Raw genomic sequence first — 130,905 nt, 5'->3', positions numbered from 1 at the left:
ACGATTCATGTTACATTGTTGAATTATATGTAAAGATATCACCGGTTTGGAAAGTAGATTCTACCAAGAAGAACCGGCCAGAAACTCAGTAGCTTCACTTTTCCACAATTTCAATTACAGAGTATGACAGTAATTTTAGTAATATGTCAGTAAATTCTTCTTTTTATATATACTGCCTAGATATAAATAAATACGACCCACGCTTATTTTAGTTTTAATATAATCTCGCATTGAGTAATGTTTGTTTGTTAATGTTTTTTTGATACGAGTTTAAATTTTCTAATAGGCCAAGTTAAAATTAGATGTGGAATCTTAATATAGACACAAATAACCTGCTCCAGGAAGGTTGTACTAACTTTGCGAAGTCGGAAACTAGGTGTTAATAGTTTACCTTTCTTATATAATAGGTACATGACGGATTCCCGGGTACAGATAAAATAAAAATAAAAGAATAATTTGACAAATAACAATAAACATAGCAATCAGTTTATGATTTTAAAACATAATTGAAATTATTTATAACACATCAACATAAATAAATAATGGTGTTGCGACGATATACAAAATAAGCCAAATGTATTTATTTTATTAACGAAACTACGTTTTTAATATTTTCATTAATTTATTTTCTTTAAATATACATTGTTTCAACTTCTCACTTTTTTATTCATCAGTCTCGTATTTTCCGTTGCCGTGAAACAAATAATTACGAGATTAAGTCTTTTCCAACCACAAGAGGACAAAAGCCAAATAAACAATGTTTGACAGCAGATTGACGTGATATCGATTGGCTTTATCTGTGATATTCATTATGGATCTGCAAAAAAATGGCGTTTTGTCAGAATGAAACTATTATTAAAACTCTAGAACTAAAAGTGGATATATGTAAGTATTTAAGTGTAATAGTTTATAGTATTATATTATAAATAAAGATATATCAAAAACTATTAGTAGTGCATAATATAGATAAGTTATTAGCGAATTACATGAAATACATTAATGTAGTCTTTGTTGATGTATATTCCTTCTTCGATCGGAATAGGCTATAACAAGCGAAGCCAAACAGTCAAAACATCTATGAGTTCTTAATATCCCAAAGCCTAATTATCAAATTGCTTAATTATCATAACTTTGCCGTTTCATAAATTCAAATCATTTGTAAAAAATACATCGGTAAAGAAGGCATATTATTCGATACAAGATTATGTAGATGATAAAAAGCGTGGAGTTAATGCTTGTTGACTTCCAGGCAGGAGACATAACATACATATATAATTGTATTTAACTAACATGACTGTATTATTAGATGTTGAAAAAGAGTAACTACTGAGTCTCTTGCCGGTTCTTCTCGGTAGAATCTACATTCCGAACCGGTGATAGCTTTACTTAATATAGTTTGTTAAATGAAGTTTCAAAAATGCTTGTAAAAGCCTACTTGAATAAAGTATATTTTGATTTTGAAAATTTGTGTATATTGCTACTTCGTTTAGAATAGACTATAATTGTTCTGTAATATAAAAATATATAGCCGTCTTAAGCAAGTAGATTTTTAAAACTGGTAACACTATAAATATCGTTCGTGTAATTTTAAATAAAATATAGACATCGATCCTCACTACGTTTTAGTCTAGCGTATTATATTTATAGCAGCAGACCCCTTGTCTACGGCACATACTATCTAATTTTGTACTTTACCATAGATAACATAAAAATTTGTAAGCGATGACTAACACAACGAAATGGCCTTTAATTATTTTTTTTTAATTACCTTTTTATAAATGTAATTATTACAAATCGAGTGTCCCTGGTTTTATTTATATATACCAAGTGGTAGATTAGTCGGTGGTAGGGCTTCGTGCAAGCCCGTCTGGGTTAGTAACACCTACTCATTATATATTCTACCGTCTACTTAATTATTTTTTTTATTATTACAGCAATACTTGGTATAATTGTGTTCAGTGTATCTACAGGCACAAGGGACATAACATCTTAATTCCCAAAGTTGGTAATGCAGCGATAATGAATAGATAAATTGCTTACATCAACGTCTATGGGCAGCGGTGACCACTTACCATCAGGTGGCCCATCTGCCAGTCCGTCTTTCTAAGACTAATAAAATAAAAGTAAATAAGGCTCCTTGAGTTTTGAAAATAACGTTTAATACTAAAATAATAATTGAAGAACTTAACATTTTAGAAATGACATATTACACAGACTTATAATGACTTCTAAACAATTTCGATCACAATAATAATTTGACACTTCTGTTTCTTATTAAGTCTATGACATAATTTTCCAATCCATTGCTGTATGGTCTCGGTGGACCTCCTGTACGGATCGATCATTATTACTTAATTCTTACGTTTATGTTAAATGGAATACAAGTTCAATATATAACTTAGCACAATATACATACGTACTCGTTTATGATATAAATAATGATGTTATCATATATACACGTTAAATCGCTAATTTTACAACTCCACGTCAGGTGCGTTACGAGAAAGGGTGGGTTCACGACAGCCTCCCTCCCAATTGTGAGCGCAATATTGACATACATTCTAAAAATAGATAATTTAGGAAAATTTAACAATTTAATAAGGAAGTCGTTAATTAATTAAATTTACGTAAATTCGAAATCATATTTCGTCTATTTCGTAAAACTTACCTCAAATTTCATCAAATTCAGTTCAGTGGTTTTGCCGCGAAAGAGTAACAGACAGATAGACAGACAGAGTTATTTTCGCATTTATTATATTTGTAAAGATAAAAAAAAAAAAAACGAAATCTGTGGAGTATGTATAATTGCCTTAAATATTAAAAAGTATTAAAGTTAACTAGCTGATAAACTACAGTGAACACGCAATATATGCTATTAAAACGATGTCTGGGGCAGCGAGACTGTGGTGCCGTCATAGCCTCAATTAGACGAGAGTGATTTTATACTTTTTCCTGTTAATGTCACTCTGGCGGAACTTCAAACGTGATGGTAATCTTAATACATAAATGATATACTATATGATAGATACCTATTCACGCAACTGATACGCCGATCCGATATATCAAATTGAACTCTCAATATAAACTCTATTCCGAATATAACATGAGAAAAGCCAAATAAACAGTATTTGACAGAAAATCGACGCGTTATCATTGGTCGAGAGCTCGATTAATCTATGATATTCACTATGGTTTTGCGAAAAAAATGGCGTTCTGAACGTCGACGAAACTGTTATCAGAATTTTGGAAGTAAAATTAAAATGGATATAAGCAGTTAAGTGTAATAGTTTTGTATTATGAATAAAGATATAATATAATAATCAAAAGCTCTTAGAATACATAAATCTTAGATTTGTTTATCTTTATTCCTACTTCGATTGGAATAGGCTATAAGTGAAAAATATTTTTATAAAAACAATGTTTTGACGCAAAAGGTAACAGAAATAATTTTCCGATCCATTGCCGCGGGCGCCAGCCTCCGCCCCCGGTGTGAACGAGCCGTAATTTACCTAAGTGGATATTCTAGGCTCGAACACATTCGTGACATTATAACTTGGAAAATGTCTGTTACGTTGAAAGTTAAATGACTTATGACTTTCGATAAGTTTTTAGTGTTCTATGTGTTTATTACGTATGTACAGACGGGGTTAGAAAAGGTTCGTCACCTTAAGATCTATTTTCGTGTGCTCAGTATGAGCGATAACCTGCTTACCGATTGAGTGTGACATTGCGTCGCAATGTACACTATTTTGAACCTAGTTATCATACTATGTTAGTTTAATTTTATGTGCAGTTTTCTGTTTGATGCTTTAGTTTCAAAATGTACTAAGAGTTTACGACTTGATAAAGGAATGAATTTGAAAACTGACGAAGGTTTTCTTACTCTATCTATCTATTCATAGATTAAAATTCTTCATAGTGTAAGCAAAGTTGCTTCCCCCAATCTGTACGTTTAGATCTTTTTAACTACACAACGAATGAACAGAGATATTCAAGACGAAGGTTTATTTGTATACATGTATATTATAGTAGAGAAAAGCCTATAATTCAAATTTTTCTAATCGGAAAAAATGAAAGACTTTTTCTTCTTATGTTTGTTCTTTAATCTAAAAGTTGTATATAGACCCTTATTGTAACCGTGAAGGGATAACTAGATATGTAACATTATATAATACTAGAACCGACCCGGCTTCGCACGTTTAGTATTTGAGACTACATAAAACTATTATATCGTAAAACAAATAACTGTTTTGTTAGAAGAAAATTAAAGTCACATATAGCAACACTGCGACCGGATATATAAGGACGACGGTTGGCGGTACTCGTCTATCCGCTTAGCTGTCCGAATATCTAGCGTTTGGCTGTCATAGAAGGAAAATGTCTGTTGGCCGCCATTACAATATTTTTTTTAAATTATCATTTTCATTTTCTATTTACAATAATATATATATATGTCGCAGACGCCATCTATCGCTTTGATTTACACTCAATAGAAGGATAATATCAATAACTTTAGTACGCGGGTATTAAGTAGATGTATCGGCAGCGACAGGATTAGCGTCGGTCAGGTGTTGACAGCCGTCATAGGGAAATAAATGAATTCAAAATAAAAATATTTTTGAATTGTTACAATGTTTCGTCAATCTAATTGTAAATCTGATAACGATGATCCTCATTTAACTTCGTTATAAAGATATATATGTCAAAGCATCAATCAATTTAATTAGGATTTATTTATTTTTATCGTACATGCTGGCAACGTCAATATGACGTAGAGAAAATGGGAGAGCCGAAAGTGTCATAGTTAAGGAAATATAAAAAAAAAATGTGAACGAATAGTTTTGGACTTACATTGTGGATATCATAACGTCTGACAATGATAATGTTGTCTTAGAATTTCGCGATTATTACACATTGAAATAAAACTAGTTTTTAACGGATTTAATCGATTATTTTATTTTAACATCCCGACGTTTCGAGCACTTTGCAGTGTTCGTGGTCACGGGCAGACTGGTCTGCCGTTCCGTTAAAAACTAGTTTTATTTCAGTCTGACAATGAGTTATATAAACTATATATTTTTTGACACGGCGCACACAAGTAATCGGACATATTTCAGTCAATTTGTAATTGAGACGATTGAATTTACTCTTGATTCGAGGCTGCACGTGTAGAATTATTGACAAAATGCTCTATGCACGGTTATTAACAGATTAATTTGCGTTAAAAACAACCGATTCACGTAATGATCGCGTGACCTCTGCTCTTATTAGAGTGACATCAATCATTTATGTTTTAGCCTTTAATGTACCCAAGAGATCATGAAAATATCAATATACTAGTTAAATCGATCGTACAAATGATATAGCTTTGTATTGTATAGGTTTTGGATCTTAACTCAGTGTTGTGTATTAAAATCCAATCTGACTCTTGAGATTAATATGTGCACGATTTGGTTTTAATCTCGATGGGATGGAAGACAATACTAGGAAACCTACACGTTTTGGAAATAATTTACTCATATGTGTGTCCAACAACTGACTGTGAAGCAACGTGTGGAAAAATAGATGCTCAGATCTCAAAGCTGAGCAAGAATTGTGTACGGATTTTTCCTGTTTAATTTCTCCTTAAATCTATATTCCTTAACTCAAAAGTCCACAAGTCAAAAAATAATTTGACTGTCAAAAATCTACCATCGGACCAGAAATAATAACCTCAGACCTGAGAAGAACTCAGAAACTTTTTACTTGGTGGTAGGGCTTTGTGCAAGCCCGTCTGGGTAGGTACCACCCACTCATCAGATATTCTACTGCCAAATAACAGTACACTGTATTGTTGTGTTCCGGTTAGAAGGGTGGGTGAGCCAGTGTAATCACAGGCACAAGGGACATAACATCTTAGTTCCCAAGGTTGGTGGAGCATAGGTGACGTAAGGAATGGTTAATATTTCTTGCAGCGCCTTTGTCTATGGGCGGTGGTGACCACTTACCATCAGGTGGCCCATATGCTCGTCCGCCAACAAATGCCATAAAAAAAAGAAACTCAGCGGTGTATTGTTTTTAATGTAATATTTTACAATTATTGTTTTCTATCAATAATAAAAATTTAATATTCATCATTTGACATAGCTGTATGGCTCCATTAATTCCAAGCAATCGTTGTACGATTGCTACGATAGAATTAATCGTCAGTGTAATTTTCAATCCATTTATCCTTTGTACGGTTATGCCCGAAAAGAAACCTTTTCGCAAATTATTTTCCACGAAATATTTTATGAAAATAAAAGGTGAATTATAAGTAAATGTAAGAGGTTTCCGTTAAACGAATTTGCGGTCGCAGGTGTGCTCGTATATATATAGAATTTAGGCTTATATATATGAAAACATTATATATAATACACCACAACTTACTTCGTGGTAGGGCTTTATACAAGGCCGTCATGGTAGGTACCATCCACTCCTCAGATATTCTACCGCCAAATTAAACATTGTTGTGTTTTGGGTTTGAAGGATGATTGAATAAATATAACTACAGACATATTGGAACATCATAGCTCCCAAGATGTAAGAAATGGTTAAATTTTTTCTTACATAGCCATTGTCTATGGGCGGTGCTGACCACTTACCATCAGGTGGCACATATGCTTGTATGTGAACCTATGCTTTAAAAAAAGACATATAATGTAAGTAAATAACATAATTCAATAAATTTAAGACCGAACGTTTTAAAAAATAACGCTGTTCTTAAAAATCACTTAACTTACGAACTATAAGTATAGTACTTGAAAAGAGAATACAAAATCACTGGGTGTATTCTTCGTCTCGAGTAAAATAAGAATAGTTGGAAATCTAGAATTCCGAGAATATTCGAACTCATCTCGACGTACCCGTGCCAGATGTTAACTGGACCACAGTGTTGTGTTCAATTTCATTGTTAAACTCGCCTTTGACACACGACTTATAGTTTTACATTTAACAGTGAAAACGATTTACAAATAACTAGTGAGTCGCCCGCGAAACTTCGCGTTTATTCAATAATATTTTTTTTAGTAATTTCCAAACCTATGACAGGTTTTGTTTTGACGACTCATCTACATTTGGCGCCAAAATTATGAAACCTTTTTTTTAAATTTTTTTTTTTTTTATTTAATACCTAATAGTATACATTAGTTCAGCTAAAATTGGAGTTTTTTGATAACAATTTACTTTAATTTTATGTTTGTCGTAGTAGTTTCGCACGGTTTTAATTTGTTTTTTTTTTATGCAACCGTAGCGCCGCTCTCTAACCGGCCGGTAACTTTATTAAACAATTATTTGTTAAATCGTAACAATTTAGTGAATTGCAATCAAGAATTATCTTTATTTATCTGCAAATCTACGACTGGAGCTCTTCAAAATGAGACATAACCGATTTTTTATGGGCAGCTATCGACAATCACTGAGACAAAAATTGGCTTACACTATTAATATATAATATGAGGTTAATTTTTGAAAATAAGTAGTAAATTAGGATAAATAAGAATCGAAAAGTATATTATTTTATTTGTGTACATACCACAATATAGGCAAAAACAAAAACATAAAAAAAAAATACAACACTAATACTTTAGTTAAGCAGTCAATGAGTCCCATCGGTGTGCTATTTTCTTTACTGTTGAGGAGCATGAATAATCAGCGCGGATTGGTGGATTTGTGGTATTTTCCGACACATACTGGTTTTGTCGCGGCGTTTTACTTTTCCGTCAGAAACGAATTATAAACACAATGCTTATAATCTTCGGATAAAATTCACGTGTTACGAAAGCCATCTCCCTCGGTTAATAATTTTAAAGTTTTAACATAACAATAATTAAAAATAAGCTTGTTGAATATTTTATTAATAACATTTAAGACGTTTTACTTTTAAGAGAATGAACATCTTCGTTCTTAAGAATTAAATATACGCACACTAAGATATCTTGTAAATACAAGCATTAGTTACTCATACTAACACACATCGATTATAATTGAACTAGCCAATCAGATGTTAGAGATACGAATGCCGTTTGTATATTTAAAATTTGATATAGAACAATGTCACGGCCTGTAAATGTCCCACAATTGGGCAAGCTTACAGAAAAGATTTTTGAAGATTGAAGAAAAAAAATATTAGAAATTCCATTTTAGTAAGACCTCTTTTGTACACAGTTATATCTTTTAGTGAAAACAATACACATTCGTCATTTTGCTTTTTATATCCAAATTTATGGCGTAATTAAATTCACGTGATTTACAAATATCGCATACGAATTTTATGAGAATTATGGAATCAACAATAGGTTATTTTTGTTTGTTTTACTATGATGATATATTTAGATTTATTAGATTTATTTTACTACTTCTAGTAGTAGTACTGCTAGTAGTAAAATAAATGGTCTACTTAAAATTTTTATATTGTAAGGAGTTTTCATGCATAGCCATTAACCAACCGACAAAAATAACTCAGTAGTAACGTGACATTCGGCTTGGCATCGGTGGTATGATACGGACGATGGTGATAATGAGTGTTATATTAGTCGTGATTAAGATCACGTACGCCATTTTGATTTGACTTGATGTTATTTTATTATTGAATTTTGCAGTATTTTATTGTGATATTCTTTGTGTGCTACCTTGCTTCTGGTTGCTAAAAATATTATTATTTTTTTTTACATCTTCAACAACCATCAATATTTTAGCTAATATACAGAAAACCCTAAAGAATTACACACCTAAACCTTCCTCACGAATCACTCTATTAAAAACTAAATGAAAACTTTTCGTAGTTTTTTAGTTTAACGCGTTAAGCCCTTTACATTTACCGACAAGGGTGACATATTTTGCATAGAGGTACATTTTCGGGGGTTTATTCAAAGACAGTGTAACGTGTGAAAGTGACACGTAGCTTAAAAGCGGAAGAGTCCCTTTTGAACGGGACGTTAAACTCGTCTAAAAGCGAAACAGTCTAAGTGCAACGCTAGGCAACACACGTCTCAGAATTTCTTTCACCGCATGCATGTTTCTTAAAAAAGAAATACAACTACGAACTGTAATAAAATAACTTAAACTGATGTCTTATGTAATTACTTGTATTAATCTATACTAATATTAAAAATCGGTAGAATTTGTTTGTATGTATGTCTATCGAATTCTTAAAACACTTGTATACAGTAACAGCCTGTAAATTTCGCACTGCTGGGCTAAGGCCTCATTTTCGTTGAAATTTGACACTTGCAGTTTGCCTCAAGATGTTTTCTTTTACCGCGGAGCACGAGATGAACACAAATTAAACACATGAAAATACAGCGGTGCTTGCCTGAATTTGAACCTACAATCACCGGTTACGAATCACGCGTTCTAACCACTGGTCCATCTCGGCTCTTACATACACTTATATAAAACCTCAATAATCCCAGTTAATATTATACGCATCATAAAATCATTTGTTTGAGCTTTGAAGTTTGAGCGGAATACATCGCGGTTTTCCAAGACCAATTCGCCTGCATCGTCAGACACACACATATAGAACTCACAACCAACGTGCATGGAGATATTCTGTTTTAAATATAACTTTTGTCAAGCGATGTTGTTCGCTGTAGGGATTTGGAGCTGCTAACTGAAACACAGGTTTGCTAGTTCGGCTACAGATACTTCATTAACTTAATACAAATATAAGATATCCATTTTGGCTTAAATTATTTTGTAATTTTTTTGTGGACTTTAAATTTTTATTCCTATTATTATTAAAAGCTGTCCAGCTCGTGATGAACCATAAACACAAATTAAGCACATATAACTCAGTAGTGCTTGAACTCACAATGTCTGTATAAGTTTGAGGTGTGGTAACCAACCATTTAAACGAGTTCATATAAATTCAAATTAAAGCTGACAAAAATACTAAATATGACTAAAAATTTACTTGGTAGTAGGGCTTAGTGCAAACCCGTCTGGGTAGGTGCCGACCACTCATCAGATATTTTAACACCAAACAGTAACAATATTGCTGTGTTCCGGTTTGAAGGATTGGTGAGCCAACTACAAGGCACAAGGGACATAACATTTCCCAAGGTTGGTGGCGCATTGGTGTGATGTAAGAAATGGCTATTATTTCTGTCAACATCAATGTCTATGGGCGTTGGCGCCCACTTACCATCAGGTGGCCATAATGTATGTCGAAGACAGCGACTTGCAAATTCTAATATTATGTATATCGACTAGCGTGTCAATTCTTATGAAAATATTTATTTTCTAACCAAACTTAAACAGTACAATAATCGCTCACTTCGTATTACGTTAAATGTTTCCACTCAGAACTTTTATTCACCCGCTTAAGAATTTAATTTGGCCACTTAACATTTTAATCGCTGAGATTCGTTTAATTATTGCCCTCTTTATCAGCGCATTTTACTTTAATACAATGATTTATTATTATAGCCAGTTAAATAAATTCACACACATAATTTAACACTGTTGGGTGTATTGAAGTATCCGCCATTTTTTTATATCCGACCGATTAATAATTTTCAATAATACATTAAGATGATTATTAATACATCTGTCATATAATTTAGTAATTAGCAATATGTATGTGGGAATGTTAGGTGTGTGATTGGGAGGTACAAGGTGAGAGCGAGAGTATAATAGTGTAATTATGACAGAGACAGCATGACAGAGAATTATGTAGGTGTGAGCGAGAGGGAGAAAAAGGAGACACGATAGCGGCACGACGTATTGAAGTGTAACGTACTCTTTTGTAAATTCGAAGCAAACAATATAAATTGTGGATATTTTGTGGTTTCTTTCAACAACAACATCCATCTGACAGTCAACTCTAGCATCGCGCGCTCATTGGTTAAATCAAATAACGCGCGCTTCCCTCGTATCCCGTTACACACTTCCGTCCCTTTTTCACGAAATCGCTGCCACAGATTAAAGAAAAGCGAGAGGAATGATGTTCCATATCAAAAATCAGTTGGAATTATCTACACTATTTTTATACGGAGGTAAAATTGTTTGTTTATATTGTTGGAATAAAAAAAAAACTTTCCTCACAATCAATAATTTATTTATCCTAGAGTATTTCACAATCAATACTGATACAAAAGTAATTCTGTGTTCGACCCTTCCATTCTGACAAAGTAAGAATGCCAATTTATTAGCTTACCCTAGTATTAAACGTTTACACGCCCCTCCTTCCCCTGTAGCAACATCCGGTTTTGATCTATTTTAAAATACAAATTATTTTAGTCAAAACCGGATGTTGATAATAATCAACGTAAAATGTAACAATTATTTAAATCGAATTATTTGTACTGAACATTTAATAAATTAAAACAATAAAATATGATCACATTAAAATAAATAGGCTAACAATATGTAGGAGGTAATTTCCAAAACTTATGATACAATTCAGTTTTTTTTTCACTGTTAGATAGCTACTATAGAGTAGGTATATCATATCTCAATTATAAGTCACACCCATGCGAAGCGAAGGGTCGCTAGTAAAATATAATTTAATTTTCGTATAAAACTCAAAGCTTTATCTTTTTTTTTATTTATTACAAAACGTGCACTAACGCCAGCCTTATCTATTGTCATAAATTTTAACACGACTATCCCCTCGTTTTTTCTCGTCTAACAACGCTATAACAGATTTGATCCCGCCTATTTTGTTTCACTCGTTTTTTAGTCATATTTTTATATGATAAATAAGCCGTAACGTTATTTATTTATAAAATACTTTCACCTAAGTATTTAATAGAAATGTTAAATTTTAAACCCGTAAACTGTAGATTACTTGTTGGTAGGGCTTTGTGCAAGTCAATCTGGGTACCAGGCTTATCATATATTCTGTCGCCTAGCAGCAATGCTTATTGTTGTGTTCCGGCTTAAAAGGTGAGTGTGCTAGTGTACAGACTCAAAGTACCACCACCACCTACGCATCGGTGGTCATATATTCTATCGCTAGGTATTCTAAGGTCATTAGCGATCACAATTATATAATATTTGGTTTATTAAATTATAAACAATAATTAATTAAAAAAAATAAGGTGTCGGAAGGTCTCACTTGATTTAATCAACATTTCAAGCTATTAGGTACGTTTCGTTACATATTGGCAGTGGCGTAGCTATCGTAGGGCCAGGTGGTGCAGTGCACCAGGGCACCGGAGCTCAGGGGGCCCTCTAACCTAAGCTTTGAATAGAGATGACATATCGATTTAGCCTACTAATGATAAGTTCATCTCAATGTATCCTGTATCCTATTTTTATTCCTATCTATAATTTTGTAGTGCAATATAAGTTAAAGAGGGGGTGAGGGCCCGTTTCTTTTTCTATGCACCAGGGCCCTTGTCCACCTAGCTACGCCACTGCATATTGTTTTTAAATTACTATGAAGATGAAATAGACGGAAAGTTATTATAAAGTCAACATTTACATTTGATTTTGTAACGCTTTACCATTTTTCAGGCCTTTAGATTTTTTATTTATTTATTTATTTTCAAAAAACTTATTTCTAACATACTCTATAGTAAACCAATGCGTTAGCTAAGTTGACTACCAAAACATTATTGTAATAATTCCTCAGTCAAATTTAACAATATAAATCAATTTATAAAATCCCATAAATTATGAATAATAATATCAATAATTAGAAGTAAAAATAACAAAATAATCAAAAATTAAAATACACAAAATAACATTCAATAAACAATAAAAAAATAAAATATTTTATGTTATTTAAAAAAAAAAAAAAATAATTAATTTCAATGTCAGATTAAGTCATGTCAAAGAATATTTAATAATGTCATACCTGATTTAATTTTACATACAAAAATAAATAACTACGACGAACACAATAGATGTAAAGAAAAAAGCGTGGAGTTAATGCTTGTTGACTTCCAGGCAGGAGACATAACATACATATATAATTGTAATTAACTAACATGACTGTATTTTTAGATATTGAAAAAAAGTAACTACTGAGTTTCTTGCCGGTTCTTCTCAGTAGAATCTTCATTCCGAACCGGTGGTGGCTTTACTTTAAATTGTTTGTTAAATGACGATTCAAAAGTGCTTGTAAAAGCCTACTTGTAGGTACACAAGTAGGTATCACAATAATATTATGAAATGATAATAGTCCAAAAACAAAAGAAAAATATTAACCACAAAAATCGTACCGAACAGCATTATAATCAAAATGAAGGAAAAACATACACGAGCTTCACGTGTATTCGCTATAAAATACCTAGTATAAATGACACTTCGAAAACAATAAGCTACACGTTAGAACACCCAGCATTGTTGCAGCAAGCTGTCCCTCTCATCGGCTATCTGTCTCGCTCGCACAACGGATATTGTGGCGCTCGCATCCATGGCCTTAGCTCAGAACAATAGCGGCACAGCTACGAGTGGAAACTGAAATTCGGGGACTATCTTATTGGTGTGCGATATTTTAATTATTATATCATTCAATTTTAATTAAGATAATTTATTATTTTGTAATTTGTAATTAACAGCCCGTAAATGTCCCACTGCTGGGATAAAGGCCTCCTCTCCCTTTGAGGAGAAGGTTTGGAGAATATTCCACCACGCTGCTCCAATGCGGGTTGGCGGAATACACATGTGGCAGAATTTCGTTGAAATTAGACACATGCAGGTTTCCTCACGATGTTTTCCTTCACCGCCGAGCACGAGATGAATTATAAACACAAATTAAGCACATGAAATTTCAGTGGTGCCTGCATGGGTTCGAACCCGAAATCATCGGTTAAGATGCACGCGTTCTAACCACTGGGCCATCTCGGCTCTTTATTATTTATTATTTGTTTATAAAAATACGTATGGATTAATTTTAATAGATTTTTAAATTAGTGTCTCAATGCATTGACATAGATATATTTAAAGAACATTTTTTCTGACGTTTTTTGACTTCAATTATTATTTTTATTACTACTACTACTAAGCATAGCTACCAACTAAAAACAAGGCGTTACATAAAAAATGACAATTAAAATCAGTATATTTATAAAGTTCAGTTTGTTTCTTATATTTCATTAAATATAACAAAGAATGGGTATGACTAATTAAATTTTTAATATAAAAAATATAGTCCTGACACCTCAACGTAAACGGAGCATTATCGACGTTGTTTAAAAGCTTTTAAAGTTAAAAATAAGTTTATAAACTTTGAGTGGAGTGCAGAATAGTTCCCTCGGAGATAAAAAGTTTGCGAGCGACTCTGTAGGAAGTAACATGCCTCTTTATGTATATACTTTGGCTTGATAAAGTTAATTCAGATAAGTAATCCATTAATTTGGATTTTTAAAAGAACTTGTATAGTTTTAAATACTAAGTCAATTTTAACAATCTATTTTTGACAAAGTAATCTCACGATTAATTGAGAAAAAATTACAATACACATATTTTTTATATGAAAAATCTGTTAACGTTACTAGGGAAACGGAGATCGACTCGTGTTCCGTGATGTTAAACGGAATGACGCTTACATATGCCGTAATGTTCGCACCGTCGCCGCTGATACGCGTATACTCTCTAATGCGTTCGTATATATCACTAGCGAACCCACCCCGGCTTTGCACGGGTGCAATATTGACACTAAATACACCACATAATGGCTTTTTATACAACGTTCACAGCTTTTTTGTCATTAGACAATACAAACCGCTATTTCCCTGTATTTTAAATCTGTGTTATCTTCGAAAATATCCATTTAAATTACAAACTGTAAAGGGCCATATTAATGTATATTAAATGCACAGTGTATTTAAGGTATTTAATTGGATAAGTATAAATGCTGTATTGCTTAAAATCGCTTCGTATATAAGGAATTAATCTCGTAAAAAGTAAAGGATAAGAAATGGTTATTGTGGTCTACCCCTAAGAGATAGACATAAACCATAGTAGACTTATTTGTAGCCCTTTTTAATGTGTACAATACTGTAGTACATTATTTAGATCTATGTATCTCGTGGGGTTCAGCCAGCGTTTGCAATGTAAGCGCAAAAAATGTGTTTATTTACGACATCACATTAGAAACTACCAAAATGATAAGTGTCTCTCTATTATATTATGCATGTATTATACATATAAACCTTCGCCTTGAATCACTCTATCAATTAAAATTTAACGCATTAAAATCCGTTGCGTTCGTAGTTAAGATCTAAGCATGCATAGAGACAGACAGACAGCGGGAAGAGACTCTGTTATACTTATATAGTGATTATAATTATAGAAAAAATATGTTTATTTTATTAACGAAATTCTTTTCCTTTTTATATAATACTAATAAATAACCATACAATTCCTGTGATACTGTGACGGCCATATTTTTCCTGTATGTGTAACATTGACCCTAACGACCTTTACAGTGTACGGTTGAGCGTGCAAGTACTAACTAGACTTCGCCTTGAAATTTGAGGCAGCTTAGGCTACGAACCTAGACTCTGGATGTGGTTAGTGGAGAGCGCTTCTGTTCGTAGTAATGATTCTCATAACCTTCATTGTTATACAAAGGTGTATACACTGTTTTTTACAATAGTATCAAATACAGGTTCATTCATGGATTCTGGGATGAACTTGACTTAAAGACTTAAATTGACTTGAAAGTACATTACGATTTTAATAAGTAAAATAAAAGTGTGAAATGTCCCAATGCCCGCCATGGCCTTTTTTGTTCTTGAAGAATTAAAAGAGAAAGAAAGAGCTTATCCACCTCGCTGCTCCGTTTTGGTTGAGAAAGGACTTGCAAATGGACCACCTGATGGTAAGTGGTCACCAGCGCCCATAGACATTGGCATCATAAGAAATCTTGATCAATACTTAGTACTGCTACTTTATATTTGATGATTTGAATTGGAGTGGTACCTACCCAAGCGGGCTTGCACTAAGCCCTAGCACCAAGTAAAAGAAGTTTATAGTGTCGAAATTAAACAAAAACTTTCCTCACAATCAATAGTTCATTTATCCTGAAGTGTTTCAAATTCCTGAATTGTTTTTAAAATTTGATGCGTCATTGTTCTATTCAAGAATGTACAATATTTATTTACCTTTATTTATAAAAGCTAGTTGAACTAAAAACTTTAAAACAGAAAACATTTACTAAATTTCGAACAGGAATATTCTAAACAGTTATAAAAGTACCTCGTCCACATAATTATCTACTTTAAATGAGAATCGGGTAACCAAAATTTTGAGCGAGAAGATATTAATCGGAATTTAATTCATCACGTTTATTTTCAAATAAAAAAAAATATATTGTATACCGGCTTGTAAGCCTCAATTTCTGACTTTCACTTCATTTGATAAAAGGTCCGATGCTTCATTTTCTAACTCAGGGTAGTATATGTAAGGCACATTTTTATATAACACAAGCAGTTTTCCTTACCACCAAGCATGACATTAATTTTAAATTAAGCACATAAAAAATCATCGATACTTTAATTGGGTTTGCTCCCGCAATATTCAGTTAATTTTTACCTGGTCCTTATCCTTAGACAATAAAAATGCAAGCTATATAGTTTCAGTGAGCCGAGATGGTCCAGTGGTTAGAACGCGTGCATCTTTACCGATGATTTCGGGTTCAAACCCAGGTAAGTAACCACAAACCACTGAATTTTCATGTGCTTAATTTGTGTTTATAATTCATCTCGTGCTCGGCGGTGAAGGAAGACATCGTGAGGGAACCTGCATGTGTCTAATTTCAACGAAATTCTGCCACATGTATATTCCACCAACCCGCATTGGAGCAGCGTGGTGGAATATGCTCCAAACCTTCTCCTCAAAGGGAGAGGAGGCCTTAGCCCAGCAGTGGGAAATATACAGGCTGCTGATGATATAGTTACTAAGAAAAATTAAGCTTATTGCACAATACTGCTAGAGTGTGAATATGATTTTGATTAATAATGAAAAATAAACACAGAGTTTACACAATTATTATATATTAGGTATAATAAAAATTATTTCAACTTCATTTTAATTCGAACATGTACTTAACATAAATCTCCAATATACATCTTGTTATACCTGCTAGTTTCTGTCCAGGTACATCAGAGGCTTCGCCTTCAAACGAGGTGATAGGTGCCAGATGTCAACGTCTCTTCATCATTTCATCATTAAAGGATGAGTTAAGACGAAAAAGCGTAATTCATTCACTATAATATTTAAAATATTAAGTCAGGATTGATCTGTGCTGGCTTTAATGTTGTTTTAAAAATATGATTTATTTAAAAAGCTTCATATTAAAGTGTTTCTACGCACATATACATATTAGAATAATACAAACGTAATTTTAATGTGTCCTGTAAATTATTTCAGAATGCATGGTTTCCGTAGAAAAACAGTCGAGAGTCGAGTATCTTCAAACCACTCGTATGGCATTGTACGAGTTTTAAACCGCTGTATGTTAACACTAGTTTGTGAAGAAATATAAGAGGCTTTATTTCAAAGCGACTATGTCATGAAATGAAAATTAACTATGTTCACAAATTCACGTTACGAAAAACAATTCTTTGGTACAGTAAAGACTAAATCTAAATGCAATTACGTTTGAAGAAATTACTATAAAAACATCTAGTTTAGAGTAGTTTTTATTAAAATGTAATTATGTTCACGAATGCAATTTAATACTTTTATATTATAGTTTGCAAATATAGAGTAGTTTTTATTAAAATGTAATTATGTTCACGAATGCTATTTCAATACTTTTATATAAAACAAAATGGTTGAACATGCTTTGCTGTGTTCTTCTCGGTAGAATCTGCATTCCGAACGGAGGTAGCTTCACTTAATATAGTTTGTTAAATGACGATTCGATAGTGCTTATAAAAGACTACTTGAATAAAGTATATTTTGTTTTCATTTATGAAAAACAAATATAATTAGCTTTTGATTTCATCTTGAATATAAATTGTATATGAAAGTGCACTTTAGTTTTCTTTTGACTTTACTTATATCAATGTATTCCTCAAGCTTACTCAAACTCTGGGCTGAGATCTCTTCGGAGAAAACTTTTACAAACATAAATATTAAATATTGCTGTTTGGCGGTAGAATATATGAGTGGGCGTTACCTTCTCAGACGAGCTTGCACAAAGCCACAAAGTAAAACTCAACTGAAACTATAAACTGATAATGTCACGTTTGTAGCTTCAAAATGTAATATGTACCTAATTAAACTGGTATTACAATAAAAGTTCTAGGAAGTCAAAATAAAAGTTTATACATCGACGTCGTTTGCCCCTACTGCATGTCCTAACGGCTTAGACAAATTATAGGCAGAATTATTTTCTGATAAGAGCGTCTGCTAGTCTTAATGAACTCGTCGAAGTTTGTGAAGATTTTGATTTTTTCTGCAAAAAACAATAATGTTAAGCGACACATGACAGAAATGTTTGCAAAGACATAGTAATTTTTAACTTTTTAACTTGTGGTCTCAATGGCTCAAATTGTCAGGCCTAATTATTGGCCTAATAGTTATGAAGTATTTGTTATTTTTATTTATCAACGGCTGTATGTTCTCCAATTAAATAAATAAATAAATATTTGCATCTACACCTAACATGTGTGCAAAAATTTCGGCTCGTTTTGTTGGGTGCAACTTTATTAAAATTCAACTGCAAGATACAGCATGCAAATATACAAGAAAATACTTTAAAATACGTTAAGATATATTTGACACAAATAATACAAAATGAAACCAAACAATGCATAACAAAATATAAGTTAGTTAAACTTCGAATAAGAATACGTTTAATTTAATCCTTTCTTGAATATATATTTCTTTTATTTCTAGTTTACGCCTCAAAAATTTTCAAAATACGACCTATAAATAGGGGTAAAAAGGGCTCCTTTTGCATAGGTTTTAACAAAACTAATATAATTAATTAATTATCGAACATGCTCAATTTTTCTAAATCTAAACATATATATATTTTAAAAAGTCTGACTTATTTGAAATAGTTTAATTATCATAATATCTAAATATGTAGGTATATATTTTTATAAACTTGACTAGCGTGCACTAACGTACGCGTTTACGTTTATTTGGCACATGGAACAAATTTCAAGTTAACAAAGATGAACGACTTGTAAATAAATTATACAACATCGGTACTGTACGTCTGTAATACAAGTTCTGGGTACGTGAGCTGAAATAGAAAATTTTTAAAAATTTTCCGTCCCGCAATATAAGCTGGCGTGCTATTTCACTAATATTATAGAATAAGTTTGAACTATTGATCGATTGATGAGAACTTTTACATCTTTATAGATGAGAAATTTTCTCCAGATGAGTAGTTAAAATGTTCCCATAAATTAATAAAGATGGTTGATAAACAAGTCTCTTAAATTTTATTTTTTAAGTAATTGTTAAATGCTGTTAGTTATAAAAAAAAATGTTATAATTTATTAATTAACTTGCACAGGGGTGATCTAACAGAGGTGTTCTAATTATTAATTTACATTAAATTTATTAACAATAAGGCCTTAATTATATACAAATATATTTTAAAATAATAACTGTACAAATCATGACCGCGAGGAATGGTGGCAAGAATGCTAGCAACATTTACCCATTGAATCGAAATTCCACTTTTCAAAAAATGAACCAACCCTCCTGTCACCAGTAGAGGCTATAAGGCGAGGCGTTATACTTATAACAAAGGTTTTTGCACGACTACTCCAAGGTGTTACAACTGCAAATTTGACAGAGATATTATATAATAAGTTAGGTAAGTTAATATTTGAATCATTTCAGCTTTTTTCGTGGCAGCTTCAGCTCTTAAGCAGTAACAAGTTTGACGTTTGTCAATAGATTAGTTTTGTGAAAAAACTTGACTTCATAAAATCAATAAACTATGGGTCTACTTTACGACGAGATTTATTTCGTAAAATGCAAGCGAAGGAAAACAATTCAGTTACAAAACTATCCGAAACCGATGTAAACTCTTCTAGAATTTTAGTCTTTGAATCGGTCAGGTTAGTTTACTGAAGTTTTTAACATTGTTAAAAGATACATGGTTAACCAAAAAACTGGTAGTTAATTTTTGGACTGCGTAGTGACTTTATACATCATTGTTATTCATTTAATATCTTCGTTAGAACCTAATCGAACATTTTAGTCCATATTCTGCAATATTGTTCTCTTTTTATTTAGATTTATTTTATTCGAAAGAATACTAGCAATAATAACATTTTTAAACAATTTAAAACACTAATATTTGCCTTTTAATTTTGGATAAAGTTTATAGCATTATCTGAAACAAACCCAATTAGTCCCAATTATGCTTCTTATTAAACGAATGGCAATGCGACACAAGAAAAAACAATATTTTTCAATGCAATCTTACTAAGGTAAAAAATTTATATCGGTGGTCACTTGCCTCTGTGGACTTTTATAAGCCGGGCAATTTGCCAAACGATACCGATATTAAAGGGGTTTATTGGTATTTTCCACAACTGATGCTTCAAAGCGATTACGTAATAGTCGTTTTATTGTTTAACAATAATTATGTTTTGATTTAAAGGTTTGTAAAGCACAATTTAGGCCGAAGATAATTTTATTATCATCAATACGTAAAAGATTCTCAGGTTGGATGTTGGTGAAGGCATAATAGATTACTATTGTACATCTCCAAATAGGTCTCACGATTTTTCTGGTCAGATTACCTTTGCCCCTGAGGAAAGTTCCGTCAAGTCACAAGTGGAGCAAACCATGCGAGGGGCGGATGAGTTATATCGGCACGATACTGCAGCTTCTTCAATCCAATTCGAAGACGGCCATCGCAGTGATTTAGGTGGGTAAGGATCTTACATAATCCGGCAAACCTAAGTACCTCAGGTTGACACTGCGTGAAAAAAAAACCGTCTTAGGATAAAACAATTGATGTGGATGTCGGAAAGTTATTTCAATCGACGTGCTGCAAAGCCATTATCAACGAGTTACAATCTGAGAAGTAAAACCTTCGCCATAATAAATACGTAATCCAATATGCCAAGTTTTATGATGATTGGCCTCTAGCCCACACTGATGGACATACATATATTTTTACATATAAGACTAGCTATATGTTACGGCTTCGCACGGTTAAAATAATTGTCTATAGCAGCCTATTCCAAAGAGTGCAAAAGTCAAATAAACAACATTTGACATCGAATTGAAGTGATTTCATTGGTCGAGAGCTTGAATAATTTATGGTATTCAATATTTAAGGTTTATGGTTACGAAGTGGATATAAGTAGTTAAGTTAAATAATATTGTATTATGAATAAATATACATTAATCAAGAACTGGTAGTAGTTTATGTAGATGAGATATTATCAAATTGTATGGTATGCGAAATTGTAACGTTTGTCTATATTTATTCTTTCTTTGAAGTTTATATGAAAATATTGTTTTGGGGAATGCAAAATGACCTACGGAAGACTCATCATAATCGGATGAATGGTTGAGGACAACGACATTTATTTAAAAGTATTTTTAATTGACAAAAACAAAACATTAAATAACTAACTTTTTTTTTTATATCAGTCGTATGCGGACGGACTAGTGGACCACCTGGTAAGTGGCCAGCACTGCGCATAGATATTAACCTTAAGACATTTTGATCATTCCTAATATCGCAATTGCGCCACAAACCATGGGAACTAAGATGTTATGTCCCTTGTGCCTGTAGTTACACGGGCTTACTCACCCTTCAAACCGCAACACAACAATTCTGAGTATCTATAGTACTATCATAACATGTACGTTGAATTGGATCTGATAACTGAGTCAGAAGATCAGAGCATCAGTGCGTAACCAGTAATAAGTAATAATACAATTTATAACATAACACCAACTAGAGTCTCGATTGTAGACGAATGCACAAAATCAAATGTAAAATTGTCACCTAGAGGAGTACTGACGTTGAAGGCCCGCCCTTAGATATAACGTGTAAAAGATAGTAACTTCGTGAATATGTTACAAATTGATGTGACGTGACGCGAAGGTACACGCGCCTAATATCGGAGTTACGTGTACAGAATAATACTTAAGAAAAAAAAAAAAAAAAAAAAAAAAAAAAAAAAAAAACAAAAATCTCTTGAAAAAAGGGACCTCTGATACCGAATAAATATAACGTACGATTCAATATTTTTGCAAACGCTACGAGATTCAGTGATATTGTATGTATACAATGACATGACTGTATTAGAGAATTAAAATAAAACTAGTGTGTCTCCCGCGAAACTTCGCGTTTATTCAAAATATTTTTTAGGAATTTCGAAATCTATGACAGGTTTAGTTTTGATTTCATTTCATTGTTTACTGCATATCACTCATCTACATTTGGCGTCAAAATGATGAAACCTTTTTTAATTTTAAATTTTTTTACGTTTTGCATTTTTTTTCTTATACAGCCGTCGTACCGCTCTCTAACCGGCCAGTGACTTTTTTCAGCTCTCAAAAATTAATTCTTCGTTCAATTGTAACAATTTAGTAAATAGCAATCAATAACACATCTATGGCTGGAGCTCTTCAAAGTGAGACCATAACTGATTTTTCGTGTGCACCTATCTTATAATCACTGGGACAAAAATCGGCTTACGATATTAATAAAATATATAAGATGTTAAGTTGATAATCCCGATACTAGTAGTATTAACCTAAAATATCTACAAAACCATGAAATGGTCATGTAGTCTAGGCTTATAAAATAATATTATTATACTAAAACTTTCTCCTAAAAGGTGACGCAATGGTGATGTAAGGAATGATTTACAGAGCTAATGTCTATGGTCGGTTTTGACCACTTAACACCAAACGGTCCCTTGTCCCTTTCTACTTATTACATAATATATATATATATTTATATAACTAAAAGAAATTGTCAACCAACACATATATACGTGTTGGTTGACAATTTCTTTTAGTTTGAGTTAACTTCTTATTGATGATAGGTAATTTAAATTATAAGCCATTAGACATATAGATAATTTTAATTTGCAGCGTGGTGGAATATGGTCCAAACCTTCTCCTCAAAGGGAGAGGAGGCCTTTAGCCCAGCTGTGCGAAAATTGCTGCAAAAAAAAAAACAGGCTGCTAAAAAAAAAAATACTTATTACTTCTAATTATATACTTTTAGATCTTCCTTGGTCAAGCTTTACTGGTTCGTATATTTTTAAAAGCTGAATGTCTTCTCGTCCATTTTAATCGGCTTTTACGAAACCCACACATCGAAGTTGGGAGCTCTATTCTATTCAATTGAAAAAGCAAAGCATTTAACTCTTTATAATTCTTCTTTTTTTTAATTAATGTATTAGGTCCTTACGTATGAAATTAGCGTTTTGTCGTACTGACTTTTATCTGAAAGATCTCCTCTTTGTTTAAGAATTCTAAATTCAAATTTATAAAGTCATTCAGCTGGTACATTTGAGTTTTGAAATCAGTCATACATTTGTTTTTTCCTCATATTTTTTTTCTTTGGCGTTGCTTATTACCGCATAACGGCAAACATGAAATATCGGTATATTTACGAGTACGAGTACTATCGTGGCACCAGTGCTGCAGAAACAGCTCGAAGGATTAATGATGTGTACGGCACTGATGTCGCAAAAGAAAGCACGGTACGTTTTTGGTTTCAACGTTTTCGGTCTGGAAATTTCGACCTTCAGAACCAACCCCGTGGACGGCCGGAGACCAAAGTGGAAAATGAAAGAATTAAAGGCTATTGTGGAAGCGGATCCATCACAAAGCACTTTAGAGGTAGTTGCGGGCTTCGGGGTAAGCGATAAAACTGTATTAATCCACTTTTAAAGCAAATCGGGAAGGTAAAAAAAAACTTGAGGCACCCCTCATGAATTGAGTGAATACAACTTGCAAACACGCATCGACTGCTGTGTTACTCTACTCCTCCGACACATTAATGAAGGGATTTTAAATTGAATCCTTACTTGTGATGAAAAATGGATACTGTACGATAATCGGAAGCGCTCGTCGCAATGTGACCCTGGTGACCCAGCCAAATCCTGCCCTAAACGAAAATTGACTCAGAAAAAGTTACTTGTGAGTGTTTGGTGGGCTAGTGCCGGTGTCGTTCACTACAGCTTTCTAAAATCTGGTCAAACGATTACGGCAGATATCTATTGTCAGCAACTGCAAACCATGAATGAAGAACTAGCTGCTAAACAACCGATATTGATAAATCGCTTTAGGCCACTGCTGCTTCTCCACAATGCAAGACCACACACTGCACAACAAACAACCACTAAGATGAGCTACAATTGGAATGTCTGTGACATCCACCGTACTCCGACCGACATTGCTCCAACAGATTACCATTTTTTCCGGAATTTGCAGACATATTTTACAAAAAAAAAGGCTTTATATTCCTTCCGTACAAAACGCCAATTTCATATGTAAGGAATTAATTATTAATTCTGTTTTAAAATATTCGACTTTGAATTCTAATTTCGGAGACACTAAATCATCATCCTCTCCTGTCCTTATCCCAAATTTACTCGGGGTCGGCTTAGCATGTCTTTTTCTTCCATACTTCTCTGTCGGACGTCATCTCACAAGTAACATTATTTCTAATCATATCGTCTTTCACACAATCAACGACAAGAAACGATGGATATGTGCATACTCTATCCACATTCATGGATGTGGAGAGAGCATGCTCAAGACCTTTCTCACAACATGGTCCTCATTCGTACGCATAACATACCCATACCATGAAAAACACTAAATATAAGAAAAATATATAAACTTCAAAATTCCTTTATATCTTCACTCCCATGCACTACTCTGGATATATATATATATATATATATAATTATATATAGTATTATTATTATTACACCGTATTGTAACTGTGCAACATTGGATCTTTTAATTGTATTAAATAAACAAAGCGAGTAATCTTTCCATTCAAACTTATCATTGAAAGTCAGGCCCCATAGCCAAGCCGTTTTTGTAAACTGGTACGTAACAAATACAATTTAGTCCCAATCTTGTCAAAATCGTTTTCTAAACGCATTACGTCGGCAATGGCAATAGGGTACCGATTCAATCGCGCCGGTTTCTGAACGTGCGTTGAATGTCAAACGCGCGCTTTGAGCAAAACGTAATGTATTGTATACTCTGTGCTTGAATTATTTTTTAAATATTTTATTAGTATGCCGAAAAAAGGTGGGCGTACACTCTGGTTCACTTCACTTGAATGGCGCAATATTATTACGCTAAATAACCAATTTCAAGAAGTATACACTTGATCTTTAAAGCAAAAATTGGATTTTGGATAACAAACAAATTGAGAAAAGGCTTATCCTCTCCATATATAAAATATAGCATACATAACTATACAATAATTATAGAACGTAGTACACTAATGTATATAAAATATAAATATATGTATATAGTATGAAGCAGTGAAGTCGAAACGTAGCTTTTCTAGAACACGTCAATAAATATTCAATTTTTTTTAAACAGCTAACATTTATGCTAAGTCTTTATTCATAAAGAACAAAATTTTGACTTCCGATGATAGAATAAAGGCCGCATGGGATGTTATTGGAAGTGTTTGTGTAAAACCTACAAAGGAAATGATACCAACCAAATCGATCAAAGGTAGTAGATAGAACACAAATTCTGAATTAGAAGTTAAAAATTTATTTTGAATATTTTTTGATAACAGACCTAATAAAATAACATTATCTACATGAGATGCAGCTACATTATTAAATAATAATGTTTCTAAACGAATTATTGATTTTTCATTTGAAACAGTTTTTTTTATGATATCAGTAGGCGGTCGAGCAAATGGGCCACCTGATGGTAAGTGGTCACCACCGCCCATAGACAATGGCGTTGTAAGAAATATTAACCATTCCTTATATCACCAATGCGCATAGTTAAACTGGCTCACTCACCCTTCAAACCGGAATACAACAATGAATACTGCTTGGCAGTAGAATATCTGATGAGTGGGTATTCCGTCTGGGTAGGTACTAACCTACCCAGACGGACTTGCACAAAGCCCTACCACCAAGTAAAAGTCTCTGCAATACATATCATAAAAGTATTTAAAACCAATATTATTAAAACTAACGACATATGAGGCGTTTCGGTAAAATTTATTAAAAATATACGATATTCCTCCGTATATAGCGGTAAATTTTCTTCAGGATTAATTTCCTAACTTGTTAAAATGTAGTAAAGTTTTATCACTTTTTAAGTCTGGAAACAGAAGCAATCCTAGTTATTAGATACCTATTTCAGTAAAATATCTTTAAGTAAAATATTTTAAATCAACTTCTCGTCCATTTCGATACAAATTCTATTTTTCATAGTGAGGAATTCGCTTTTCCAAGAGGCCGCTCGACAACTGATGCGGCAATAGCAGTTCTCAAATATATTTACAATGCTTGGGAAAAATCACAGAATGCTATTGGAGTATTCTGTGATTTATCTAAAGCATTTGATTGTGTAGAATACGAGATGCTTCTTTATAAGCTCAAATACTACGGTGTTAAAGCTCTTGATCACATTGCTTCATACTTAAGTCAAAGAGTCCAGCAAGTTTTCATTAATGGAATAAAGTCTTCTGGATCTGCGTTAAAAATGGTTGTTCCACAAGGATCAATTTTTGGTCCCTTTCTATTTCCAATATATATAAATGATCTGAGTTTTAAGGTCGACAGGAAAAAACTACTGACTATGACGATGTGAACGGCGCATTATCACAGACACATGATTGGTTTACAGTAAATAATTTAGTTTTGAAAGCTCAAAAAACAAAATGTGTAGTTTTTACCCCACCCAATGATAGAAAGCAAAATTATAATATATAATTAAACGGTGGCCGTCTTGATGTAGCAGATACTACTGTGCAGCAAAATTTTGTAATGTCTTGTTTATACTTTCATAAATAAAATATAATTAAAAATAAATTCAAATTCTTAAAGAACGCATTTAAAATGACATATTTGCAAGAATAAACAGTTCTTCTTGTTATAATAGTGACAGTTTTTAAGCTAACTTCCCTAGCTATGCAATTGGCTAAGGGCCGTGCTGATTTATACAAACCTTTTTGAAAAAGAAGGAAATCAACAGTACTAAAAATATATAAATGAATATCTAAAGAGTGTCTTAATTGCTGCGAATGATAGTGACTTTTTATAAGTAACGGGATGATAGAAGCAAAACTCCAAGATTGTTATATTTGTGTGATTTACATTATATTTAAAAATATACGACCGTCGATGTCCAGAGACGCGTTTCGATTAAGTCAAATAAAATACTGCATTTCGTATATACAGGTTTATTGGTAATTCGTTAGGAGGTGATAGGGGATGATTATTTGCGATAATTTTAACCCCTATATGCATAATGCAAAAGAGAACCATTTTTGAGTTATCACGTTTTTTAGATTTTTTCAAAATGAGTCAAAAATGCAACTTCAAAAACTTATTTAAAAAAAGTATCATTTAAAATCTATATTTTTCTTCTGATTTATAAAAACGAATAAACACTGGTTATTTGTCAATATTAAAACAATAATTATCGGTTCAAATTTAAAAATGCGAGACGGAAAAAGATATTATTTCAATATTTTTTTGTTTTTTTTTTTCACAAAAATGGCTTAAAAACAAAAAAAATCGTTATGACACTTGTATTGCAGATTATTTTAAAAACATAACCGTTATATCAGCTCTCCAAAAATGTATAACAACTAGGAACATATTTCAAAACAATTGAAATAAAATGATCACAAAGGACGCTGGTGGAAATTCGTATTAATAAGTATAATCTATTCCAATTGAAGAGAATAAAGATAAATAAACTTTTTTTTTGATAATTAGACTTTAGATATACGTATTCTTCCATGCTATCTGCTGATAATTCTGCTATATCGTGCATCAAAAACAGTTATTGATTTGTATAGATTTATTTATAATACAACACTTTTCCACCTAACTACTTAATTTTTTTACTTCCAAAGTTCCTATAACAGAACCCTTAATAAATATCATAGATTATTGAAGCCCTCGACCACCACAGGAGGAATAGGCTTAACTTGAAAAATATATTTATATAATTGTATATGTTTATTTTCTTTGAGACTATTTAATCAATTAATTGACTTTTAATTATTGTTTTAGACTAATAAAAATAATACAAATCATAAAAAAAATCAGATTAGTTTTTATTCGAGAAAATTACATTAAAAATTACAAAATATAAATATTAGTTACAGTGGAAATATAATTACAAAAGACTTAACCTAATGGCACTAATAATTAAAATACGATACAAAAAAAAAAATACATTAAAGAACATAATTTTAACGAGAAGTATATTTGAAGAGTTAATTTTAAAAGTTATATCGCGTAGATTTCCGAAGTTCATTTTATTTTTATTCCAGATGGAATTATAAATCAATAATAATAATTTAACGAAAAAGTCTGATCATACTAATAAAATACTTCAGGAGATTCAATACAAATCAATTTTAATCAAGTCCATTAGTATAACGTTATATATAAATTTATCGAACTGTTTATAATGTGGAGATTATACTAAAACTCAGCCTTATCACTTAACTAAGACTTAACAACTAAAAAGTTAACATTCTACCAATTTTAATGGAATTTGTATATAAACAAATGTTAATGACTACTTTTAAACGATGAGTATAGGGAATGTTTGTGATTAGCTGACCGATGTTTTGTCTTTATTTCTCAAATGTAAAATCAATGAGGATAGATAGAGAAAAAAACAAACGTTAAGCAGCGTTTATAAGCCCGATAGTGATTAAGGCTTTCTCAAATCTCTCTTTCCGACATCATTGATTTAACATTTGAAAGAAGAAGACGGCTTTATGTGCATATTCACCGTCTAAAAAAATATTTATATGTGTGTTGTAACAAGGTCACATAACATATTGAACAGCACTTAAAACAGGACTAGGCTTGGGATACATTATATCTTCTGACAAGTTGCCTCACGATGTTTGATTTATAAGCATAGTGTGAGTTGTACTGTAAGTCAGCGCGGTTCAAATGCACCTAACAAGCTGTGTGACTGTACACACTTCATACCTTCCCCTTTAAGGTGCTTTTTGCTCAGCAGCGATTCATTTACAGGCTGAACACGTAACTGTTTTATGAAAAAAATGAGGGTATTTTGATTTTTATGCAAATTCCATTAAAATAAGTAGGTATTAATTAAAATTTTAACATGTAATGGACGGACAATCGAGTAATTAATTTGAGCATATATTTATCACTTTTGAATAAATCTGAGCAATTAATTTATATTCGATATAAGTTCGAATGGAAGTCAGTTTGCCATTCGATTCGATTCGGAATGTATCTTATAGCAAATAGTTTGTCCCTTTTTTATTATTTTGTCCGACGTTTCAACAGTTATACATACCGTAAACAAAACCTGTCTGGGAGAACCTTTATATTATTTTAAGTATAGTTTGTTTACAGCATTAGAGTAGAAACAAAACGACGTAAGGAGGTAGACGAAGAAGATTCGTGTTATCAATTATGAAGCGTACGCGCCAAGTTGTGACCGCGTATACAACTCTGTCGCATATATAACTCTGTCGCGACGTCGGCAAAAATAATAACAAATAAGTCACTTTAACGATCAAATTGAAATTTAATAAGTTTATTCTCATTGTTATAGTCATCTCACACACACTAAGACACATTGTAAGCACAAGCATCACACATACTAATGCACGTCAGTAATTTAAAGTGGTAGGGCGTGTCTTCGTGTGAAGAGGTCAGTATATATTAATCAATTTCAAATACTTCTGTAAACGTTGTGCTCAATAAAAGTATAATCTACCATTTTGTAAGTTGTTTGTATAATCTGTGTTAATAAAAAATATAATACTATTTCTCAACAAAACTCATACTAAATATATAATGAATCCGAATATATTGCAAACAATCTTTAAACTGAACTTATATGTCTTGTCTTATTGCGCGATCTAACTTTGCCGGTCAGAAGTTAGTCATAAGTGGCTCCGCAGTAACAAAGCTTTTACTCGGTGATAGGGCTCTGTACAAGCCCGTCCGGGTACACGGGTCACACCGACAAGAGACCACAACCACACGACTTTATGTAGTTAACATTTAAATTTCGACTGCCATTTTTTTACTGTCTTAAGCTAAAACTTTGAAAGCCACTTCACAAACCAAATGTTTCTTTTTTTTTAATTCCAACAGCTAAGTTTAGTTTAAAGACCGCATAGAACATATTCTGGTCTATTGTATCGTTAAATGCATTATATTTTGTAAATTCCTTTTAAAGTACATTGAATACTATCTTACTCTTTAATTAATTTTTCATATATTCGTTTGAAACTATTCCCGTTTATTCGTACTACATACTTTCGTTTCTACTTTCAGGTCCAGAATACTGTACAGATTACTATTAACTTCAACTAGTGCTGCAAGAATATCGACTACAGATTTATCGAATTAACAATTTTGACAATTTATATTCATTGTTATTAGATATTCGAGCTATACTAATGACAACAATCGATAGACCGTTAAGTTCTGTAGTGCATCACTACTTTACATATAGTCTATTAATACAACATGATCGCCCCGTTAACCTTCTCTTCTAAGGCTGGAGCGATGGTATCCACGTCTCTTCCATCTGCAGCGGCTATTAGGATACATACATTATTTATAAATGCTGTTATTGTCGCCGCTACTATGAGCCTGAAATAAAAAAAAAAACAATCACAATTAACACAGATCGAAGATTTTCAAAGACATTCAGTATGTTTAGACCTACTGGTAAAATTTTGGTCATATATATCCTATATGTGCCTCTTTTCTGTTAAGCCCTATCTGAACATTCCTATTTTTTTGTTAAGAAGTTATGAGATATTTTTCCTGACTGTTTTTGATCATCGCAGCTTTTTATAAATGCCAATGCCAAATGCGTAAGAAATATTTGTGCCTTGTGTTGTCCAAATGTGTGCGCAAATATTGGCTTATTCTATATTTCCTCACTCTTATAATTTGATGGGACGGCATTTGGACTTGACCAAATTTCAGACACAGGATAGACTTCGGGGTTTTTGAATTACGTAACCGTAAAGACAATCACTTTGTAACATTGCAACATTCTCACAGTCCCTGTTGCAAATAGCCTAATGTCATAAACGAAAATTTTTTCTTCTGATTTTTTGCAAATATATATGAATTTCATTTGACTATTTTTTCCTATTTTTTTTTATTGATAAAACTAAAGATCGGCTATAGCCATGCAATCAAAAATAATTGACAAAAATACAAGGAACAAAAAGGTCCTGGTCAGTTTCTATAACCTATAATTCCTATAATCTAAGACCAATATAAAACCAATACTGTCGCCCTCGGCTTCGCTCGCATTGTAGGTTTTGGTCCAAAATATAGTATATAAAGTATCTAAAATCGTCAAATTCGGTTAAAGATAGACAGACAGACTGATAAAGTTACTTTCGCATTCATAATTTTGGTATACAAGTATATATTAAAAAATATTACCAAAAAGAAAGTCCTAAGTCGGCTGTCATATCCGAAGACCACGTGTTCGCTAGATCTTCATCCGACATGACATTATGCTGCAATCTCAGGAAGAACTCGGTCAACCAAACTGCAATTGCACCTAAGGTGAAAAGAACTGAAAAAAAAACGTAATTTTACATTATTAAAAGACCTATTGCATTGAGTATTTTTGAATCGAAATAATCCTTGCGTTTATTAGGACTTGTATGTGCCTTGGTAAGGATTTTCACGGGCAGCCTACCTGACGTTACACTTCAACACAAAAACCGGCTTTAACTTAGCCCGACTCATGCTCAGACAGACAATTGAAAAAGATATGTCAAAATCTTATTGTACTTTATTCGAGGCTCTTCAAACAATTTTTGAATCTCTTTTAAGATCAAACTTTTGAATCGTCATATTCCTTTTTTGGATATAAACAAATGAGCCACTTGGTAACCTCCACCCATAAACATTGGATTACAAATATTAAAATCTAATGCTCTCTTCTTACGTCCCTTCGAACTTAACCTGGCTGACGTATTCAGGAAACCAAAGTACATCCTAATTTTGACATTTGACACAATAGCTTCGCTTTTATTTAATAATCGAATTTCACATTTATAGTCATAATTCATTGAAAGATTGCAAAAAGATATTAAAAAAGGAGCTATATGATTTCATTATTAAGGCTCAAATTAAAATTGTCGTAAAACTCACCAATAGCACTATTACATAAAAGCAAAGGTCGTGGCGAGCATCGGCTCCTTGCGGCCGAACCCAATGCAGCCAACACACAGGCACCAGCAGAGGCAGCCAACGCTACCGCCAATTGAGCCGCGGTACCGCACCACGCCCAGCGTCGAGCTGGATGAGTACCCGCTTTTACTGAAACGATATAACAAACAATTAAATATAATTCAAATATTATATCCTCATGAGACATCGACCAATCGAAAGAGGTTTGCTTTTCGAGACATGGGAGGTTAAGTTGTGTCAACATAAACTCATAGGGTTATCTCGCAGCTGCTGCCATCCCTGATGTCGTCCCAACCAAACAAAGCTATGGCAGCAAATCTCAAGGGAAATCGGTCAAATAGACAAGTCATATTATAGTGTAAAAGTGTGTGTGCGAATAGAGGCGTACTCTATATTGCCTTACTCTCATTATCCGATATGGGACGGCAAATCCGACACGTCGAGAAAGAGTTCAGACGTAGGATCAATGTCAACACACGACGCTGGAATGTATAAACTTTCAACTACTAGATTTCAAGATGTTACGGAGAACTTTTTATCTCCCTTACCCGGGGTGTGAACTTAACTACTTACCTAACCTTACCTTGGCTACATTTTTAGTAGCTAGCCATTAAATCAGTCAGGCTGTATCTTTTAGATTAAAGGGTGAGTCCGCGGTGAGTTTTGACAAGTCAACTTAGATATTTTTTGTTGTATGAGACTGATTTATTTTTTTAAGTATATTAGTACTTATTTATAAGTATATAAATATATATATTTGTAACAGCATTGGTAAGGTTACCAACAGGTTGCGTATAAGCCACAGCTTCAGTGCTACTAAAGATAAAAAATAAAGTAAAATACTTACTGCTGAAATCATGATTCCTCCAGCCATAACCGAAATTCAATTCCTTGTGACCTTCAAACAGTCCAAAGCTGATTCTACCCTCGGATTCGATAGGATTAGACAATCTTCTAGCTCTCGCGTCCACCCAATGCGTGGTGCCCAAAGAAGCGACAATCAGCGCTATACACAGACACGATCCGAAGAACGTCGCAAAAATCATCGACCGTTTGAATAAATTTAGCTTCATTGTTCTGTGCTGTCGAACCACACGTTCTAATACAAGCGGTTATCGCTAGATGGCGTTATGTCACATTTCTTCAAGCGTAGTTTGTCTCATTTACTCGTTCTCGTATTTACGAGACGGCAATACGCATTGTTGCTTCTCATAACAGTGTTTTCTTTCCCATGGTGAAAAAGAAAATCTGAAACAATCAAAGAAAATTATTGGTACTGTTACGTGATTACCATTCAAAGTCAAGGCATTGTTTGATCAGTTTTATGATTAGCGTTGTCGATTATTATGGATTTTTATGTCAATATAATACCGTACCTATAAGCCTATTCCAGTCGAAGTAGGAATAAAGATAAACAAACGTTAGATTTAAGTATTTCATGCGATTTGCTAATAGCATAGCTATAATGTGCACTACTTACAGTTCTTGATTAATATATCTCTATTTATAATACAACCCTATTACACTTAACTATTTATTTCCACATTAATTTTACTTTCAAAATTCCGATACCAGTTTCGTTGAAGTTCAAAACTTATTTTTTCGCAAATCCATAGTGAATATCATAGATTAATCAAGCTCTTAACCAATGATATGGCGTCAATTTACTGTCAAATGTTGTTTATTTTGCTTTTCTCCTCTTATGGTTGGAATAGAGTTTAAAAGTATATTTTTACGAAAGAAACTGGATTTGTTTTAAATTTTAACGAGACATTTCAAATATTATAAATGCGAAAGTAAGCCTGTCGATCTGTTACTCTTTCACCGAATTTGATAACATTTTATATGAAGAAATCTTGAACCTCAAAGAATATGCCAGTTTTTTATTTTGAACACCTGACGAATAACACCCCAAAAAGAGGGCGAAGCCGAGGTTTACATTTAAAATGTATGCAAATTATAGTAGAAAAAGCAGAGAACTTCATGTGGTTAATATTTACATGTTTTAAACACTGGAACTTTTAAGCGTTACTATCGTGTAGCTTGGTAGTATTGCTTTTGGACAGGTACAGGGAGAAACAGCAACACTTAGCACTGATGTGTTCCAGTTTGAAATGTGATTGAGCCAGTGTAACTATAGGCACAAGGGACATAACTTCTCAATTTCCGAGGATGTAAGGAATGGTCCGTTACGGCGCCAATGTATATGCACGGTGATGATCACAGGTATGTGATCAAGGTATTCTTGATGGTAATCAAGGAGCAAATTTGCCCTAATAACACAAATAGAGTATTATAAAACTATAATGGATCAATGGGTATATAACTATTACGGTAACAATTAAAAAACTAAGACTTATATGAATTCTTCGTGCTTTCATCAATGGATAAATCACGTACTGTTTAACTTGATAATTTTATTTTATAATTTTTTTATTAAAACGATGATAAAAACAGCGACGGAGATGCCGCAACCCAAGATAACCAAATCGATGACGTGTTAAATTTTCAAATCGTTTCGTTATAAAATTATTATTAAATATAATTTAACTGAATTGAAAGTTTATCAATTTAATTTTCAAACGGTTCTCTAAATACAATACTTTAAATCCAATATAATATATAGATACTGACATATTCATAATTATTGCCGTCATGTAGTTCTACTAAAACAAGATATATGACATCATTCACTCAATAATTGGAAAAAAGTGTTACTTTTTAAAATTGTTGCGTAATACAATATTTTAAACATCTTTCAAACGGCTTCACACACACACGCGTACATATACAAATATATTCACATTTATTAACTACACACAAATGTAAATCTTTCTAAATGCATGTAGTTATAACATAAACATTAGGTATATACAATGGATACTATATTAAAGAGAAAGCAAAAGTGTTGTTTAAAGATTACCTCACAAATAAACAAACTTGAAAAACAAAAAAAAAAACAACGTGAAACAACTGTAAATACAAAATGATACTGAGTTTAACGATATTTTAATTATTTTAATTACACAAGACTTCGTGCAAAAATAAATTTATATTATTAAGACAATGATACTGTAGTTTTGTTTGGATTTATTTTTTCATGATTTAGGTAGGGGGACGGACATGTGAGACACTTGATGGTAAAATAGCCAATACAGACATTGGGTATGATAAATATTAACCATTCCTTACATCGCCCATACGCCACCAACTCTCTTCAAACTAAGTATTACTGTTCGGCGGTATAATATCTGATGAATGGGTGGGACCTTCGGACTTGCACAAAACCCCACCACCAATGCTATACTAAAATAAAAAATAAAATACGAAACAGAATATTTATTTTCAATTGTTATAGATGACACAGCATCATGATAAAACCCAAAAGGGCGATAAAGTAACGTGGGTACTACGTTGTCGTTCTCGTTAAGATATATACTTAAATATTAATATAAGTAATTTTTGAATACTAGAACTTTCTATTTTAAATTAATTCCTTTTTTTATGGTATTGTTTGGCGGTCGAGCATATGGTCCACCTGATGGTAGGAAGTCACCACCGCCCATAGACAATGGCACTGTAAGAAATATTAACAATTCCTTACATCGCCAATGCGCCACCAACCTTGGCCACTAAGATGTTATGGCCCTTGTGCATGTAGTTACACTGGCTCACTCACGCTTCAAACCGGAACACAACATTACCGAGTACTGTTGTTTGGCGGTAGACTATCTGATGAGTGGGTGGAACCTACCCAAACAGTTTCGCACAAAGCCCTACCACCGATTAAATTTCCTATTAATTCCTAATAGTTTTGTCATGTCATCATTCCAGTACTATAAATCTGATCACCCGCAAGTAAAGATACAGAATGGCGTAATCAGATTCGAATTAGTAAGTTCCTACAATTTCTGCTCAAAATCCAAAAATAAAACTTGAATTAACTATCTTCTTCCTTTCCCTGCCTTTGTACCAAACTATTTGGAATCGACGAGCATGTACTTTACTTCCATTCTACTCCATTATTCGTTATCCGATCGTTCATATCCATCTCTATCAGATCCCTTTTCATGCTCAAACTCAAATTCCTTTATTCAATATAGAAGTATTACACTTTCTTATTGATGGTCAAATTAAACACTACCACCGGTTCGGAAAAGGAAACACCCTGACCTGAGAAAGAAACTCAGCGGGTGTTTTATTTTAATACTAAAACTGCATGTCTTCTTTGGTCGTCCTCCTCTCCTCCATCTCTCTACGCGCATGCTCATAACTCTTTCAGTTTAAATGTTTTAACTCAAACGGTTCCCTTACCAATATTACTTTGTAGCATTCTTAATTATTTTGGTCCAGGTGGCCCAGTGGTTAGAACGCGTGCATCTTAACCGATGATTACGGGTTCAAACCCAGGCAAGCACCACTGAATTTCATGCGCTTAATTTGTTTTTATAATTCATCTCGTGCTCGGCGGTGAAGGAAAATATCGTGAGGAAACCTGCATGTGTCTAATTTCAATGAAATTCTGCCACATTTGTATTCCACCAACCCGCATTGGAGCAGCGTGGTGGGATATGCAAACCTTCTCCACAAAGGGAGAGGAGACCTTCGCCCAGCAGTGGGAAATGTACAGGCTGATAATGTAATGCTAATGTTGCGTCAATGGCATTTTTATATTACGCAGCTTGGTAGTGCTCTATTATATAGATTTTAGTATTATATTTTTATGATTAACGTATGTATACCTATAAAAGTTTTGGGATGATCACTTAGACAATGCTATCTTCTTCTTTCGCATGTCAAATCAATATTGAGAGAAAGAGATAAACGTATTCAACTAAACACTCGCTAAATCTTATAAATAAAGGACGTATGTTCAAATGAATTATAACTATTTAGCATTTGTTGATTCAATGAGCAATCGTGCTTTGACGTGTAGGTACATACAATTTTCCAGCTACGTGTGCCCGCATTTCATTACCATTATTATCTGGGTCTTAAACATTAATTCTATATTCAAAAACGTATAGATTTTCTTTTTTTTTAATGAAGGAAATATTAATGCTGAATTCGAATTGTTACCATAGAGGATCCATATTACACTTTTCTGTAATGTAGAACATAACGTATACTAATTCGTTGTAGTCTTTAACTTTGACATTTATGACACTTTTGACAACGAATTAATATGTACACTAGTACAAATCGTTGAATTAGCCGAATAAGCTCCAAACGTCAAAATATGGACTTTGCCCAGCAGTGGGACACTGACAGTGTGTTGCTTTACGTTTACTTTTCACTGTCTATACATACCATTGAGTACAATTACATAACACGTGATCTGTCGAATGTACGTGACATTACAAGTTAGCACGTTTTTGATAATATTAAGATAAAGTTTTTCGTTTAATTTATTTTAAGTTGATCAAATTAATCCATTGGATTATGTGATCGTTAAAAAGTAAGAGCCAATAAGCGTTGTTTGATTTCAACGATGATGAATTTTTTAGTTGTCATCCTATCTCTTCCCGTTCCGTCCGACAATGAGTGAAAAACTCGTTCAGTAACGTTATATTAAAAAAAAAAAAAGATCACATACTGTAATCCTCACTAATTATATAACACTTTAAAACAATAAGACGCGCATATAATGTCTGATGTTGTAACTTTCCATAATAACACAATAATTAATTTGTCCTTGAGCGGAGTTCATCTTATTTTTTTATACAGATAATAAATTAATTTCTTAGTGCTTTTGCCTTATTTGAGCAATTGAAAAAAATAGCACTTACCATTGATAGTCAATCTAATAAGAAAACCGTTGAAAGAAAACAATTTGAGAAAAACCGGCGAAAAAACTTGAGGCTATTTGCCTGAAATTTCATTATTGTTGTATCAAGAAGTTTTTCAATAGAATATATAAATTCAGTAAGGGACAAATGATTCAATATAAATGTTTGACAGTGTATGAATGCACTAACTGCATAATAATAATCTTTTGTATGCAGACGTCCTTAAACGCGTTTTTTTTAATTTATCAACAAAGTCAAAGTCCATCATCCAACTGCGCAAGTGATTTAAGAGGAAAATAAATACAAAACTATGACTGTCATGTGCTTATATTTCTATTTATTTAATTTTAATTCTACTTTATAATCATTATTCGGTTTTATTATTTACAATATTACGTAGTGTAAATTGTTTTAAATGAGTCATTAGGTACACTGCTTATTGAATGCATGCATATGTGATGTTTCTGACTATTCTGATATAAATTAATATTATATGCTTGATTAAATACAAAGAGGAATAAAAATTGTTTTCGTTACAATTCACTAATCGAAGGTCAAAAATAATCCTGTTCGATATTTAAATGTCAAATTTAACGCCATAACGATCGTGACATTAGCAAATTTTAAAATAAGAACGTCGATCCATCTTTCGTGTCGTCTTTACTACGTGACATTGGGTGTAGATCTTATTCGCTCACGAAGACGTGCCCCTCCACGTTAAATTATTATCACCTTGCATCAGTAAGGGTAGGCGACGTTCGTGGTTACAAGATATTTTAGTGTGCGTGAACCAGCTAAGAGTAGATAGCAAAAATGAATTACACATTAGACTGGATATGAATATTACTAAAAAAAATGTAATAAGCATTTGATAATTTCTATTCGAAATATTCAATGTATTGACTTGTCAAAACGGTATGCCGGAGTTATTGATATTTGAGGGTACTTTTTTATTATATCATATGATGATAAGGAAGTACAAAGAATAGTTTTATGAAGGACATTTTATTGCATAATTCCCGTTTTCCCGCGTAAAATTAGAAATAAAAGCGACTGTCATCGAATGAATGAATGAATGAATGAAAATTTGTCAATGTTTATTTTATACCTAAATCAGGATTATAAGGTTTACAAAATTAAATAAATAATAATAAAAATCTGTGTACTGGTATTTATTACAAAGAAAGATCAATTGCTACTGAGGTCATTCAGAAAGATTTCACTAAAAAGTTATAAAAGAACATAGTTATTAAAAATATAAGAATACATTGAAATTCGACATCGAAATAACAATTTTAACCTAACTGTATTATAATTGTTATGAGCAAGCCGTGTACACATGCTTAAGAATGTAATCTAGCTCAAAATTGTGTAACTTGTGTAAGTACATAATTTTAATGTATGTTCTGATTGTATTGTGTGTAGGTACCGCCTATAAAAAAATTAAAAAAAAAAAAAAAACAATTGAACATGCTGTCATATTTTTATTAGTCAATCATGATCTCGATTGGACGTTTGTATTTAAACGACTGTTGCACCAGCAAGTTAATAAAGTAAGTCAATTGACCAAGACGAGATCAAAATGTAGGCTTTAGGAAAAGGAAATGGCATATATAGATGTAAAAGTTACGCAAGTTTTTTTTTTTTCTGGCGTAAGTAGTACAAGTGTCGTGTTGAATTACGAATACATAGTTGCAGTTTAGTTAGATATAAGACTGCTGCATTAAAATATATTATATGCGAGATATTATATCTTAAGCCGTCGTATATTTTTATTTATTTAATCGTAATTAAGATGATAATAATTATTCGGTTTTATTTTTTACGCATAGTATATGATTGTCTGTCCCCTGTGTATTCTTAAATTTTTAAAACTACGCAACGGATTTTGATGGTTTCATTGCACCCGTGCGAAGCCGGGCGGGTCGATAGTTAAAAATAAAAAGACGTGGTTAATCCACGATAATATTCATTGATATCTAGAAAGGATATATACAAAAATAATTGTATTTTACTGATATATTTTTCCATATTGTCATTTAAATGGTGGAAAAGAGTAACTTCTGAGTTTCCTGTCGGTTCTTCTCGGTAGAATTTACTTTTTGAACCAGTGATGGCTTTACATTTAATTCCACACTGTAACATGACGATTCAACATTGATTCAATGAATCTACTTGAATAAATAATATTTTGATTTGATTTGCAATATTTAAGTCGGAATAGGTCTGCATAATACTTAAATTCGTGCAGATATTAATAATATATTTTGAAATGCAAATAGAAATTAATTCATAAATTTTATACATGAATAAACTGCTTTGAATTGCTAATGACGAATGTATAAAATATGTTCTAATAACACAGTGACTTCGAACGCGATCGCGTTTTATGTTCAAGATGATTTATTTAATTTAAATAAATTTACAAATTAAAATCATCAATCCATAAATGAGATTTTGCTTATATAATACTTAACTGCAAAAAATCACTAACCAAGTATACATAAAACGTGCTTATATAACAAAAAAAAAATAAAGGATTAGGATTTATTACTGAAAACTACGTAGAAGGTGCCGTATCAATATGGATGCTGCCGCTTCAATACCAGAACATTTGGTAAATGTCCCAGAGGATGTGATTATCCTAGGAAAAGATTCAGCATGCTCTGTGTCTATGTTTTAACTATAGCCTTTCCAATGGAAGTAGGAAAAAAGGTAAACAAACCTTAGATTTCTGATTTCATGTAACAATTTTCATCAATAGGCTATATTGTGCAATATTAAGACTTTATGACTAATATATCTTTATTTATAATACAATACTATTGCACTTAACCACTTATTTTTACTTTAATTTTACTTCCAAAATTCCGACAACAGCTTTTTCGACGTTTAAAACGCTATTTTTTCGCAAATCCATAGTGAATATCATAGATTAATCAAGCTCTCGACCAATGATATCGCGTCAATTTACTGTCAAAAGTTGTTTATTTGGCTTTTTACCTGTTATGGTTGGAACAGAGTATACAATTAAACGTTCGGAGATCAGTCGAGATTTCAGCAAACAGTCAACAAGTTGTAGCATGTTATATAAAATGTTATTAAATAAGATGAGCCGCTCGTTCCAGGCAGTTTCAACCGCATCATATTTTGATTTCCCATAAATGTTTTTGATGTTATACATACTTTTGCAAAATATGATATTGTTTTTTTTTTTTTTTTATCTGAACTATATCGATGAAAGATACCTCTTTGGACGTATTGAGAATTTATTTTCGATATCAATTTCAAAGGCAACATTACCATATGTAACGTTACAATGAAACCAGTGTTACAATTCTGATGCATACAAGTATTATTACCGTACGTGTACGTAATTGCACGCTTTATTTGTTTTTTACTTTTATGATTATTCAACGTAATAGCTACAATAGCGTGTTACGTAAATTTTAAATAGTTTTTTTTTTCGTTTTGAGTCCAAGTAAATACTTTTTTGTGTGACCACCTTGTGAGATCGCAGACTCAGGTCAGGTGAGATTTGAATTTGGAGAATTCTCATTAACAATCTGAAGTTGAGATATTGTCAGTGGTAACATTCTCGTTTCAAGGGCGTAAAGGCTACTGTTACTGTTGCTACTGAGTCTTGCTAGTTGGCTGGCCGTATCGGATTGCTGTTCCATCGGGTTATGAGATTAAAGGGATAGGGAGAACTTGTCTTTACGGACACATTATCATCTCTTTTACAGATGTTTAGTTCTTTAAATTGGCCGAAATTGTTCGGGTAGAAATTTATAAGTAAAAATGACTTAATGTATTCAATAATCCATCGAGTCTGGGATAATGAGAATTTCTCCAAATTCAAATCGAACTAATTTTACTGCCGATCTATAGTATGAGCTGACCTGGGGATCTGCGGTCATTTAATTTACCAACTCAAAAAGAAAAGAGGCAAGAAAGTGGAAAACAACAATGTTACCTTATAACTTACTAGTGTGACTTGTTAAACTACAGACTGTTACTAAGAAATTAAAAAAAAAAAACATCTAAATTACTTTAAATTAGTTCATCGCGGGTTATGAGTCCAAGAACTTGAGCAGTTGCAGCTGTACACTTAAACGAATCAAACAGTTGAATATTATTTCGACTTATAATGTAATACTCAAAATACAAATTATATCTGCAAATAATGGAAGAATATCCACTTCAAATAGGCCAATAAGCTGTTTACGACTTCACAGGCCGACTACGTATTAACATTCTTAAGCGCACGGCGAAGGTAAGTGCGGTTTCACGTTATAATTGGGTTAAATGTTTTTGTAAAACATCACCAATTATAAGGGGAAATCGCACTAATATACTACGTATCCGAGAAAAGAGCGGAGATGGCCAAGCACCACTGAATTTGTGTTTACCATTCATCTCGTGCTCGACGGTGAAGGAAAACGTCGTGAGGAAACCTGCATGTGTCTAATTTCAACGAAATACTTCCACATGTGTATTCCACCAACCCGCATTGGAGCAGCGTGGTGAAATATGCTCCAAACTCCCTCAAAGGGAGAGAAGGCCTTAGCCCACCACTGGGGAATTTACAGGCTGCTAATGTATACTCAGTATCAGTGGCATGGATCCCAAGGAAAATGTGTTAATAACAGTTTCTTTTAGGGAAGACTTGAGCGATAATATAATTCACTTTAACATTGGTATAAGTGCCTTTAAGACCATTATGGATAAAATCATTTTTGTCGTAACAAATCGTATGTCGTATTATTAAATAGAAAGATATTCAGTTGATTGAATAAAAAATCATCAAAATATACTTTATTCAAGTAGGCTTTTACAAGCACATTTGAATCGTCATTTAACAAACTATATTAAGTGAAGCTACCACCGGTTCGGAATGTAGATTCCACCGAGAAGGACCGGCAAGAAAGTCAGTAGTTACTCTTTTTCAACATTTAAAAATACAGTCATGTTAGTTAAATCAAATTATATATGTATGTAATATATCCACGCTTTTTTATCATTAGTATTATCTCGTACTGAATAATAAACCTTCTTTACCAATGTATTCTACAAATGATTTGATCTACTGAACACATTTCATGCATTTATTAAGAATTATATTGGCTTAAAGTCGTGTGTCCAAAATAAAATAGTTCTTTATTAAAGTAGGCCCTTTATATTGCATTGTGACGCTCCAGGATTCAATTGAATATACGGCTAATGTATTCTTAGCTACCACAAAGAACTAGAAATAAAATACTCAATAGGTAACTACTCCTATTTAAAATTAAATACAAAGTCTATTATACACATATTTAAATCATTAACAAAATTGATGTTTACATACTTATAACGCCACAATTAGCATTTCAAAGTCACCATGTGCACTCCACGCTTTTAAGTAACTAATATATAATAATAGGTACTCGTGACAAATAAAAAAATAGAGCCGAGATAGCCCAGTGGTTAGAACGCGTGCATCTCAACCGATGATTTCAAGTGCAAACCCAGGCAGGCACAACTGAATTTTCATGTGCTTAATTTGTGTTTATAATTCATCTCGTGCTCGGCGGTGAAGGAAAACATGGTGAGGAAACCTGCATGTGTCTAATTTCAACGAAATTCTGCCACATGTGTATTCCACCAACCCGCATTGGAGCAGCGTGGTGAATATGCTCCAAACTCCCTCAAAGGGAGAGAAGGCCTTAGCCCAGCAGTGGGAAATTTACAGGCTGCTAATGGAAAAATGTATGATAAATAAAACCCCTGTCATAGTGACAATAACCCTGTTAAATTAAATATGTATTAACTATATATGTTATCTAAGCTATTTTAAAGACATTTGTTTTGTTCCTATAAAATCTCATCAAGTTTTAATAGTGCTCTTGTTTTGGTACATTTCTGTACAACACGATCAAATTGAAAATCAACTAAGATCGCGTCGTATGTATCGTAGTGAATATATAATGTACATACCTATAATAATACACACTTAACACATTACTTACTTAAACATACCATGATCTAAGATTGAATCGAGCTGAGTTCATAAAACGTGACTATTTATCATAATTTTTCCTTCTAACAATCTTTAAGCGAAGTTTCTAGATGAAAAGTGAAAATGGTAAAATGCAATTATAACGGAACCAGATAAATAAAAATGCCACGTGTTTGTGATATATATCTTTAAATACATTTTAAGACTCAAATTATAAAAAAGTAAATAAAAATACCCGGTATTGCAAGGTGACGCTTATTTCTGTTAATACGTTAAAAGTGTTGTCACTTTAATTTTATTATTGATGTATTAACAAATTGTTAATTACTTCACGCAATACAGGTTATATGTATTCGCTTTTTTTGTTTCACTTTATAGTTCCGAGCGCTCCATCTGCCCTTTGTTTTACAATGTGTTCTTTTTCAATAAATATCCTACTCTTGTAAAGGTATACCTTTTGATGTAACTCTATTTCTATCTCTTTCTGATTAAAGATCGGTTGTAATTACAAGAACATATTGAATATCTACAAGCAACGTATCGACAAAAAGTCGTTACTTATCGACATACTCGTATATATTCACAAACAAACGAGCAAGCCACTAGGAAATTTTATGCACTTACACCCAAAATTTTGGAACGCAACCTTGAAAATGTATATGTACATAATACAGATATATCCTCGAATGAGTTCATATATCAATCCCCTCGTAACGGCCACGTCACGGCACGATGAGCACCGCTGCCCACCTGGCCGGTACTACGTTAATACTACATACGGCAGCTGTGAAGGTCATTATTAACTAATTGTGTGTCCAAAAAATTAAAGCTGCATTTGACAAAACAAGGTGCATCTGCCATTTCCTTACAAGCGTTATTTTTTTAACAAGCTATATTATTACTTAAAACATCAAAGCTTGCAACGGAATTCGAATTTCCACGTTACCGATTGAATTGAAGATTTTTACAAAGGTTTTGGTGCTGGTGACGATACAATCTAGTAAGTATACTAAAATTTGTTTAAAATTACGTTTTTTAAATCACCTGTTTGAAATAATTAATTTTGCATATTTATACAAAATTGGATGCCGAATATCAGATGTTTTAATTTATATAAATTTATCTTTACTTAAAATTAAGGAGCAAATAGGCCACTTGAAAGAAATATAGACCTAGATAATTTTTACATCGTCAATGGCCCCTCGACCATGATTTCTCAAATTTAATCTCATCATTTCTATAGTAATACAAAGTATTGATTTTTGACCATAGAATAACTGCATATTCTGCACATCCTCTACCGTCAGCGAAATATAATATATACCCTACTTGACCCGTCACTATGTTCAAGAAACAATTTGTTTTGCTTAAGGACGCTAGAATTATCAATGATGCGTGATTTAGAAAATAATATTACTTTCTGGTTCACTTACGGCTCAGAAGTCTAAGAATAACAAATACCTAGTAGTTGATATTTAATGTGTCAGGTAACTAATAATATACGCAAAATGAATCTCTTTTTTGAATATAGATCTGCGTGTCGTAATCCTCCACTGACTTTACATTGAGCTATCTTAACAAATACTTTACAGAAAGAATCAATTAACCCAAATAGCTTTAACGTTTAAGAGCCCAGTTATATTATGGGCAATTTAGTATGAATTGGTAACTAACAAACAATCATGATTCTGTACAGTTAAAGGCAATACGTTGTAAAGAAATACCTTAACGCGAGGTTAAAGTTAATAAATATTGATCGCATCGTAAAATGTTATACCTTCGAGCTTTTAAGACGATTGCGTAAAAGAAAATCAATAGTGGATTCCTTCCAAACTGTTACGGGGCGCGTTTTTGTGTTTTTATTATTGGAAACTTTATAAAAGTTATTATTTACATAACGTGATATGTGTGATGTATTTGTTAAGAAAGGTATATTTAAGGCCCGAATTACATTTGAATTTAGTGATAATGTTAATATACTTTGTTGTACAGAAATACAAATATAGAAATAATTCTCTAAGCAAAAATATAACCAATTATATGAGTGTACAATGGGCGAACTTATGGCTAATTAGCCATCATATATAATTAGAAATCCAAATCGGATTCGCATTTAGCAGGATGGTTTTGGACACACATTTGGTAATTTAATAAGGGTAGCGATAGGTCTATATCATGCTTATAGTTAGAGGATGCTACAAATTTGTGGGGCTTGTCTATCTATAGCTCACGGCTGATCACTTGCAATTTAGTGCGTTACCACGTTTTCGCATGCTTAAGGATATGTTCTTATGGGTTCGCTGGAATAAGCACTCATTACATCCGTCATTCATGGTAAGCAACTTTTATGTAACTTTCTACAAATACTTATGTTTTAAACAGGTATAAGCATTGAAAATATAAACATTCGATATCTGAATCTATTGCACGAAACACCATCTTCATACAATAAAGCTATTTTCTACAGATAAAATACGAATCCATGCTGATTGATTTGCTTGATTCATGCCGTAGCAAAAATAATTTTGTTTAATTGTTTTTTTTTTCACTTGCATGCAAAAACAAATTCGATTGACATATATTTTTAAATATATCATGTTAAAATTATTAATCAAAAAGTCAATCAAGACTATTGGATACAATTAAATCTTAGCATAATAAAATTCAGGCATTCAGTTCAAGGTGTTAATAGATTCGAGTAAGATCACGTTTTTCATGTTAAGCATAGTCCTCTATTTTAATTGATTTACAATGTCATTGGGGTTTTATATTGAGAAATTCTTAGCAGCCTAGAATTGGGAGTGTTATCTTGTTTAAGAAGTAAGTAAAACCAAACCAACCTATACCTAATCTCATAGGCCACCTAGGCTTGCTTAGTGTCCAAATTTAGTGGACCACTGGCAATAGAAGAGTTGGTTAATCAGTTATTTTGCAGTGACTGTCTTTATGAGATCGTATACCATCAATTGGCTCATTTGTCAGTCTGCCTACCTTTTATAACTTAAATAAAACTATAAAGCAATATCTAGTAGTGAGTTGATTTGTAAGTGGGCCCTTAGAAATTATAGGTTTATTATTTTCAAAATATGTTTTACAAATACATGGGGTAAGAAATACTTATTTTAAATTGAGCATTTTTATCAATAAAAGAGGAAATGCTGATCAGCATTGACACTGCTACAATAACTGATAATTTTTACGTAACTAAGCTGCACTGACTAAGACAGAAATTATAAAATGTTTTTGGAGTATAAATTGTTTGATCCCGACCATAGAAAAATCGGCAAAATATCTATTCTTCTAGTTAAGGAAAATATTAGTATTTATTCCACCTTATTTATCTCAGAACTCTTTCGACTCGTGCAGGTTTCCTCACAATTTAACTACGATATTACTATGCCAGTTTGTGCATTCGTCGATCGTAACCAGATATAAAAATAATCCGAACGGTCTTACATCACACACATTGAGCAAAAGTAATATTCAATTCGAATAACTTTCATACAATGAGTAATTGCATGAAAACAACTGGTCAATATGTCCTAACTTTTGATTCTGTAGGGTTGTTCTGTAAGAATAAACTCTTACTTACACTTCAAACCGGAACATAACAATACTGAGTACTCCTGTTTGGTGGTAGAATATCTTATGAGTGGTTCATAATTTAATAGAGAGAAACATGACGTCCAAAGAAATTACACTAGTAAACTGTACAAAAATAGACAACAAAACCCTAGTCGCGTCTGGTCAGATCAATTCCTTCAATATTACATCCAACTTACTGGGCGGGAAGTAATATGATTTACAAGTTTGTACCATAGATATACTATATATACGCAGCGTCACCAAAGACAATCAATATTTCTTCACTCGCATAATCCGATAAGCCGACAATGCGATACGTTAGGAGAAAGTTCAGGCGTAAGACCTCGTTGGTCTTTTTGTGTTTTTCCGTGTTTTCCGAAACACGGAAATGTAGGAGGCATTGCCAACTGACAATCTTGGTTCGGGCTGCTTCTGAGACTTATTTTAAGAAAAACCCTCAGGGACTTGCAGAACCTCTATAGCTTTACTTTACCATACACTTAAAACTAAAAAAAAAACTGATTCGAAACGTAAGAGTCTAACCTTATAAATTCCCCAGTTCAATAGAAGGAGTGAAGATAAATTCTTATTCAAGATCTCAACCAACGATATCACCCAATTCAATGTCAAAGTTATTTATGTGTATTTTCAAAACTATGATTGGAATAAGCTATACAAAGTTAATCAAAGCAAATATTTAGTAAGAATTCATTTCCATTTTATAAATAATCAACGGACATTTTATAGATTTAAGACGCAAATTAACAACGGTTATAACTAAATCGTATAGTTCGCTAACTGTTATATTAACCATAAAACATTACCAAGCGTATATAATCGGTCATGCGTAGGCGTCCCAGTAGTCAAGTTGAAACTTCTTTTAATTTTATTATTCGAAACGTGGTATGTCTATAATTAAACTACGCCGAAGATTTTTAACATAGCGATAAAGAAATATAGGTAGCATTAAGTAAGTCATATAGAATTATTACATAGTATAAAACAAAGTCGCTTTTTCTGTCCCTATGTTCCTTTGTATGCTTAAATCTTTAAAACTACGCAACGGATTTTGATGCGGTTTTTTTTAATAGATGGAGTGATTCGAGAGGAAGGTTTTTGTATAATACATAGACAATATAGTTAAGTAACACTGATAATTTTAAAAGTTTCTAATGTGATGTCGTCAATTTATACATTTTTTGCGCTTAATTTGTAAACGCTGGCTGAACCCTACGAGATAGATCAAAATAATGTACCTCAGTATTGTACACCTTAAAACGGTCTTCAAAAAAGTCCGCGATGGTATATGTCTATCTCTTAGGGATTACCCACATTGCTCCCGTGCGAAGCCGGGGCGGGTCGCTAGTTGTATATATAGACGATAAGAGCTTGGAGTGTTTTTCACTTTTACTTGGTGGTAGGGCTTTGTGCACGCCCGTCTGGGTAGGTACCACCCACTCATCGGATATTCTACCGCCAAATAACAGTACTCAGTAAATATTGAGTTTCGGTTTGAAGGGTGAGTGAGGCAGTACATGTATACGTGAACGTTCGTTTCGTTTCACATAAATATCTTGCCAACAAATCATGATATTATCAACTCGAGACAAATTTTATTCGAAGCGTAAACTTAATTATGCACAATGTATATCAGATTAAGTATTCTTTACATTATATTCAGCCAATCTATTTTTTATTAAAAATATCTGCATAAAAAGTAGATATTAATCGTAGTTTAAATTAATTACACGTTAGTGGATGCATCGAATGGAAAGTTAACAGAGGGCAGTTCGAATTGTTCCAAGACTAATTTATTTATTATTAATAATTGCCTTGTAAAAAATCAATTCTCTGTGCAGTGTATCACGTGAATATCGCTTGGCTTAATTTTAATGAAGTGTTATTTAAAAAAAATGCAACTAAACCTAGCGTTTCTTTTTATTCGCAGTAAATGACGTGTATTTAAAATTTTACTTTTTTTTTTTTTTTTAATGTCTGAACCAATAGGGCACAGATTACTTCGTCAACGTCACGCGCTATGAAGAATTGTTTTCTTTCTGTTCTAAATTCGTCTTAGCAACGTTGTTTGTCAAATATATTTTTCGTACAATATATTGTGTAATATACATATATAATTAACGTAAATAAGACCAATGTCATAGTTATTAACATATTTAACACATTACCTAAGACATGGAATGTTCTTATGCAAAGCAATACCAGTTATTCAGAGATTATAGATTTATATTATCATAAATTTCAATTCCATCTTGATCTAGATTTGTGTGATGTGTCGTGCGGATTTAGTCAGATATGTTTAGCTTTTTAAGGTTGTGTCTCGTCAAATATTTACGTGTTTTACGGACTAAAAAAATTATGTTTATTTGCATTTGTTCTTAAACCCTAACCCATATTTTCAATTGAAACGAGAACACTCATTTGCCTCAATGAGTTTAAAAAGAAAATACCCAAATAACCGACATCAAAAATATTTCGAATACTTGAATTACTTTTTTTTTTTTTAATAGTTGCCAAGTTATTATCTTTATTATAGAAATTAAGATGTCTAATATTGATACGGTGGTAAAAGTTTTTCTTCACTGGCAAGCTCGAGATGAAATATAGACAGGAATTGGAATTGGTTTGAATCATCAACCCAACGGTTGAGATGCACACGTTCTATCCACTGATGATACTTGATACATGATTAGTTCATTAATTAAATAAGTACTCGTTTTATTATTTCATATCTTAATATTTCCACAGAGCACCGTCCAAAGGAACCCGACACCGATATTACATGAGAATGTACCGCAGCTTTATTCATCTCTTACATGATACTATTGGTTTCAATCACTTTTTATAGGTCATAAAACTTAAGATGATTTTTATCGAAACAATCGAATGAAATAGACGGAAAATGATTAAGGTAAAATGGTATAAGAAAATCACGTCCGCTACTTTTAATTGCATATTAAAATAGTTTAAATACATTTATGACACAGAAAAATAGCAGAAAAATGAGCAGGGTTTTTTTGAGGTTTTTTATTAGCTTTTTTTTTCGATACACGATTGAAAACTATGTACGATAAAAAAAAGAAATCTTTTTTTTTAGTTTTAGGATTTGACTGATTTGGGGCTCAAATTTAAATGCTTTCAAATAAGGAAAAAATATCCATTGAAAAATATAGAGCATCGTGCATAATATTTATTAAGCTATGTTTTAGTATTTAATTTTACTGGCTTAATAAAATTACTAAAAATCTCTCAAATTGAGCCATTTCAAAGGTCCCATATACCTAAAATTTTCAGATTAAAAAAGACTATACGTATTGTATGTCCCGTTGTATTTTTAACCTATAACCATTAATTATTACACACAATAAAGGCTTTTTATTTTATATTCGCTTCACTTCAGTACAATATTTCGCGCGCTTCATCTGCCTTTTGTTAAATCATCTCAGTTATTACCATAACAATACGTTAGGTTTATATTTTTTTTTTAATTCATAGTTACGTATCTCATTATTTTTATAAAATTATAATAACAAGAGTGAGAACTAGGTTTAATAAGATTATAAAACTTAAACTATCTAAAAAGGAAACAAATAAAGAAAGCCGTGTATTTTAGAAACATAAAATTACTTAACGGTTTTGTAAGGAATATATAATACTAGCGATTCGTCTCAATTTCACACGGATAAACAAGAGCAATTAAAATTTTATCTCGAGTTACATAAATTGAATTTAAAAAAATTGTTATGCAGAGAAATTTATTATCACTGTCTTATTAGAATCTTTAAAAAAAAAAGACAATACAGTGACTTTTGACGGAATTACAGATCCAATAAAATTTTTATTTACATTTTAGTGAAGCACGTTGATCGTTGATTCGAAATCTGATCTCTCTGGTCACTTCAGATTTTTGTCGCATCGGACAATAAAATTCAGGAAATAGAGAAGCAACATTGTTTGAGCCTGCTGCGCTATGTGTATATCTTTTGCACAAATGTAGTGAGTATATTTTTTTGAAAGCCTTATCGTTCGGTCCTATTGAAAGAAAATTTTTATAGTTTTTTTTTATATTATATTATTGTGACACAAGGTTTGTGTTTGTGCCTTCGAAATTTAGAAGCGTTTTTATTGGGACGCCTTTGATTACACATTCGTAGACGATTACAGCGTCCGTAACTAAATCGTTTCTAAATCGTCTTATGAATTGTACCCAGACAATATAATCTTTCAATTTATTTTGTTATGGATCAATATTTATCATTACCAATAGTAACGTATAATCTCCTGTCCGTCTGTAGTGTTGCCAGCATTCTCATTTATAATGCGTTCTAATGATTTTCTCCGCCTACGTTGACATCGTTAGCCATATACAGATAAATTGCTAATCTATCTAATTAAACACACAACAAAGATACATAAAGTCGGACTTATATGCCTTAAAATTAATAACGGGAAAGTTAAATTCAATCGAATTTGTATTTTTACGGTTAATCCGGCAAAAGTACGTTTTTATTACAAGTTCCGTGTTAAGTTACTTATATGCAGTGATAAATATTATACTACATATAATATAAGTTTCTTAGAATTCTTAGTTGGAGAGCCGAGATGGCCCAGTGGTTCGAACGAGTGCATCCTAACCGATGATTGTGGGTTCAAACCCAGGCGAGCACCACTGAATTTTCATGTGCTCAATTTGTGTTTATAATTCATCTCGTGCTCGACGGTGAAGGAAAACATCGTGAGGAAACCAGCATGTGTCTAATTTCAACGCAATTCTGCCACATGTGTATTCCACCAACCCGCATTAGAGCAGCGTGGTGGAATATGCTCAAAAATAAGAGGTAGAGGAGGCCTTAGCCCAGCAGAGGGAAAATTTACAGGCTGTTAATGTAAGTTTCTTAACACTAACATTTTAGAAAAGAAACTTGTATTATTTCAAGCCAGGGAAGGATCTTCTAACTATACTCCGCGCGTTACTCAAAAATATAGTATCGAGTACGTTACTATGATAAGTCTCTTAATTTTTACGACTTAGTGAGGTGTATGCCCCACTTTCAGGGTGAAAAGATTAGGAAACCCTGTTTAAGATTTATTTTACATTATTTATAGTAAGTAAATTATTCTCAAGCTAAATTAAATTTAAAAAAAAACCACCGACACGAAATGAAAACGCAAATGAAAATAGAAATTATTAATACACTTATAAATGATTTAAATAAATATGCATAAATCATCCATTGTTCGTCACGAAAAGAAATTATATCAATTGTGGTCGGCGAAATTTAACCGCTTTCGTATTTAATAGAAGCGTAGCGATCGTTAAAATCGTTCGAAACGCCGCAATTACGATTTTCACTTTTTAATTTTCGTTTCGGTGATTACGTAGAGGTCAAAGAGAATGAGATAATATCTAGCTTAGGAAACGTATACGAGAATTACTACTAAGATTATAACGGTTCTTTAAGTGATTTGAATTAGACAGAAAATATTTACACGGTGAGTTTGAATTTCGTCTTCCGAGAACCAATATGACGTAACACCAGTTGATCTTCAACGAAAGTCATTGTTTGGTCGATGTCGGCGTCGATGCGTCGAAAGTAGTTTTGATACCAGTACCAATCAGTAGGAAGCAATGTTTGAGCTCCACATTCTTATCCGTCAATAAAGCCTTTACCCAGAAGTGGGACATAAAAAAACATGAGATATCTTTTGAATAAACATGTAACATGTTTTTGTCATTATCATATATATGTACATAACACAATCTCTATTGTTAATTTTGTTTCACCTAGCAATTTACGAAGTTATTATCTTCCTTAATAATAAAAAAAAAAACAATAAAACTTTTTGTTTTACTATTTATTTTATTGCTGAAGGTAAATACTGGCAATACTGATTCTAGCTCGTTCTACACTCGAAAGTAACCTACATGAAGTGTTTTCCAATGAAATGTCATAATATCAACTTTTAAGAGGATGTAGGAATCTTAAATGCCTCTAATTTACATAAGGTATTAAGTAACTAGTATATTCTCAATACTTTCGACCAGTAGCGTTTATAAACGCGTTATAAACGTTCGGTAAGTGTGTCAGTCGTCAGACTCTAGTCACGGCGCTTTTGTGCCAGTTATTATCAACCAATTGACCGTTTGCAGCTAGAACTGCCATCAATCATAATGTAATTTTGTACATTTCACTGGAACGTATTATTATTATTATTTACATAACATAAGAAATAACAAGATTGAATATAAAGTATGTAAGGTACTTATGTAGTTTGTAGTGAGTAGTAATAGTATGCATTGATACGAATAGTCTAATTCAACGTAAATTATTTAAGTATAAATTATTTAAGTTTGCGATTCAACGGGGAAATGCTGCTAAAATTCATGCCGCCAGTCCACGTGGTTATGATTTATGCAGTAATTATTTTAAATTCTTAATTGTATATAATTAAGGTCTTAATGTTAATAATTCTTATGTAAATAAAATTCAGACAATAGTTATCTACTGCTGGAGTTAGGCCAAGAGTTTGCCACGGTGAACCAAACATTGTTTTACTTTGTAGTAGGGCTGTGTGCGAGCCTGTCTGGGTAGGTAACACCCACTCATAAGATATTCTACAGCAATGCTTGGTATTGTTGTGTTCCGGTTTGAAGGGTGAGTGAGCCAGTAACTACGGGAACAAGGGACATAATTAGCTCACAAGCCTGGCGTATTACTGTGGTCTAAAAGATGGTTATTATTTCTTACGGTGCCAATGTCTATGGGCAATGGTGACCACTTACCATCAGGTGGACAATTTGCCTGTACACCTAGGTACATATTACATAAAATAAGTCTTTTCATTCTCCGCCACCCGCATGTAGTCAGTTCCCGTCATCTTCTACAGGTAATCATCGCTTGCCGATTAGGATTCCACGAAGTTTGGCAAATGTATACCTAACTTACTTTTTACTAAAATTACGCTTCCTGTGCTTAATCAAAAACTATTAATCTATTATCGATGCGCTGTCAAAGCGCTTTCGGTTGATTTGAGTTAATTTTGATTTAGGTTAAACTTACTAAAATGACGTGTTTATTTCGTTTTATTTCGATTACCGTTATGGTAAATTATTCGATCTGTAATTTCCAAATGTACAGTACGACAATGACTCGACAGTTTTGTCTTTAGTGTGATTGCGTTTTAAGCGTTATTTTACTAAACTATGAGTTCGACCATTGTGGAAAACATTTCAATTTAATTTGCAAGTTGCGATGACTTTTCTTTTATTCTTAATTCCACCAAAACACCAAAACTCGAAGCTACCAAAGAAATATTAATAACAAACAGAGGAGATAAAGTCACTGATCAGCTATTTCTTTGCCAATTTTTATACCGCAAAACAATTTCGTAAGAATTGAACTTCATATCTCTAATATCTAATAAATTTTGATAGTCGACTTCCGGTGATACTTCACTTTGACACATGTATGTTTTAAGCTATATAACTATTGTAGTCAATGTCACATATCACATTCTGACATTTCACGCTCGCGTTCTGCGGTGAGTTTCGAGATTATTCTTCCAGAATACCTCTACTGAAGACATATATAACCTAATAACCTTATATTTAAATGTTGTTAAGATATTCGAATAAAGAAACGTAACAAGGTCACTTAGCTTATCATTACTAATAGTAACGTATAATATTATACCTAGCTAAAGGTATTCAGTAGAGTGCAAACTAGTTCTTTCTTTAAAAAAATACTGCGTTAGAACTTGCCAGCTTTTTTTTAATTTAACTTTGGAATGTAATCAGAATTCAAAAGAATCTTTCAAGAATTAAATAATGATTCATTAGCATTTTATACTTTATTTCAAAAGCTTAACTATAATAATTTTGCATTGAATAGTTGCAATGATATTCTGTTAAAACTTAATGATTCGCTTGTGAAATGTTGACTATTATGATTCGTACATCCTTTAAAAATTATAAAGTTGATAGTCAATGTCACATATCACTTTTTGACATTTGGCGATCGAGTTCAGCGGTGCGATTCTGTAAATCACTTCTTATCTCACTCGTTATATATTGACAGTCGACTTACATTTTGATACTTGTATCCTATAAATTTTCTAATTGATATAGTCAATGTCGTTTATTACATTCTGACAAGCTCGTGTTCTGCGGTGAGTTTCGGGTTTCTTGTTACAGAATAACCTAACTGTGTTGAGTTTCGAGTTTGTTGTTACAGAATATTTCTTGCCATTATTCGGTGCATTGATGCACTAGATATCTTACAAGATATGAATTTCTTTATTTCTCAAAATTAAGTTGATTCTTTAAACGATCAATGGCAGAATCGTGTACAAACGTACGTTTTGATTAATACAATAACATATTACTAGTTATTAAACCGTTAGCATTATCAGATCTTTTTAATATGTATTTTTTTTGTTAGGCAGGACACTATCAATCTAAAAATTATATTCATTGTCACCTTTTTGCAAGCATGTGTTCACAATAAATTTGTTTTAATTCGATTTTATTTTCATTGTTTTTGAGTTAATTTTGTCTATGCAGCCGTTTTTTTTTTGTTGTATTGTGGTGAGCATAAATAAAGTATTTATCGTACGTAAAATAACGGTTCTCGTTTAAAAAAACGTCGATAAAGTAGTAAATCCTTTACATTATGCTTAAAATTAGGTACACAGCTTATACAGCTACATACGACCTTTTGCAATAACAGTAACGATATATATTTAGCCATATAGTACCTAGTTCAGAATTACTTAACCAATATACATTATGTAAATCATATAAGTGTATTTCCGTAACAAATACCAGAGAATTGTAAGTTTAACCACTGGTTTTACTGAACAATAGTGACGGCGAACAAAGGCGACGATGTAATGTGACCGCTGTTATGAAATCAAATGCGGAAAGGCTACTGGATGAGACAATTTGCAAAGCAATTGTATTGGAATTTACGAAAATAATGATATATTTTTTGTTACATTTTAAATTTGTAACGTCTTTTAGAAATAGTTACATTTACCCGCTTTTTAAAATAATATATGGTAACACTAAAGCACCAAGGAGTTTGCAAATAATTATTTTGTGTTTTAACTTATGCATTTCGTGATAAGGTAGTGGTGAAGGAAAATGCATATTGCGTCGGATGAAATCCTACTACTTAGGTATATCTGTATCAACCCAAAAGTAGAGCAACGTAGTGGAATAAGCTTTAAATTATCTTTAAGAGAAGAGCCGTTTGTCCAAAATATTATAGTTTGTCAATTTTATTTTTTTTTAATTGTCCGTGTTAAAATAATTATACTCGTTAATTAAGTATATTTTTATTTTAACAATTATGATGATTATTATCACACATTAAACAATAAGACTTGTTTACGTAAGACAAAATTTAAATTACCAAATGAAACTCTTCAAGAACTTTGCAAAATATTATTATAATCATATTATGATACAGTTCTTTGCTATGGGAAAAAAAGTACCGTACACATACTCCCATAACGAGTACAATCGAGCAATTAACTCGAGATGTTAATTTCTTTACGTGTTTTCATTTAATACTGCATTCCGAGAACAATTTCTCTCTTCACTTTCTAACACCCGCGTCCGTGACTCGATTATAATTTACTGGTAATACTCGGTATTCGTCCTCGCTTGATAGTCTACTTATCTAACAATGGGTATATCGTGATTTAAATGTTAACTAAAAAATATCACAGCCTAATATCAGCTTAACCATGTAACTGTACATTACTTTCCTGGTTAAAAATCTAAATCTTTATAAAATATAGAAGAATCTACTACCGGTTCGGAAAAGGTTACCTCAGAAATGAGAAAAATCTACGAAACATACTTAGTGGGAACTAAGATTACATGTATTTTTAATAATGACAATATGTCCATAAGCCCATATTGTCACAATGCGCCGCAAATTCTAGGAATTATGATTTATTTTTTATTTATCCATGGCAATTCTGAGCTGTGAGCTCAGAATTAGGATTGGGGCATACAAATAATTAGAACTTATATTGTAATTTTTGTATGTCGTATTCAATACTTACCTTCCTTCGTTTTTTTTAAAGGAGATCAAATAAGACTTGTTATAACTATTAATAATATTAGAGCTTAAGGCCATAGTGGTTTAGTTATATATTAAAAAACATTTATTGTATAAATATTTTTTTTAAAAAACAAACAAATTTTATTAACAAGTATTGCCCTTCACAGTCAAAGTATCTTTTCTGAGATAGAGGGGATCAGACTTACTATATATATAATTATGTTAAGCACAACCAGCCCGGAGCCTAACAACTGAAAAAACTTAAGGTGAATTTGGTCTATAAACCTTATTATACTAGCACCAAAAATGCTGTATAATGTTCCTTGTAAATTTACCTTCAAGGAAACTAATCAATTAAGTAGTTACAGAAAAAGGTCTTCGAAATTTCGTTTTAAATTAACTTCTAAACAATATGAGTACAATAGTCTTTTTTTTTAAAAGTAATACATAACAATTCTTATAGAAATACTTACAAAAACTATGAATATTAATGAATGACATCATATCTTATTCCTTTTGTATTTACATTAGATTATTAGAATAAATTTTTATTATCTGTTTAATTCAAAAACCTTCTAATTCTGATGTTGAAATAAAATCAAGATTAACAAAAATCTCCCATTTTCATAAAATCTATAACTGTCATTTTATTTCTAATTTTACACAAGAAAAAATCTGATGTTAATAAATAACATTGTGAAAACAATTACACTTATTTTTACGAAATTATTTATAATAACAATGTAAGTTTGTGTTTATTAAATATACAATAATAATAATATTAATGTAACTGCATAAATAAGTATTTCTAATACTAATTAGTTTCAACTCTAGGCCTTTGAACTTGTTGACTTTTGTTTGTCAATTTAAACAATAGTCTTACCGTTACCATTGAATTTTAAAAACCTATTTATACTGGTAATTGAAGAGTGTTTAGGTACCATTTTAGCAATATATTAGGATTCTTAAATTAATTAATTTTTAATAATGTAACAGCTTTATTTAATTGGATCCAAAATAGTTCTGTTCCTAAAAGGTTTTAATGTTACTTTTTTTTATATTATAAATTATAATTCTAGAATTGTCTAGAATTGTTAGAAATAAAAATTATATATTCTAATTTGTTGTAGAATTTTGATCATTTTGATTTAAAAGTGTGTACTTCAATCAGATTTTTTAAAATCATATTAGACTAGGTAGTACTTGTTTTACAAGAGTATCAAAGTTTATGACATAAAACTAATTTGAAAGAAAATTCTATAACTAATTTTAAAGTCAAATGGATTTGACCTTTCATTATTCATTTAAAAATTTATAATGCAGAATTATTTTATTTTTATTAAAATAGTTATACAATTTACATATAGCTTTATTTAAGTGAAAAGTTTTTTTTTTTATTATTTATAATGAAAGAATAGTGGCAACTGCTTAGCTCTATATGTATATCTAGTTACGAAACTGTTTCAAATTTTATCTTGATAATAGATGATTGCACCCTAGCTACTGTGGGATACTGTGCAATGATGAAGTAATGAAGACATTGTTTTTGTTCAAGATGCATTTACAACACCAATCATTTTATTATTTTGTAAACTTAAACTTTGCAACCTTTATAAAAAGTTCTACTTGTGTTACTAAGTAGAGTATATATATACATACATTTTTTTTTTTTTTTAAATTTAGAATTGCATGCAGGTTGCAGGTGCATTGTCACTTTTATAATATAGACAGCTATTTAGAAACTAAGGATCAAATTGCAATAAGACTAAATATGGTTATTCAAAAAGAAATATGATGTAGTTTATAAATTATTTCAGTTTTGTAATTAATGTATATGGTAATAGTTTTATTATAAATTATTTTAATTAATTAATTATAATTTTACATTTTATATTATTTTTCAGTAATATTCGAAAATTATTATTAGACGTAAGCGTGCAATATTTAAATATTAATAATTTTAATAATATTTAATTGTTAGGAGACTATCAATAGGCTCATTGAAGTGAGAAAAAAGATCATATCTTTGATTGTCATTTAGCCTTGTTTGCGGTAAAGAAAAAGAACGGGTGACATTCAAATAAAAACAAATAAAATAAGTAGTTATCCTTCCCACTTACCTGTTAAATTAAGCGCTAATGATTCACGGCCTTGTTTCAAACTTCGAACAGGATATAAAACTTTTTAATTTTTAGGCACAGGAACACAAACTTAATTGTCAGTTCACCACTTCATAGATCTAAGTCAAAATTATATTTTTTTTATATAAAATTTAATCTTAAACTCGTAATAAACGACTTACAAAAATAGTTTCACTTATCTAGAAAACACCTTGCGTTTATAATACATACAATCGACACGAACTTTCGTGGCGAATGCCATCACACCACAGAATACAAATTATAGTGAAGTGACACACAACTGTCAAATTGACACTGTTCGACTGTATATCTTCCATTTTCTTCTTTTTAATATATTTATCACAGGTTATAAACATCATAAAACTTATTTGATCGAATTAAAATTAAGCATTATCATTTATAATAATTACTAAAGGGATGGAATGTTTTAAAAACAAATAAAATATAATAATATGATTATTTAATAAACATAATTTATATTAACAACATGAGATAGTTATACTTCTTGCTGAATATTTATCAGATTACTTATTTTTAGGTGGTCTTACACCAAATATATTTGTCCCAACTCGAACAGTCGTAGCTCCTAATTCAATCTGAAATTATAAGAAATGAAAATATCCATTATGAATTATATTATTTGGTAGATATATTGGTTTAAATTATATTGGGAGATATAAAATTAAGTAATGCTGAAATAAAAGTATACCTATTTCAACTAAATCAAACAATATTTCGTTAAAAAACAGAGATATTTAAAAAAAATAAATAGAAAACCTCAAACAATATAAATGCAATATTTTTTATTAGTATAATATACTTCATAATCACTCATATTAAAAATATATGAAGTTCAAGTTTAATCTACTAATTGAAAAATATAAAATACATACAAATCATACTTACAGCATGTTCAAAATCAGATGACATTCCCATAGATAATTCAACATTATTAATATCTAAGTTTAATTTCTCGCACACTTCCTGTCTACATTTGGCAAGAGTCAGGAAATCTGGGTTAGGGCCCTGAGACGTGTCATAATCATACTGACCGATCGTCATAAGACCTTTGAATTCTAAATCAGGACAATTCTTATGCACATGCTCAACAAGTTGAGTAACTCGAGATGGTTCCACTCCATTTTTAACTGAAAATAGACAACATATTTTGATAACAAAGAAAAAGATATTTTGAAGCAATTAATTTATATTCTTATATTTTATTTTTATTAAAGGTAATTTTTTTTAAGCTCAATGTATTTTCTAGTATATTAAAAAAATATATCTATGATACTGTTTCTAAGACAATATCACGCACAGAACTTACACAAAAATAGGTATTAAACTTGAAACACAAATAGATACCTTCTTCTCCACTAGTATTAACTTGTACCATAACATTCAACTTGCTCTCATCTTTTCTAATTTTTACCCATTGTTTATTTATATTATCAGCCAATTTCTCAGAATCAACAGTTTCTACTATATATAGTCCAGGTGAGTTAAGTAATTTGTTTATTTTGTTTGTTTGCAAATGACCTATGAAATGCCATTGGATTTCTTTGCACTTTTCAAGTATCTGTGGATCACTGGCTTTTTCAGACAGTTCATTTACATAATTTTCACCAAAATGACGCTGGCCAGCTTCATATGCTTGTATGATTAATGGTACTGGTTTAATTTTTGAAACTGCGACCAATTTTGGCGCGATCTGAGGTAAATCCTAAAATGTAAATATAAGGTTAAATTAAAAAATATATCATACATAAAAAAGTAAATGCTATATATGGAAAGGAACATGAATCACATGTTTCTATATTTAATATACTGCATTTATTACTATTTTATTTGTAGATTTTTTTGTAATAAAGTTATATTAATTTAATGACTTCGTCAATATTTGCTCAGAAGGTATTTGCTCAGTAAACCAATAACTTACTTTACTCCTTCTAACTACAGCAGCCTCTATTTGAGCTAAAACTGTTTTCAGACCGTACATAATGTCAACTTCGTCAGAATTTTCATCACTCATTATTTTTAACTTTCAGCTATTCTTCAAGTAAAATAGTGACACTTGTTATCAATTCTTATTTTCTTATCAAAATGTAGTCAATGACTACATAGTACATAGTCATATCAAAAACATAATTCTTCGTTATTGTCAATCTATAGTTCTGACAGTAGGCGTTTCTATAATAAAAATTTATACAACATTTTATATAAGTAAGACTATGGCGATTATATATTTATTAACGTTTTACAAATATGTATGTTTCTAACGTGATATACTATCAGAAATTATATTTAATAATTGACAATTTTTTAATTCATTTCTGAACATAGGAAAGAGCTAATGTTGCCATTACCTTTAATTTGCCGCAATGGTTCCCTAAATTTCTTTCACAAAAAAAATATACTTAAGTAATAAAAACATATATAAGTACTGTTAAATAAAATATTTTTAAGTGGAAGTATATATTTCCATGTTATATCTGAAATGTGAGTTAAAAAGAATTATTTTATTTTTATTATTCTGCAATTCTTTCATACATTTTAGGAGATTTTATTTTTAAATAGATATCACTATTTGGAAACGTCAAGTTAACTGATTGATTTTCCCGTTTGTTTTGTTGAGTTTTTCTACTACGGAAATTCTAATTTTTAGCTTACCGAGTTAACTTCAACTATGACAAATTCGCCGTTCCTCTCTGTTGGGTATTAAAAAAGCAGTCATGAACGTATTGGAAAAGGCGGAGAAGGCATTGGAATATTTAAAAAACACAGAAGGGCTTGTAAAGTAAGTAAGATTAATGCGGCAGTGTTTTATACAATCGAAAAAATTAAAATTAAGAACGATAAATAATTACATGCTTGTGCATTCATGGTTTTCAGACCTATCGGCAAGGATTTTTTATAGGGAAATTTGAAGACTTAACTTAAATAGATTTTCAAAATTTTTCTTTGTATTGTCATTTCTACTTTGAATAATCTGTAGTGTTAAGTGTAAATATCGAATTTTCACAGAGGTCATGAGCTGCAAGCTGCAGCAGGAACGTTGGGGCGATGCTTAGGAGCACTTGGAAGCCGGCAAAACTGTGCTCGGCACTATGCCAACTTACTGCATACAGCAATACCCACATTGCTAACATTAGCTAGTAATGAGAGTGTATGTATTTAAAATTTAGCATATGAACAATAGTTTCTTATTATCTGTACTCAATAGAATAAAAATTGAAAAGAAAAAAGTTTGAAATATCCAATCAATATATGTAGTATTTTTGTAAGACATAATACAAATAAATGGTTTTTGACAATTTTATTTAGTTAAAATACATTCCTTGTTTATTTGTTACCTCACAAAAATTCTATATGTACCAAATTTCATTGCTACATTATTTCATACATTTTGTAATGATGTATAAGTTGTCAAATTGAATTACTAAAATGTATTATAACTTAAATTTATATCTTTTAAATACAGGCGGAATTGCGTTTGCTCGGGGATGAAGCATTAAACAGAGCAGTGGCTGGTGGATTTGCATTTCATTCATACAAAACGAACATTGTATTGCAAAACCAAATAGATACTAATAAAAATGCAAGGTAAGTCAAGTTAAGCTCAATTGCCTGTAGAGTAACATTAATACACCAGAATATTACTTTTCTATAATTTATCTATCTTTATTACCTTGAAGATTCTGTGTTTGTGTAGTAATTGTGATCAATACATATTTTAAAATAAAGTCTACCATTTGGATTTTTATATGGCTTTCAATAATGGATGGAATGATACATGAGGAAGTTTTGAGTGCATTTGCAGTTCTTCTTTAAATTGTCAGAAAAAAATATTTATATTTATATATAAATGTGTACTTTGACATAAATATTTTATATAGAAGTTATTATACCCAAACAAAGCCAGGATTGGTAGCTAGTAATTAGTAAACTTACAAATATTTACTGCAAATAGATTTCTATAAGACATAACAATAAAATATTGGGAGAAACCAATGTGTTCTTAGCCTTTGGGTGTTTATGATTTGTAGATGGATAAGAGCAGCCCTATCACGTATATGCCTCGGCGATTGCTGGCTTCGACCTGGCGTTGGCAAGATTCGTTCACAAGCTCAGACACTATTCCCTAAACTTAGTCAAATTGTGAGACAGACCTCGGAAATACAACTCATTGTTGAGGCATTAGAGAATAATTTGCCTCGGATACTGAAAGCTTTGGCTGAGTATACCACAGATGAGGAAATTTCAGGTGGGTTTTATTATTTTTGGACATTTTTTAATATAATGGTGTGGAATTAAACTTTTTTTTTCATTTTCTTTTTTACGCTTACTGTTAAAAGTGCTTATTTTAAACTAAACTTGACTATGAGTAAAATATTAAAATCGATTGTCTATTCATAGTAAATTTAACGGTATTTACGAATTCTTGAGTAGTTTTACTAACAAATTTTGCCATCAAAATCTAACCTTTAAGGATAGTGGTAGTTTTAGCCGCTCTAAATATGTAAAGAGAGACTATACATGAAAATAACTATGTGTATGTGTGAGTATGTCACGCGACGACGAGCGATACGTCCTCCCTTTGTGAGCGCTCTGCGCGCAACGCCAATTCAGGACGTATCGTTTCAATGTTGATAAAAAACCATAATTAATCGTAATTTAAATAAAGAATATTATTTTCCGTAAACAAGGACTGAAAATTTATAATTGCTTAAGTATTTATTCGGTTAACGAAGTAGTTTTTTAGAAATAACTTGAAGTATTAAGCTTAATATTGTGCATTTAGCCTTGTTATTTTAACTTTATTTTTTCTCAAAATTAATATGGGAATACATATTTTTTTTATTAATACATTCTAATGAACGCAATCTGCTCGTTTATGTGGTGTTTACAAATATAACTCACAATTGATTTTTATGGATAAAAAATAATTTGTTAAATGACAGTAATGTTTATTTAGGATTTTTTCAAAAGATTCTACTAATGAGAGACTGAACTTTTCTACAGTATTTTTGTTTAAGTAACTGATAAATATGAAAACGACTTATCCGCCATAAACACTCTTAATTCTGCTACTAAGTATTCTTTTGTATAAATTATGTTTAGTAGTTTGATAACATGGTTAATTTAAAAGGAGTTGTGAAAATTAAGACAGTCCTTACTGCGTTTAAGAACACACATATTATTACTATAATAGTTGTTTTTTTATCATACACCTTGATTGTGAATTCTGTGTCATAATAATACTTATGGCTTAGCAGTAAGTCTATTTTTACATTCAAGAAAATGTTGAAAGTTCATTTTCTCTCATTCTTATAGAGCATGCAATATCAGGTTTTCTGTTATTGTGTGTGCTAATTTAGATTTTTCTTAATTGTTTACTATCGTAGCTAGTATTTATTTTCTTTATAAATTAAAAAGAGAGTTTAAATAAATAAATAATAATAATAAAAAAAAAATATATATAAAGAAGCCTTTTTATTCAATGCATAATTTTTTTTTTTAAGTAATATAGAAATAAATTTTTGAATATTTAAGAAAAAAAATATTAAAATGTTTAAATATATAAAAAAGAGAGTTTAATATACTTTAATTACATGTCACATCTATCTATATAGTAATACGTACTGAAAATTATATTTGCAGAATTGTCAAAGGCCCTGCTGATGCACGTGGAGAGTTCAGAGCCAGCGGTGCGTCGTGGTATCGCTAATTGTGTCGGACACTTGTGTTCGCACAGAGAACCTTTACTCACTAACATACTATCGAAAACATTTGGTAAGTTCGCATGTTAACTAGACACTAGTACAGGAGATAGTGTCTTGACGGTGTAAGGCTCCCACAAACATACCTAAAATGCGTCGTCGTATTGTGGTGCGTTTTGATGTGCAAGTCGTGACGTCGTGACTTGAAATCTGTGTTTATATGTATGTTTTGGCCCTAAGAATGAGTAATTTTTTTTTTTAAATACCTATATTCATGATAGATCTATAAAGAGTTTAAACCATTACTGATAATTTAAAATATACTCTATGTTTTGAACAAAAAGGTTCAATTTGCTTAACAGAGAAGCTGTGGCCGTCAGCGCAAGATGACTCAATGGTTATCGGATGGTTTTGCGTCATCAAAGCCATATTTCAGATAAACGATATAACGAAGTTTCGAGAAAACGATCTCTTCACTGTTCAGGATTTTTTGGAGGTAAAATAAAATTTCATTTGGTCTCATAACTGTAGTTCTTGCATTCGTATAATTATTATTTTTTTAAATTAATTACAAAATTTTATTTATTCGGTATAGGTTTGATTTTGATTCGATATTGTTTAAGAAGAGCTGAGATGATCCAGTAGAACTCGTGCATCTTAACTAGTGATTACGTTTAAACCCAGGCAAGCACCACTGAATTTTCATGTGCTTAATTTTTGTTTATACTTCATATCTTGTGATGTCGGTGATGACGGAAAATGTCGTGAGGAAACCTGCACGTGTCTAATTTCACATTCACACGACTATTTTTTTCAGTTATATCAGCTCTGTATCCATTACATCGAGCAGTCGACGACGGAACACAACATACAGAACACGGTGATAGAGTGTCTCTCTGTGTTGCTGTCTCAGGCCAAAGATGAGTACAGACGGGCGTTGTTGGAAAGACATCCCAGGCCGGTGTGTCTCGATGACAGGCAGACCGAGAAAGGGCACAGAAGGAATATTAGTTAGTATAATTTACTTGCTTTTATAAATTTAATTGTAGCCAATCATCGGCTACGTGACTATACTGTAATCCAATCGAAAAATTTATATAGATAAACAAACCTTAGATTTACGTATTCCATCAGCCATGCAATTTACTATTAGCTCAGATATATTATACTGTCTTTATTTATGACTAGCTGTGCCCGCGACTTCGTGCGCCTTGTTTGAATTTAAGTTATTCGGATGTTGTAGGGTGATTTTATTTTTATTCTATATATAATTCTAAAATAAAAGTAGCCTAAGTTACTCCGTATTACATCCGCTATCTGCCAGTGAAAAACCCGTCGAAATCGGTTCAGCCGGATTAGTCGGAACAAACAGACAGACAGACAAAACATGTAAAAAATGTTATTTTGGTATATGTACCATGTATACATGCATATGCATTTAGTAAAAAGCGGTTATTTTAATATTTCAAACAGACACTTCAATTTTATTATATGTATAGATTCAAAGTATTCCACTTAACTAATTATAACCAAACTAATTTTACTTTTAAAGTTACGATAATAGTTTCGTCGCAAACCGATTATTCAATCAACTGTATGGCGTCGACTCGACGTCAAATGTTGTTTATTTGGCTTTTGTTCTCTTGTGATTGAATAGGCAATACTTTTCTCATCGATTGGTCGTATCTATATATGATCTACTGGCTAACCTATAAGGTTTCAAGGAGCGAAGTCCGGGGTTCGCATCCCCCGGTTTCAATGTAAGCCAAGCTCCTGAGCGGAGTCCGTGCAGAGTGCCTCGAGTGCGTTGCGTGCGCAGGCCACGGCAGCTCGGTGTCGGCGCGCTGGGCGGCGCCGCTGGAGTGCCGCGACGCCGAGCTCAGCTTCAGCGGCGCGCTGCGGCTCGGCAGCGTGCTGCAGCTGCCGCAGCACTGCGCCAGCACGGACGACCTCGCCATGCAGGCACGCCGCGCTTTTACTTTTTTGTTCGTTGTTGTAACTTGACACCGCTGATCCCCGGCCGGGCGCGGTGCACGTGCCCCTCGTCATATAATTAAAACTATTATGTTCCTGACGCGAGTATTCTACTGACATTGGTTCCTAAAAAAAAAAAAAATAACCTTGTGTTCCAATGCGTAAATGATAAGAGTTACTACTGAAAAGAAATGTACATTGTTTTAACACAGGATTTTTAGTGTTCGACTTTCACAGTTTGGTTTTAAATTCAGATGGAACAAAAGGCTCTGTGAGTAGAAAATCGTACCCCTTTTTTGTTCAAATAAACGTTTATCAGTAAACGCATTTACGCAATGCTCCTATATGAAGTGTGACTACCCCCTGTGAAATTAATTTAGTAAACAATTCAAACAATTCTTGTATAGACTCCAGATTCACCAGTAAGTGAGTCAGACATCCAAATGCCGGATACAGAGCAGCTATCCAAGGAACTGTCTGAGAAGTTACAAGATTACGAGGACGACGGAACTGATGACGACGTGATCATCGCCCGTGATGGCGAACTAAAGGTATATTTTTTTGAATAAATTGTACTTTAAATTATATTTAAGACTTTGTGCAGACCCGTCTGTGTTCGTCCCCACTCATCAGATTCACCCATTCCATCGCCAAACAGCAATACTATATATTGTTGTGTTCGGGTTTGAACGGTGACTAAGCTACTGTAACAACAGGCACAAAGGACATAACATCTTAGATCTCAATACCCAATTATAGCATCTCAGATTTTTATGGATGATTATTTAAAAAATGCTTCGTTTTCTTCTTTCATATGTCAAAACAATGATGTCAGAAGGAGAAAAAACACAAATAATTAAGGTCGACAATGCCTTATTAAGAATGCTACAAGTTAAAGAGATCCAAGAAATAAAATTCAAGAGATAGCATTTTACAGAAACCATAATCGTTAGATAATATATAGATGTACTTATAACTAAATTTTTTTTTAGGTCAATATTGGATCGTCAACGGATGAAGATATTCGGCTTAAATACTGCGCAAGACTTCTGACGTCTAAGTTTCTGCTCACTGGCAATAAAGGAGGAATTATATCTGATAGGTAAGAGAGAGAGAAGTTATCTCGTACACTAAAATATTTATTACATAAGAACATATTTCCCAATAGGCTAATTGACAACACGAAAAATAAAGTGTCAATTAAAAATTGTTATTTATTAAAGAAATTTGAAAATAACAATTGTTTAAAATCCATAAATAAAAAAGGATTTTTTAAACGTTTGTCACGTGACACAAAACGCTCCTGATTGGTCGGGCTTATGATGACGTCACTTGCTGGTTAACCTGTATGTGGATTATATGTGCTACAGATTACAATACAGGAATGTTAGTCACCGACCCCATTGCAGCGCCATATTGTCAAAGTAGCGTTCGTGCGCTATTTAAATATGGAATTTTTAATTTGATATGTTTCAGCAAATATGTTATAGAATTAAACTTTTACAGGGTACATTACATTTTAAAAACTAGTCAAATAGCCTAATTACAATATTTTATAAATATTACCATATATAATTGTGTTGTTTCTAGATCGGTTCGTGTGTCAGTCAAGTCTTCAGCTCTGACCTGCCTCTCGGCGATAGTGCAAGTGTACCCGCAAGCTATCACGTTGTATGTTGATAAGGACGCAGATGTCAAATTTCAGAACTATTCTGGTATGTTTTGTATATACAGTAAGAATATTATTTAATAAATGTAGGAGACCGCACACTTTTATAATTATGAGTATATTTATATATTCATTGTTAGTCGTCATCGCATCGCACACGCAAAACACTAAACAGATATCAAATAAATTAATTCACAAGCATAAATCAAATCAAATCATACTTTATTCAAGTCATTCTTTTACAAGCACTTTTGAATCGTTATTCAACAAACTATTTGAAGTAAAGCTACCACCGGTTCGGAATGTAGATTCTACCGCGAAGAACCGGCAAGAAACTCAGTAGTTACTCTTTTTCAACATATAAAAATACAGTCATGTTAGTTAAATACAATTATATATGTATGTTATGTCTCCTGCCTGGAAGTCAACAAGCATTAACTCCACGCTTTTTTATCATCAATATAATCTTGCCTTCTTTACCAATGTATTTTTTACAATCGATTTGAATCTATGAAACGGCAAAGTTAAAAATGTCTGCAGAATTTTTTTATAGAAGCGGATGTCTTGCCCTAAGAATGATTTATTGACTTTGCGGAGTCGGAAACTTGGCGTTCTAAGCTTATCCTTACTTCTTGTATAGCATATGTAGCCGCGCGATACTCGCAGTGCGGCCGGTCGCACGCGGAGTGCGTACGCGTCGGCTGGGGATCGTTGGTTCTCGACTCGACGCGCACGAACTTATGCAAATACTTTTGTTTTACTTAATTAACCAACGGACCTAAAATAAACAAATTTGAACGTTAATCAACTACCCCGAATGTCCGTTAAATCGTGTTGGTTAAGAGAAATTAAAAATAAGGTAAATTATTCGACTGAAGATTTATGTAATCTGATAGAAAAGCGTGGAGCTTATACTTGTTGACCTTCAGGCAGGATATATAAACTTCAATGAATCTACTGACATAACTTTTAAAATTTCAAAAATGTTGGGTATGAGTTTCTTGCCGGTTCTTCTCGGTAGAAACTACATTCCAAACCGTTGATAGCTTTATGTTGAAAACTTGATTTTGTTAATGTGTATAAGTTTTAGCATTGACAGGTAAATTTTCTAGCAAAAGCTTTCTATAACTCTTTCCAGCTATTCTCCCTTTAAGACTAAGTTAAGAGTGAGGTATTACTGTAACTGACAAGACATTCATTGCCAAGTAAAGCAAAACTATGAATTTTCTATATAGAAACATTTTTTTTGTGTTGTCGTCTTAAATTGTTTTTGTTTCTAAGAAAATTGAAACACAACGGATGGTATACAACTGTTATTAATATTAATATTCCATAAACATTGTTCTAGCATCTTCAGAAGGAACAGATTCGAATCCGGATCACATAAACGAATTTATAATCGAACGTAACGTCTGTTACCAGGATTCGATAACGGAATCCTTGAGCCAGGAACTCTTAAACCGCAGCACAGATAGTCCTTCTCAGCTGATATTTAAAAAAGACAGTAAATCTCTCGAGAAGTCCACGGACAGTGAACTGAAGAGCTCCAAAGATGTCCAGAGCAACATCCTTGACAGCAAAGTCTTCGCCAAGGACTTAGTTGCCAGCGGTCTGAGCGCCGACAGCACTAACCCCAATATGACAAACAGTAATTTCACCACTAACTCCAACATGACGGGAAGTATCGATCATATATCCACAGGGTACCCGATGTCCAGCAGTGGGGACGTACTGTCTTCGAGTATAGATTTGGACATGAAATTTGACCATTTCGGCGAATCGACGACAAATTTGGATACCATAGAATTGAAAGAGGAGAAACGAGAGAAAAAGGAATTGAAACGTATGGAAGAAGTCGATAGTAGGGATGTTCCGGATATCGATAATAATGTCGAGAGTAGCAACGATAAAAGTGATTTCGAATATCAGCATATGTCCGATGTGTTCTTGTTACTAGAAAGTCATAATGATCCTCAAATAAGGGGGTTAGTGAGGGTTTGTATTGGAAACTATTTGGTTGCTGCATTGGACTTGGCTCACGGGGATTACAATAGATGGCGTAATTATAATCTGTTGTGTAAGGACGTTAGTGAGTTTATTAGTGTGGAAAAGTTAATGGACATTATTTTGAAAGTAAGTAAACATATTAAGATAAATTGAATGATGATTTAAGTCCAAATTAATATTTTTTAATTTTGTGATTTACTCACCTGTTTGGAATTTAAAGTGTACAAACCTAAAAAAAGAACCCATATATTTATTACTTAAATATATAAGTATTCCAATCAGTGTTATAATGTTTGAATTTTAAATACATCTTTCTGAATTTCAAGATCGAGTCCTACTTTGCGTTTTGAGTATGTTCTTACAAATACGTATAGTTTTATTTATTTGTCATATAAATAATACATTTCATTTGCTAAAAACAACTCAAACTACCGAACGAGTTTCCTTACAGTCTTTACTAATAGACGGAGTATTCAAAAGGAAGGTTTAGATGAAGAATAAATTAAGGTTTTTGTTTAAATTAAACCAATTGGAGATGTTCGGAATAGACATGCCGTCTGAGAGTTTTACTGGCGCACACATAAACCAGTAGAGTTTCATGTATTATGTATTAGTATTTTTTTATTGAGTTCTCTAAACTTTTATTAGGGACTCTCAGATGAGATTCACTCAACAGTGAACCACACACTGTCGTCGCTGGGCGGCCTGTCGGCGGCTCTGAGCGAGAGTGTGCACTGGTGTCTGCTGAGCGACGCTTTGAATTCCCTCATCAGCGTACAGTACAATGGCTACTGGCTGTGTAGAGTCAATCTTGCTAAGTTTTATGAATCGCTACCCTATCAAAAGTAAGTTGGAATTTTATTCATATATATTAACTAAAAAACTTTAATCTTTTCAAAAGTTCTTATAATAGTCATAATAAGTTTATTCATTTGTTTTCTTTCTAATATATTGTATTTTGCACGATATGATTCGTAACGAGCGACGATTCGACGTCGTATCGCGTGTTTGTGCCTCGGTCCTTATTGTCCCGTGTGCTTGTAATTATAATGATTTAATTTCCTATCAAAATGTGTTATTGCTAAGTATATTTATGATTAGAGGGCCAAGTGGTTAGCCGCTTCTTATGATAGTGGGTTCTTAATTTTTATCTTGCTCGGCGGTGAAGGGAAATGTTATGAAGAAATCTGCATGTGTCAACTTGAATGATTCTGCCACATGTGCATCCATCAACCCGCATTAGAAAATCGTGAAAGAAGCTCCGAACCTTCTGCTCAAAGGTAGAGGCGTCCTTTGTCCAGAATTATGACATTTACATTTACAGGCGGTTTATATAGATAGTCAAGATAAAACAAAAAATTAATGTAAATTGATTAAATGCTGCGATGCGAAATTCGCAGTGTCGATATATGCCTTTTTTGCGCCCCCCCCCCCCCCACTACTACAAAGCAAACTCCTCTTCTACTCAACTACTTCCCTCCTCTCTCCTCTTGATTAAAAGGAAATATTGTTAATCTTTGTTATAATGGTTGTGTACAGATTTTTATTACATTTCAGATTATTCACATTACATCCAGATTATTTATCTAGAAGTAAACTCGTAATGGACGCGCTACTGCACTTGTTAGCCGATCAAGATCAGAAAGTTCGGACGGCGGCGGCGCAGGCGATATCGCGGTAGGATTTTGTTTTTAGTCTTGGAGAAGATGATGGATTAGATGTTATATAATATCATTTATTTTAATATATACAGAAAGCTGTAAGATATATAGAATTTTTTTTTTTTTTTTAATATGTAATAAGTAGGAAAGGCACATTGGGTAGCTGATGGTAAATGGTCACTATCGACCAAAGATTTTGGCGCTATAAAAAAATGTATCAATCTTTGGAGCTAATATATTATGTCCCCTGCGCCAACAATTAAACTCACTGACCCTTTTAACCAACCTTTTTTTTTTTTTTGATAAGTGGATGATACAAAAGCCATACATATTATACCCAGCCGGACTGACACAAACTCCTACCTATACATAAAATGTAACAATTGTTCTTCTTTTTCTTTTGAATGTCAAATAGGTATAGAAAGAAAGAGATAAATTTATGTTCATCCTTCACCCGTTATACAAAGTGTACTAATAAGGTTTACATGATACTACTGGATAATGTTACTGCAAAATGTTTAATGTACTTACGCCTAATATCCGATTGCTGACTCCTAAAACGCAGATGAAGTCGCAGGCGACAACTTATTAATGACATATACAAAAAAAACAATTGAGTTTAAAAATTCCAGCATCGTACCAAAAATTTATCCATCGAGACGAGCCACGCCCATAACGATGATGGCTCAGATGTCTAAAGAAAACAGTAAAATATTCACATTCGACACACACGGACTAGCTTTAGACTTAGTGAGGGATATATATTTCTACAACGATATACCTGAACAGTTGAAGGTTGGGAAGATTCTAGAAAATACTGACAGTTTGATGACGATCGTCGGGGACTTGGTCGCGAGATTGATGGCGTCGAATTGCAAGAGCTATTCAGTGAGTATATTTTAAGTTTGATTCGTTTAAAACGTCAATACGTATGATAGATATATCACTCGAACTATTAATACATCGGTGTATGTTTTTAATGTTAGTATTTATTTGTTAATAAATAAGGCATATTATTCATAGATGATAAAAAGCGTGAAACTAATATTTGTTGGCAGGCAGGATGTTAAATTTATTTTTATTTAACTAACCAAATGTATTTCAAATGCTGGAAAAGAGTAACTACTAAGTTTCTTGTCAGTTCTTCTCGCTAGAATCTACATTTCCAACCGGTGGTAGCTTTACTTTAAATATAGTAATGTAAAACAACGATTCAAAAGTGCTTGTTAAAGCAAAGTTGAATATAGTATTTTGATTTTGATAGTACTATTCCGATGATACAACGTTGCTTTGTGGGTTAAGAAATTAATTTAAATGCGTATCCATAATATACAATTTCCTAAACTTTACGTACTTTTACAAATTACTAAGTAATTTTGTGTCAAAGATTAGAACATTCGTGTACAAGAACTAAATCTGATATTCAGACCAATTGACTTCGTTGATGGATTTAAAAGGTTTACGACGACATTTTTCATGCAGCTGTTTGTGAATGTATTTAGTTGCAATTTTGCGCAAGTATAGCCATGTTACTAAACGATGTTGAAACTCATTCGAATGAATGGTATATCAACAAACAAATGATTGTATAAAAATAGAAAATTAAATGTAACCTCTTTTCTTGTTAAGGAATAAAATTTGTAGCTTAATCACTGATATACCTTTAGTAGATTAGCAAAGTCATATATTAGAATATCTGATAGTTGTAGAATTTCTAGCGATGTTTGTATGTAACATTTGATTGAAGTGATTGATCAATTTGAACCGTTTATCTTTTTAGCAAGGTTTACTCGAGACATTGAAATTAATATGCCATAGCTGGTCACCCTGGAAGCACACGGAGGCATATTCAAATCAAGGCCTACTGGGCTATTGTCTAGATAACCTAGACTATTGCAATGGTAACGTCAATGTGAGGACAATGCTGCTTGATATATGCCGTTTGGTTTATCCAGGTATGTTGCTATGATATACACCCCTTTCTAGAATATTCCAAGAACATTTCTAGAGTATGCGTTTTAACAATTTTGAACTTGTTCTTAACTTCTGGGTGATCATTACAATGTTGCTTTCCAAAATTCATATTTTATGTCAAACTCACAAAAAATAGGCATTTTATCAAAAATAAACATGAGCATGAGTCAAACGGTTTCGTTTGACTTATGAAATAACCATTTCTTATATATTCAGTTTTATGGTATTATTGCTTATTAAAACATAAATCTTAATGTCGTAAAGTAATCTGTCGTAAAGTATTTTTAAAAGTAACTAATTTAATTTCAGTGGAAATCCACAATATAATGCGCAGCAGGACGACAAATAGAGATATATTCGAACGCGACACTCAAGAAACTAAGGAAAAATGGCAACATTTGGAAAATCAGAAGGTCGCTAATTTAGCTGAGAAGTTCCTTCAAGTTACATTGAAAATGCTGAATGTGTTAGTCCATTTGATAGAGGAAGTTAATCCTAATGTACATCTGAATAAGAGTGGGATTGCTTTACCCGGGAGTCCAGTTAGAAGGAAAACTCAAGGTCAGTATTTATTTAGTGGTTTTAATTTATATAGATAGTCGGACTGACGTATAAGTTACCTTATAGAATGTGGTCACCACTCCCGTAAACATTGGCGATATAAGAGGTATTAACTTTAACTAAACTTGGTAACTAAAATGCTTGTAGTTAAACTGGCTCACTCACCCTTGAAGCCGAGCTCTAGTAAGTATTGGTGTTTGTGGGTAGAATAGGCAATGCTTGGGTGGTACGTACACATATGGGCTTGTACCAAGTCCTACAATAAAGTAGGATAATTATAATAAATATATACAGGATAATAATAGAAAAGGTTATCTTTTCGCTCAGTGTTTATTAATTCTATGTTTAGAGATAGGATAAATTAAAATATTCAATAAGTATTGTTATTATTTAGTACCAATAAATACTAATAACTACATAATAATACCAAAAATCCTAACACTATTTGAATCGACAATGTTAAGAATAATTGACAGAATAGATATTTTGTATAGGATCTATCAAGAGTTTATATAATTCATTATCTTTCAGAAACAATCCCTAGAAAAAATAGCATACCATCAGAATCAGAAGACAAAGGATCTCTAAGAAAAAAGCCGCACACGCCTGCGGCGAGCCTAAAGGCAAACTTCGCAGGGCATTTCTTTAATGACCCCTTCTACATGAAGCTGTATGAGAATTTGAGAGCTACGTACTCTAATCATAAGGTTTGTTTTCATTTAGCAATAATTGTAATCGTATTGCATATGAAGTGTAAAAGTTATATATATTATAACATAAAAAATAGGATAATTAATAATAAAAAAAATTAAGACATTTTTGTAATTAGATTATGTTAGTAATTCAGAAAACATAAAATATTTTTAATATTAGTAAGTGGTAGTGTAGTTTTATAAGTTACTAAGTTCGATTCCTTTGCCGTCTCTTTTTTGCTTGGGTGTTGGCTTATGAAAGAAAGGGATAGAAGTAGGTAATTGTGTAATGTTTGTTATGAACAGGGCACATACATACATATAAGTACATTAGCAGCCTGTAAATTTCCCACTGCTGGGCTAAGGCCTCCTCTCCCTTTGAGGAGAAGGTTTGGAGCATATTCCACCACGCTGCTTCAATGCGGGTTGGTGGAATACACATGTGGCAGAATTTCGTTGAAATTAGACACATGCAGGTTTCCTCACGATGTTTTCCTTCACCGCCGAGCATGAGATGTATTATAAACACAAATTAAGCACATGAATTTTCAGTGGTGCCTGCCTGGGCTTGAACCCGAAATCATCGGTTAAGATGTACGCATTCTAACCACTGGGCCAGCTCAGCTCACATATAAGTAACTAAAACCTATTTATTTTCAGATAAATCTAGAGCCAAAGAACAGTATATTTCACGAATTTTTATCAACGACGCTCAACTGCTTAGCCATACAGCTAGAACTATCAACGGAGAGAGAATTCGGTCCAGTGACCGAAGAGATCTTATATTACCTCAAAGTCTTAATGCCCCTTTGTCCAGATCAAACCGTCTACTGTGTGACTCAGCTGTTAAAGTGTCTCTTTGGTACCAATATGATAAACCAATACTCAGACTTTATGAGTATTGCCACAAAGAACCTCAACGACGAAAGCCTTAACTTCTTTCAAGATGTCATGTTGGTGAATTCCTTGAAATTAATCGAGGATGACAAGAGTAGTATCAGCTCGAGTTCCAGTCAGAAACTGTCCCTGGATAGTAAGAATCCGAGGATGATGGACGAGAGGCACCTCCTCATGATGATGGAGAATTTTTCCAAGAACCGTACAGACCGGAAGTGGAGTACTAATAAGAAGGAATTAGAGAGGTACATCCGATTGTTCGAACCTGTCGTCATTCAGTCTTTAAAAGTGAGTTTGGTTTTACAACGACATTTTTAAATATTTTTCTAACAGTATTTAAAATTCTACTATCTGTAACGATATGGCAGTCTGACTATCAAGTAGGCTATTCGCCCTTCCGCCTACCTATGCCATAAAAACAATAAATTAGCTTTCCTGGGCTATAATTTAGCTCTGGTAACATTTTCCTTTGACGGCAATAAGACACTTTTTCTATTTAGACTTTTATCATTACAGAGTTACACAATGCAGAACGACATTCCGCTGCAGTGCGCTGTTCTCCGTCTGCTGTGTCAGCTGCTGGCTCTACGAGTCAACTACTGCATGCTGGATAGTGACCAAGTTTTCATCGGCTTCCTAATGAAGCAGCTCGATCTCGTCGAACAGCATGAAATTCCGTATGTATTAATCTTGATAAACAATCTTTTATTTAAATGACTTCATTTTGTAGGAAGGTAATAATTGAAACAATAAATAAATTATGACTGTCATTTTCCCGGAATATAGATTGTTTTTTAAATAAAAACTTGTACCCCATGCTATTCGGGGTGATATAAGGATTCTGACGATGCCCTATACATCCAAATCTATTATGCATTTAAGGAAGTGAGAAATTTCATAGGCATTCTATAACCCTGATAATGTTGCCTACCGTTTTTGGACAGTCGCGTAAGTGCCAAGTACATTAAACGTCACGATCGGATTTGGATGTCAAAAGAACCGGCAAACTTTTTGTAATTCTTACAATATAACTATAGTTTTGGACGATGTTTTTTTTATATGGACTTGTATTAACAATTTATGTGCCTTTCTTATAATGGCAACATGTCTTTCCATAACAATAAAGCAAATTCAGTGTAAACTTAATATCTTAATCACAATTGTTTACATTTAAGATAAAATACTTGCAACTAAAGATTAGTGGAGATTTTAATACAAATTTTTATTTTATTTTAAAAACAATAGTAGTAATGGTATTGTCATTACTAATGTTCCTATTTATCCCACGATTTAAGCTTATCACTTGTGTTAGGAGTGGGGACGACAATAGCCCAAGGGGTCAGGATCGATCCTGCAAATTTTTACATCGCTAGGCAACCCTTAAACCATTGCGCTTTTGACGCTTTATTTATCGTTTTAATGTTTCCTTTTCAGGAATTGCTGCGAGCTCGTCAACAGTATTCTATTATTTTTGGTGCAACTTTCCTCTTCGAAACATCACACTAAACAAATAATTGAAATTCCTAAGGTCAGTTTTATTTTATCTTGTAAATCAAACTCCTGTTAGTGTCGCAATCCACCTCACACGCAACATAGAATGGTTTAATGAGCATTATACGCACGGGATTGTTAACGGCGAGGACGACTAGTGCAGTTCAATATCGCTAACCGTACTGGCCGTCTTCGTGTTTGGAATCCACTACCACTCTCCATTAGGTGGAGTGGAGACATGCCTACCCGGATTATATATGTATACCGTAATTTTCCGATTTCTGCTGCTTCTAAGATTTTTTGGATTATAACATTTTACTTATCCGAATCGAAATACGAGTTAACTGGAGCAACGAGATAATGTAATGTTGTTATTCCAGTTGATACAGCTGTGCGACGGGCTGATGGCGTCCGGAGCGCAGGACGAGTGTATCGCGGGACTGGAGCCTGTTGCGGTTCGCGTGTTCAGTAATATGGGAGGTGAGTTACTTCACTTCACAATTTAACAGTGTTAAATATCATAATTACAAGATGGATTATATTAAATATTTAATATAGGTTTTTACAAGTACTTTTGTAATTTTACCGAAGTATATTAAAAGTAGAGCTACCTCCAGTTCGAAATGTAGATTCTACCGAGTAACTGTCAAGAAACGCAGTAGGCACACTTTTCCAACACATATAACTCTTTTATCTTTGATGTTGTGAACTAAGATGATTGTGCTAGGAGATAACTTCCGTTTTAAGTAGAATGATTTGGAGTTTATCCCGTAACGCAGTTCCAATGCGGTTTGATGGCTGAATTAATTGTGGCATATGCAACTAAATATATTAGAAACACTAGTAAATCGATAAATCTTGCCTCCGATTTGTAATTTCGACGTTCGTTTGACGTCCAAACTATAAAAAAGAGTGTTAAATGGACATATGTCGTTTTGTTCATATTATGATGAACGTTTTGTTTGTAAAGGTGGCACCATATTGGGGAGAGCTCAGCAGCAGGAGGCGCAAGCAACGAGAGAAGTTTTGTTTTATATGCTGCAGAAAACTATGCATCAGCCTAAGGTTTGTTCGAATTTACTTGGCTCTTGTTTAGTTTTGCTACTATTTTGTTTGAATAACAGCCTGTTAATGGACAAACTGGGCGAAGGCCTCCCCTCCCTTTTGATGAGAAGGCTTGGAGCTTACCTCCACCACGCATCTCGTCACGGTAGCATGCGAAAGCGATCCCGTGGCGCCCACCGATGAGACGGAGAGGGTACCGCATCTTGGGCACCGGCGAGTACCATACCCCCTCCCCCACTTCAACGCGGGGGAAACGCGTAAGGCGTTTTTCCAGTAAAAAAAAAACGCATCTCCAATGCGAGTTGCTGGAAACACGTTACATGTTTCCACACAATGTTATCTTTCACTCTTGAGCACAAGATGAATTACATAAAGAAAATTGCCATTTCCAGTCTTATCGTCTTATATGTAATTCGGTAATATTTATAATTATATGATTTTTATTTTTATATGTGATAGATAGTAAATAATAATAATTATTATTGTAATGTTTTTTTTTTGGATATCGTAGGTATTGAATCTAGTTTCATGTGTGCTCTCGCTATCCCAAGAACACCCAGAGAGTTACTATCGCTGGTCCGAGCTAGCCAGCGATACCTTACTGAACTTGCTCAGCGAGAGAAGTGTGGAGTGCGACTCCATTCATGCGGTAGAGTCCTTGGAAACATTGCTACAGTCTCTATATAGAGACGTGCTGTTAGAACAGACGCGTGTTGAAATACTCTTGAAGATATTGTTCAAAGCGCCATTAGATCAGGTGAGTCTAATTACTTTTAGCTTCGTAGTGACATGTAATGCCCCGTGTGCCTGTAGTCACACTGGCACCCTCGCCTTTCAAACCGAAACACAAGAATACTTAGTATTGCTGTTTTGAGGTAGAATATCTGATCCCTATCATCAGATATTCTACCTCAAAACAGCAATACATGGTGCCTACCCAGAAGGAATCTACCAAAAACACCAAGTACATTTTTAATTAAAAAATGTAGAGATTTGTGAGAACAGAAATATAAAACCGCTGTTATTTAAAAATGTCATTATATTTTTCAGGAGACAACTCCCAGAAAACTAAAGCTCCGTTACTTAACTATAATAATGGTACTATTACGTAAAGTCTTAGTCCTGATACCGGAAAGCGAGATATTGCTCTCAATAAATTATTTGAAATCGACTTGCATCTCACCTCAGTCTATATTTTTCAACGTGAAACCGAACGTCGATCCGTTGAACGTTCAAAATGTTAACGAAACCTGCGCAAACCTGTCCCCAGATGTTATTCTAGTCCGATTTCTTTTTAAAACGTTGACATATGCGATTATTGAAATGGAAGATTTTCAAGCGAATATCAATCTAGATGACGAAGACGATAAGGTTCAAAATCGTTTAATGTACTCTGTATGTGTAAATATCATTGTACAGGTTAAGCATATGCTTCATTTGACGAGTGAGTATAAATCGTGATATATGTATTTTTTATTATTATTTATATTAAATAAATTTTCTTAAAAGTTGTAAATATTATTTTCAAGAAAAATACACAAGGTACCCCTCGTACCTGACACTATTTCAAAGTTTACTTCTCACTATAGCTTATTAGCATTAGCATTAGCAGCCTGTTAATTTTCCCACTGCTGGGCTAACGGCCTCCTCTCCCTTTGAGGAGAAGGTTTGGAGCATATTCCACCACGCTGCTCCAATGCGGGTTGGTGGAATACACATGTGGCAGAATTTCGTTGAAATAAGACACATGCAGGTTTCCTCGAGATCTTTTCCTTCACCGCCGAGCACGAGATGAATTATAAACACAAATTAAGTACATGAAAATTCAGTGGTGCTTGCCTGGGTTTGAACCCGAAATCATCGGTTAAGATGCACGCGTTCTAACCACTGGGCCATCTTACTATAGCTAATCCTGTTAATTTTTTCAGATGGCTGTCTGTTCCCTCTCACAGCTAAAACGGCTCAAACGATCCTGCACAACGAACAAAGTGGTCTAAACACGGGCCTCTACAGTCCCGAGGAAAACATTCCTTTGGATACATTGAATTTGATATGTTTGAGATCTGCGCATAGACTGCCTCTGATTACTGTTCATTGGTCACATTTGTTGATAAGGTGAGTGCGACAAGTCCGACTACGATTTCAGTTTTGCTGTAGTTTAGCGTACATGAATCCTTTGTAAAGCTTAGTGCTAATGGATCTATGTTTTTAATATAACGTAGTTTCTTATGAAATATCAAAAAATCAAAATCAAAATATACTTTATTCAAGTAAGCTTTTACAAGCACTTTTGAAATAAAACTAGTTTTTTAACGGATTTAATCGCGTATATTAATTATTTTATTTTTATTTTAACATCCCGACGTTTCGAGAACTTTGCAGTGTTCGTGGTCACGGGCAGGAGTCTGCCTGAATAAAATAATTAATATACGCGATTAAATCCGTTAAAAATCTAGTTTTATTTCAATGTGTAATAATCGCGAAAATCTAAGACAACATTAAGCACTTTTGAGTTGACATTTAACAGACCATATTAAGTAAAGCTACCAATGGTTCGAAATGAAGATTCTAACGAGAAGAACCGGCAAGAAATTCAGTAGTTACTCTTTTTCAACATCTAAAAATACTTTCATAGATTGACCTCTAAATATTAATATGAATTTATTTAAAAAAATGTTAATATGGACTTGTAAATATAGTCCACCCACAACACTCAAATAGATCTGGGCGTAAATTCTATATTATTTAGAATTCCAAGTATTTTAATATTATGACTTTATAGACAGACATATATATGGTGATCTATAGGAATTAAAAAAAACCATTACAATGCGGGCGGCAAGTGGGACGGATAAGTGGTCTCCATTGCTTATACAAATTGGCGGTGTAAGAAATTTTAACCATTCTTTACATCGCCAATGCATCAACAATCGGGGGAACTATGGTGTTATGTCCCCTGTGATAGTGGTTAAACCTTTTTAACCGGAACACAAAACTAATGAGTATCGCTGTTTGGTGGTTGAGTATAAAATAAATGGATGGTATGTGATGGTAGATATACCAGACCGACCTAACCGTTAAGTAAATTATCACCGAGGTCGGTATAATACCGTCTGTACTGTCAGAACTGATAGACCATCAGAAAATTGGATAAAATTACAAATATAATTGATGTTCAGTGGTAGAATATATACCTACTCAGACGGACTTTCACGAAATGCTAGAACCGATTAAAGTACGAACAAAAGGTGCAACAAGAAATACAAACTAACCATGTAGTGTGGCGCATTAAACCTTTGCCAAGGGAGGAATTTAAACCCTGTTACCTTATTTAACAGTACTTTTCTTTCAGATTGAACTTCCTGTCTCATAAGTATTGGCACAAACTAATAGGATTCGCTCGCAATTTGCCGCTCAGTGCGGACAGCGGCGACACGGCGCTGCTGAGGGTCGACCTGCTGCAGACGGCCTGCGTCATGGCCTATTGTGAATATTTTGTGAGTGTACTCCTCGTCTATACTAATTGTATAAATGCGAAAGTATCACTGTCTTTCTAAATCACTGAACCTATTTCGATGAAGTTTGACATGAAGCAAGGCCACACAATCCCCTTAAACACGAGCAAAGTCCTGTATCTACAACAACACCAGCTCCAAACTCAGTATTCAAGAATCGTGATTAAATAAATAAACTTAAATATTTTCATTTCTTTTTAAGAAACAGTGTAATCACAGACACAAGGGACATAACATCTTAGTTCCCAAGCTTGGTGGTGCATAGGTCATGTAAGGAATACTTAATATTTCTTACAGCGCCTTTGTCTATGGACGGTGGTGACCACGTACCATAGGGTGGCCCATAAGCTCGTCCGCCAACCAATGCCATAAAAAAAGAACTGTTTCTTACCTTTTTATATTATGATCCTAAAATATTTAAAAATTAAGTGGATCTGACTAAAATTACTCAATTCATTTGTAAATTATAAAAATACCCTTATATTTATTATAATGATTATATTAATAAATAAACATTAAAATATACTTTTTTAATTCCCAGCTAGATAACGGGCTATCTGAAGCAGTTCACCTGACGTGGTTGCTGGTGAACCGAGTACACATCCTCGTGTCGCAGTTCAACGAGGACGTCGTTCGGAACCTGTTGGGGAAGGTCCAGCAGGCCGCCGGGGCCTCGGGGCTCCTACTGCAGGCTATGGCTGCGAGATGCCAGAGCTGTTTGAAAGTAAGTAACGCGTGATTATTGTGCAGCTATCCCCGTCGGCCTTGTAGCGGTTATATTAAAATTATAATATTTAAAAGTATTGCAATTAATGGAACAAGGAACATAATTTCTCAGTTTCTGAGGTTAGTGGCGCATGGCGATCTAAGGTATGTTTATATTTCCTACAGCGTTAATGTCGATGGGTAAAAGTCATTACCGTCAAGTCCACACATATGACAAAAAAATATAATATTTTTATAATACATTTACATCATTACATACATTACATTAGCAGCCTGTGAATTTCCCACTGCTGGTCTAAGGACTCCTCTCTTTGTGAGGAGAAGGTTTGGAGCATATTCCACCACGCTGCTCCAATGCAGGTTGGCGGAATACACATGTGGCAGAATTTCGTTGAAATTAGACACATGCAGGTTTCCTCACGATGTTTTCCTTCACTGCCGAGCACGAGATCAATAATAAACACAAATTAATTTTATAATACAATAATTGCTAATACTTGATAATATGATGAAAACCATTTGCGTTCTTATGCGTTTGTTTAAGTCTTGTATTGAGGTGTCTTGAATACAATGATGAAATTTAGTGCTTGCATCCCTCAGTATGCTTTGTTGTTGTAATTCTGCAGATAACAGGGTTAAAACTCAAGGGTTTTCTGTCCAAAAACCTCCGAAGCAAAAACCGGTGTTTTTAAATTGGTTTTGTCGCAGTTAACTAGTGCCTTTGAAAATGACTGAAGTGAATTTATAATAATAAATACTGTCAAATAATAAAAATACATTTTTTCAGAATGATTTTGCACTGAATACACACAAAATATTGTCCCTGTGTCATGAGAGTCAGTCCGGAGCTTTAGTTTTTCTGATATGTCGCATTATTGGGAAACTGGAACCAGCTATCGCCACTCGGTGAGTTTTTTTTTGATTTATAATTTAAGTACTTTTATTTACAAAAAAATATGACAACGCTATCGTATCTTAATGAAAACACACTCTTAAATTGTTTAATACAAAGTAACGCGGTTAGTTGTTCTACATTATTAACTTAAAAAAGGATTTTATATATTGTTAGTATGTATATAATGTTTAAAAAGAATCAACATATAATGTAGCAATATAAGAAAATATATTAATGATAACTTTAAACCTAAGTTTAGTGAACGTGGCGTTTAAAAAAAATACTGACTTAAGATGGGAAGCTCTATTTGCCTCTGCACGATAATTTTATTCGAGATACGATTCGTTTTGCTTACGAAATCAGAAGCTACTACTTACATACTAAGTGCAGATCATAGCTAATTACCAGTATAAGTGTTTTAAGATGACAGTGTTTCGAAACTAAATTGTAAACATTTATTATTTATTATTAAACAATTTCAATATCCCTATACAGCAAGTGTATATATAATACATACGCTATTTTCCAAAAAAAATTATGGTACCATAGACTACAATATTTCGCAGATTCGCAAAACTGGCAATAGACAGGTGTAAGTCACTGAAAAGTATGTCGCCAGAGATAATAAACTCGCAGCTTTCGAAAGAAGATGTTCAAGTGGCACTTGAATTGTTGCAAAGGGACAAGGTTCATATTCGGTGAGAATTTTGATAAATTTTTATTTGTATAAAATTAATTATATTCAATGTCTACTGCGTCAACTCATACATGAATATTTATCTCTATTCGAAAGATATTGATATTATTGATTAATAAAAAATATATTCAAACCGTCATTTTTAACTGATTGCATACTACATAATATTACTTAAAATACTACCAACGATGTTGTTTAAATGTATAAATATCAATAAATAATCTATTTATCTAATAAAAAAAAACTCCTAATGTTACTTTTTTTTCAGTTATTCAAATTTGGTGGTGGAGTTAAACGCTTTAGCATCCAGCGTATTCGATCTATCGCCGTTGGACCTCTCTCAAGACAGGGCGATCAATCCCCATTACATCATCACCAGCAACGTCGACAGCAGCTGGTTACTCAGCCAGGTTAAAAGCAGGTGAGTCCTTGTTTCGGTTCAAAGAAAAAAATCACTTTGGTTGACCTTTTCTAATTTCCTTTCTTATTCAAGGATATAATGCCCTTAGTGGTAGGGCTTTATGCAAGCCCGCGTTGGTACCACCCACTCATGAGATATTCTAACGCAAAACAGCAGCACTTAGTTTTGTTGTGTTTCGAATCAAAGGGCAAGTGACTACCGATACTAAGGACATAACATCTTAGTTACCATGTTGATGGTGCATTGGTTATAAGAGGACTGATTAATATTTCTTACAGTGCCAACGTCTAGACGGTGGTGATAACATATCATCGGTAGCATTTGTCCGTCCAATATATTATTCATAAAAAATAAATAATGAGTGGCCGTACGATTTCCATACCTTTATACCTATAAAATAAAAAAAATCACGACCTCCGTGGTCGATGTAGAAAAAGTGCCTCTTCTATGTTGTCTTGGGTCTGGGTGTTTGTGGTACCGTCGTTTCTTCTGAATTTTCCATAGCACAAGTGGTTTTGCTACTTATAGTCGGATCAGAGTAATGTATGTGGTGTTGTCCAATAATTATATTTATTTATTAAAAAAAAAAAAAACAAAAAAAAAGTAAAAATTGGAAGCGCATTGATCAACAAATAAAATAAAAGACATTTTTTTTTTTACATTGCATTAATATATATCTCGTCTTTTGGTCAATAGATGCTGTCAAACGGATTGCAATATACCGAAGGTTCCGAAGTACAATGATTTGGCGCTACTGTTATCAAATCTTTCTCAAGAAGATCTAAAAGCCATAATGTCATGTCCGGAGTTTGACAGAAAAATTTTAAGTTCGTGCTTCAAAGTGGCGTGTGAAACGTTCACAAGAGAATTCTTTAACACGATATCGGAGCAAGAACTGCGAGAGTCGGAGATAGACTTAATAAGAGAACAGAGAGAGATGGAATTAGCTAAAGAAGAAATGTCTTCTTCCGTGGACAGCAATAAACTGTACGTAGTCAATACTTTACAAGTGTTCAAGAAGGGTGACGCCAAGGAGTCCAAGTCACAGTTCTTCATTCCGATCATGGATAACGATGTCAAAGAAAAATTTGGGAATTTGCAAATATCGGAAGAGGAAACCGATATATCGATACCAGAGCTATCTAAATTGTATCAAGTTTCCTTGATGACGTTGGACAAGTCGTTGGCCGATGTTCTCAAACTTTTCCCGAAACAAAACCGTCCTTTGAGCCAATCAGAAAACTTTAATTTGAATATCGAACAAACCATAGACAGGTATACGAGGCGATGCCACCAAGTGTTCCAGGATAAATTATTCTATCAGGAATTTATAACTATACACACAGTGTTGACAGGATTTTTAAAATCCGCTGATGCAATTCTGACTCTTATAGACGAAACTGACTGTGATTTAGTAGAAAAATGCGTTGAAAATATAATTCCAAGTTCATTATCTAGAAATATAGCTGTGTTTTCCGTCGTATCGCTACAGTATATGTCGTTCTTGATAAAGAATAAGAAAATAGTCGAGACTCCAATTAACGCCGATGTATCTTTCCGTGTGACGAACGTTACCACAGATAATGTATGCGTGGATCACGTTATATTGGTCACAGTTGAGAATGTGTCAAAGGCTTTGAGTTTTAAAGAAATTTGGTCCGAGTTGAACACCGAGAACAATTCAAACAGGACTCAATCAGCGATTAGTTGCTTGTATGCAATCGTGAAGTATTTAGTTAAGGTAATATTTTTATGAATTTTAATAACATATATATGTATATGTCTTTATGTATCGTACCAATTACATTATGTGAATGGTTGATATATGTATATATGCAATTTTTAATATAAAAATTATATAAAATATAAGATGAGTATGGTTTAGGCCTGCATCAATACCAAGAAAAAAGCAATTAAAAGTAATTATTGTTTCATTGTACTTTTAAAATTAGTAGCAACACGTCACTTATATTAATATGTTTATGTAAACATTCGGATATTTATTTCTAGTTAGTACTTTGAGTGGAATATCTTATTTTATGACATTTAATTATCGCGCAGGCCAGTCGTCGAGGTCTTGTACCGAATATTGCTACTAGTGTTTTCTTGGTGGTAGGGCTTTGTGCAAGCCCATCTGGGTAGGTCCCACCCACTCATCAGATATTCTACCGCCAAACAGCAGTACTCAGTATTGTTGTGTTCCGGTTTGAAGGGTGAGTGAGCCAGTGTAACTACAGGTACACGGCACATAACATCTTAGTTCCCAAGGTTGGTGGCGCATTGGTGATGTAAGGAATGGTTAATATTTCTTACAGCGCCTTTGTCTGTGGGCGGTAGTGACCAATATTTATTTGACTATGGTTATTTATGGTGTTAAAAACATTTTGAGTTCAATACAAATTTAACTAAAATTCTAAACAACTCTAATAACAATAGCAAAATTATAACATCACGACTTTAATAATACCACTGCAAAATATTTATATGGAACGAGGTCAGGGTTGTTCATGATAGAAGACAAAAATCTTGCCCAGTTGTAAGATATTTAATAAAACATTTTCCTTTTTTCTATAAACAGGACAAAAAACCCTTGATCCTGAAATCGTTCATGAAATTTCAAGACGATGGTCCGAAACCGGATATAATAATCACGGGGAATAAATTGGCAACATTGATCGAATATTGGGAAGAGAATTTGTATACGAAGACAAGTAAAGGTATACTCGGTGAGAGATATAAAACAGCAATCGAGAGTCTCCTCGTGAGCTTGTCGAGGTTAGTGTTACTTACATTATTTTAAAAACATTATTAAAAATACTTAAATTGTTCCATTCAGAGATTGTAGTGTCTCCGGCACCAAAAGTATGGATATAAGTGTTGTGACATCTCTAGATGTTTCAATACACGAAGTTGTTAAGATTTAAATGAGAAATTATTTACATGTAATAATATTATTCAGGCTGTTTTCAAGTTAAAAAACCGTTGGATTTTTTTTCAATTGTAATATTTAAGTTATACTTAGTATTGGACACACACTTATAAATTTTTCGTGTTCAGTAGTGAAGGAAAAAAATCTTGAGGAAAGTATGTGTTTTAATTATGCTACACGTGTATCCACAAACCCGTATAAGAGCAAAGTGGTGTAATAAGCTCCAAAACTTCTCCTCAAAGGGGAGACCTTAGCTCAATAATGGGACATAAAAGGCTTACTTATTTGATACTTACTTACTTAGTACTGGACAATAAAAATTAAAAATAAAGCGACATGCACATGTACATGTTCCACTACAGGGCTGAAACCTTTTCGATTGATATGTTTTGTAGCTGATTCCACTACGCTGCTTCAACACGGGTTGGTAGATACACTTGTGGGAGATTTCTATTCGACACATAAAGGTCACCTCACGGTAGACATAACATACAGCTATAATTGTATTTAACTGACATGACTATATTTTTAGATGTTGAAAAAGAGTAACTACTGATTTCCTTGCCGGTTCTTCTCGGTAGAATCTACATTCCGAACCGGTGGTAGCTTTACTTTAAATAGTTTGTTAAATGCCTACTTGATTAAAGTATATTTTGATTGATTGTTTGATAGATAGATAGATAGATAGATAGATTGATTGATTGATTGATTGATTGATTGAATGATTGATTGAATGATTGAATGATTGATTGATTGATTGATTGAATGATTGATTGAATGATTGAATGATTGATTGATTGATTGGTGCTTTCCTATCTCGACCGACAACGCTAGCATGCTAAATTAATAACCTCTATCCAGCCATAGATCATCATCATCTTTAGTAGATGTATGAGATAGCAACTACACTTAAAATGACTATTTTGAAAGAATTGCATTATATAAGAAAATAAATTTCCAGGTTAGAATTGGTAACCAACATAGCCCTCGTACCACCTCTAGCGTGGTCGTTCGTTGAAGTGAAGACGAAGAAGGAACACCTGGAAAAGATCGATTTACCGTTGCAGCCCTTGCAGGATATGGATATTTTGGAAGCGTTTTTGTTTAGGTAAGTTATAGGCATGTGTCCGATATATCGAAAATCGAATTCCGACGACGTCCGATGTAATCGATTTGATGTTGATTGGTAACCGTTTTTACCGCAACTAAAAAACTACGAATATCGTTCTGATACGTCAAGGCATTTAAAGTACGATAACATTAAACTCATGAAATATTCGCCCTATCTCTCTTTAACTTTACGGTAATCTATATGTGAGAAAGAGAAGAAGCGAATGTTAAACCGATTTCGATATCACATTCGTTTCATCTCTTTCTCACATATGGGTTACTGTAAAGTTAAAGAAAGACAGGGCGACATCTGATATCGGATGTCAACACCGATTTTGAATCCAAATATCCGTTACTCAACCGATGACACAAAAATCGGATATCGCCCATGTCTAGTAAGTTACGATCGGTACCACTCAATATGGCCGTCTTCGGTTAAGAAGTTACATATTATAAATATTCGACTTTACTATTTGTTTCTATTTTAATATATAGTTTTATAAATTAGTATTATAAATACAAAATTGAGTTTGTTCGTTTGTTACGCTTTCACGTTTAAACTAGTTATCAAAATTATTCCATAAACGAAAACAAAGAAAAGCTCTTCTTACAATTTGTTTGTGCTGTTATCCGTTTTATTACAAGCCAGATAATTATTTTCCTCACAAATATTTTACTAAAGAAAATAAATCTTTACTATCTGGCCTTCAAAACTCAAGTGCCATGAAAGTTATTGGGTTTTTCTCTTGAAAAATTCTCAGAAGCTGCCCAGTCTGGATGTTGGCAAAGTTTACGTTCCCGTGTCTCAGGAGTCTATTTTGTAACTGATCTCATGAGAGGGAGATCGGTCGAATCACAATCGGACAAAATCGGTCAGGCGGACATCATCATCCAAACGAGGCTTTCCCAGGGTCAACCTCGTCGGCTGGTCGACGAAGAAGCAGTTCGAGGAGATCTGGGTGGGGCTGCTGGGCGCGCTGCAGGGCAACGGCGCGCACTGGGCCGTGACCGGCATCGCGCAGCTGCTGCTCGGCGTGGGCGGGCTCGTGCGCGGCCGCCTGCCGCACGTGCCGCGCGCGCACCTGCCGCTCACGGACGGGTGAGGCGCCGCTCCACGAACTACTTTCAAACGATTACAGTGGACATGGCAACTTCAAAATCTTACCCATTGTAATATCTACAATATCTACCCGAAGCTCCTGTTCGAAGGCACAAGGGACATAGTATCATAGTTCCCAAGATCGGCGTATTGTAGGTGTAAGGTATGATTAAGCTTTCTAACGGTACCAATGTGTGTCGACGGTGGTGACCACTCGACTTGACATGGCCCATATATATAGCTGTGCCCGCGACATCGTGCGCTTTTGAATTTAACAAAAAAGCTATTGTTGTAGCCTATAATTTATTTCTTATTACATTAGCTATCTGCCAGTGAAAGTCCCGTCCAAATCGGTCGAGACGATCCAGAGATTTGCCGGAACAAACAGACATACAGACAGGCAGACATTAATTAAAAAAAACAAATGTTATTTTGGTATACAGACACATGACAATGATTGTTGGAGATGTTGGAATAAATTATTACGACCTACTTAACTGTCGTGTAAACCGTACCTTATATGTTTTGGAAAAACGTATAATATCCGCGCGAAGATGGAGGGTGTAGCTAGTTATGTTGGTTTGATGTCCTAAAATTAACTAAACATTATTTTATATCACAGAATGCAACGTCTCCGAAGCATTCTCATCGGTACATCAGCGTACAGTATATTCGAAGACGTGAACCTTGAACGGATACCGCTAATGAGGGACGGCTCCTGTGGATTTCACTACGGGCAGTTCAGTACGGACTATTTGAAATACGCTGCAGGTGATTTTAACGTTTGTTTTCTTTGTGATATGGTTGAAACTGTGTGTACTGTTTTGGTGTTTCTAGTTGATATTTATATAGATGTTTTTTTAAACATTTTTTTTTACTAGCTCAAGTTTTTACCCTCTTTATATCTTGAAATTTAAAGTAACTGTATCGTTGTCTAATTATGAATGCATTTATTTTTTAAGTTTTATTTCGAATATTTTTAAACAATTATTGTATAAATAACTAAGGCATTTTTATGAATTTTACTAAAAACTCAAATGTATTTTAGTAGAGTAGGCAAGTGTACAAGCACTTTTAAGTCGTTATTTTACAACTATAATATACTTTTCAAAGTAAGGTTACCACCACTTATTCGCAAAGTAGATTTTGCCTAGAAGAACCGGGAAGAAACTCAGTATGAATCTCTGTTAAAGTGAACGAATCAAACATAAAAAAATGACATAGATTTTGAACATTTAAATAATATTCTCATAGTATAATATATATTACTGATTCATAATTATATTGTTTAAAGATATGACGGACGATGTCTCGTATAAGGTTCGCAAAGAAGTGAAGCGCACGCGGAAGAACACGGGAATCGACGTGAACAGTTGTCTCCAGCTGCTGATGGATGTAGCCACCGATATGCTGGATCCGAAGGTATTTTAATGATAGGAAAATCACCAGAATCTTACTAAGATACATTTCAAAAGATATATAGAGATACGCGATACACGATGTTTCCCTTCACCGCCGACCACGAGATGAATTATAAAAACAAATTAAGCCCATGAAAATTCAGTGGTGCCTGCCTAGGTTTAAACCCGAAATCATCGGTTAAGATTGCAGTATGTCGTTTGAATCCAAAATTTAAACACCATCTTTTTCTCGTGGTAAAAATCGGTTTAAAATTGGTTGCTTAGCAAGGTGCGATGCACACGAACGACGTAGAGATTAAAATTTGATTTAAGCGATTTATTGGATACTCGTACCTCTTCGTGGCTTCGCCTGAGAGTTGCGTGTTTGGTTTTTTTTTATGGAATAGACGGAAAATAAACAAGAAGCTCACTTGATGGAAAGTGAATACCGCTTCATGGACATCTGCAACAATAAGGAGCTTCCAGGTGTGTTGCCGGATTTTGAGGAATGTGTAGGCGTGGCATAAATTAATTCGGTACGCGTTACCGGGTTCAAACTATATACTTTTCCAGACTATATTGCCAAATTTAATTAAAATTTGACGTGATCGAGTATCACATCCATCCAAACGTTATGCGCGCGCAGGCGGCGACGGGCGTGGCGGGGCGCGTGGCGCTCACGAAGTGCCTGTGCGCCAGCGCGGCGCGCCTGAGCGGCGGCGCGCAGTGGGCGCGGCTGGGCGCGCTGCTGGACGCGCCCGCGCACTGGCCGCACGCCGCCGCCGCCGCGCTGCACGCGCTCGCGCAGGCGCTGCCCGTGCTGCACCGCCGCGTACGTACCCCCCCCCCCCCCCACACGCGCTCTACTGTGTTAAGCGGTACAATGATAGTGGCGCTGTGGCGCTGTGGCGCTGTGGCGCTGTATGAAATGCGAGTGCATTCAGTTTTCAGCAGGATAGCGCTGGAACTGGTAGTCGTATGCTGTGAGAAGAAAGGCAAACCAACATAGTGTTTACTTCGGCCACCATTCAACTCAATGCTAAAGTATCCTCATCGCTGGCTCACTATGGTTGTCAGATGCCAGTAACAAATAGTAGAGTGTGAGATAATATATAATATACATTGATATAAAATAAAACATGCAAAACAAACTAAATATAAAAAAATCAAATTTAATAAATAGCGTATCTGTATCAATATCACACACACAATCTGTAGAACCATTTCTATACGTAATAGTCGTACAAATTAGATTAGAGTTTGCTTTGAGTGTACATTCTTGCTCACGGCGACCCCTCTTGGAATTATTTCTTTCCGTTTCCCTACAACGTTGAGATTTTGTAAAACATAAGTATTCGTCAACTGCGCTCTCCGTCATTTTAATCGTAAAAATGCAATCGATATCAGTTACTACTGCTCCTATTCTCATTCTAATTTCCAATCCAAACCTAATTTATGGTCAACTTTCTCGGCGGCGTCGACATTATATATAATGACTTTTCCCTACGTCATCAATCGCCGTTACGCACGTAAGCGAGTACGTTCGGAGCCTAACCTAACCTAACCGGGCCGCGCGCAGGAGGCGCCGTCGGTGCACGAGAAGCTGCTGCGCTCGCTGGGCGCGGGGCACGCGCCGCTGCGGCAGGCGGCGCTGCGCGGCTGGCTGCTGCAGCTGCGCGCCGCCGCGCCCGCCGCCGACTGCGTGGCCGCGCTGCGCCGCGCCGCGCGCGCGCACCTCGCCGCCGACGACAGGTGACGCTAAAGTCCGGCTCCTATATATGTGCGAAGAGTAGTGAGGAACTCTGGAACCGAAACGGATTAGTAACTTATACGAGCCACCTTTATTCCGACATGATGTACATTTCGTCGATAAAGATCGTAAGATTCATGATGATGTCAGTAGTGGTGGTTCTAATTTTTACTGTTTCCTGAGCCCATCGCAATCTATAACCTAGGAGCCAAGGAATCTTTGAGGTATAAATTTAAAGAAATTAAGATATTGACTGTTGCTTCTCAATATATATTCTGTAATGTTTTGTATGTACGGAAAAATATTAATGTTTTTATGAGAAAATGTGATTCTCATAACGTTGGTACAAGGAACAAACACAATCTTGTTACTCCTGTTACTCGACTGCATAGAGTCAGTAACTCTTTTGTGAGGCAATGTATACGATTCTACAACAGGATCCCAGAAAGCGTTCAAAATGCTTCTGTTGCGAAATTTAAAAAAATTGTTAAGGAACGCTTGTGTGCGAAAGGTTACTATACAATTAGTGAGTTTATGTTTGATAGCACACCTTGGGAATGAAACGATCGCCTCCTGGCTGTTTCTACTCATATACAATTATGTATATAATTAATTTGACGTAAAAAAAAAAAGTCCCGCTGAGTTTCTTTCGCCGGTTCTTCTCAGGTCAGGGTGTATACTTTTTCCGAACCGGTGGTAGTGTTTAACTTGACAATCAATAAGAAAGTGTAATACTTCTATATTGAATAAAGGAATTTGAGTTTGAGTTTGAGTTTGCCCCATCTATCCTGTATGAGAGTAGTTTTTAACGTGTAAATCTACTATTTTTCCTCAGAATATCTCTCCATGAAAAGAGTTTGTATTGGGCGGTGCTGTTCACCTTGGTGGAGATTGGCCATCCTGATCTCATGAATATTCCAGTTGACTTCATTCTGGCTAATCCGAGGCATTATTGCGCCGATTTAGTTGTTAAAGTAAGCCATCAAAATATACTTTAATTGAGTAAGCGTACCATCGATTTAAAACGTAGATTCTACCAAGAATAACTAACAAAACTTAAAAATAATAATTACAAATTATTTTATATAAAATTAATATTAATTTGAGGCATTAACTTTATTGGATAATATTTATTGTCTTAACAGTATTTTACGTATATTATTTTTAGGGTATTACGTCAATACTTCGTCAACAAGTGCTGCCTAAAGACTTGAAGAATAATATTATCGAAAAGTTATTAGAAAACATGAACACATGCACAGAGAATCATGCCGTACAAATCGTTATGGTGCATCTGTTTTCAGGTACTGTGATTTATTTATTTACGTAAACCTGTATCGTAAATATGTATGCGTACAAGCTTTGACCGACGACCATAGAATATGCCAAAAAAAAATATTTCTCCGAAAAAGTTTTTTCACTATCCACTATGTTGTAACTCGTCGCTAGATGGCACTGCAGAGAATCATCTATTTAAAACTTACCGAAAAAAATTAAAAAATCAATTTAATTCTTATTGGAAATCCACTACGTTTATTTATATATTACACACTAGAATGTCTGAAGTCGGTGCCAATTCCAATATATTTCGTCTGCACTCAACCTAGCCTTAGTTCCTATTAACTGCTTCTGCGCGATCATTAAACAGTCACCTTAGTCCAACCGACCTAGCGTATTGTAACCGCGAGAGGACACACGCCAAACAAACAACATTTGACATGGAATTGACGAGATACCATTGGTCGAGGCGTTGAATAATCTATGATATTCGTTAAGCGAGAAAATGCGTTCAAGACGCTTTTAAATACGAAGTTATTGTCGTAATTTTGAAAGTTGAATATAAGTAGTTAAGATTTTCCATTATTTGCATTACTATATACGGAATACGTCAAACTATGATTATCTTTATTACTTCTTTAAATGGAATAAACTATGATTACGCTTACCATAACCAACTTATTTCATTAAACATAATAAATTTATTTGTATTGTACCAATTTCAGCGGACAGCAAGCTCTTAAGTCCAAAGCTCGAATCGCACGTCTCAAACATGGATCCAGACATTCTAATGAACTCAATGGAACGAATAACATTACTCTACAAAGTATTAAGACAGTGCAAACGTAGAGAAAACAAGCAAATCATATCATCAGCTTTGAAGTACTTCCTGAGGGAGACTCTCCCACCCGCGGCGACTCTGAGTAGAGTCGTGATAGAGTACTTGGAGTGCTGCAAGGAGACCGAGAGGAAATGTATGGGACTGATGAGCGATAGAGACAAATGGATCGAGTGTTCCGTCTTCAATTCTGAAGTTGTTTTCGAGGTGAGTTTATTTGACTTTCTAGCTTAAATGAAATTATACGCAGACTTCTAATCAAACTTCTTGTGTAACTAAAGATAGTTCACTAGAAACTGTAGAACTTACACTTGTAACTTATTCCTGCGTGGTTAGTTTTGTGCAATCCCGACTGGTAGGTACCACCCACTCGACATATTGTATCCTATCGCCAAACAATTACTTAGTATTGTTGTGTTTCGGTTTGAAGCTTGAGTGAGTCAGTGTAAAAGTTGTGGGATTATTGTGAGTGAAACGTTTTAAAAAGTAATATTTCTTTAATAATTTCGGATTTTCAATTAACACGTCTTACATTGCGTTACATTCTCTGACAACTGTCCAGTATATCATCTTTATAAAAAATAAATCATCTAATAAACTACAAGTACACACGAGATGTCGTCTTAGTTCTTTAGGTTGGTGACGCATTCATATCTCCAACCATACCAACGTCTACGGGTAGCGGTGACCACTTACCGTTAGGCCTCCAAAGTATGACATTAAAATTAAAATAAATATCATATTGAAATATCAATTATTACTAAAACTTAACAAAACAAGTCGATAACAATAGAATATCATAATAAAACAAAGTAATGTTTTGTTACGTGCAATTAATCAAAGGGGGGGATTTGAAAGTAATTACGATTTAATACAATAATCCGTATTAACGTTAATTGTATTTGATTGTATCATAAAAAATATTATAATCTTTTCTGATAAGATAAATAAAAATTGGGAATGTCTTAGACTGGTATTTAGTTGAGCCAGAATAGGTAAACTTTAACTTTTGTGTTGTCATTACGTATTGGTAACCAAAGTTAATTCGGTTTATACGGAATTGGAACAAATGTTGGTAAGTTTCTAAATGATTCCAAAAAGCTGCCGATATTAACACTTAACTATAACAGTGATATCTAACTTTTAAATTCCATGAAATATAAAAAGAACCATTCAAGTTACTAATCTGTGGTTATTATGACAACGGTCTGCGGATCTTATGGCGGATAATATTGATTTGGTATGTAGTTTGTACCGAGAACATTAGACGGTAAATTATTAACTGATACTAGAGCTTTACGCTAAGTTTAGGTATCACCTGCTCATCTCTTATTCTCATCTCAATACATAGTATCTATATTAGTATCGTTGTGTTGAGGCTTAAAGGGTGGTTCGCCCACTGCGATTACATGCACATATAACATTTTTGTTCCAAAGGTTGATGGCGTATTGGCTTGTCGGATTGGTAATGTTTCCCACAGCGTTGACCGATTTGCCTATCCGATTTAATAAGTGCCAAGTTTATATTAGTAACAATTTTAACGCATGAAAGTTTTTATTTTTTTTTATTTTCAATTTGAAACAATCTGTTCCGTATTCTTCAGATAATAATTCAGTGATAATAATCAGTTAATTCTTTCACAGGTATTTGAAACGTCAGTTTCCCAAGACCAACTGCCGGTGCTAAGCGGATGGATCTTCGAAGCGCTTTGTCATTTACTCACAGGAAAAATATCCTCTAAGCTATTGCCATATTGCCTTCTAACATTACTAGTTTCAGCCAGTTCGAACCAGTATATAAGATCAACAAATGCCCTATCGTCTTACATACTTCGTACCGGTTTTTATAAATCGCCGGAAAATATCCAGAATTGGGGTATTTTCGAAGATTTTGTCGTAAATAGAGTGAAGATGTCGTTTGCGGATCGGAGACTTCTCTGCATAGTCGCGCTACATTCAAACTTCAGCGCGAACCAATTGGAACGATTGAAAGAGCTATGTGAGGGGAACGAATGCTTGAATGACTTATTGGAATGTTTGATGGCAACTTCATAAATTAACCAAGGCAACTTAATTTATATAGATTCAAAATTGTTGAAAGTTACGAAGCTTTTATCGAAAAAAAATAGATTTAGATTGTTTCCTGATTAAAAATACATTCACCTAAGCAATATAATACAATGTCATCATACTTACATAATGAATTAATACTTTAATTAATAATACCTTCCAAGACCATAGACTAATTTGGTCTATTTGTGATTAGACATAGACAAATATAGATTAAAAAAAGGATCTAATAAAATAAATTAAGTAACTAAATAACTTATCGATCGTTCTACAAACATGCTTTTAACTTAGTCCTAACAGCTCGTATATTTATACATGAAATTTTCAATTCTTACACATTTTTAGTACACATTTTATTATATACACTAAGTGTTCGTCTATTTCATTACTAATTATGTAATATATTTTAATTTAAAGTAACCGTCATGAGAAGCTATAAATTTTGTAAACAAGTGTTCAGGAGTTCACAACATTTGGACCAACAAAAAAAATGAATTTGCTTAAGACTTAATAAATTATTAAGTAACAAATATTAATTAACATATATTATTTAAGAATAATTATTCGTCAGATTCATAAGTCAAATTAACAATAACAACCAGATCCGCGATGTATGCAAAGCAATGAAACAAACTCGTACGCATTCGAAACTCGAATGACGCGTTTATTTCAAAATGGCGTCCCGATAGATTACAATCCCTGCGACGGACGCGTTCCGGTACCAAAAAACACAAACGATAGCGCTTTGCGTCGTTAAAATATGATCCGACTAAATTAAATAGGTTGTTACTTTCATATAACCCGTCTATATTTAATGTCGATTGAATATGGTCAATTTATTATTATCTCGCAGTATAAAATGTTTACTTAGTAAAAGATGTTTGTTTACATAATTTATAGCTTCTCGTGACGGGTACTTTAGTTCATATTTAATATTGACCACAATATCTTACGTTTGCATGTGAACAAACTGTTTACTTGGATAATTTTATACAATTAAATGTTAAATTTTAAATATACATGAAGTATAATGCTATTCCTTCATCTACGTTAACGTATTATTATTGTTGTCGGTGTCTGACTGCGTCTTAAATGTCAGATCAAATTTTCCTTAACTATATATAGTATACTTTACTTACTACGAATGATGTGTTAACAATTTAACAAAATAATAGCCTACATTGTTGAAAAGCTGGCCAATGAGATGTCGCCGATTGAGTCATCGACTGCTATCAACCATAAAAATGACGATACGAAATTATTTAATAAGACTGGCTCGGCGTTTAAGGGATGCCGCAAAAATGCTCTGCTAGGTGGATTAAAAGTGGCTACGAAATTTGTAAAACGTAATTTCAATAAATTATTGTATATAATTGTTTGGCGTCGCCTAATATCGGAACGTCCAAGATTACTTAAATGCTGTCAACGTCTTGGCTAATCAGGTAAATTATATTATTAAAAATCTAAAAATATAAATCAAAATATAATTACTAATTTTTCGCTCGCGTTTTGAAGTTGGTTGTCAGATATTATTCACACAAAATCTTTATAAATTGTAGCGTCTGTCTTGATCTGATGTATTAGCTATATTAGTGTAAAGTTATAGAAATCCGTTCAGTAGTTTTTGCGTGAAAGCGTAACAAACATCCATACTTACAAAGTTTCCCCTTTGTAATATTAGTATGATTGAAATAATCGTCATTCTACAGAATTATGTATATCAAATATACCTACCACGTAAGTAAAGCTACCACCAGTTGGGAATTTAGATTGTACCGAGAAGAACCGGCAAGAAACTAAGTAGTTACTTTTTTCCTTCATTTGAGATTACTAGGTTATATTATACAGTGAAATTAAATTAAATCAACAAGTATTAGCTCAACATTTTTCATCATCTGTGTAATCTTGTGTTGAATAATATAATAACTCTAAACACGCGTTAGATCGCAGATGAAGTAGTAGCTTTATAGTTATAAGCAATACAGATTACTAAAGTATGTTTAAAACAGATTAAATAGAATCAAATATTTTTCAATATTTTATAAATGTAGTACAAAACGAGTGTAATCTTTGAGGCCTTCGCCATTATTATTACCGTAGAATTAGTAATATGTTGCACGTAGTGGATTAATCAGTCGATAAATTAGTCTTTTTATTTATAAGTAAAATAGGATTTTTAATCTATATATATATTAAAGAGGTTTTAATGTTAAGAGACGTAGAGTCTAAATTTGTAATTTATGATACCATTATGGAATTAAAGTGTCGGGCGGCTTATGTAGGAAATACATAGTCATATAATATCCGTAGGCATCGACTAACTTATCGTTTGATTAATTAAATACGTACGTTATATAAATAATGTGAATTCGAAATGTCGACTTTTAGCACTTTATATTAAGATTAAGTTAGTGACTGCATGAGTTGGTTCATGTTATTTTCAGATATTATTCTTTAAACACATGGTTCTTACGTATCAAGATTGTTTAAAAATAAATAAACAAATAATACACAAATTATTTATGCGTTGACGTTGGAAACCTAACCTATTCGTTTTAGAATAAATTCTGAAACATGAAACGCATATACCATCAACACGCATTCAAGGATCGTAGTGAAAAAAGCGGCAAAAATGTCCTTGCAGTAGACGAGTTAGTCCTGCTGAGGAACTATAAAGAAAGAAACATACTGTAATTCAGAACTTTACTGTTTTAATAGTGGAATATCAAAGGACTATTCTCCCGGTCCTTTGACTATGGCAAACATTTATAAAAAAAAAAAAACTATATTTTTTGTAAGTCACAAGTGACTCGGCTGTTTAAATTAAGACTTAGAGATCAGAATTATGATTATAAAAACATTACTCTACATTCTATAAATTCTTAGGTAAACGGACATAAATTTAATTTAATTAAATAATAAATGAAATAATATAAGTTAATTCTGCATTAACATGCGATTTTATGTCTAAAATGTTTGGGGTGCGACACATGTGTCATTGGTATATTGTTTTGGTAGAAATTGCTAGATTATTGGTGTTGTGTGTTGCCAGTATGGTATAGAATATAGCACTAGTATTGTCCAAAGACGACTTAATGAACTTATAGGGTAATGCTTCGCGTTAGAAGGTAAATAAAATCGAAATTTAAAACTCGTTAACACCTTAGTATAGAAGTGAAAAATCTTCCACTATTTTAAATGTTGAGACATTTGATAAAAAATAAGTCTAAAGATACAATATGTTCTTACGGCGACTACTACCAATTGAATCGCCTATGCGCTAATAACCTTGGGAACTAAGATGTTATATTCCTTGTGTACTTATAAAATTGTCAAAGTTTTGACTAGTTATGTTAACTTAGTTGTTTTGGCTCATTCATTATTATCCACGCCTTAATTCAACAATTTTATATTGTTTTTTTTGGCCGTAGAATAGCGCACCAAGGCGGAAATGCATTCACTCCAAACTATTACGTAATGTATATTTACGTTCTGTTCCGTCTGTGACAGCGACCTCTTCCAGTAAATGTTAAAGTATGAAATTTGTATCTTTTTTAATTATAAAATGTAATGTTTTATACGTCTCGAATAATAGAACAAGCTATAAGAACAAAATAATAAATCAAAATATTTGGAAAATAAATCAATCGCCCACAAACCACAGAATCAAAAGGGTTACATTCGCGAGCTGTCAACTATCTACAAATAAAAAATAGCAATTGCAAGGATACACGAGGACTATTTGTATGCTATATGTATATTGCTTTATTAAATACAAAATAATATAAATCGTTATATAATTTATTAAAAGGTTAGTTTCTCAGTGATCTCTCATTCAGTTAATTATTATGATAAAAAATAGATTAAAATTTTTAGTAACGAATTGAACTTTAAGTATATAAGAAATAGATATAGTTTTATAATATCATTGAGTCAACGACCGCTTAGAATAATATTATATCCCGGATTCTTTATATTTAATCTGTTTATTATAAAAATTACTTAAAACGAAACAAAAAAAAATACGATAAATATTTCACTAAATATAGTCATTCTAAAATTTTGCAACACGAGAATAATAAAGACGAATTTAATCCAAAGTAATCATTAATTTATATAATATTGTGTAATATATTCAATTTTAAAATGAAGAAGTTATATTAGGATCAAAAACCTAAGAATAAATGGATGTTAAAAGGTTAAAAGCTCTATGCTCGTAGTAAAAAAAAAAATTAAGGTGCATATTTTTTTTCACGTGAAAAATTGTATATTTTTTGGGAATAAATTACAATATATTTATAAAGGAGCTTCCGCAATAAACGTAATATAATGCTAAGAGTTGTTTTATTTAATACCCTGCATTTTCAGAACACTGATTATTATGGTACGATAAGTATTAATAAAAAAAAAAACGCGTGTGTTAAGTATACAAAAATGGAATTGGTTTTAATTCATACACGGTACACTCAAATTACTTTGCATTTATGACTTTGGAACTTGATTAACATTTAAAAACAATAAAATAAAACTTTTTGTGTGATTATAAATCAAAGCAGAGACAATTTCTTTATTTTTTAACCTAAACCATAATTTCTAAATTTATTTCCATATTTTTGGGTGAACTTGTATTATACCGTCATAAAAAGGCCACCATTTGTAACGTCGAAATTATATTGTTTTATTTTGAATGCGATATTGGCAAAATAGTCTGTGAAAAAGCTACAGAAAATTGTTTTATTTGTTTACATTATTTTCTTTGTGTGTATTACGTAAATTGTGTAAGAAAACTTCTATATATAGTTTAAATTACTTTACATTATATTTATTAAAAAGTCACACTTAACCGTTATTTTGTCAGCGATAAAACACGCCATTTTATTTTATTTATATTCTAATGTTTTTTTAAAGCCCGCCAAAACTACATATCCTTTTTCCACAGACAATAAAATATTAGGCTAGTTCATAAGTCAATTAACAAAATTAACATTCGAGTTTAATTATTATTAGGTCCTTACTCCTTACATATGAAATTAGCGTTTTGTTGTACTGACTTTGATCTGAAATATCTCCTCTTTGGTTAAGAATTCCAAATTCAAATATATGAATTCATTTAGCTGGTACATTTGAGTTTTGAAAACAGTCATTCATTTGTTTTTTCCTCATTATTATTTATTTGTCGTCGCTTATTACAGCACAATGGGAAACATGAAATATCGGTATATTTAAGAGTACGAGTTTTACCGTGGCACCAGTGCTGCAGAAACAGCTCGAAGGTTTAATGATGTGGACGGCGCTGGTGTCACAAAAGATAGTACGGTACGTTTTTGATTTTAACGTTTTCGTTCCGGAAATTTTGGCCTTCAGAACCAACCCCGTAAACGGCCGAAGACAGAGATTCAGAGATAGCTGCAGGATTCGGGGTAAGTGGTAACTTTTTTTAAGCCACTTGAAGCAAATTGGGAAAGTACTCACCTCATGAATAGAGTGAATCGAACTTGCAAACACGCATCGCCTGCTGTGTTGCTTCAACCGACACAATAATTAAGGGATTTTAAATCGATGATAATGTGATGAAAAATGGATACTGTATGTTAATCGGAAGCGCTCATCATCAATGGCTGAACCCTGGTGACCTGGTGACCCTGGTGACCTGGTGACCCTGGTGACCCAGCCAAATCCTGCAAAAGAAAGTTGACTCAGAAAAAGTTACCTGTGAGTGTTTGGTGAACTAGCGCCGATGTCGTTTACTAAAATCTGACCAAACGATTACGGAGATATCTATTGCCAACAAATGCAAACCATGAAGGAAGAACTAGCTGGTAAACAACCGACATTAGTCAATCGCTTTAGGCCACTGCTGCATCACGACAACGCAAGACTACACACTGCACAACAAACAATCACTAAGTTAGATTAGCTACAATTGGAATGTCTGCGACATCCACCATACTCCCCGGACCGCCTTCAAAGAGTGTATTGATTTTCGATCCATGGTTTTTTAGTAAAGGATAAATTAACTACCTATGGGATGAAAAAAGTACAGAGATGACAACGTTGCGTACTTTGATTAATTACTTACAAAAAAAAGACTTTATATTCCTTCCGTACAAAACGCCAATTTCATGTGTAAGGACATGATCTAAATTATTATAATTTGCTTAAAAATATTACTAGAATAAACTAAAATGAATTCAATAAATTCCTGGATTAATTCATCACTTCAATTCAAAGGTTCAAAAGTACTAATTCCGATAAACGTCATACTTGGTCAAAGGGTAATAATATCCTTTTCTCTTTGAGCGGTCTGCTACTTAATCCGTTTACGTGCTTTCAATAGATGTTTATTCCACTATTGCAAATATGAATGATAAATTATTACGATAACATTTGTTAATTGTTAATCCAAGATATGTATGAAATTAATTACTTTATGTTTTATATATATGTGGGATTATTGTGAGTGAAACGTTTTAAAAAGTAATATTTCTTTAATAATTTCGGATTTTCAATTCACACGTCTTACATTGCGTTACATTCTCTGACAACTGTCCAGTATATCATCTTTATTAAATCTAATAAGGAGGTTTAACATTAAAATAATTAACTTAAATATCTTATTATACACGGTCATCCTGCTTATTCATCTGACCCAGATGTGTCGGAATCTTGACCCATCCAATGCTTCATCAAATACCACCATAAGTATCCAAAAATTTAGGGTATAATTTGCAACCGTGTGTGAACTGTGTTCTCTTAATGGCATCCAAATCGTCAGTTTTATATTCATTAGCCTTTTTTCTGCTTTTATGGTAACTTTTTCTGTTATCGTCTTGTATCTTTTGTATATATTCTTTACCTTTCCGTTTAAGTTCAGATCTATTCTCACTATAACTTGCAATACTCTCTTCTTTAATTAACTTTAGTATCTCATCATTTTTGTCTTTCATCTTTACTCTAGTGAGCAATTCAAATGGTTTCATTCCAATAATCAATCCGTTTCGTAAATCAAGTGAAGTAAATAGTTTTGACTCCTTTAAACGGTCCAATTGATCTTCTATCAATGGTAGCGGGAATCTTTCCTTTATTATCTTATTTATTTATTTATCCTTTATTGCACCGAAACTTAAAACTAAAAATTACATTATTGCTACACAAAGTTGCATGAGGTGCAACAGGCGGCCTTATCGCTCAGCAGCGATCTCTTCCAGGCAACCTTTGGGCAGAGGATCATAATATTTACATATATGGGAAGGGTACAGTAATTTAAGTCATAATATAATACATACATAATATAATATTACACAATACACAGATAACAATAAATATATATAATATAAATATATACTATAATAAATATTTACATAAATAAATACATAAAATATATATATAAAAAAGGAGATATAACAGAACAAAAAATTAACAACGACAACACGACTGCTTAATGCAACAGGTAAAAGTCCTTAACCATTCTTTTAAAAACGGCTAACGACTGTGCGCGTCTAATAGCTAAGGGTAGTGAGTTCCAAATTAGAGAAGCTTCAACAGTGAAGGACTTAGAATAATAAGAAGAAGAGTGGGAAGGAATGGAGAGAATTAAATTTTCATTCGAGCGAAGAGCGCGCTTATGAGTCTCCCTGAGGAGAGTGAAACGCTCTTTAAGATAGAAGGGTGTCGCTGGATTAAAAAGAATAGAATAGAGAAGAGATAAAATGTGAGTATTCCTGCGAAGGCGAATAGGGAGCCACTTGAGTTTTTGGCGAAATTCAGAAACATGATCATATTTGCGTAAACCAAATATGAACCGTATACATAGGTTTTGTAATCGCTCAAGTTTATTTAATTGCTCTTCACTTAAGTTAGTATAACAAGTGTCAGCATAGTCAAGAATAGGTAGAAGGAGAGATTGTGCTAGCGTAACTTTAGTTGTAATGGGTAGAAAGTTTTTCAATCTTCTCAGTGAGCCAATGGAAGAGAATATTTTTTTACTAACCTCATTTATTTGAGGTGCCCACGAAAGGTGCCTATCAAAGACATTCTATCTAGACATAAAAAAATAAATAAAAGGTAGGTACCAGATAATTATCTTTTATATTGTATGTGAGCAGATTAGCTAGAACTCTTAAAGTTCTAGAAATCGTATACCGACAAAATATATACAGACACGAACACATCATTTTTAAACGTTGATAGGGAATTGTGCATTATCGTATCAGGGGTATATTTTTAAATTCTAATAATTAATATTCTGTATTGCTGTAATCCAGTTTCAAGTGTATGCGAGTCGATAATTAACCTGCTCTTCAAGAAGGTGATCTTAAAAGGCCAAAAATATTAAAATAATAAAAGCTGTACGTCAAAATTTTTATAAATTACACCATAGGTACACCGCTTTCTATACGAGTTTTAAGAATTCAACAAAATGATTCAGAACGTTGACGTAGTTTAATTATTTTATCAAATGATAATCCTTTATTATCAATGATAATTTTTATCGTGATAATTATTAATCGAATGCTTCGAACGCTTATATTATCAGTCCTATTTCAAAATGGCGGCAACCCGTCGCGGCTACATATTCGGTGCGTTCGTGTCGAGTGTTTTGTGTGTAATTTTAATAATTGTGTCTATATCTAGTGACAGTTGGGTTAGTATTTTGAATAAAAATAACATATATACATATAAAAAAAACATTAAATTCTTCTAACGAAAAAAAAACCACTACGAGTTTTCTGTCAAAACAACAACTATTTAATTTTGGATTGTAAATTAGTTATGTTCATTCAAGTAGATTATAAACAATTCGGTTTATTATAAATTTAGAAAATGATAAAAAATAAAAAAAATATACGTAACTAAATAACCATCATAGAAATTACGTGAATTCCTAATATTTCCCGTTGAAAAAAAAACTCGGGAGTATTGTTAATATTTATTGTATAATATAATATACAAATAAAATATTCATGTTATTAGACATTATTAAATCTATTTAAACTAGAATCTTTGGAAATTAAGTAATAGCTTCAATAAAACTTTATTAATTTTTTATTCCTCAAAATATACTTTGTAATAATAATGTACGTGTAATTGTTAATTGTTAGGTATCTATTAGTAATCGGAGTTTATCTTTATTGTTATATAGGCGAATAAATAAAAAATATATTGCATCGAATAAAATATACAAGCCACGTTGATAATAACCAAATAAACTGCATCACAACAAGTTAAAAAACATAACATAAGCAGCCCGTAAATCTCCCACTGCTGGGATAAAGGCCTCCTCTCCCTTTGAGGAGAAGGTTTGGAGCATATTCCACCACGCTGCTCCAATGCGGGTTGGCGGAATACACATGTGGCTGAATTTCGTTGAAATTAGACACATGCAGGTTTCCTCACGATGTTTTCCTTCACCGCCGAGCACGAGATGAATTATAAACACAAATTAAGCACATGAAATTTCAGTGGTGCCTGCCTGGGTTTGAACCCGAAATCATCGGTTAAGATGCACGCGTTCTAACCACTGGGCCATCTCGGCTCTCGGCACAACAAGTTGATGAACCTTAACCAAATTTTGAATATTCTTAACATAACCTTCAAGACAAGCTCTTTGGAGTAATGGTACATGGAAATTATGTCCTTATGTATGCATTGTGTATAAATTAATTCTTTACTTTGATTTTGAGTTATAACTATTGTAATTTCAGTAGTTCGGGATGGCAAAATAAAATTATGTTGTACCATGATGTTTCAATCTCTCTCTATATTTTTACAATGCCCCAATCATCCAATTGTTTTCCTTATGACAGCTCAATCACTTTTTAAAATAAGAAATAGTGTTACATGCCAGTTTTAAATGTTATAAAATAATATCAACTAAAGTTGTACAAATTATTGATTAATTAATTACAATAATAATTGTAATAATATGTAATAATAATAATGTGACATTATTAATGATATTATTATGATATCTTATGACGTAGCACCGTATTGGAGGCTAGGGCTAGTCTCGTAACACTATGAATGGTTGAGCTGTCTCTATCGCTTATTTGAATTGTCATCGTAAGAAATATTCAACAAATTTCCTTACATAGACAATGCCGCTCACATTGGGAACTAAGATGTTATATCTCTTGTGGCTTTAGTTACACTGACTCACTCACTTCAAACCGGAACACAACTAAGTCACTGTTTGGTGGTTAGTATGCACCCAGACGGGCATGCACAAAGAACTTCCAGCGTGTAGATTTATTATACCCTCATCAGACTACAATATGTGGCGGGCGGGACATATCGAAAAGTTAACAAAATAAATAGTTTACAAATAATTGTTAAGAGGTACATATACCTCTTAAAAATTATTTACAACAATAGTTACACCTGTGAATTAATGATGACACAGATGCAAGAATGGCCTATATTGGCATTGGCATAGATATTAAAACATGTTATCGATTAAAGACTGTCGTTGTTTTTAAAGATAAATTAAGTCTTATCAATTTTTTTTTTCTTGCTCTACTGGGAATAATGTGACAATAATCTCACATAGACAGCCAATTGGTTGCTAAACGACTCAAGCGTCTGACAATTCCGAGACAAATATTAAGGTGTACGTGATAACTATTATTTTAAGCAAGCATTACATAGCTAAAGCAAAATAAAATTATGTTTGTATGAAATAGTTATATGTTAATCGCTATAGAATTATTGCTCTAATTTACTTGCTATTCACACTATATATAGATATATTACTACTGAGTGGGAGACTCATAGTCATAGTCGCTACACTAATATAGTGTTACGAGACTAGCCCAAGCCTCCAATACGGTGCTACGTCATAGGATATCATAATTAATAATATCATTAATAATGTCACATTATTATTATTATTACATATTATTACAATTATTATTGTAATTAATTGGTCAATAATTTGTACAACTTTAGTTGATATTATTTTATAACATTTAATACTGGCATGTAACACTATTTCTTATTTTAAAAGTGATTGAGCTGTGATAAGGAAAACAATCGGATGATTGGGATCATTGTAAAAATATAGAGAGAGATTGAAACATCATTGCACAACATAATTTTATTTTGCCATCCCGAACTACTGAAATTGCAATAGCCTTCTGACGCACTGTCAAATATTATATATACTACTGTACACCTTGGGAATGAGATGATCTCCTCCAAACTGCTTCAAATCAAAAATATGTACAATATTGTAACATGAAAATTAAAAAAAATATATATATCCCGCTGAGTTTTTTTCCCCGGTTCTTCTCAGGTCCGGTAGTAGATTATTGACTATCAATAAGCAAGTGTAAACACTTCTATATTTAAAAAAGATTTTTGACTTTGATAGATATTTGCACATGGACAATTTTACAACGTTTAACTAATATGATACATTAATAACAATAGTGTTTACTTTGATAAAACCTAGGGTAGGTTTAACAAGTATAAAGCGAGGCCAAGCCCCGAAACGACAATCGTGGATAGGTCACTGAACGATGCGATCCACGCAACACAAATAGGCTTCTAAATGGAACAGATGGGTCCAGAAAAATACGACCGTAATCATATTGACACCGTTCCCGTGTTATATCTGATAAGATAGATATAATTATATAGATAAAACTCTTATTTGCACTCGAACCATAATAAAGAATAAAACAAAAGTTTCTAAAATTAGTTAACTTATATACAACGTTATTTGCAGTTGTTTTCGTTGAATATAATAATAGTTGAATTATAACTATTATTAAAACAAATCAACATATAATTTATCCAAGTAGATATCTACTAGAACATTTGAATCGTTCCTTTTAATAAGTGTTATTTCAGTAGTTCGGGATGGCGAAATAAAATTATGTTGTACCATGATGTTTCAATCTCTCTCTATATTTTTTACAATGCTCCAATCATCCAATTGTTTTCCTTATGACAGCTCAATCACTTTTAAAATAAGAAATAGTGTTACATGCCAGTATTAAATGTTATAAAATAATATCAACTAAAGTTGTACAAATTATTGATCAATTAATTACAATAATAATTGTAATAATATGTAATAATAATAATGTGACATTATTAATGATATTATTAATTATGATATTCTATGACGTAGCACCGTATTGGAGGCTAGGGCTAGTCTCGTAACATAAGTTTAAAATGAATGATGATTAAATTAAATTTAAACAAATCTTCAGTTTTTTTTTTATTTGATGATTTTTAAAGTGTTTGTGGAACGCTATGTGCGTTAACACGCTAGCCCCGTCTCATATAAGAGAAACAGTGTTAAGTCGGAGCTGTCGCGGAAAAATCTGAAGCGAACAATCGTACATATTTGTTCTATTCCAAATTATGTTTTTGTCCCATTTGCTGTTGAAACACTTGGACCTTACCTTAACACTAGGCGTTATTGCCTCCACTGGTGACAGGGGGCTGGTTCGTTTTTTGACCAGAGGATCGGAATTGCAATTCAATAGGGAAATGTTACAGGCATTCTTGCCACCAAACCACGCCGTCAAGATTTATACAATAACTATTTTAAATTCACATTTGTATATATTTATGGACTTAATAATTCTTATGTAAATAAAAATCCTTTATAATATTTATTAACGCCAGATTTATAACATTTGTTGACATTAAGGTCATTACAAATCTCGTGATTCGATCCGCGTGGAATGTTTGTTAAATACAAATATTAATTTTAAGCTGCCACCTGTTCGGAATCTTTACATGTACATGTTTTGTATCTTTTCCTAATGAGCATACATAAAGTTATACAACATATAATAACAATAAAAGTTATTCTCCTCCATTCTTACTTTAACATAACCTTCTTGCCTACAGTCAAATATTATATTATTAACAAAACAAAATAATAATAATTAATAATAAAATACTTTTATCAATTTCTGTTTTGCGAATTTTATTACAAAAACAAGTACAACAATGATATGCGTGACTGTAGTTAGCGCTGCCTGCCGCCAAAAGTTAATAAAAAAAGTAAACTGACAGCTTGTTGTAATGACGTTCGGATAGTTAGACTAACTCCCCTTATATACCTACTACACTATAGTCCAACCGTAAGAGGAGTAACACAAAATAAACAACATTTGACAGCAAATTGACGTGATATCATTGGTCGAAACCTTGATTAATCTACGATATTCACTATGGATTTGCGAAAAAATGGCGTTTTGAACATCGACGAAACTGTTATCAGAATTTTGGAAATAAAATTAAAGTGGTAATAAGTAGTTAAGTGTAATAGTGTTTTATAAATAAAGATACTTTAATCATAAACTCTTAGTAGTGCACAATATAGCCGAGTTATTAGCCAATTGCATGAAATTCGTAAATATAAGGTTTGTTTATCTTTATTCTTACTTCGATCGGAATAGGTTATATATAATTAATCAAAGACAATTTAGACATAGACAATTTTACTACTTTTTACTAATTGTTGTATTCCTAACACAAGTTTATAATCTTAGAGCTAGAGATTACCTAGAGAAGTCTTTAAATCCAAAAGACGCGCGTGCTTCCCTTGGGAAATTAGCGTATAACCCATTTTTGAATGAACGTTTACGTAAAATATATAACACGTGCGTAAAATACGTAACAGCACTAAGTTGGCGGTGCTCGCACAGATTGCAAAGTACTGGCGTTATTGTATTTTTTTTAATATTTAGTATGACAGGTGTGTGCTGTCTGTGTGTTTAAATAATTATATATAATAAGCCGTATGTACACGTTACGTGTTTGAATATTTTTTTTGTTTAATACTTTGAATAGAGCCGTGATGGCCCAGTGGCTAGAACGCGTGCATCTTAGCCGATGATTTCGGGTTCAAACTCAGGCAGGCACCACTGAATTTTCATGTGCTTAATTCGTGTTTACAATTCATCTCGTGCTCGGCGGTGAAGAAAAACATCGTAATGAAACCTGCATGTGTCTAATTTCAACGAAATTCTGCCACATGAGTATTCCGCCAACCCGCATTGGAGCAGGGTGGTGGAATATGCTCCAAACCTTCTCCTCAAATAGAAGAGGGGGCCTTTATCCCAGCAGTGGGAAAATTTACAGGCTGCTAATGATGCTGATGAATACTTTGAATTGTAATCGAATTACATAACTGGAACTTTATATCTGTATGTTAGAAATTAATAATCTATTATCGTTTATATGTTATCTTTAATATGCATTTATGATCTAGATACTATGTAACAGTAATAATATAAGAAGATATATCATATATCGTTATTTATGCTTACAACAAATGATTAAAGTGTATTTTGTAGATAAGAAACTACACTATGTTCTAACTAAATAAAAGTTCAATAATAAAATATTAAAAAAAAAAAACACTTTCTACAGCATTTTATAGACTGTCCAGTTTTTAAAATACTATAGGAAGCGTTCGTTTCATCTAATATTTATCGTATCGTACTCATTAATCATAATTCATAATGATAGACCGGTAAAATTATTCCGACTTTTTCCAGAATTTCCTGGATAAAATTATCTTTGAATTTTAATACTAATGAAAGTACTTGTACGATCAATTAAAAAAAAAACGAAACACTCGAGGAACTCTCAATCAAAATCAAAATATACTTTATTCAAGTAGCCTTCTACAAGCAATTTTGCAATACTCCTCTCTATACAAAATAATTAGCATTTTTTTTTGTAATACCTAACTGAAAAAATAAATTAAAGCATTATACATATAACTCCAGAAGATACAGTACCTTACGGATAATGTTTAAGCATATTATGTTATATATTTATACCTACTGCCTAGTTGGTTTAGTGACTATATAAAAGGAAGAGATCTTGGGTTTAAACCCCATATCGGGGCAATAAAATCATATTGGGTTTTTCTATTGAAATATTCTCAGTAACATTCTTGGAATCTGGATCTTGGAAGTATGTTGGAAATCACTTAGTCCTGCGCATAAACTTTTTCTGGTTGTGTGTAATTTGTCGTCCCACGGCTTATTAGTTTGGAAATAGGAAGTGAACCCGTGTTTGGCACATTTTAATGCACTAAATTATGTCCTGTCTAGTTAGTTAAAACAGCCGAGGTGGCCTAGTGGAAGTGCCGAGATGGCCTAGTGGTTAGAAAATATACATCTTAACCGATGATTGCGGGTTCAAACCCAGGCAAACACCACTAAATTTTCACGTACTTAATTTGTGTTTATAATTCATCTCGTGCTCGGCGGTGAAGGAAAACTTATTAATGAAACCTCCATGTGTCTAATTTCAAAGAAATTGTGCCACATGTGAATCCACCAACCCGCACTGGAGCAGCGTGGTGGAATTTGCTCCTAATCCCCTCAACGGGAGGGGAGGCCTTAGCACAGTAATGTAATATTTACAGGCTGCACATGCTGTAAATGTTGTAGTTAGTCGGTTTCCCATGAGATGAGCGGCTGGGGTCGAAAACGGCTAGGATGACATCATCATTATCATTCACATATCAGTAGTTGCGGTTCGCAGATTTAACTTCTTTAAGTTTATATTGACTGATAACCGTGAATTAGATCTTGGTCTTGTAATAAATATACTAAAGACTATTATTGGAAGTTACTTCAAAACATAAAATCAGAAACGCGAGTTGGCTCAACATCCACACACCATTACAAATGCCATATATGTCTGTTGTATAGTTTTATTTAATGTGATTTCCTCATAACCAAGAGAGGCTAACCTCGCCAAATATTAAAGTACTATCTTGGTCGCAAATACAAGTTTTTTCTCTACTCCGTCACTCCCTCACACTGTCAAGAGTACGGCCTATCAGTATTATTGGTTTTTAAAGGGGCTATAAATAAGAATTTCTTGGCAGAAAATCCTTATATTCCAATAAAGATTGAGCCCACTATTCCAATGTCTTTCCAAAGGCTCATGATGTACTTTATAAAATAGACATCGGAACAACGATCCATTTAAATTCAATGTGAAAATACCCTGATTTGTTTCAGATAGTATCAACTACGTATGCTGACAACCAAAATCAGGATAGCAGTGTCAACTATGGACTCTTCGGTGGTCAATTCGTTCTATATATATTTGCGACACCTTCATACAATAATCTTCATAGTAAGTTCTATATATTTATGTGCTTAATTTGGGTTTACAATTCATCCCGTTTTTCGTGGATGGAAATATCACGAGAAAACGCGCTAAATCGGATGAAAATACATGTGTATCCTACAATTCTAATGGTTTAGCGCGGTCAAATATGCTCTAAGCCTTCACCTTTTCCATTAATTTTGAGCTTTTCGTTCACCAAGCCGATAATACTTTCTATTGTAATACTACGCCAAACGAGCTGACATTGATTGGCAACTGAGCTCAACGAAACAAGTGTGAACGAAAAATGCAATTTGTACAGAAGCACCAGCTCTCAAAGCGGCAGAAAATGCCTGCCAGTTAGGTATACCATAGTCGGCGGCTGAATTTACTTTAAATGTAAACTCACTAATAAGTGATATCATAAATGTTAAATATATATATGTTATATGTTAAATTATATATTAACAGTGACATGCATTCCGGACATGAACGCATGCGCAGTGAGCTGCAAAACAGAAAAAGAGGCGAGGGTTGAAGAGGTAAAGATAATTTGTTATTTATTAACAACAAAAATATCTACATAATTATATTTAAGTTTACCATCTTTCGTTTGCCTTTAACGCATTTATTTGGTGTCTGCACAGTAGGTAAAATCTCATTATATATTTTTCCCACTCAGGCGATCCTTTTTTATATATTAGAAGAACACGTTTACACACTTCCCTGGGGATTTGACATGTCTTTGGCGGTGTCACGGAATCGTTGTGTTTCTTCGGTCCGGCATCTCTCTCTACTCACCAATCCCCAGGCGGGCTTACTTCAACGTCCTACCACCAAATATTTGAAGCTGAGATCTCACGAAAACATAATTTATTTAATAATTCCTAATAACTTTAGTGTTCTTGGAATCTATACTAGTATTTTAATTAGGAAAGTAGCTCTGTCTGTTGCTCTTTCACGGCCAAACCAAAGAACCGAATTTGGTGAAAATTAGTATGACCCAAGCTTAAACTCCAACTTTTTATGCCTAATACGTAACGACCGAGCCCTAAAACGCGAGCAAAGCTGTGGTCAACAACTAGTTGTACATATAGCTGCTGTAAGAGCTAAAGATACTTCATGTATTATAATATATGTTATTGTGTTTGCTATTCCAGGTGCGCGCTTTGGCTCAAGGGTATAGACCTAACCAAGCCTGTGTTTCAGTAACGACAGTCAACACAACAGCCCCATGTAAGATAATCTATATTAATAAAAATATATAAAATTATGTATAAGCTGTTTCGTTGACAAGATTATTAGACTGCTTTCTTTATATCGATTCCTGGGTTACAGACCTATTTGGTTAAGACATTTGCTGTAGTAGCTCGGAGCTTAAACGGGGAGTGACCCTTTGTGCGCTATAGATAGTTTTATAGATTTCTCGCGGGTAAAGCTGCAGGTTCAGCTAGTAGTAAATATGTAGGTGTTTATTTGACGAAAAGGAGCTTGAGTTAGTTTAGTGCAGCAGTTAGGTCAATGGTACCAAAAGATCTTCGACCGCGTCATATCATGAAATAAAACAGACTATCATGACTCTTATTCCAAATTTAAAATTCCGAACTTTTCCATTTTCCAGTACAAGATCCACCAGTAATGTCGTTCGGCATATACGTGAGCACGCTCGCAATTTTATTCCTGCAGCTCGTACTGTCTCTGGTAGCAGCTGGGCTGGCGCTACTTAACGCTATGAAAAATCCCACAGAACCTGTATTTGGATTACCTGGTAAGTTTATTTATATAAATCTTACTGCCCTCATTATATTTAATTAATTATGTACGTAAATAAACCTGATGTATTTCATCATTGAAGTTATATGAACCATACCTGTTAATCCCGTATCTCGCTTATGTGGCTGTAGACCTTGAGACTTTGGGCTCCAACACTGGATTGGAACTATAAAAATTCAAAATTCGAAAGCATGGGATGCCGTTGGTCCTAAGACTGAATTCTCTTCAATCGTACGTGATTGGTACGTGGGGTCATGAAAGTTCAAAAATAGAAAAAAAAATATTTATTTTGTTTTATTAAGTGTTTATCAATGCTCATAGACTTTGGGGCTATAACAAATACTAACCATTTCATACACCACCAATGCGCTACTAACCTCAGGACCTAAAATTTTATATCCTACCTTGTACCTATAGTTACAATGACTCATTTACCTTCCAAACTTGAACACAATAATACTTAGTATTGCTGTTTTGCGGTAGAATATCTGATGAGTGGGTACCAGTCGGGGCTTGCAAAAAGCCCAACCACTGAGTAAATGTTCAGCTTAAGATTTACATTTTGAAATGTCCAGGCAATTGTGGTTGAACTCATCTAGTAATCGAAACCATGTATCTTGAACTCTCGCAATAATAATTACTGACATAATTATCCTCTAGGTTGTGTTTGGACGAACGTAATTACAGCTGTCCTCGGTCTAACGGTGATGATGATGTTTGGAATATACTGGGCCACGTCCGGTCTGAACGAACATCTAGCCTTCTCCTATATAGCCTTAGGAGTCCTAGAACCTAATCGAGGTCTAGGTTTTTCATACTGGTATGAATTTTTGATACTTATCTTTAGATTAATATTTATCTTCGACTTTGAATGCTTGAATCTTGAATTTCATTGAGATTTTAATGATTTTCACTTACTAACCACACATAACGACATGAGAGGAGGAAATTGTATGAACGAACACGTAGAATATTCCATGAATCTCACGAAGACGAAGCGTTGATGTTCTCACGTTCGTAATTTGGAATATGACAATCATGTCTATATATTAAAAGACGAATTCCGGCATATACAGATTACCTCACGACGTCACTTCACACGTGACGTGTTGCAAACAAAATTAATATTCGGAAATACTTTTTTTTATTATTATTATTAGCAGCCTGTAAATTTTCCCACAGCTGGGCTAAAGGCCTCCTCTCCCTTTGAGGAGAAGGTTTGGAGCATATTCCACCACGCTGCTCCAATGCGGGTTGGCAGAATACACATGTGGCAGAATTTCGTTGAAATTAGACACATGCAGGTTTCCTCACGATGTTTCCCTTCACCGCCGAGCACGAGATGAATTATAAACACAAATTAAGCACATGAAAATTCAGTGGTGCCTGCCTGGGTTTGAACCCGATTCATTGATTAAGATGCACGCGTTCTAACCACTGGGCCATCGGAAATACAGTAGTCTATTTTGAGTCTAGGCCACCTGGGCTTAAATCTAATTGAATACTTAGAGATCACAACAAAAGTTTAATATAAAATTTTTAATTAGTCATCGCTTAAAATATTGCGATGATTCTTGCATATGATGTTATTTTTTTTTTTTTAATTAAATATATCTGTTCGATTATCGCGTCGTCTGCTGTGGACTACGTAGATATTATTTTATTGTTTATGGTTTTTTTTTAATTGGTTGCTTGTTAAATTGTCGACTATTAATTGGTTTATTTATAACATAGTTACAATTATAATTGCTGTTATATTTTAAGGACGAGTATGAGACGAGCGTTGATTTAGTGTAAATAATATTCTACATAAATTAATCAAATAGTTATTACTTGCGTTGTGTTGCTTGTTATCATTAAAAGTAATTTCTAAACCTTATATATTATTGTTCGTATCTATTAATTAACTATTTATGTATCCTAATTCTTAAATGTCTTCAAGAGATAAGCTCGCCCTTATACTTAGTACTTTTTTAAACCATTATAAAGTCATTCTATAGCGGATATTGGTGTTTTGTTGTGTTGTTGCTTGAAAATGTATACATATGTAAACAGTCCTAAAAATCCTTTGGAAATAGTTTTAATTTATTTTTAATTTCATTAGGACAACCAACAGTAGATACAATATCACATCCAAAATAAAAAATAAATTACGTTTCAAAATTATCTAAGCAAAAGTTCTATTACTTACAGGTAATCTCACCGTGCATTATCATATTACACAATGTATGTTTTGAAAATATAAATTAAACATAAGCAATAATTAAAAATATAAATTTTGTTCTGAATTTAAATTTACAAGTGTTATTATATAAGTGTTTGAGAACCACTGGATTACTTTACCAATTTCCATTAAACGTTAATATATTTCTCCATTTCAGGTTACTCATTGGATCGATCATATGTTCGATTGTAAACATTGAGTTAATACAATTGAGGCGATACCTACTCGAAAGGGATCCTCCACCACCTACCATCAAAGTAGAAAACCATTCGGACGGCACCATATTCCTGTATTAATATGTACAGGATTAGGAAATATTAATTGCTTTAAAAACAAACAAGGTCGCATATCATCCTATTATGAGTTGTAAAACTGACCGCATATTGGAGATTTTTTTCGTTAATAATTTCAGTTGAATGTAATATGTGAATCAAATTTGTCTCGTAAGTACAAAGAAAGTCTTTATCTTAGTATGGTACATAATAAACTACAGTATGCGGTTCGCTATATATTTTCCATCGTAATATTTTGTATTGCACTCGCAATTGTATATGTCTATTTATTAAGCTCGATAATTTATTTATAAGATTTTTTTTTAAATAAACAATTTTATACGAAAATCTTCGTTTGATTGTTCTCTAAAGATTGTTTTTTATTGCCAAATGTTAATTTTTGATTTGAACTTGTGTTGAATGTCATGAAGAGTTGTCACCGAAAATCGGTATGAGATAACTGGAAAACCGATAATTTTTTTTTTAAATTACATTGAATATTTCATAGTTATTTTTTTTACCACCTGATGGTAAGTTGTCTCTGCCGTCCATAAACATATGCAACCTAATAAAAATACATGACACCAATGCGCCACCAACCTTGTGAACTAAAATGCTCCTTGTGCCTGTAATTACACTCACACTCACCCTTCAAACCAGTACACAACATAATACTGAGTATTGCTATTTAGCGGTAGAATATCTGATGAGTGTAACACCAAGTAAAGAAATGATTACATAACACTTCAAGATTCGATTGTAAAATAAAACTACTGAGGTCTTTTAATTAGTAAGCTTCCCGACCTATTAAATATAATTTAACAATGTACACTAATACTATAAAAAATAAATTTGTATGTTTATGGGAGGTTGTTCGGTTTTACAATTAAAAAAAATCACTGGTAGAAAGTTACATTATTATATTATGGGCGCTATAAGATATTAATTATATTAATAAAATATAATTTTCTTTATTAATAATGTACAACCATGTAAAGTCTGTTGGGTCTGGCGTCCTGTATAATAACGATTCAAAAAAGTTCTTAGTGTTTGGTAGAATAAAGTATAGTTCTATACGAACAATACTGTTTTAAACAGTGACTACACTAAGCCGTATTAACTGTGCCTGTCTGTTTAGACATCGGGTAGCTTACTGCAGATAAACAGAACGTTAGTTAAGTAGGTATATCGAAATATAACGGTAAATAAAATGCTTAAAGAGATTATATGTAAGTATGTATATGTACTTATAGTAAAGTGTTTTATTTGTATACTTGCTTGCAATTAATTATGAAGCTTATAATTGAGGGCAAGAATGTCCTGGAGCTCCGTAAGTGTAATCGAAACTGATAAAAAAGAAATATTTATTATAATTTTGGTTTTTACTTATAGAGAGTAGATAATTGTTTTTTGAGGCTATTCGTTTTTTTCTGTGATTACCTTATACTAAATAATAGCCAACAAATAAAGTCAAATTAATGTCTTGTAATATTTTCTTTTATAATTTCTGAATAATCCGTAACCGTAACTATCCGAAACGATCAGATAATCCGAAATAATTTCGTATCCGTAACCGTATCTGAAACGGATAACATATTACTTATATATCCGAAACCTGATCCGAAATGACGTATGTCATAACATCACTGATTGAGGGCATATCCGATTTTCTCTATAGAATGTAAATTCATATTTATACCTTGTTCATGTGTGTTAAAAAAAATATACTTTATTCAAGTAGACTTTTACGAGCAATTTTGAATCGTCATTTAACAAAATATATTAAGTAAAGCTACCACCGGTTCGAAATGTAGATTCTACCGAGAAGAGCTGATAAGAAATTTAGTAGTTGTAATGTTCACATGTAAAGTCGATTTACCAATTAGATAAAATAAATATTATATTTAAATATCAGCTCGCTGTGCACACACACCGTCTTCACCGCGCGCCATTTTTATATATCCTCATTTTCCCGCGCTTTTGCGATGTGTGTCACTCGAGATGACAGATGCATAAATACACAGATAATATATATTTATATAAAATATAAATCTAATACTAATGAATATGTTATTATAAATCTGTGTACACTACAGTAGTTACTCCTTTTCATCACATATAATATATCCAGCCTAAAAATCAACAAGTATTAGCTCCACGTTTTTCTATCATCTATATAGTCTCGTGTTGGATAATATGTTTTATTTATTGATGTATTTTAACAAACGATTTTAATTTATGAATCGGCAAAGTTAATTAAATCTCTTTAATGAAAAATCATCCTTTTTTCATATAATAAAGTGTTCAATAAGTATAAAACATTGTTCGTGAATTGTTTGTGTTGTTCTACCACTTTGGTTTGGTTTTGTTTGTTTTTAAATGAAGGGGAAGAATTCATAAAACTGTCAAATCAAATCAAATCAAAATATTCTTTATTCAAGTAAACTCGTGAATGTAAATGTAAAGCTAAAAAACGGTCATCAATTCTGTTATCACGGATGGGAGTGCTGGACCATTTGCGTGACGGATGTTATACATTCAGCTGTGTTTAGATGGATGTGTGGGACGATAATGGATGTCATACGAAATGAAAACGTAAGGGGATGTCAGCGGATTTTGTATCAGAAATTTTGGAAAGACAAGCGATTATTTTCGTATTTAGAACATTCAGAGCTGAGATTACCGAATGGGAAACAATTGTCAATCTTTGTAGAAGATGTTGGTTTAAAATTGACTAAGCATCACTGAATTTTTAAGTACTTAATTTGTTCTATTCTATTTTTCGTTTGTGATAAAATGTGATGAAATTTCTTGGTGGTAGGGCTTTGTGCAAGCCCGTCTGGGTATGTACCACCCACTCATCAGATATTCTACCCCCAAATAGCAGTACTCTGTATTGTTATGTTCCGGTTGGAAGGGTGAGTGAGCCAGTGTAATCACAGGCACAAGGGACATAACATCTTACTTCCCAAGGTTGGTGGCGCATAGGTGATGTAAGGAATGGTTAATATTTCTTACAGCGCCTTTGTCTATGGGCGGTGGTGACCACTTACCACCACCTGGCACTGGCATAAGGCACAATAAATGTTTTATAATTAAATCCACACTCCCAATGTCTGTGCGATCGTTTCTGTGTGCATTAGTTTATTGGAAAAATAAACTTTAAAAATTTGTGATGAATATATTACATATTTCACAGAAGATGTTCACAGCAAGCATCCAATTAAGAGTTCTCGGATTATAAAGGATTTTTTAATGACCTACAGTGCTAGTGAAGAACTCCCGTATCCCACTTGTGAAATGTTGTAAGTCGCTTTACGGTGATACGCTATTCTGATACGTGTATCCTTTAAATTATTATAGTCAATGTTGTATATCCACACATGTGTATCCACCAACCCGCATTGGAGCAGCGTGGTGGAATATGCTCCTCAAAGGGAAAGGAGGCCTTAGTTCAGCAGTGGGAAATTTACAGGCTGTTAATGTAATGTAAAATGTAAATTGGAATTCAATATCCGTAAAATTTTAACTTCAAGGAGGTTTTATTGTAAATGAATTATACCCGTAAGAAGTCGGGACGAGCAACATGTAAATGAATAATACTAACAATTGAAAAATAAGCTTTTTCTGGTATTTCTATATCAAATGGATCTGATTTAAATTATAAAAAAAATATATTAAAGCAACACTCCAATTAGAGCCCCAACGAAGACTCTTAAATTATTGAAATCGTCGGAACTAAAGGAACTGAGCTCCGATTTGTAACCACAAATAAAAAAAATGTACAGATAGCAAAAACATAATCATATTTTATTTTTATGAATTTTACGTAATTAAAATACAAAACAAATATATTTTTCTCTACCGTTTTATTCTGTTTGGCTTATTTAATCTATTATAGTGTAAACTTAAAAAAAAGCGACATTTTTTATTTTGTAAAAACACGTCGTGAATCACGTATAGGTCAATTAACTTTAGCCGATTAAAATCACAGACAAATAAACAATTATGACATTTTATGACAATTTACGTGATAGCGTCCGCGAGATCTTGAATTAATGTATGACATTTATTACGAATTCGTGAAAAAATGGCGAATTTGTGAACTGAGAAGTTGTTATCGGAACGGACATAGACTACTTTTTATACCAAAAACAACCTCCCTCCCTCTTCTAAAACGGGTGTGAAGACACGGACAAAAACTAGAACAATAAAAATGAATAACATCAAAACTTACAAAATACTCTTTTATAATTATTACTAATGAATGTTTTTGCTAACTGTACCCACGGTGAAATCATTTCATTACATTAATGCTATTAGTCCGTTCTTATCCGGATCACAGAGAGTACTTCTAATTTGTGATAGCAATTGAGATTTCTAGGGGCACGGTTTTTTAAAACTTTTTAATAAATCAGTCGTACAATAGGAAAAACGTATATTGCGCAGGTCATGGACGGAGACTTACTTGAATATCAGTTTTACACGTATTTAGTAGGAGTTATTTTAACATTATAACAAATGTGATTGTCCTTCTGGACCGATTTAGTCATGGTGGTTATTCTTAACGGAGAACAGAGCTCAAATCCAGAACCTATTTGAGTGAGAGGCTTAGATTGGTGGCGCTGACGGGTAGTAATATAAAAAATCAAACGAATAAAGCGCCTACATAGCACGAATTGGGTTTTATCTAAATAATATAAAGAAACTTGTCGCGCAACCTTATTTTCACCAACAGGCTATTCGTAAAATATTATATTTGAAATAAGAACGTACACACACACAAACACTTTATACTTTTACGTTAATTATTCTAACATACACACGGCTATTAAGACTAAGAAATCAATACTAAGTCATTTGACAATTTAGTCTAATAGAAAGAAACAGTACATTTCATCGAAACAAGATATATATTAAAAAAAAATTTGAATTCCATATTTAAATTTTGTACGTGTTCCATGAAAATCAATTTGTACTAATTTACAACACGGCTCTTTATTTTAACTTGAATGTAAAATAAATAAATCTTTTAACTTTGCCTGTAAATTTTCCCACTGGTGGGATAAAGGCCTCCTCTCCCTTTGAGGAGAAGGTTTGGAGCATATTCCACCACGCTGCTCCAATGCGGGTTGGCGGAATAATTGGCAAGCGGTGGCAACAATGGAGATTTTCACAAATCGTAAAGATACTTCAAATAGTTCGAGGCTTTGCTTAGCAAAGCCTCCTACTGAGAATATTTCCACAGGAAACCACAATAACTTTTTACTGGCTCGACCTGGGCTTTGAACCTTGGACCTCAGGATTTGCGGCCATATATCTGGCCACTTGACCGAAGATTTTTTAATTATAATTGTCTGAAATCGCCATTTATTTAGCACTTCTATCTGACTATTATATTTCTGCCAATTACTATTTAAATAGTAAGAAGCTATGGTATATTTATATGCTCGACTTTTTATATGCCGTTCTTCAAGTGAAAGCAGTTTTAACAAAATAGATCACAAAACAAAAATCAAAGTATGAATACGGCCTCATTGAAAATGTGTAAAACTATTTGTTTCCTATTCAAAATTAAATTTTTGTCACGTTTGCAGTTGAAAATTGGATTTTAGAAAAATAATACAAAAAAAATTTAAAAGATTTAACGCCCCGTCTTATTACCTCCACTGGTGACAACGTTCGTAATTCGCTCAGAGAAAATTGCGATTCGACGGGAAAATACTGTAAGCATTATTGCCACTACTCCATGACCTCGTTTTTTTATTAACCGAACCATAATATGATCAAAGACTTCTGTGTAAAAAGCCCAAAGTACCGTATTACTGGACAAAACTACTTTGACTTTTAATGGGTTCCGACTGTAAAATACACTCAAATTAATTTGATTATATATTTTGTACGAAAATATTGAATAATAAATGTAATTGTATCTTTACATTAAATAAAGTTATATGTTAAGAATATCGATGCTCGAATCAATAATAATTTTCACGATTACTTTAGATGTATATAGATTGGTTCGAGCTTGACTGCTTTTTTATTCGTAATTCAAATTTGATTTCCTGGTTTATTTTAAAAAGTTAAGCAATATATACCTATGTACAGGTACATATTTTCTATATTTCTGCCAAATACTATTTTAATAATAAGAAGCTTATATTTTTTAATTTTTTAGCGGTTAACGCGTGGGTCTCAGGTCGAGGCTTAAACAGAAAACCCCAATAACGCCACCATTCCACGCCGTCAAGATTTATACACTAACTATTTTTAATTAATATTTGTAACTAAACCTAGTTTTATACACAGGTTGTCCGGTAAATGATTGATAACCCAGCAATTTAGTCTGAAAAAAGCAATTTTACAATAAGTATACATATTTGTATTGTTGTATAACTCTATACAGTATTAATAGAAAATTAAATAATATTTTTTTCAGCATTAAATTTATCATCTTTATAATTCCCTAGTGACGATTACCATTCGTGCATAATTCAAACGAGCACAGAACGTGACAGATGACGTTAGTATGGCCAATATAAATAATACTCATCATCAGGATTCAGATAAATGCAGCAACCAGCTATTCGCTTCTGATTGGCTAATTCGTGGGCGGTTAATTGCCGCAAAACACCTGACACTTGGAATATTTTTCTAACCTAAAGGTTAAAACCTGTTCTACGGTCCCAAAGAGCTATCAATTATCAAACTATCTGGAACTCTGAAACTGTGTGGATGTTATCAAAAATGGCACAATCTTATAGATTAAATTAATATATTATTCGAATAATTTGAAAATATTTAGATAATTAAACCAATCCCTTGTTAAGATTCTGAGATGATTTGTAAGTTTTTCGATTTAGATTTCGAGAAGTTTCCATTGAAGTTGGTTTCTATCAAAAGCCGATTAGATTCGCATTAAGGATTTATCTCTGGAATTTCAACTCTATCTAGATTTCAAGCGAATTCGAGTACATTTTAAGCACGTGTAACGTCTGTACAATGGACGAGGGATGACGTAATATTAAAGGTATTAAAAGACCAGGATTAATTAGTCTTCGTCTGTTACTTCGACTGGTTCGGTTTTCAGTTTCGTATTAGTGATAGTTAAAAATGTACTTACGTATTAACAGCAGCAGAAAACTCTGGGTTAAGTTATATTTATTTTTTACCTATTCAAAATACTTCAGTTGCGAATTAAAAAAAAGAAGAGGAAGAGGTCTATTGCCTTGATATATTGAATATACCATAGTAACAATCACAAATTGACAGAATCGGTTTGAAAAACGAAGAAACTAATACTTAAGTTAGCAATATATTTCAGGGTCTATCTCTCATTATTATATTAGCAAAAGGGACACTGAACAATTATTCAATTTTCTACAAAATATTTTTTATCTGAGATAAAGTCAAAAACCATCTTTATAATGCTATTCAACACGATAAAGCGAAGAGTATCTAGTAGTAAAAAGTATGTAAGATCAATAAAATAATCCGTCATAAAAAGGATGCTAATTAGCATGCTCTAAAATGCGTTTGCTAGGGAAAGAGCACGTGTAATTAGTACACAATATAATTTAATTTAATAATATTTAATTTGTATTTAATAAAATCACTCAGTTAAAACTTCTTGCTGTTATGAAAATTTATTTTTGTCTTGTATAATTCAAGTGTAATGGCCTATTTGAATAAAGTATATTTATTTGCTACTTTAACGCTCTTTTTGTATCTTGTACCACAGGCGATGTGCCGAAATTCACCCACTTCCAAACTTAGTCCATATAATTTGGTCCGTCATCAATCATCTCGGATGCAAATGTCGTCCGTTCTTAGTGACGTGACGTCGACAAAATTACTTGACGGCCGTCTACTTTAATATAATAGGTTTATTGAGTAATGAAAACTAATTATGTTTTATGAACAAAGACCAGGTGGCATCTTTCAACTTTTATGTCCTTACGTCATGTAGATATTATATTTGACATTTCATATAAGACTTGTCTTATTAGCCGTCATGTAACTTGTCGTTATCATTTGAAGGTAATAATTCTGACTTTTTGGAGTAATGTTGTTTGATGGTATATTTTTCTTACTTGAAAGCACTAAGGCAGCTTTTTTGAATTATAAATTAATCGCCTAAATATTAATTGTAGTGATTTACAACAAAACAAGTCAACTGGCTGTTATGTCCATTTGTCAGTGTTGAATCAAGTTGGTGCAATTATTGAGCAACTAAAAGTGACAAAAATATGAGAGTATATTATGAAAATTAATCAATAAAGCTAAAGGAAACATAACCGTAGAATACGACGCAATCCAGGAGTGGTTAAAAGAATCCATCAATGAAAAAAGAAGCGATCATTGACATACGGTAGGTTTTTTTGGCATGACAAAGACTCCTTTCAAAATAGTGATGTGGCGCTGCCAGCCCTGCATAATGTGGGCTTCAATATTTTGATTCACCTGTCCTATAGCCCAGACCTGGCTCCGAGTGATTCTTATATATACGAGACTGAAAATAACTTGGTAGTAAATTTACCAGCAAAAGAAGAGGTTAATGCCACGATATTTCTTTCAGTTTCCAAAACTGTTTTTTGTGATGATATATACAAACTAATTAAAGAGTCTTAATTACGTAATCGAATTGTCGTTAAATCTATTTAAAAAAAAAAAATATTATTCGCAATGATATAAAATTTTTTGAAAGAAACAGTGACAATCATTGTACAGATACGAGGCGGAAAGGTAAACTAATAACACCTAGTTTCCGACTTCGCAAAGTTAATACATCCTTCCTGGGACTTGTTACTCGTTTCTCAAATTATATTTCCAAGGTTATTTTTAACTTTGCATCTGAAAAAATGAAGTTTAATATCAAAAAAACATTGACAAATAGGCGTATTACTCGATACAAGATTATATTAATGATAAAAAAGCGTGGACAAATTTGATTGAACTTTATTGACATTCTCTGTAATTAAAATAGTGGAAAAGACTAACTACTGAGTTTCTTGCCGGTTCTTTCCGGTTGAATCTCGTTTCCGAATCGATGGTAGCTTTACATTTAAATCAACGCTGTGCCATGATTAAAAAGCGCCTTTTGGGTCTGCTTGAATAACGAATATTTTGGTTTAGATTTTTGTAATAACGCTTTCGATTCCACGAACTAAAAACGCATCTTCGTACATATTTCTATGAATTTTAGACCAAGTTTGTATATCGAAATATTGGACGATCGACCTGTTAAATTAAAGCATTCGAATACAAAATAATAAAAAAAAAAACAAACAGGGAAATGCTGTTCAGAGAAATGAGATATTAATTAACTGAAAACAAAACACGTCTTTTCATCTGCATCGTGAACAGGACGAAATCGAATCGACCTGGACACATAAATTTCTCCATTGAAATTCTCATTTAAATATTTAAACATAATACGTAAATATCGATCTTCAATGGCTATTATTTAAATATTAAAAATTTCATTGAACACTTTAACATGACGATTCAAAAGTGTTATTATGAGCCTACTTAAATAAAGAATATTTTGTATTTGATTAAACTATTTTATTATAATACTTTGATTATAAATAGGCCGGCAGAATGTAAAATGGTAAGTGAAAACCACCGCCCGTAGACATTGTCATTGTAAGTAACACTAATTATCATTTACTTCGTCAGAGCGCTACCAACGAGGTGAACTAAAATGTCATGTCCCTTGTGCCTGTAATTAAGCCGCTGGACTTACTTACCCTTAAAACAAGAACTTTGTCTATGTTTAAAAATGTTTTAAAAGGAATTGCCAACCCTACGCGTCAAATATTCCCACCGGACCACGGGGACACAAATTGCCTAACATTTACATATCTTGTAAACCAGTACTATACAGACTTTATGTAAATTAGACATTTGAATTATTTAGAGACTTTTATCAAAACAATATGTTATTTACTTACTTTTCTCATTTCTACCTTTTTTTTAAACGACTTCAAAGAATCAATACAATCAATCAAGAGAAAAGTGTAATTTTTGGTTTTTTGTTACATTAAAACTCCGTCATTTATCAAAAGATTTAATTTCTTTTTTGTTTGGGAGGGTGGGGGTATACTTCCCTTCTTTGTTCCGTTTGTATTTGGAGAAAAAATGTCATCCCTAGCGGTGAAAAAATACTCGAATTATTAAAAATGTTTTTCTCAAAGTATTATTTGAAGTCGTTTTTTTGTTAATATTTTATATAATGTATCAGAATATAGTCAAAAGTCGTATATTTGAACTCAAAGTCATGGGTGCAGTTCCAGGTAAGTTTAATCGAGTTTCTTGGTTCATTTCTGTCGACTAAATGTTTTAATGCAGCGTCTATTTTATTGTAATTTGCTATGTATACATTTTTACATTACATTAGCAGCCTGTAAATTTTCCCACTGCTGGGCTAAAGGCCTCCTCTCCCTTTGAGGAGAAGGTTTGGAGCATATTCCACCACGCTGCTAAAATGCGGTTTGGCGGAATACACATATGGCAGAATTTCGTTGAAATTAGACACTTGCAGGTTTCCTCACGATGTTTTCCTTCACCGCCGAGCACGAGATGAATTATAAACACAAATTAAGCACATGAAAATTCAGTGGTGCTTGCCTGGGTTTGAACCCGAAATCATCGGTTAAGATGCACGCGTTCTAACCACTGGGCCATCTCGACTAACATGCTATATACATATAAATATACTGTAAAATATATTCAAATATTCACCTCTCCAATGCAATGAACGTTATATAATTATTATTATTAACGCAACACAAATAACACTCTTTTTTGGAACTATAATATTGAGGGCTATATATCATATATACACTTATGTATAGCTTCAAATCGTTCATATATTAAAGTTTTATAATACTATCGAAACCCTATTGTCTTTGTAATATAAAGAGTCGTTTACGTATTGTATAAGCAGGACTAGTCATTTTGAATACCCTAACCATTATCAAAGAAACTAAGCTAAGTTCTTACTATAAAAAGGAGGGTGCTCCCACGGTAAGTCTTTTGTAAGTATATAATAGTTTATGAGCAATCTATAAACTGTAAAGGAATTTAGAGCTCAACGCATGAGAACAAGTGAGAAATTATCAATTACTTAGAGGAATACCCAAACACGATTTTTAAATAAGAAAAATGAAAATCGTATGAAATGAACTTATCTGTATCAGCATTCCGATTTAAACGAGGGATAAAAGTTTGAAGGAGTATGTATGTCGTCTTCATCCTTATATACAAGGAAGTTCTGCGGGTTATGTGCTCTTGATTTGCGTACGCAGAATGTAGTGAACGCGATCAAAGGTTGAAAAAAAGGTCAATTTTTTAGAAATGTTGAATTGTACCTGAGGTTTTGCCGATAGGATATCCTTTCACATAGCAGGTTTGTTAAATTTATATATGTTGGATAATATTAATTCGAATTAATAGTTTGAGAAAGTTTACAACATACAAAATTCGGTGATAATAAAGTAGATAGGTCATTTGCTTGATACTAATTACACAAATCATGACCATGAGGAGTAAAGAATAACACTTTCCTCGCTGAATAACAATTCCAATAATTTAGGAATAACATTAACCAGTTGACGCAATAAGGCGAGGTTCTATACTTTTAATACAGGTTTTTGCACGTTTAAGTCCAAGGTCCTCTAATGTCCAACTTCCAAGTGTAAATGAGACAACGATATAATTTGGAATTGTTTTTATTAGACCATTATTTCAAAGGAATGTCAGTGGTTGAACACTTAATTATTCTCAGATAAAGTTGGAGACGAATAACTGCTTCGTATTTGAGATCAGGATCTATTGTAGTTAGTCCTTGTAATGTCCATATATGTATAATGCTATATGTGCTGTATTTTGTAACGATTACGCAGACTTTTACGGCCATTTGGTTCTCATCAACATACTTGGGATTTTTTTTGTTGGTGGGTTTCTCATTTAGAGAACGCGTGCATCTTAACCGATGATTACCGGTTCAAACCCAGCTTAGTACCGCTGAATTTTCATGTGCTTAATTTGTTTTTATAATTCATCTCGTGCTCGGCGGTGAAAGTAAAAAAATCATGAGTGTGTAATTTCAACGAAATTCTGCCACATCCACACAAATCCGCATTG

The 130,905-nt window shown here is 33.0% G+C and overlaps 4 protein-coding genes across 4 annotated transcripts; 2 read left to right on the top strand and 2 right to left on the bottom strand.

Moving 5' to 3' along the window:
* Window positions 1-30,265: 30,265 nt before the first annotated feature.
* LOC125073124 lies at window positions 30,266-60,198 on the bottom strand. The gene is made up of 5 exons (XM_047683829.1): window positions 59,926-60,198; window positions 33,184-33,584; window positions 32,298-32,465; window positions 31,578-31,713; window positions 30,266-30,764 (listed from the first exon to the last, which is right to left on the bottom strand). The coding sequence occupies exons 2-5, from the start codon at window positions 33,407-33,409 to the stop codon at window positions 30,629-30,631; spliced, it is 666 nt and encodes a 221-aa protein (XP_047539785.1). The 5' UTR covers window positions 33,410-33,584; window positions 59,926-60,198; the 3' UTR covers window positions 30,266-30,628.
* A 191-nt stretch (window positions 60,199-60,389) lies between these two features.
* LOC125073092 (pyridoxal phosphate homeostasis protein) lies at window positions 60,390-62,095 on the bottom strand. The gene is made up of 4 exons (XM_047683786.1): window positions 61,886-62,095; window positions 61,312-61,669; window positions 60,853-61,094; window positions 60,390-60,542 (listed from the first exon to the last, which is right to left on the bottom strand). The coding sequence occupies exons 1-4, from the start codon at window positions 61,976-61,978 to the stop codon at window positions 60,471-60,473; spliced, it is 765 nt and encodes a 254-aa protein (XP_047539742.1). The 5' UTR covers window positions 61,979-62,095; the 3' UTR covers window positions 60,390-60,470.
* Window positions 62,096-62,566: 471 nt separating this feature from the next.
* On the top strand, window positions 62,567-98,542 carry LOC125073006 (huntingtin-like). The gene is made up of 44 exons (XM_047683660.1): window positions 62,567-62,743; window positions 62,971-63,112; window positions 63,428-63,549; window positions 63,993-64,210; window positions 65,608-65,739; window positions 66,029-66,162; window positions 66,484-66,676; window positions 67,486-67,628; window positions 68,048-68,191; window positions 68,633-68,742; window positions 69,231-69,355; window positions 70,658-71,442; window positions 71,965-72,161; window positions 72,874-72,993; window positions 73,610-73,865; window positions 74,758-74,932; window positions 75,261-75,512; window positions 76,044-76,219; window positions 76,865-77,389; window positions 77,618-77,778; window positions 78,536-78,629; window positions 78,973-79,072; window positions 79,563-79,657; window positions 80,169-80,414; window positions 80,708-81,101; window positions 81,586-81,772; window positions 83,010-83,154; window positions 83,714-83,896; window positions 84,686-84,804; window positions 85,360-85,491; window positions 85,759-85,911; window positions 86,608-87,652; window positions 88,490-88,686; window positions 89,802-89,948; window positions 90,861-91,049; window positions 91,672-91,820; window positions 92,344-92,471; window positions 93,096-93,279; window positions 93,385-93,425; window positions 94,029-94,201; window positions 95,035-95,173; window positions 95,368-95,503; window positions 96,203-96,522; window positions 97,960-98,542. Exons 1-44 carry the CDS (start codon window positions 62,679-62,681, stop codon window positions 98,368-98,370), a joined length of 9,282 nt encoding a protein of 3,093 aa, XP_047539616.1. The 5' UTR covers window positions 62,567-62,678; the 3' UTR covers window positions 98,371-98,542.
* Window positions 98,543-106,933: 8,391 nt separating this feature from the next.
* LOC125073122 lies at window positions 106,934-119,039 on the top strand. The gene is made up of 7 exons (XM_047683827.1): window positions 106,934-107,029; window positions 114,396-114,513; window positions 114,958-115,028; window positions 115,647-115,722; window positions 116,108-116,254; window positions 116,920-117,079; window positions 118,641-119,039. Exons 1-7 carry the CDS (start codon window positions 106,934-106,936, stop codon window positions 118,777-118,779), a joined length of 807 nt encoding a protein of 268 aa, XP_047539783.1. The 3' UTR covers window positions 118,780-119,039.
* Window positions 119,040-130,905: the final 11,866 nt, after the last annotated feature.

The sequence above is a fragment of the Vanessa atalanta genome, chromosome 23, assembly GCF_905147765.1.
Source record: "Vanessa atalanta chromosome 23, ilVanAtal1.2, whole genome shotgun sequence".
NCBI classification, from domain to species: domain Eukaryota; kingdom Metazoa; phylum Arthropoda; class Insecta; order Lepidoptera; family Nymphalidae; genus Vanessa; species Vanessa atalanta.
This window is presented reverse-complemented; position numbering and strand designations above follow the sequence as displayed.

Excerpts from the sequence above, each read along its gene's own strand:
- LOC125073124 (XM_047683829.1), bottom strand. The coding sequence starts at position 33,409 with ATGAAGCTAAATTTATTCAAACGGTCGATGATTTTTGCGACGTTCTTC. Across the intron at positions 32,466-33,183 it reads GAGGAATCATGATTTCAGCA|TAAAAGCGGGTACTCATCCA; the intron begins GTAAGTATTTTA and ends ATATCGTTTCAG. Across the intron at positions 31,714-32,297 it reads TTTATGTAATAGTGCTATTG|TTCTTTTCACCTTAGGTGCA; the intron begins GTGAGTTTTACG and ends TTTTTTTTTCAG.
- LOC125073092 (XM_047683786.1), bottom strand. The coding sequence starts at position 61,978 with ATGAGTGATGAAAATTCTGACGAAGTTGACATTATGTACGGTCTGAAA. Across the intron at positions 61,095-61,311 it reads TAATACTAGTGGAGAAGAAG|TTAAAAATGGAGTGGAACCA; the intron begins GTATCTATTTGT and ends GTCTATTTTCAG. Across the intron at positions 60,543-60,852 it reads CATCTGATTTTGAACATGCT|ATTGAATTAGGAGCTACGAC; the intron begins GTAAGTATGATT and ends TTATAATTTCAG.
- LOC125073006 (XM_047683660.1), top strand. The coding sequence starts at position 62,679 with ATGAACGTATTGGAAAAGGCGGAGAAGGCATTGGAATATTTAAAAAAC. Across the intron at positions 67,629-68,047 it reads CGGACGACCTCGCCATGCAG|ACTCCAGATTCACCAGTAAG; the intron begins GCACGCCGCGCT and ends ATTCTTGTATAG. Across the intron at positions 85,492-85,758 it reads AGGGACAAGGTTCATATTCG|TTATTCAAATTTGGTGGTGG; the intron begins GTGAGAATTTTG and ends CTTTTTTTTCAG.
- LOC125073122 (XM_047683827.1), top strand. The coding sequence starts at position 106,934 with ATGGCGGCAACCCGTCGCGGCTACATATTCGGTGCGTTCGTGTCGAGT. Across the intron at positions 114,514-114,957 it reads TTCATACAATAATCTTCATA|TGACATGCATTCCGGACATG; the intron begins GTAAGTTCTATA and ends ATATATTAACAG. Across the intron at positions 115,723-116,107 it reads AGTCAACACAACAGCCCCAT|TACAAGATCCACCAGTAATG; the intron begins GTAAGATAATCT and ends TCCATTTTCCAG.